At 45.8% G+C, this 117,500-nt stretch overlaps 9 protein-coding genes across 14 annotated transcripts in view; 6 read left to right on the plus strand and 3 right to left on the minus strand.

Annotated features, from left to right (window-relative positions):
• The window catches only part of LOC134040772 (collagen alpha-1(XIV) chain-like), a 63,590-nt gene extending 58,755 nt beyond the window's left edge, over nt 1–4,835 (minus strand). For 3 of the 4 annotated variants that reach the window (XM_062486852.1, XM_062486850.1, XM_062486853.1), the window contains exons 1-3: nt 4,688–4,835; nt 3,618–3,729; nt 153–269 (exon numbers count right to left, since the gene is read on the minus strand). In XM_062486852.1, coding sequence (XP_062342836.1) covers nt 153–269; nt 3,618–3,702 — 202 coding nt within the window. In that variant the 5' untranslated portion in view covers nt 3,703–3,729; nt 4,688–4,835. The remainder of the gene's footprint in view (nt 1–152; nt 270–3,617; nt 3,730–4,687) is intronic. The other variant, XM_062486854.1, reaches the window with a different exon arrangement.
• Nucleotides 4,836–8,710: 3,875 nt separating this feature from the next.
• LOC134006919 (DEP domain-containing mTOR-interacting protein-like) lies at nt 8,711–9,823 on the minus strand. The gene is made up of 4 exons (XM_062446034.1): nt 9,712–9,823; nt 9,310–9,380; nt 9,047–9,151; nt 8,711–8,839 (listed from the first exon to the last, which is right to left on the minus strand). Exons 1-4 carry the CDS (start codon nt 9,821–9,823, stop codon nt 8,711–8,713), a joined length of 417 nt encoding a protein of 138 aa, XP_062302018.1.
• A 7,861-nt stretch (nt 9,824–17,684) lies between these two features.
• Nucleotides 17,685–32,893, plus strand: LOC134040900 (ectonucleotide pyrophosphatase/phosphodiesterase family member 2-like). The gene is made up of 25 exons (XM_062487065.1): nt 17,685–18,094; nt 19,223–19,322; nt 19,916–20,074; nt 20,281–20,406; nt 20,533–20,593; nt 20,871–20,968; nt 21,103–21,182; nt 21,768–21,887; nt 22,315–22,370; nt 23,260–23,325; nt 24,433–24,505; nt 24,589–24,697; nt 24,920–25,045; nt 25,232–25,263; nt 25,347–25,474; nt 25,561–25,645; nt 25,774–25,861; nt 25,987–26,162; nt 26,611–26,671; nt 27,018–27,157; nt 28,030–28,168; nt 28,616–28,693; nt 29,651–29,783; nt 31,023–31,176; nt 32,585–32,893. The coding sequence occupies exons 1-25, from the start codon at nt 18,077–18,079 to the stop codon at nt 32,753–32,755; spliced, it is 2,577 nt and encodes an 858-aa protein (XP_062343049.1). The 5' UTR covers nt 17,685–18,076; the 3' UTR covers nt 32,756–32,893.
• Nucleotides 32,894–35,071: 2,178 nt separating this feature from the next.
• LOC134041077 (venom phosphodiesterase 1) lies at nt 35,072–56,589 on the plus strand. 2 transcript variants are annotated; one of them, XR_009932946.1, is made up of 25 exons: nt 35,072–35,246; nt 35,797–35,884; nt 36,315–36,449; nt 37,025–37,150; nt 37,861–37,921; nt 38,060–38,157; nt 38,827–38,906; nt 39,066–39,185; nt 40,306–40,415; nt 40,949–41,014; nt 41,597–41,669; nt 48,047–48,155; nt 48,591–48,713; nt 48,814–48,845; nt 49,125–49,252; nt 50,219–50,288; nt 50,811–50,898; nt 52,010–52,182; nt 52,996–53,041; nt 53,423–53,577; nt 53,834–53,975; nt 54,950–55,027; nt 55,245–55,289; nt 55,596–55,752; nt 56,063–56,200. XR_009932946.1 is itself a non-coding variant. In XM_062487321.1 (25 exons), the coding sequence occupies exons 1-25, from the start codon at nt 35,205–35,207 to the stop codon at nt 56,234–56,236; spliced, it is 2,607 nt and encodes an 868-aa protein (XP_062343305.1). In that variant the 5' UTR covers nt 35,076–35,204; the 3' UTR covers nt 56,237–56,589. The 2 variants fall into 2 exon arrangements, 1 of the variants encoding a protein (XP_062343305.1); XM_062487321.1 differs by having other exon boundaries at nt 35,076–35,246; nt 55,245–55,377; nt 56,063–56,589.
• A 6,828-nt stretch (nt 56,590–63,417) lies between these two features.
• Nucleotides 63,418–64,958, plus strand: LOC134041078 (tumor necrosis factor receptor superfamily member 11B-like). The gene is made up of 4 exons (XM_062487323.1): nt 63,418–63,533; nt 63,676–64,069; nt 64,200–64,382; nt 64,476–64,958. The coding sequence occupies exons 1-4, from the start codon at nt 63,531–63,533 to the stop codon at nt 64,790–64,792; spliced, it is 897 nt and encodes a 298-aa protein (XP_062343307.1). The 5' UTR covers nt 63,418–63,530; the 3' UTR covers nt 64,793–64,958.
• A 5,784-nt stretch (nt 64,959–70,742) lies between these two features.
• LOC134040884 (GON-4-like protein) lies at nt 70,743–83,860 on the plus strand. The gene is made up of 27 exons (XM_062487038.1): nt 70,743–70,870; nt 71,532–71,788; nt 72,049–72,156; nt 73,555–73,760; nt 73,896–73,970; nt 74,077–74,127; nt 74,280–74,330; nt 74,462–74,557; nt 74,694–74,798; nt 75,445–75,603; nt 75,732–75,984; nt 76,650–76,751; nt 76,838–76,878; nt 77,215–77,330; nt 77,501–77,684; nt 77,830–77,916; nt 78,077–78,239; nt 78,495–78,645; nt 78,842–78,992; nt 79,396–79,512; nt 79,972–80,985; nt 81,116–81,322; nt 81,549–81,743; nt 82,130–82,273; nt 82,468–82,781; nt 83,237–83,339; nt 83,437–83,860. Exons 2-27 carry the CDS (start codon nt 71,548–71,550, stop codon nt 83,563–83,565), a joined length of 4,563 nt encoding a protein of 1,520 aa, XP_062343022.1. The 5' UTR covers nt 70,743–70,870; nt 71,532–71,547; the 3' UTR covers nt 83,566–83,860.
• A 742-nt stretch (nt 83,861–84,602) lies between these two features.
• Nucleotides 84,603–89,273, plus strand: LOC134040670 (protein disulfide-isomerase A3-like). The gene is made up of 13 exons (XM_062486693.1): nt 84,603–84,903; nt 85,240–85,318; nt 85,457–85,574; nt 85,691–85,798; nt 86,025–86,154; nt 86,412–86,525; nt 86,810–86,935; nt 87,108–87,290; nt 87,777–87,885; nt 88,133–88,261; nt 88,429–88,508; nt 88,626–88,683; nt 88,764–89,273. Exons 1-13 carry the CDS (start codon nt 84,743–84,745, stop codon nt 88,851–88,853), a joined length of 1,485 nt encoding a protein of 494 aa, XP_062342677.1. The 5' UTR covers nt 84,603–84,742; the 3' UTR covers nt 88,854–89,273.
• A 1,461-nt stretch (nt 89,274–90,734) lies between these two features.
• On the plus strand, nt 90,735–96,272 carry LOC134040669 (T-complex protein 1 subunit gamma-like). Its single transcript, XM_062486692.1, has 14 exons — nt 90,735–90,871; nt 91,633–91,694; nt 91,827–91,877; nt 91,976–92,038; nt 92,773–92,869; nt 93,111–93,228; nt 93,382–93,568; nt 93,794–93,943; nt 94,072–94,204; nt 94,287–94,368; nt 94,574–94,754; nt 94,917–95,162; nt 95,278–95,409; nt 95,583–96,272. The coding sequence occupies exons 1-14, from the start codon at nt 90,844–90,846 to the stop codon at nt 95,673–95,675; spliced, it is 1,623 nt and encodes a 540-aa protein (XP_062342676.1). The 5' UTR covers nt 90,735–90,843; the 3' UTR covers nt 95,676–96,272.
• Nucleotides 96,273–97,787: 1,515 nt separating this feature from the next.
• anp32e (acidic (leucine-rich) nuclear phosphoprotein 32 family, member E) lies at nt 97,788–105,164 on the minus strand. 2 transcript variants are annotated; one of them, XM_062486888.1, is made up of 8 exons: nt 104,991–105,164; nt 102,695–102,844; nt 102,476–102,497; nt 102,375–102,406; nt 101,883–102,045; nt 101,223–101,353; nt 100,714–100,756; nt 97,788–99,369 (listed from the first exon to the last, which is right to left on the minus strand). In XM_062486888.1, exons 1-8 carry the CDS (start codon nt 105,042–105,044, stop codon nt 99,284–99,286), a joined length of 681 nt encoding a protein of 226 aa, XP_062342872.1. In that variant the 5' UTR covers nt 105,045–105,164; the 3' UTR covers nt 97,788–99,283. The 2 variants fall into 2 exon arrangements, with proteins under 2 accessions (XP_062342872.1, XP_062342871.1); XM_062486887.1 differs by having other exon boundaries at nt 102,375–102,497; nt 104,991–105,161.
• Nucleotides 105,165–117,500: the final 12,336 nt, after the last annotated feature.

Raw genomic sequence — 117,500 nt, forward strand, 5'->3', positions numbered from 1 at the left:
CATTAACATGGCCACCGCAACACTGTTCCACATAGATATAACATCATAAAATCAGTCCAATGCAAAGCATCATAACACAATTGTACTTAAGCCCAGATCTGAGCACATCTCAGTATATTATGCCATTTGATCAGGCTTTTACTGGACCTTACCTGGTTGAGAGCTATAAATAACTTTGTAGCTGTCAAAGTCTCCTCGTGGCTCTTTCCATGACACATGGAGCCTGGACGCACTCAGGATTTTAAAACGAAGTCTTTTTGGAGACGATACTAAACAGAAAGATAGAAATAACAGCTTTAGACCATTAGGGGAAAGTTGATTTCATTGACAATGAAAATCAGAGAAAATTAGATGAGACAATGTTATGTTAATGTTAATCAATATAATCTAAAATAGTTGCACCAAAATAACATTTAAATATAATAAAACTTTGAGTGGAGTTCAATTCAGGGCCCAGATTTAAAGGTTTTCAGAAAAAAGTGGGTACTGCAGGAAGTTTAAGGTAATTAGTTTTTAAAGAAATTTCTTGTTTCTCTTTTAGAAAAAGAAACAAATCAGGAAATGTTAGATTGTTCAATGTTTGTTAGATTGAGTCAGTAAACAGCTACATTGAACCCCAGCAAAAGTCTGTCTGCATAGGCAGATAGGCAGCAGGTAAGTCCATCTGTGTTTAAACAATCTGAGGAGACTGTATCGTCTCCAAAAATCTGGAGATGCACGGATACAAAGTAAGTATAGCTTGCACAGACGTCAAAGCAAAAGCAAAGTCACGTTCTCCTCTCTACCTCTCTGTCTCTCACACGCAGACACACACACACACACATGTTTTCTTTTGTGTTCCACTTATCGCAACATCAAACACACTGTGCCCCATCTCTCTGGGATTGATTTGGCCCAGGCTAAGAGGGGCATGGAGAGACTCACAAAGAGGCCAGCATCGCTCCTCTTTGAGGACCTCAGACATATGTATGGGTTTTTTTTCACTCGGGAGGAGAATGTGACTTTCTTTCAATTGCGGAAACAAAGGGAAAGGCTCTGGAATAGCGTCTGTCTATTCCTGTCTCCGCGGAGACAACTACGAGGGGGAGGGGGAGGAGTGCAGGACTGCCACACCTATTCTTCCAAACCTGGCCTCAAAATCAGCCCTGCGTTCCATTCAGATACTTGATCCATGGATCCATGGTACCATCCCCCAAAGTACTAACCCCTTCCCTGTGCCACTCCAGGTAGAACCATCCAAATCATCATTAGGATTCAAGTATTTGAATGGATTGTGAAAATGGCCAAATCTTTCAACCAGGTTTGGAAAAACGACTTCAATCGATCCTCTAGGGTAAGCTTCTTCAAAGAACACTAGACCATGACTAAAACCCAGTACCCGTAGCAACACTATCCACATACAACGCTGAGATGAACCAAACGATGGAAAAAAATGACAAACTGCGGACAGTCCCACAAACACTGCGAGCGTGTTTGTGTCTTTATTAGGAGGTCAACCTTCCATCGGGTGCGTCTCATGTTCTCTTTAGATACCTACGCTCCGATCTACCAAAGAAGAGGAGAAAAAACATCTTCTTCTGTGGTACAAAAAGCAGTGAAGGCCAGCGAAGGCCGAGGTCACATTGGAAGGACCATGGCGATACTGAGGCAGGTATGTAAAGAGACTGCAGGTGAGCACATGGAGGGGAGCAGCACATTGGTTGGAGCCGGGGGTGGGGGGTGGGGGTGGGCTGGAGGAAGATGAAGGAGGCGCATTCAAAACAGGGGGATGAATACTGTACCGAGTTCACCAACCTGGGAAAGGTGGGGATGGAGGAGAGGGGGATTCAGCGGGCTTATCTCTCTCTTTCGCGCACTCTCTCTCTCTCTGTCCGAAGAGGCAAAATCTCCCAAAATTCTGCTTTCCTCTGGACAGAGTCTCCTCATCCCGAGTGGTCGGGAATTAGCATGAGCGTTGTTTGTGTTGTTTCACCTTGTTTCTAATGCCTGTCTGTGTGCCACCGGGTGTAGTTCAAAGACAGGATTTCTATCGAATAAAAGTGTTGCTGAGTAAACACTGCCTGGAGGACAAAAGACTTGCCGCGGGAGACAGGCTTAAAAGTTCTTATATTTATTTTATGGTCGTCTTGTGCAAAGAGCCAACAGATTGCAGTGGGGGCTTAAGAGGTGCCGCAAGCACCCACGGGAAGCCTCTTCTCCTTCTTCTTTTATTTATTATTTTTTCCAGAACAAGTTAGACACGGGGAGCTTAATGCATTTGAAATCGTCTGTGAGAATTTCAAGAGGCTTTTAGGGTTAGATGCGAGTAGTGGAGAGGTGGAGCAGATATGTGGGTCCACTCTCTCTCATCGTCATGGTATGAGAGCATTCCAGGTTAAGGATCCGCGAGGGTCATTTTATTTTCAATATCCTCAACAGAATGGAATATGTCGTCAGAATATTTGTTTACTTCCTTCCTGTGACTTCCCCCGTTACGGGGGTGGCCCCTTCACTGTTTTTAACTCTAGAAGGCCTTTGGAAGACCACTTTGACATTTTGATCTTTAAAATAGCCCCAATAATAAGTTGTTTCATACAAGACAAATAATCCTGTTCAAACACTGCTAAAATGACTTCTTCCTCCCTTGCTAAAGGAAATCCCTGATCAAACACGACCAGGTTGGTGACAGACCAGCTCCTCCACAGACATAGCTTTCACCAACCAGACCAGGGATTACTAACAGGATGGAAGAAAAAGAGGGAGGGATGGACAGAGGGAGGGAAGGAGGGGAGAAAGATGGGCGAAGGAAGGAAGTTAAGGATGGAAGGAAGGAAGGAGGGAGGGAGGGAGGGAGGGAGGGAGGGAGCAGGAAAAGGAAGGAAGAAGAAGGAAGAAAGGATGGAAGTAAGGCAGGACCATCCAACTCAACCCTGTTCAGAAGGCAGTCCACATAGCAGGGAGAGTCCCAGCCAAGCCCCCGTGGCGTGAGTCCATGGTGCGGACATCCCACTCCCTGTCCCAGACAGTCGGCGGGCTGTAACCCGGGCTAGCAGTCACTACACTCTGACACCAGAAGAATGTTGTGGCTCGCTTCACTTGGGGACCGGCCAAACGGTGTCCCACACAAACAAGCATCCGTCTGGAGCTCCTCCTGCCTACTGTCATTTACCCTACAGTAACAAGGAGATTCTTCATAGTGGTGGCTTGCATTCTTCCTACTGTACAGTTGCAGAAACCACATACAATCTATGCAGACCATCCTTGTGTGGTGCTCTAAGCTATTACAAAGCATTGTTGTCTGAAGGTTACAAACTACCCCAGAAAACTGGGTTCCTTTTGATGTAGGATGTCATGACAAAGATTTGATTAAAGATGTTGATGAAATACTTAGGTTCCTTTTTCATTAGTAAGTGAAAGCGGCTTTTCCCTTTGAAGTAGATGGAAGTTTAATCATAACACAATGTTACAAGGAAATGTAAAAATGATTAAAAATTAAAAAGTAATGGACAAAAGCTGCACATCAAAATGAGCAAAGATAGGAGAGAGAGAGAGAGACAGACAAGACTGATCGATAAAGAGAGAGGTATTAGAGAGAGATAAGTGACAGAGAGAAAGTGAGACTCAGAAGTGGTGTTTACCTTGACCCTGAGTTGGCATGGGGAGGAGAGACACCAGCGCTAGACAGAGCACGGGGGCCCAGCTCTTCACTCCGACCATCTGCATCCTTCACACTCGCTTCAATCACTACACCTGTGAACATGTCACAGCACAGTCAGGAACAAACACGGTCAAGAATGCCCCAAAGAAAGAACAGATATGCCCCCAGGATTTGGAGGTCAAGTCTCCCATAAATAACACGGTCTGGAGAAATTGCTCTACTGTACTGTAGGCTTGTCCTGTAAACCTTTGCAAAACACAACTTTTTATTCATTTATTTCATTTAGGAGATGGTCAAGAAATGTTTTGTTCTGTTTCCTGAGGGACACTTGTGCGATTTGCACAGAATAAGAGGACGTGCACCCTAATCTACCCTAATTCACCCAAGATCATCTAGTTTAAACTCAAAATTATAGGTATTCAAATTATAAATGATATGTTTTGAGTTACATTAATTCTGCCCATTTGCAAATATTGCCCATTCCGGTAGACTACAGTCCGACAAATGACTACAAAAACAGAGACAGAATAGGATGATGAGATGCATCCCTTTCCGTTCCACGCATGAAAGCGGCAGACCTATCATTTGATCAGGTAAACGATGAACATGCCACGCTGATGAAGTCACGCAATTATAAAGCGTTGATGGCAACTCAACCGGGACACCATATTATTATCTGAAGATATCAAAGCAGACAAATCGCTATTAACACAGTATCTCACTGCAGGCTACTCATAAACATTTTACAGGTGAAGCCTATAGCAAGGTAACTGTAAAAGCGGCTGCGTTTATCTTATCTTATAGTCAACAAAAGGACCATACGGAGAACAGACCAAAGTTACCTATTGAAGGCTTCTGTACATCGTGCCACATTTTGGCGAAGCTACAAACAAAGTTGTGCGCGCCAAAGAAAACTGGCATAGGTAAACTGCCCTGCACGCGCATGTACGACCACCGCGGAAAAAAGCACAATTAATTCAATTTCTACCTCAAAATATAAGCAGACAAAACATAATCAATATAATTTCATATAATAGCCTAACATAATACCTTTTCAAAGCATATGTTGAATGGTTCAAAATCCCTTAGTGTATCCAAGCCCACCCGCGCGTGTCCTCGCTTGCCGGCTGTTCTCCAAACTATCCTCAGCTCGCGCTCCTTCAGTTGAGACTTGCGAGGAAGGTGGGTGTATCCCGCGCGCTATTCATTTACCCATCCCTCGAGCTATTCATTCCTTCACCTCGTTTCATCTTGAGCGAGGGAGAGAGGCAAATAAATGTGTTAAGGGGGCTGATGAAGAGACGTTTGAAGAAGGGAATCTGACCCAGTCCCCTGGAGGCACCTGTTCTGTTGCCTGGGGTCGATGACCCCCCACCCTTTCTTTCTCTTCACCCGCAGGTGTTGTTCTTTGGCAGAATTCGTGCTATTTTGGTCTGCAGCGCGAGGCTACCTGGCCCACATGGTAGTCAAGGGGAACTGGCAACATGTAAATATGGGTGGGAAAAAAACAATGAACTTAGAGGGCTGTGGAAAAAATATGTTTCTCCATTGTTCATAATGATAAACAACGTGATCGTTTTGGGGTTCTCCCACCAGTCTTCTTATTTATAAAAAATAAATCAAATAACATAATAATTAGAAGAAGCAGATGTTTCCATATTGTCTTGACAGGCCAACCTTATCACCATATCAGGTGCCATGGCATTCTGATGCCCTGAAGTTCTCAGTCTCCAAACATCTGTTTGTGTTTGTTTTCATTCCTGCTATCTAACCATCACTATCATCACAGATCTGAATGTTGTTCTTGGCCCACAAGCAACAAATGCTGTCATATTGAAAACTAGGCTTGTCCATGTGGCTATGACTATGAAGTTATGCAATGCACCCCCCCCCCCCCCACACACACACACACACACACACGCACACCGCATGCAAAACGTTAATATTTTTTGTGGCTAACAGTAACTCCCTGCATTAAAGGGATTGCATTTCAAACACTATGGTCAATCAAATTAAATAGAGTAAGTATACTCTAGCATTGGTTCTAATCTGAATCCAGCTGAACTAAACGAACAAACTGGAGCCCCGACTACGTCTAGCCCCCAGCCCCCCCACCCTCAACTCCTATGCCGAATGTGTCTCTACACGCAGACAGAGGGAGAGAGCGGAATGCCCCTTCTAGCGTCCTATAACCATCTCCATGACAGCGAGGTCGCAAGCATGACAAGAGGTGGAAGGGTTTCAACTTTGGAAAACCAATTACGCGTGGAATCCCTTTTAGCACCTTTTTTTTTTTTATCATTGGAGGCCCCCATTGAGGTTCACCCTCTATGGTAAGTTATGGACAGTAATGAGAGGTGTGTGGTTACACTCTCTTTCTCACAGTGTGTGGAGTTGTTCATTTATCAACTAAGGGTGCAGTGATGGAGCTGAGCTGGATTGGTTAAGGTCACTCCTCACTATCAATCCCGCCCCCCCCACGCTGTCAAATTACAAGGTTTCAATACAGGTGCAGCACTGGACATGATACTTAACGGATGTTTTTATTAGGGGGGACTTGGGGGGTTGAACCTGGGACCTCCTGCAGGCAAAGACTCAAACATTGAGCTAGACCCCCTCCCTCACCCATAAATACGTGTCTTGCAACTGTTCGTGTGCTTGACCTGTGCTGAATCTGAACTTGACCCTTGACCCAAGTCTGGGTTTAAAGTCTGTAACTTTTTCTTTGTGACAGGAGATAGTGTGTGTCCCTGTTCTGTTGAGGTAGAACATTGTACCTTTGTGTGAGTGAGGGATATTTCTTATACTTCAGTGTTTACAGACGTATGATTTTGACTACTGCTGTTTTCAGAGGAAATGAAAAGTGAAATTATGGAACAAAAATTGCTTTCATAACATTTCATCACAAAAGCCAACCCTGTGTTATTAACTAATGTGGATAGGAAGATGACAGCATCTTGAGTTCTCATCTCCAAGGAGACTGTGAACATTAAGATAGCCAGACTCTTTACAGACAAACTGTATAAAATAGTTACTACACATTCTAAAAACCAAAGGATGTAGACAGAGCTAAAGCCATTGAAGAATGTTTCAAATAAAAGGTACAGATGAAACATTTTTTGAACGTAAGATTAAATGTAGAACTGTAGGATTCTATATAGAACTCTGCTAAGGATCATAAAGTTCCATACAAAACCCTGCTAAGGATCATACAGTTCTATGCAGAAACCTGCTAAGGATCATAAAATTCCATACAAAACCCTGCTAAGGATCATAAAGTTCTATGCAGAAACCTGCTAAGGATCATAAAGTTCCATACAAAACCCTGCTAAAGATCATAAAGTTCTACATAGAACCCTGCTCAGGATCATAAAATAATATATAGGGAGTCAGGTGGCTGAGCGGTTAGGGAATCGGGCTAGTAATCAGAAGGTTGCTGGTTCGATTCCCCGTCCATGAAAAATGATGGTGTGTCCTTGGGCAAGGTACTTCACCCTACTTGCCTTGGGGGAATGTCCCTATACTTACTGTAAGTCACTCTGGATAAGAGCGTCTTGCGACATATACCCCCTTCAGACGTAGGTTTCCATTGGTTGTTGAAACATTGATCAGCCAAACTTAACTAGAGAACACTGCACAGCATGACACATACTGCCACCTTATGGTCACTCACTGGTCAGGGTTCTGTAGTGTGTTGCATAACAACCCCCCTTTTTGTGTTGGTGTGACCGTCACTTAATGATTTGACAAAGTCCATGTGATTTTGTTGACCGTCAAGATTAAATTCCAATCTTTAGGTTATTTTATTGTTCATGCTATGGTCATTTGATTGGCTTTAACTTGCAACAAGAATGACTTCCTCATCTGACCCAAAATGATATCTGTATTTGTATGCTTATTGACTCGTGTCTTATCTTGTTTATTATGTTGGTCAGAGTGTGCAGTACTCTACACAAGGACTCACATCGTATCTGTTAAGGTTTAACATTTAATGAAAGCAACGCTGTAAATGCAGTTCAGGATTCAGAAATAATCAAGACCTCAACAGCCAAGTTCTTACATCCGTTAAATTGTCTTATTTTTTTATACAATGATGGTTTAAATATATAAAATAAGAGCATAAGAGAACGTCGTATAAGAAACGTACATATAACAATATGTACAGTTCAAAACAAAGTTATGGCACTACTCAACAGTAATGTAGGAATTGGACCACAGTATGTGTGATAAAAAACATTTTATTTCATTTTATATTAAATGAAAATTATGGAAAGATTTAAATATCGTCACTAAAGTCATTACAAATGACTCTAAAAACAAAACATATTCCTGATAATGAACATGCTGTGCTTGCAGAAACATGTTAAAGTGTAAGGCTTGTTGTTGCAGTGAGTAACACCTCGGCTCATAACACCTCATAAGCTTCTCCTAGGCAACCTGTAGGACAAAGAGAGAGCCGGCACTAGCGTAAACAAGCTAGTCTGTTTCATTCAAGTAAGCTTTTTCCTCATGTCTCCTCTTTCCCCCTTTCATTCCTCAAATCTGAAAATCTTTGTTTGGTCTAAACGGCAAGGTTTGAATAAAGGAGGACATTGAAGGCTCTATCACACTGGCCGGGTTTGTCTTGGATCTGATGGGGGGGGCAGGGAACAAGGTGACGTGGGAGGAGACCACTTTCTGGATGGGGACACACTCCAAGGGGGGAAATGAGGTGGCAAACAGGGTCAAAAGTCAAAACAGCGGAACACAAGGCAGGTCTGTCTCCCTGTGTGTTTTTGTGGAGGGATGGGATTATCATCATACCAGTGTCATATCTCTGTGGAGGATTCATTGTTGCTGTGTCATCGCTCCTGTCCCACGTTGATGATGTCAGCACACAGAGTTCCATGTCAAAGTCTGCAGGATACTAGATGGATTTGTGAACCCAGTGGTACCCTGACTGAAAAGCCCTCCCTAGTCGATGACACTGCCAGGTTGACTGAAGTAAATCAAATGTCCATCAAACTTCATCCAGCGTCATGAAACTTTATCCAAAGTCACAAATCTTCATCCAACATCCTTTCAACGTGGGCATCAGCAGTCTGCCTCCTCCATGATCTCCATGACTACAGTTCGTGGTCCAGTGAGGATGAGGTTGCTGACGGTCTTGTAGTCTGAGGAGAGCACGTTTACGCCGTTGACCGCAACCACAAACTGGCACACCTAGGAAGAACCAGGAACATCAAAAATCAGTTTCAGGTCTCATTTAGGCACATAGTGTGCATCGCCTGGCTTCATGTACGTGGTGTGCCATCTGTTAAATGTCAGACATGTCAAATGTCTTACAAAATGTATTTTCAATGTTTCATTTGGACACTTCAACTCCAAACAAAAACAACAAATCCCCTGATGCATTGCACGCTTGTTCACCTTCATGCCTGCGGCCGCAGCAGGGCCACTGGGGTCCACAGCCTGGATGTGACACGGCACGTTGCCTCGCACCACAAACCCCCAGCCCACTGCGTCCCCCACGATCTGCACAGGATACGCATCACATTAGGATGCTAGGAAACGCATCACAATGAGGTTTGTGGATGTCTGTGAGCTACTCTGAAGCCTTTGGTGGCGTTGGTTGTAAAAAGGCATGCACACACACAATTTGATTGGATGATACTGTATTTTTGACTTTGTACCGTGAATGTTCTCCTGGTGTAGGGACTTCCTGGTCTCTGTAGCTCCTCTGGACTCACTGGTCTCTTCAACACTGCCAATTCAACACACAGGTTATCAACAGAGCTCCAGTGTTATGAAACATGGTGTTTCCTGTTTTCAAAGTGTGATAGCTGTGACTTTAATTGTGAATTCAATGAATAGGTATAAGGGTGAGGAGGCAGGGATGACATCACATGAGCCTGAAGTTATCAAGCAAGTCTCACTCTTGGTCCAGGATCAGATTCTAGCCTGTTCCCGAAGTTTTATTACGTAAACAGACAGATGTGATCCTAGATCAGATTGAGCGAATTTACGTAACCGATTCACCGCGGTTACATTAGCATCTGGGCTTAAGCTGTTTTCTTTTTTGTTGTATCTGGTACCTGATTTGGGGTTGTAGAGCACTGGAGAGGAAGACCTGAGAACTGGGACCTGTTTGCAGTAGCTGCTGTCACTTCTGCTCCTCTGCCTGCCTCCTTCCCCTCGTGACACCATCTTCCCTGACTTAGACGGAGTGACTAAAGAGGGAGATGGAGAGGGGGACAAGAGAAAGGGTGAGAGACAGATGGAGGGAAAGAAAGTTTAGAGAAAAGGAGAGGGTAGAGAAGAGAAAAGGAGAGACAGAGAGAAGAGGAGAGAAAAGGAGACAAATGCAGGAGGGTAAGAAAAGAAATAGGAAGAGAGTAAAAGAGAAATAGGTTATGAAATACTTTGTAATTGTTATAATCTTTATGGTAGTTTTGAATGAGAACCTTGACACCGCCATCCTCTTTGCCCTCGCCAAAGCCAAATCTACTCCTTCAAAGTGATAAGCTACTGTTGCTAATCAAATATGCCAACTATTTACCCTCTAATGAACTCACCCTGGATCCAGCTATCAGTATTAGTGATACTTCCCAACAACTAAGTCAACTTTGACCTCCTTTACCACAGTACTACACTGGTAACCACAGCCATTGACAGCGCAAAAAAGGGAAGACTTACTTTGTAAATTTACTGAAATATTAAAACAATGTCAATAAGAAATCACTAGCAATATAACAGAACAGTTCGCGTATTGTATCCGTAGTGTCTTTGAAATTATTCATCTTTTGTGTTTGACGTGGGTTGCACTGGATTATATATAACTTTACAATCCACAGGAAAGACTATTCTACCAGCAATGTTTTCAGTGTGATAACACAGCATAAAACCCCCCAAACCTTAAATGAAAACTTCCAAACATCACTGTTTAAATCTTTCACACACATCTTCTGTAAGGACCCAGTCAGAGCTCAACTCACCACCTGTACGAGGTCCCATGATCTGGTAGCTGTGCCTTGGATACTGGTCAACTGGCCAACGGGAGTGCCCTGTGGGTGAATGTGCCAGGAACAGAGTGCAGGTGAGAGGAGGCCTGGATGGAAGTAGGGACAGGAGGCCTGGACGTAGGCAGGCAGAGGAGGCCTGGACGAAGGCAGGCAGAGGAGGCCCGGACGAAGGCAGGCAGAGGAGGCCTGGACAAAGGCAGGCAGAGGAGGCCCGGACGAAGGCAGGGAGAGGAGGCCTGGACGAAGGCAGGGAGAGGAGGCCTGGATGGAAGTATGATGAGACAGGAGACTGTAGGCGTACGGCTCAGGTGTGGTTCCAGCAACTGAGATCTGGTGGCAGGATAGGATGAGGATTCTGGAGGTCTGGGAGAGATGGTGGCCTCTGCCTCGGTTTTAAAGTCTGCAGGCTGGCTGGGCTGAAGGAAGGTAAATGTTAAACCATAGAGCAAACAGAATGACCCACTGACGGAGGGAGGGAGGGTTATATGAAAGAGGGCGGGAGGGAAGGTGGGAGGAAGAGAGGTAATGTTGGTGTGTGTGTGTGAGAGAGACAGAGAGAGAGAGAGAGAGAGAGAGAGAGAGAGAGAGAGAGAGAGAGAGAGAGAGAGAGAGGTTGGGAGAAAGGAGGGAGAGTTGGATAGTTGCCAGGCTGTAGCAGAGGTAGATAAGAGGGGAAAGAGCAGCTGGGATCATTAATGGTCTAATGGGAAGGAAGGAGGAGGGAGGGACGGATGGAGGGATGGATGGATGTAGGGAGAGAAGGACGAAGGAGAAACAGTGGAGTTTTCCATAATCCACTCCTGGTCATGCTCAATTGAAACACTTGAGGCGACCATTTGCTCAAGCCACACAATGTAGGAGTACTGACCTGTAGAAACAATCCCAACGGGATTTGTAGCTCTGTTTGTGTCATGATAGCCCTACAGCTATTCCCCTTATAAAACAAACTCACCTCATTTGGGATGTTCGGGTTCCCATGACATTTGAATGGAGGGAATCTCTTGAGTAACTAAAGTGGTTGAAGGAGGAAGTATGTCTATGTTTGTATTTGGAGGGGACTGGATCAATGGAAATGATCAGATCAATAACAAGAACAACAACAACACTGTTTTTGTAGTCATCACACAGAGATAGTAATACTAGTACATTCCATGCCAGGAACGAAATGAACATTCCGGACTGCTTACAACTCAACTCAGTTTAATCATTGGACAAAGGTTAATTGAATGGAAAGTACAGTAAGCCTTTCACAAAATAAAACCTGTTAGCAGCACTGGTTTTGATGACTATTATTACCAAACTAACCAACTGACCTATATATTAACAACTTTATATACAAACATACATATATACACTACCGTTCAAAAGTTTGGGTCACCCAGACAATTTCGTGTTTTCCATGAAAACTCACACTTTTATTTATCAAATAACTTTCAAAATGAATAGAAAATATAGTCAAGACATTTACAAGGTTAATTATTATTATTACAAATAATTATTTTTATTTGAAATATTAATTTTGTTCTTCAAACTTTGCTTTCGTCAAATAATGCTCCATTTGCAGCAATTACAACATTGCAGACCTTTGGCATTGTAATTCTAATCCTTCTAATCATCCATTAGTCTTCTAAGGCAATTAGCAAACACAATGTACCATTTGAACACATACAGTAACAGTTGCTGGAAATGGGCCTCTATACACCTATGTAGATATTTCATTAAAAACCAAACGTTTCCTCCTAGAATAGTCATTTACCACATTAACAATGTATAGTGTATTTCTGATTAATTTAACGTTATCTTCATTGAAAAAAACAGTGCTTTTCTTTGAAAAATAAGGACATTTTTAAGTGACTCCAAACTTTTGAACGGTAGTGTATGTATACTTATATATAGGTGTATACAATGATACAATGTTTTTTTAAGTGGCAGATCAGATCTTTTTTTTTATATGATTAAGATTAGTTAATTATTAACTGCCGATAACAAATGACCGTGGGCGATGTATTTTGAGGACAGACATTTGAGGTATATAAAAGAAGATGCTCCCATCTAGTGGTGGTAACCTATAATTGAAACAGGTGAGAAAATGCAAACAAAAATAAATCTGCACATTCTCAGTATAGTAGGGGAGAGCGGGGTAATGTTTCCTAGCAATGGAAATGATCAGACTGTCTTCAGGACAAAGGGCAGTGAAAATATGATTGTTTTTAAAAAAGTGGTCTTGTGTCTCACTTTACCCCAGCTTAGGGGTAAAGTGAGACAGACCAGATAAATCATGGGGGTAAACTGATCCACTTACTTTTTCCACTTTAAAACTACCATAACAACACATGTTGTAATAGTTAAAATCCTGACAGCTAGATTGACAACCACACATTCCAAAACTAATATCGGACTAGTAACAGAATCATGGGGATTGGTCAATTAAGCACATTTATTTAAACACTTCGAAAGTAACTCAGAACAAAATCATATACAACATAATATAATTCAAAATGTTTTAATTAACATTCAAATGAGAGATAGAACCAGTTAGATTAGAACACAGTCATGGGACCATAATCAGAACCAGCTAGAACAGTCTGGGACTCACAACAGAGGACTAGACCTGTAGCTCTTCCCAGTGATGTTGCCTCTGGAGTTTGGACAGAGAGATGGCGATGTGCTAGGAAGCTGCCAAACCACTCTACTCCTAAAGAGTAGAGTATTCATTATTATAAGATTTAGCTTTGTGGCAAGATCATTTGGCCTAATTTAACCTACAGAATCATGTGATCTATTGCATACCCTAGCCTACCTGCACATTGTTTCTCTGTCCAATTGGCAGGGACAAGGATATTGTTTTTCTCTGCGTATTCAAATGCCAGTTCACGGCACTTAACTGGAGCAAGGCCATGGAACTGGTCAGCTAGTTGTTTCAAGTGTTTGGCAAGCTCCTCCTCCATCTCATCTGTGAATAATTCTCTTTGCCTCAGCTACTGCACCCCAGGCTACTGATTTTACTTGCCCTTTCTCTTTTTTCTTTATGAATATTTTGAGGGTTGTCTTGTCAATATTTCTATCCCTTCCAACTTAAGGACTTGTTTCCTTGCATGACCTCAGCGGCTGCACTCTCCATCTCTGCGAGGGGTGTTTGGCCCCAGGTTGTCTTCCTGGTGTATAGTTTCTTGCCAAGATGGCTTAACATTAAAAATAAAACATACGTAATGTAATATTACACTAAAATATGATTAAGACAAAATTTAACTTGTGCTTTATGGTGGGACAGTGTCTCACTTTACCCCATAGCATTTGTCTCACTTTACCCCACAGCCACTATTTTAGAAAAAACAACATCTCTTAGCAATTCAGGCTAATCTTCAGCTAGCATCAATCACATGGTTTTATATGTTGGAAGTTCATCGACATGTATGATATAAGTTTTTCTACCTGAATCAATTTGTTTTGACACAACAGTTGATTAAGTTCACAGCAAGAACATTTACTTTTACATGCAAAAAACACATTTTTGTGAAAAAACATACTTACCACAGCACCAGCACCAACTTCACCTTCATGGCAAGGGGGGAATGGGAGGGGCTTGAAAACATAATGGTCACATGACCACAAATGTGTTCCGTTGCCTAGATACATGGGGTGTCTCACATTACCCAATGTCTCACATTACCCCGCTCTCCCCTACCATTACTAACCAGTGAAGTGAGTGGGCCAACATTGCAACATTTTATTGAAATGAAATTTGAAGTACAATCAACTGCCTATTTATCAAATAGCCAGATGGGTAAAACTGGAATGTTGATACTGATCTTGTGATTATTTCCTTTTAACTTTTAATTTCTAAATTCTCTACACTCCTGCCCTCCCCTCCCTGATTAAAAACCTTGCTCCACTAGAGTCTAACCTTTACTGTTAAAGGATAATGTGAACTTACATGGCAGGTAATAAGGCGCTACAATGATGTGACCACCCTCTAGCCTAAAGGCCGAATTATACTACTCCGACTCAGTTACGGACAGACAGGCAAACGGAGTCGGACGGATTCGTTGAATTTATAGTACTCCGAAGGCTGTGGGTGCTGAAAACAATTCACCGCCAGAAAAGTAGGTGGAGCAACGCTGCCACATGACATCTTTGTGTGTGGAACCAATTGCGGACCAATCACAGTCAAGGGGTATCCGTAAAATGACGGACTAGCGGACGGATAGTCAGGAAAATCAGGAGGTGCACGTAGAGCTCTCCGAAGGGCTCGGAGAGGGCTCGGAGAGGGCGTTCCACATCGGAGAGCGCGTTCCCTGTGTCCGTCTCCGTGAAAACGTGGTGGTATATTTTGGCCTTAACCCCCACCCCCAGCCTCCGATCAATACTTTACTAGTGTGTTTCATTTGTGTACAAATCAAGTACTCTGGAGATAAATGGCCGACAGTAATGCCCCCCCCCCACCCCCACCCCCTCTCTCCATGTTCACATACACCTACACCTCTGCCCCACTATAGTTCCTGGTAGTTTGACTATTTTGTTTTCAACCTGTTTGTACTGATATTCCTCTGTTTGCTCCGGGTCAGTGGGTCTGAACAGAGTGTAGCCTGTGTGGGTGTTAGCCGGAAGCCCCAACCTTTGGTTCAGTAGCTCACCGTCTTGGGCCTCTCTTAGGACAAGAGGTCTGGCTGGCGGACTGCATTGTGGGATACAGGTGGAAGGATCGAGGCAGGGATTGGGAATGCAAAAATAATGATTTGGATGTTGGCTGACAAAAATACTATAAATCCTCTTATCATGTTTAGTCTTTTTTCCATGTATGGATCGTACTGTGAGTGTGTATGAGTGTGCATGTGTTTGTGAACGCTCACATTTTGTAGGGGCAAATATTTACATACTTTGGACAAAGTACAGTGGTGTCTCATTCTGATGTCTTATCATATTTGTTTTATTTTCATTTTCAAGCAATACGCTTCTCCATATATTCACTTATATACCACTTTAATAACAAATGTAACAAAGTTAACCACTTTCAAAGATCTCATTCTGTCACTTCCACATTGTTATATTTTAGGCAAACACTTCACTCCAGATTCAAGAGTTTTCTTAAGCCACAATGTGAGAACTAAAAGCTCCCAAGCTTTTGAAAGGAGGCTTTATCTCTCTGGCCTTGTGCTGGCAGGACTGTCCAATCAGAGTGCTCAAAAGTAAAGCCTGTCAGCCAGTGCCTGAGGGCCTTAGGAAATATATGCCCAATCCTGAGCCGGAACTGTCATATTAGTCCCGGTAGGAGTGTGGAGGTGAATGAGTCCTTTCTTAGAACCGAGAGAGATCTCCACAGGTGGGGACACGACCAGGAAACCCAACTCAGCTCATCTTCCTCTGGGGATCAGGAAGGTAAGCGTGGCCCAAGGGTGTTGGGGGTGCACAGGCCAATCAGATGTCTCCATGCACGGACCAGGTAATCCCTGGCCAGGGGCCATGAGAGACAGCAGAAGCTTCTAGACTCCAGCTGTGACATTTAACCTCGCACAGCCCCCTGCCAATACCTTCCCAGCCCTCCCCAACTCTCCCCATCCTCCCTTACCTTCCCCAGTCCTCCCTTACCCTCCCCAGTCCTCCACCTGCCCTCCCCAACCCCCCCCCCCACCTCTCCCCAGCCCTCCCCAAACTTTCCCAATCCTCCCCTGCCCTCCCTGACTCTCCTCAGCCCTCCCTGATCCAGCTCAGCCCTCCCCAGTCCTCCCCCAGCCTCCCCTGACTCTTCCCCAACCCTCCCAGGGCCTCCCAGGGATGACTGTTGCACCTTTGTTTCTGCCTCCCGTCACGATGACATGAGCACCGCCGGGGGACAACAGTGCTCTGATCTGTTCCAAAGCTGCAATGCCTCTTCCGAGAAGACCCCCCACACACACACACACTTCCTCAACTGAGCTCCTGACAAGTTTCACAAGGATGTCTGGGCTGGGCGGGGGTGGGGTTGGGGGAGGTCAGACTTGGCAGGGTGTTGTTGATCGATCGCAGCGGTGTAATCCAGAACGAAGCACTGGCCATATAGTGTCAGTTTACCAAGCTGATTTCTTGGTCTAATTACCTGACGCATGCCGTCCTGGGTTGGATCTCGTCAGTGAGCCGGCTGAGTCAGGGTTGACATGGAGAAGGTTTGTCGTTGGTTGTTTTTGTCCCAACACACTCCGGGTGTTCAGCACTGGCGTTGAGTAACCGTCCAATTGTGACATGCTCTCAGCAAACACGCAGCACAGGCACACCCGTACACTCTAAGCATTGCACCGGGACTAAACATTTACACATATTCATTTGGCAGACGTTTTGATCCAACGACGCATTTCGAAAAACACAGGTGAAAATCACGGATCAGAAGTGTATCGTCGTAAGAGTATATCAATGATCAGAGTCAAGGAACTGTCTGTATGTACCAGGCTCAGTGACCAATAACCATGTGGTGCTATTGCACAATCCTTGGTAAATGCAATGTGTTCCTTGACTCTAAATACTGATACTGTGCACTTCTGATCCTTGATTTTTTGCTGTACTTTCTGAATGTACTATTTTGTATGTCACTTTGGATACAAGTGTCAACTAAATGAATACAATTTCACATTTCAAAACCAGCCATTCACTTCTTCTCATTCCCTGTAAGATCTAAAGGAGTTGACTAGTTCTCAAGATGCTTTTGTAGAATCTTTGCTGTGGTGTGCAGTGGACTGCACACAGACACAGAAAGGTGCAGTGTGTTCTAATGGAGGGCTGCATACTTCCCACGGGGAAAGTCAGGTTTGCTTTTTCTCAACATATTTACAAAGGGTGTCTTTATTCCTGAATTGGACACAAACTCAAATTCAAAGCCAAGTCATTGCAGGGGTCATGTGCAGGGGTCAGAAGGTCAGGGAGTAGAGCCAGAGGTCTGAGTGATCCAGAGCCAGTTCTGCCCTCGTCCTCCCTCCATGTTTTCCTCCGACTTGGCTGTGTAATATTACTGTTGTCACCACTGAGAGAGAGAGTTGCATAAAATCCCAGCACGTTGTTACCCTCTTGGAGGCCCTCTCAAAACCTCTCTCTCCTTCTCCCTCTCTCTTTTCTCTATATCTCACTCCCTCTCCACCTCAGTCGTTCTCTCTACCTCTTTCTCTCCCACTCTCTCTCCCTCCCGCATTGAGCAGAAGGTCTCTGTTGTGCGTAGGAGTCGAGACTGAGCCCGCGGTTAAGTGCTGAGTCGGACTATGCTGTACGGAACATCTGCCAGTAGCCCAGTTGTACCAGAGCCCAGCTGTCACCATTACTTCATCCGCATTGGCCGGCAGCGCGAGGAGAGCTGAGCAAGGCAAACAACGAAGTAGCGAGCCGCTCAACCCCTGCGCCCTTTTGATCGATTCGCAACCGTCCGGGCCGAAGTGGACGTTGGCCAAACGTTTTGGACAAATTACACTCTACATGAAAGATGGTACACATACATTTGGTACGGTGAGATGACGTGTTTTTTGTATTTTGTTTTTAGGTGACAGGATGTTTTGTATGTGGTTTTGATTTGTGTTTTTTGACTTGGGGACATATCTGCCTTGCAGAAAAGATGTATCGACCCGTGTCAGAAAAGACTGCACTTTGAATCCAGTCGACAGATATTCAAATATTTACAAGTGTACTGCAATTATGTAATTTGGACAACTCGTAATCAAAACATTTAAATAGGCAAAATTTAGGCCTAATACTAATTTCTGATATTATGCACACATGGCTTGCATCAGTAAATTGACGTGCTGGTAATTCATAGGATGACAGTTTTCTGCGGTCTTAAAAACATATTTGATTTGTATAGCGCTTTTTAGCAATGTCACAGAAATCTTTACAGATGACAATCAACTGTTTCCTACAACCAATCTAAACTGTTTCACTATTCATCGATGGAGACAGAATAGGCTATTTGCCAACGGAAATAGCCTTTTTGAGTTTGGTTGAGTTGCGAGTCAGATGAGAAAATTAGGCTATTATTCAAATAACTGGCCTTTTCACTAGTTGTATGAATATTCCTCCTGTAGTGTTGTCATGGACCAAGTGCATTTGAAAGAAATGTAAGTGAGTTCAATTTGCATTGCTGTTGGCGTGGTTTGGTCTATTAGTAGTATCTGCTCTTGGACCAGCAGTATTAGATCAAAAAGGCTCTCACAGCACGACAATGTGCTCTTGGCCACCTGAGTGAGAGGAGAAACTTGATCTGAGCTGAGCTGACTGTCCTTGACTTGACTTGACTGACCTTGGCCGGGTTTCCCAGATTCGTTAAGAAGCTCTTAACGCTAAGAGCTTCTTAGGAGCGTTCTAAGAACGCTCTAGAACGCTCTTAGAACACTCCTAAGAAGCTCTTAGCGTTAAGAGCTTCTTAACGAATCTGGGAAACCCGGCCCTTGACTGCTCAACTTATTGAGCAGAGACTTGATCTGAGATGACTCGACTTGAGCAGAGGTGAACTCACTTGAGTTCAAAGTAAATTGTACTTAATCAAATCAAATCAAATGGAACCACATTGAGGACAGCGAGTTGAGCCGGCTGCAGTGCGAGTGTCACGTTCCTGTCATGTTCCTGTCCTTCTCAGGTCGTGGTTGCCATGGTGCTCCTGCAGTGTCCCAGAGGACGATGGGCGTACGTCTTCCAGGCCAGCCGGCCCGGGGAAGGAGGAGAATCACCCCCAAAACGTAACCCCCCACCCCTCCACCCTCCCACCCTTTTCACCCTCCCTTCCCCTGCTACCCACCCCCACCTCTCCCTCATCCCCTCATCACGCTTAACTCAACCCATCCTCACCATCTCCTCACCACTTCCCCCCCATTTCTTTCTCATCCCCCCATCACTGTAATTGCACCCCCTCCACATCCTCACCTCCTCAACTACCCCCCCACCTCTGCCTCATCCCCCTATCACCCATATTGTACCCCTTCCTCACCCTCTCCTCCCTCACTACGCCCCCCCCCCCCCACCTCCCTTAACTTCACTGGTGAACTACTGCAATAGTTCCCATTTGACCCATCTCACCTTAAGTCTCCCTTTGTGATGACTTTGCGACGCTTCTCGAGGCTCGCCTCTGCGACAATTTCACGGCGGGATTTGGACATTGGACCGTGTATTTCAGAATGTAGTGGTTTTAATAAATTGTCAAATGTAATAATGTCATTGTTCATTCATGTTTATGACAAAATAGAAATAAAAAAATTCTGAGCTTGTTCGCTTGTTCGTTGACTAGCTAGTTCGCTAGCTGATGGTGTTTTTGTTGTGGTTGTTCTGGTCCCAGTTCCCATCTCAGACTTCCCGTGGGTGAGTTCGGCGGGCTCCTGTAAGGGGCGGTGCTTCGAGCTGGACGAAGCTGAGCCTCCCGGATGCAGATGTGACAACTTGTGCAAGACGTACTGCAGCTGCTGCACCGACTTCGATGAGCACTGCCTGAAAACAGGTCAAGGGAAACTAAATCTAAATCTGCTGGAGTGTTCAGAGACCAACAGCATGGCACCCATCATGTTCACGGTTTCCTTCTCATGAGGGTTCTCCAACTTGTATGGGGGGTTCACTAACTCTTAGGGGTGTCCTAGGACCCCCCCTCCCATATTTCCCTAAATTTAAACACGGTTTTTACCCTTGTGTGTGCGTGTGTCGGTCTAGCGGGGGGGTTTGAGTGCAGCGAGAGCCGCTGTGGGGAGACCAGGAACGATGACCACGCTTGCCACTGCTCCGAGGACTGCCTGGAGAGAGGAGACTGCTGCTCCAACTACAAGTCTCTCTGCCAAGGTAGCGGATGGTGTACTGGGGTTGTTGATGTTGGTGGTGCTGGGGCGGTTGGTGTTGCTGTTGATGAAAGTGTGGTCATCAACTGTCAGATTCTGTTTGTTTTTTTAAAACCATCTTGCTCTTTAGGAGAAGCTACATGGCTGGCTGGAGACTGTGTGGAAATCACAAGCCCAAAATGCCCTGCAGGGTGAGTCTGGAACACACACACACATATATATATATAGCCTATATACACATATCTTGTCCCTTACTGCAATGCATACTGCTATGCTGGTTGTATTACACTAAGCATATTATTGGGTTTCATTTAGTTAGAATTAGCTGGACAGACACATGGTAAGGTTTGTATTTCTGCACCTGAGTTTTTCCTCGTCTGTCTCTCTCTTGTGGTATGTGTGGTGCGTGGCGTGTGTTGAACGCGCGCGTGTGTTGAACGCGCGCGTGTGGTGGTCATCTGCCTCCAGGTTCATCCGGCCCCCTCTCATCATGCTGTCATTGGACGGTTTCAGGGCGTCCTACATGAAGAAGGGGAAAACAGTCATTCCCAACATGGAGAAGCTCAGTACGATATGCTCACACACACACACACAAACACACTCAAGTACAAACACAAACACATGTATACTTGCACACACACACACACACACACAGACACACACACACGGTTGACATGTCTGACCTGACCTTTTCTCACAGGAACATGTGGTACCCACGCCCCCTACATACGACCTGTGTACCCGTCTAAAACCTTCCCAAACCTTTACACCCTAGCCACAGTAAGTACCCTAAACTAAAGGCTTATTGCATTTGACATGTTCTTCATTAAGCAGATTAACAGATGCTTTTATCCAAAGAGACATACTAATTCATATGGAAAGTACAGTAGAAAGTCAAGGATCTGATTTTGTTGGTTAGTCAAGGAACAGCACAAGATCCAGGTATAGTGCAATTACATTTACATTTAGTCATTTAGCAGACGCTCTTATCCAGAGCGACTTACAGTAAGTACAGGGACATCTCCCCGAGGCAAGTAGGGTGAAGTGCCTTGCCCAAGGACACAACGTCAGTTAGCATGACCGGGAATCGAGCTGGCAACCTTCGGATTACTAGCCCGATTCCCTCACCACTCAGCCACCTGACTCCAATTACTCACTATCCAGTAAAGGGAACACCTACAATGTACATTATTAGATGGAAATGTGTCTATTTATAAAAGGGATTCTTTTTTCAGTTCCATCTCTAAGTTGAATTAAACATTATTACATTAGGTTATATTTAAACTGTAATAACATTGGAATTACCATATAATAGACTATATGTCAGTGTCCACCTGTGAGCTGATCTGTCACACTTTACATCAGGGTCTATATCCAGAGTCCCACGGCATTGTGGGTAACACCATGCATGACCCGGTCTTTGACGCCAACTTCAACCTGAGGGGCAGAGAGAAACTGAACCATCGTTGGTGGGGGGGCCAGCCTGTAAGTATAGCTTTAAATATCTAGAACTATCTGTAACAATACTGTCTATAAAGATACAAGCTACAGTCACAATACTATCAATTTATTAGCAATTTATAGCACCTAGCTCTAAATACTTGTGATAAACTATTTATCACAATACTATCTATGGTAATAATACTATACAACTATTCAACAGTATGATTTTAATGACATTAGTCATTAATCTGTCTTAGTTGACTCCTTAGTGAATGTTCTAATGGTTTTGTTGTACTAGTTGGGATAATTCAAGCACACTCCCTAGTATTTAGCATATTTGCAAATATGAATTGACTCATGTCTGCTGTCATGTACTACTACTACGGTGTATCAGAGAGGAAGAAAATACTACTAGGATTTTTTTGGGGAAGGTATTTTGTTGAATTCTTTTTTTTGACATTTTCTCCAGATTTGGATCACCGCAGAGAAACAAGGAGTGAAAGCTGGCACCTTCTTCTGGCCGTGGTGAGTTACACAATTACTTTTCTCTTTTAATCCTGCATCTAGAAACCAAACATGGTTCTGGTTGGTTGGATGGTTGAAAGACTTTGGAGATCAACTTTTAGGCCAGATATTGGATTAACAAGTAAAAAGTAGATACACAGTATACTGTAAGTACGTCTCAATCAAACAAGGGGTTAGTGAAAATCTGGAAGAATTTGTGACTGCATATCTGGTGAGCTAACAAACACGAGGGACGAAGGGGGGGGGGGGGGGGTCAGGTTCTCAGTCACATCCTGACGAACAACAACAATACCCCCCAGTCACTAACCAGCAGACACAGACGCCATTCACCCCTGCTAGCACGCCAGCCTGGCTGTGCCTACGCTAATTATCATAATTACATAGACGATATTCATGCCTCTTTTCACGCCTTTAGAACCCCACTGCCTGGCTGTGTTAGCAAGCTATGCTAATTTGCATAAGAACATTGATGACATTCTCCCCTTTTTGCATGCTTGTCAAAACCTCAACCTGGCAGTGCTTATGAGCTCAATCAATTAGCTTTCATGAAATAATCCCTTCCTTGCATGTTACCCAAAACTTCAGCATGGCTCAGCTAACAAGCTTTACCAACTCGCATGAAAGGATAAGAGGAAGCTGGCCTATTAGAAGTGCCTTGTTGGTTTGTGGCACTTTTGACCCTAGACATTTCATCTCACATTCATCGCACAATAAGGAAACAAAGGGGGGTACATTAAAATATGCATCGTCCAGCAGTGAAAGATCAAGTCAAATAATCTTTTGATTATCATTTGTAGTTTTCTTAAGGTCAATATCATGGTTTTGAGAAAGTTCCAGTTGTCCAATAGGGTGCTGACATGTCTTTGTTTGTATGTGTGTTACCCCCCAGGGTGATCCCCCTGGAGAGGAGAATACTGACCATATTGAGGTGGCTTAGTCTCCCTGACGACGAGAGGTAGGGCCATGGTACATTTAATGTTGTGTATAATACATTCTACTTATAGAGTGGCTTCAGAAAGTATTTTGATCCCTTCACTTTTAGCACAGTTATTGTGTTGAGCTATTTTGCCCATTAACCTACACTCAATCACCCACCATGACTAACCCTTAACATGTTTGTTTTTTATTCAGAAACGTACATCTCAGATTTTCTATAAGTGTTCAGATTCTTTGCTGTGGTACTCCAAATTGTGCTCAGGTGCATCCTATTAGCTTAACTTACCTTTGAGATGTGTCTAGAACTTGATCAGAGTCCACCTGTGGCAAATTGAATTGATTGGACAATGTTTACAAAAGCACACACCTGTAGGTCCCACAATTTAGACTGCTTGTCAGGACAAGAACAAATCCATGAAGTCCAAGGAACTCTCTAGACCTCCACAATAGAATTGTGGTGAGGCAACGATCAGGGCGACTGTTCCCCTTTCAGCAAGATGATGACCCGAATCATACAGCCAAGACAACGCTGGAGTGGCCGCAAGACAAGTCTCTGTCTGTCCCTGAGTGGCCCTGCCAAAGCCCAGACTCAAACCCAGCAGAACATCTGTGGAGAGACATGAAGATGGCCATTCACAGCTTCCCATGTGATCTGATGGACCTTGGGAATCTGATCTGCCAGGAAGAAGAGGATGATCTGTCCAGATGTGCAAAGCTTGTAGAGACAAGAGCCACAGCTCTTACTGCTGCCAAAAGGGCTTCTACAAAGTACTGATGCAAGGGTCTGAATACTTAAATTTGAGATATCAGTTTGAGGTTTTTAATACATTTGCAGGAAAAAAAAACATGTCACTTTGTCATTATTACACAATTATACTACTTGAGTGTAGTGTTTATTAAATCTTCAATACAATAAAATGTGCTGAAAGTGAAAAGGTCTGAATACTTTCAGAAGCCATTGTATATCCTAATGTGTGTACAGTATACTACCTCATCTGCCTACATCTGCATCAGTGATGCATACCATCGGCATTATTTTTATTCCAAAGTCAGTTGCGTCAGTGGAATAAGTTAATTATAGTTAATTACTTGCGTGTGTGTGTGTGTGTGTGCGTGCTATTTCCAGACCGTATGTCTATGCAGTCCACTCAGAGCAGCCAGACACGTTTGGACACAGGCTGGGTCCTTTAAGCAGCGAGGTGAGCATCTCTCTGATTGGGTGGAAAGAGCTTCACGGTGTTTACATACTGACCACACGTGATTGGCTGTTGTCGTTGTGCAGCTGGACAACCCCTTGAGGGAGATAGACAACATCATTGGGCAGCTGATGAACGGCCTGAAACAGATGGATCTTCATCGCTGCGTCAACATCATCATCGTGGGAGACCACGGTAGGTCAAACACAGGGATCGCACAGGGACCATAACAACTTGATGATGTCATCAACATGAGACATACACACACGCCTGCCGTGCCCCCCCTGTGTAGCTGTCCTTGGGGTTTGTTTAGCCTAGTGTTAGTGTTTAGTTCAAAACACTTCACCGGAAGCACTTGATGACATCATCAAGATGAGACGCACCTTTGATGCCCCTCTGTGTGCCCCCCTGAACCAGGTATGGAGGAGGCCCACTGTGACAAGATGGAGTTCCTGAGCTCCTACCCTCTCAACATAGACGAAATCCAGCTGATCCCAGGGTCTCTGGGCAGAGTCAGGCCCCGCGACCCCAAGTCTACTACCTGTAAGTGTGTGGTTGGGTATGTGTTTGTGAGTGTGTGTGTGTGTGTATGTGTGGTTGGATGTTTGGGTGTATCTGTAGGTTAGTCTAGTCTGCTTTGTATCAACGACAGGAGAATTAAATGAAAAAGAAAGAGAAATTAAAGTGATCTCCAGAGCTAAACTTTTGTTTCACAATTTTAATTTTCAGATGACCCCAAAGTAGTAGTTGCCAATCTCACAGTAAGTACACAAATAAGAAAAGAAAAAAATAATTTCCCACAAAGAAAATATATCTGTACGACCCTTGACCTTGTGTGTTGTAGTGTAAGATGCCGAGTCAGCACTTCAAGCCGTACCTGAAGCAGCACCTTCCTAAGAGGCTTCACTACGCCAACAACCGCAGGATAGAGGACGTCCACCTGCTCATGGAGAGGAAGTGGCACATCGCCAGGTAGACTCAACAATAACAACATTACAAAGGAACGTCAACTTATTTTGACTGCCTGTCACATCACGTAACTTCTTTTTGCCTTGCAGGAAAATGCCAGAAAACCGAAAGCCCCCAGGGAGATGTGGTTTCTTTGGCGATCACGGTTTTGACAACAAGATCACCAGCATGAAGGTAAACCTGCTGAATCCCTGTTGGTCCTCGTCATGGTCTCTCTTCATCAGCTCACTGGTTCTGTTCTGCTCTCGCTCCTGCATGTCCTCATACCAGGATCTGTTTATTTTGTACTCTCAAAACAATAGACTATCTTTTTGGGCCATGGGCCAACCTTTAAGTTCCGGAAGCAAGTGCCTGCGTTTGAAAACATCGAGTTGTACAACGTCATGTGTGGTAAGCAGACCTGGATCAGTCCCTTTCAGGCACCTGCATTCCAAACGTGCTCCATTCCAACACGATTCTCCGGAGATGTTCTGAATCGACTTCGCACGTCTCTGTGTACCCTGCTTTCCCCTCAGATCTCCTGGGGTTAAGCCCTGCCCCTAACAACGGAACCCATGGCAGTCTGAATGACATGTTGAGGTCCCCTCCTTACACCCCCGCCATGCCTGAGGAGGTCTCCACCCCATTACCCCTCCTCGCCGACCCAGCCTCCCCGGCCACCTACACCCTAGGATGCAGCTGTGATGACGAGGTCAGTGGAGGGGTCACGCGGGGGATAGAAAACAGTTTAAGCTGATGTTTAAGCGGGTCTCATCAGACAAAACCTGCTCACGCAACCGAGGGGTTTCATCACAGCCCTATCCCAGAACATTCTAGACTGATAGTACATTTACATTTATTCATTTAGCAGACGCTCTTATCCAGAGCGACTTACAGTAAGTACAGGGACATTCCCCCGAGGCAAGTAGGGTGAAGTGCCTTGCCCAAGGACACAACGTCAGTTGGCAGTTGACCAGGAATCGAACTGGCAACCTTCGGATTACTAGCCCGATTCCCTCACCGCTCAGCCACCTGACTCACTAGTACATGCACTGTAAATATATATGCTGTGTATAAACAGTAGGTGTTTTATACTGTATACTGTTTTATACTAGGTATGGTAGACTTGTTGGTTTAGTTGCACCTTTGTGGTATTTCAGAACCAGGTGGAGGAGAGCAGTCAGCCGTTCAGCCCAGACCCAGATGGTGTCTACTCCTACAGTACGTTCCTCTACTCCTGAACCGCTCAATTCCGGACGTTTGGGCTTGAATCACAGTGCTGAATGAATGGATGAGTTGAAATTCTTTAAGTAATGAGTAAGTAATGAGTAGATGAAGGAATGAACGGCTGGACAAACAAACCAATACAGGTAGAAATGCAGACCGCTCCTTGTCTTTGACCACCAAAATACAGTTAGAACTTCAGGTTCTTGATTATCTACTGTACTGTGTGTTCTGAATCCTCTATCTACTGCACTTAAGGCACTATTAGTATGTCAAGTATGTAGTATTTGGCATCCGCTAAATTAGTCCAATGTAGCAGATGTATAACTGTCCTCTGTTGCAGACACCACCCACCTGCCCTACGGCCGTCCTGCCGTGCTGTTTGAGAGCCGCTATAGTCTGCTGCACCACGTAGACTTCATCAGCGCCTACAGCCTGGAGCTGGCCATGCCGCTCTGGACCTCCTTCACCCTGCCCCGACAGGTACCACATCCCTCTCCTGGATCACCTCCTACCTCCTTCACCCTGCCCAGACCGGTACAGTACCGCATCCCCCTCCTATATCCCCTCCTACCTCCTTCACCCTGCCCAGACCGGTACAGTACCGCATCCCCCTCCTATATCACCTCCTACCTCCTTCACCCTGCCCTGGCTGGTACAGTACCGCATCCCCCTCCTATATCACCTCCTACCTCCTTCACCCTGCCCTGGCTGGTACAGTACCGCATCCCCCTCCTATATCACCTCCAATATCAGGTCACTCATATTATTCATCCTATATTACTTCCAGACAAACAGGTACCACATCCCCCTACTATATCCAGATCTATGCTCAGGACTAGGACCACATACTCACCCTATATCACTACAAGACACACTACTCCTCACCTGAGGAGCAGATACCACTCCTTCACCTTGCCCCTGATACGTACCATATCCGCGTCCTACATCCTTTACTTTGTCCAGGCAGGTACCATATTTACCTTCTACATCCTTACCAAGCAGACAGGTACCCTACCCTGAAATATATCCTTCAGATAGACAGGATACCCATATCCCTACAGGTGAAAGTTTATGTGCGGTGTGTGTGTGTGCCGTCAGCATGTCTGTTAGGAGAGCTCCAGCAGTGTTACTCAGAGACACTGGCGTCTAGTTATCCCTGCAGAACCATGTGACCTCACTGCTGACGTTTTACGGCTCTGTACAGCACACAGCGTCGCATACAGCTGCAACGACAGCTGAAGCGTCCGCATTCGCCCTGTTTTCCAACGGCGCCTCCGGGGGGCCCCCACGTCACAGGTAACACGTATGGCACAGGCCTGTGTATGCGTATGAATAGGAGTTCTCTCTCCCAGGAGGGCGTGACCTCCGTGGCGGAGGCCGGGAGCGGGTGTGTGAGGGCGGACACGCGGGTGCCTCAGGAGCACAGCCTGGCCTGCAGCAGCTCGTCCAGCCTGGACACGGGGCTCACCCAGGGCTTCCTCTACCCCCCAGGTGCGTCACCGTCATGTCCTGTTCTAAAGCGTTTAAGCAGCCTTCATTAACGCTGCTCATGAATCCATAAGGTATTCCTGGCTTCAGTAGGGTTTATGAAGTTGAGCTATTGAAGGCGTAACTTCGATAAAAAGTTATGAAAGACATGGAAGGATTAAGAAATGTGCATAGGACACATTGAAGGAGTAATGACATGTCCTAATAGTTCCCATGTTTTACAAGACAGTGAGAACAGCTTTTTGTCCTCTACAAATTCATGCTCATCTCTCATCAACCTTCCGGGGCAATCACAGGGCTTTTCAGACGTCACAACACACCTCCCATGTCTAGTAGGGGGAAAAGGCAACAGTCAAACTGCGAAAAGCCTTGAATTATCTCACTGTGACAGAACATCAGCTGCTGTTTATCTGGAAGGATGAATGCCTGACTTTTGTTATTTGTCGACAGAGCTGGCCACATCTCCAGAATCCAGATATGACGCCTCGCTCATCACCAACACAGTCCCCATGTACCCTGCCTTTAAGAGTGAGTCCTGTTTTGGCTCACCAACACTGTCTCCAGCTGTGTACAAGGCCCTTTAAAAGCAGGTTATCTCACTCATTTCTAAGCATGTTGCCTTTAAAAGTGAGGCCTCTATTCAACTGTCAGGGGGTCTGCAGGGTATCTTTATTGGTCCTTTACTGTTGGTGGCTTGTCTCTCTGATACTGGGACATACACACACACACAGACTCATATACACACACACACACACACACACAAGGACTCCTACATGCACAGAGACTCTAATGCACAGACACACACACACACACACACACACACACACACACACACTCATAGACCCCCCCCCCCACCCCACACACACTCACACACAAACAGACTCTTATACACAGACACACACACGTGTGTGAGCTCTGAGAGGCTTGTGTGGTGACCTCAGGTCTGAGAGGAGACAGGCTGACACCATTGTCCTTCTGGGACGACACAGACGCCCAGCTTATCAGGGACGACACAGACACACACACACGTGCTTCCGTGCACACAAATACACACACACACAGTATACATGCACGCACGCACACCCACATAGACACTCACAACACACACACACTCACACAAAGCGAGCCTCAGTCTCAACCAGAGGAGCCAGTGTTTGTTCTTGTTTGTCGGATGCGACAGACAGTTCTGGGTAGTAGTCTGTAGTAGTGTGGGAGAAATATCTCCCCCCAACTCACCCCCTTGCCCTTATTCCCCCTTCTCCGTACCCACTCTCTCACCCTCACCCATTCTCACCCCCCATTCCTCACCCTCTCCCACTCTCACCCCCCTCCTCCTTCCCCTCCTCCTCACCCCTTCCTACTCACCCCGTCCCTCATCCTCTGCCACCCTCACCCCCTCCCCCTTCCTTCCCCTCCTCTCACCCCTCCTCCTCACCCCGTCCTCCTCCCTTCCTCCCTCACCCCTTCTCCTCCCCCGGTCTGCAGAGGTGTGGAGCTACTTGCAGGGGGTGCTGCTCAGGCGCTACGCTGACGAGACCAACGGCATCAACGTTGTCACCGGGCCCATCTTCGACCACAACTACGACGGCCTCCGCGACACCACCGCCAAGATCAAAGAGTAAGATTCAAAGGTTACGTCTAGGTGGATTTTTGATAGAACAGATGTATTTGACTTCAGATGTATTTAGTTTCATTACTGATTGCTGTTGCAATGTGGATTTACATTTACATTTATTCATTTAGCAGACGCTTTTATCCAAAGCGACTTCCAAGAGAGAGCTTTACAAAGTGCATAGGTCACTGATAACAACAAGATAGCCCCAAAAACATTGCGGGTAGCCAAAACATGAAGCACACATTGTGAACAACCAAAGTAAGTGCCCAAAGGGAAGAACCATAAGAGCATGTAGTTAAACAAGTTACAATTAAACAACATGCATCGCTATAAGTGCAAGTGTACCTGTGGAAAAGCAAGCAACAGTAAAAAATATTTCAACAATTTAAATCAGTTACCACTAACCAACAAGAGCAGCAAGGCTCTCAGCAAGAGTCATTGTGATCCTTGAGGAAACTAACATGGGGTCCAGCAAACCATTCCTAAGTACCGTTGTACTCCCCGATTTGCCTTCTCCTGTTCTGGTATCTGTTTGCTCAGGGCTGACCAGGTCATCTTCCTCTACCCATATTTGTACCTGTGTGTGTGTGTATCTGCGTGTGTATGTGTGTCTACTTGCCTGAGTGTGTGTGAGTGCAAAGAGAGATAAAGAGCAAAGGGAAAGAGGACGCAAAAGTGAAGTGAGAGAGAGAGGACTCGGAAATCGGTTGAGTGTACTATAGCCTTGACTGTGTAACTGTATGTTTACAACCCACCCACACAAACACACACACCTACACCACCACTCACCACCCCGCATCCCCCTTCTCTACCCGCTCCCTTCCCTCGGCCTCCTCCTCCCTTCTCCCTCTCCCCTCCCTCCCTCCCTTCCTCCTCCTCACTCCCTCCCTTCTCCCTCTCCCCTTGCTCCCTTCCTCCTCCTCACTCCCTCCCTTCTCCGTCTCCCCTCCCTTCCTCCTCCTCACTCCCTCCCTTCTCCCTCTCCCCTCCCTCCCTTCCCCCTCTCCCCTCCCTCCCTTCCCCCTCTCCCCTCCCTCCCTTCTCCCTCTCCCCTCCCTCCCTTCCTCCTCCTCACTCCCTCCCTTCCTCCTCTCCCCTCCCTCCCTTCCCCCTCTCCCCTCCCTCCCTTCCTCCTCCTCACTCCCTCCCTTCCTCCTCTCCCCTCCCTCCCTTCCCCCTCTCCCCTCCCTCCCTTCTCCCTCTCCCCTCCCTCCCTTCCTCCTCCTCACTCCCTCCCTCCAGGTCTGCAGGGGCCTCGGTGCCGGTTCCGACCCACTACTTCATGGTGGTGACGGGCTGCCAGGAGCTCAACCAGACGGCGGACGAGTGCGAGGGCCCTCTCAGCGCCTTCTCCTTCCTGCTGCCCCACCGGCCCGACAACTCTGAGAGCTGCAACGTGAGGGACACGCACACCCACATCACCGACACGTACGCGTCAACACATACGCCTTCTCATATACACACACACACATACGTATGCACACCCACACGAGTCAACGTACAGAAAATGTACGAAAAAAACGCTAACACCAATACAGGCAAACTCAAATATAAGCACACACACACACACGTATGTGTGAACACAGACACATTCTACATGTGGTGAACACGCGGGCGTACACACTCCTCGTGCGCCCCCACCCACCTACACTTCGCAAGACAGAAGGAGATTGAGGCGGTTGTAATTAGCTGCAGTATCAGCGGTTGTCAACATGGGGGAGCTGTCAGGCTGAGTGTGAGGATCTGTTTGTTCCCCTCTGCGAGTCAGACACTTTCCAGCCCCGTTCCCTGGTACCACCCTAATGAACCACATGTGCTTCTAGTGGCTAACCAGTTGAAATACTCCAGGTAGTCTCCCTGCCTGTCTCTCTGTCTGTCTGTCTCTCAGCCTGCCTGCCTGCCTGTCTGCCTGCCTGCCTGCCTCTCTGCCTCTCTGCCTGTCTGTATAGACCATTATGTGTAATAACTATAACTGTTATCTGACCATGACCGTTTACAACAGACCGGTAACAACCCATGTTTACAGTCACGACCCCCTGCCCCCACCACCTCATCAACCAGCTGACTCATGTTACTGTCACCCCCCCGCTGGACCCACTGCCCGCCATCAAACTCCATTTCGCTCATCTGCAAGCATTTACAGTTTCAACACTCCACAGAGCTATACACCCTGTAACATTGAGGTGTTACGAATAGGGACAATGGAAACATTACTTAATAAGGACTGTGTTTCACATGGGCTCAGGACCATTTACACTTCATGCAGGTGTTGATCTGTTCTCACTACAGTTGCTAGCCTTTTTTTTTAAGTCAAAACTTGACTCTCTTGTCAAATAATATATAATGACCTCCATGGTTGCTTAGACGAACTTGTGAAACAAAGAGATTTATGAAGACAATCAAGGCCTTTGTTTAACATACACCATAAAGGAATTTTCTCAAATGTCATGTTATTTACAAAGCAGCATAGAGTTTCTGTGGTATGACACATTTCCGCAGAGCTAAATATCAACATTACAGAACTGGCATGAATGTGTTGATGCATATACTGTTTGTTCACCATGTCCTGTGTTTGTTTGTGTGTGTGCGTGTATTTGTGTCTTCGTCTGCCCGTGTGTGTGTCTTTGTCTGTGTGTGTGTGTGTGTGTGTGTCTCTGTGTGGTGTGTGTGTGTCTCCTTATTTCACTTCATGTGTTTGTGTGTGCCTCTGTGTGTATATCTATCTATCTATGTGTGTGTATATGTGTGTCTCTGTGTCTGTGTGTCTGTGTGTGTGTGTGTCTCCGTGTGGGTGTGTTCCCCAGAGCGCTGAGGAGGAGTCCCAGTGGGTGGAGGAGCTGCTTCACCTCCACACGGCCCGCGTCCGGGACGTGGAGATCCTGACAGGCCTGGACCTCTACAGGGTCACCAACCTCACCCTGCCCCACACCCTCTCCCTCAAGACATACCTGCGCACCTTCGAGGCGGACGACTAACACGTGCGCGCTCCTGTTTCACCCTCCTGTCCCACGGTGCCTTTCTTCCTGTTTGTAGCTGGCTCGATATGGTTCTCCATCTCTGTTCATCCCTCTCCCTCTCTGCCTCTCCCTCTCTGCCTCTCTCTCTCTGCCTCTGTCTCTCTGCCTCTGTCTCTCTGCCTCGAACTCGGTGCCTGTCTCTCTCTGCCTCTCTCTCTCTGCCTCTCTCTCTCTGCCTCTCTCTCTCTGCTTCTCTCTCTCTCTGCCTCTCCCTCTCTGCCTCTCTTTCTGCCTCGAACTCGGTGCCTGTCTCTCTCTGCCTTTCTCTCTCTGCCTCTCTCTCTCTCTGCCTCTCTCTCTCTGCCTCTCCCTCTCTGCCTCTCTCTCTGCCTCGATCTCGGTGCCTGTCTCTCTGCCCTTTTCTCTCCATCCCCCCATCCTTCCCTAGTACATCTCTGATCCTTAGGTGTATATTTTTATACAATTTGTCATATTTATTATGTAGCAGTTAATAGAGCCACATTCATTACTATATTAATCCATTGTAACAGAGGTATTGTGTGGGGGAGTGAGCTTTACGTAGGCCTGTGTGTGTGTGTGCGCGCGTGTGCGCGCGTGTGTGTGTGTGCGTGCGTGTATGTGTGTGTGTGTTGCTGTGTGTAGTTCCTGGGAAGCTGAAAGCGTAATGGAGTTGAAAGGTTTTCTGTTTAGGTTCAATAAGTGTTTTGTTTTAGGTTCCATATACCATATTTCCTTAGAAATCAGATGAGACCATGTCTCTCAGTCCTGCCCAGCTGTATGCAAAGGAGCTTTTAATATACTACACTGCATGGATTCATTTAGCAGATGCTTTCATCAAAGCGATGTATGGACGGTGCATATAGGAAGTGCAGCAGATAATCAAGGACTAGAAGTGCACAGGTCGAACAGTATTCCAGTGGTTCGTGTCCCAGCTGTCTGTCTCTCTCCAGTGAACGTAGACTAATGGTCTCTCACGGTTTCTGAGGGACATTACTTAACTCTCATCCTTCTAACACCTCAGCCTTCGTTCGTCACGGTTCGCAATTGGTTTGCAATTGAAAATGTTCTGTTCCATTCTTCTAAGTTGCTCATTAAAAATGTGGCCAAAGTTCTCATCCGAATAAATTCTTAGAGTGTTGTATTCAGTGTGGTTATTTCACATCCTGACAGTGACATGCATTTGAGGGTATGATGGGGTTAGGATTGGAGCAGAAATTAACCGTATTACTGTCTTGGACATGTGGACAACAGTTTACCAGGATCTTCAACCAAGACCGACTGTTCTCTAGAGGTGATGAAGAAAGTGTTTTGTCCGTCTCTTCATAAACGGAGTGACTAAGTTCAGTTGAGTTCTGGATTTTAATAAGTATTATCAATCTGCAGATTGGGAGAGAAAACCAGACCTCTGACAATAAATGACCACACAACACCAGGCTTAGGTCTCAATCATGTCTCTCCCAGCTCTGAAAGCCGGAGGACCATCTTTTATAGGGCACAGGAATGTAAACATAGATAGTGACAGTCAGGCAGTAATGACGTTACAACAGTCTCAGAGGAAGAGATTCACAGCTCCCAACACATGACCACTCAGACTAGAGAGATCATAGTTGGCGCTCTCCTTGTAGTCATGACCAAGGACGTTTACCAAGTACTTTCTCCTGATCACGAACATCTATTAACCCTGACACATAGACACCATCTACTCTTATTAATAGCAAGCTTACATGAGAACATACTAACTAGTATCCAATGACTAGTTATATTGATTAGTGAATAATGTAAGCACACCGGAAATCGCAATTTCTTCCACAGAGGTATAAAGGTCAGGTCCTTCCATTGATATATAACCACTCTTATCAAATCAGACATTATTACTTTGGTCAGGGTTACATTTCTTTACTTGTGTGATAAGGAGAATGGTGTGGGACCCAGGTGGGCCTTGAACCACCAACCAAGATCAGTGGTGGACAGTGGTAGGGTTGTGCTTTTCAGTCACAGGCAGGGATACCCATCACAAGGTTGCTGATCCAAACCACCTATGTTACAGTGTAACCTCTGTGAGCGAGGATACATACTAGTCCTCAAACACACTGGAACTACAATTTGCTACAAGTGCCCCCCCCCCGGGCACTAGGGTGCCAGATATGCTAGGACCGGTACTGGTTGTGTCACAGGTAAACGGTTTTCCACAACCACGCCTCTTCATATCCGTGATCTTGACAGGCCCATAAAGCAGTCAAAGAAACGTGTGGTCTGTCCCGCGGGTAATCAGTAACCCTGCCACTCTTTCAGGAGTTCCAGAGGTGGTTGTCCTTTGTCCGCCAGTTCACTGCGAGCAGAGCTGAGTCAGGTGTCAGGGGGAGACGTTATGAGAGCGTGTGAGGCTGCGCGCGCGCGTGTCTGAGAGCTTCTGCTTTGTTTGGAGCCGGGGGAGATCGCAGTCATCATGGGGATCAGCAAGGACTTGCTGAAGAGGAAGAAGGTTGTTGTGAGTATCACTCGGCTGTTCTAGCATGACAGGATGACTGGGGTCAGGGTAAGCTGGGATACATCACCTTTGACTGCACCTCAGGCAAGATGGTTCCCAGGAAACAGGGAAGGGTCGGATCTTGTTATGGGATAGGTGTATGAGGGTGTATGGTTTGACAGTAAGTCAATGATGTGTTATAAAACGTTGAGGCATTTTTCATTAAAACTCCTACCCTACTATTGTGTAGTGTACTAGTGTCTAGTGACCGGTATGATTGGATTAGCTGTGTCTGGTCACATGATACAACCGAGCATCCAGAAGGAAATTGACAAATCAAACTAAACAAAGAAATGTGTTATAAGTTACCAAAGAACCACTACAGACCTTGAGCATTTCTGCTGTGTACAGACATGTAGGTCAGCTGGGTTCTTATCAGTACTGTAACTCATACTGTGTCATTTTCAGTGATTCTACAGGCACACACATCCCTTCCTAACGAGTTCAACGGGGCAAACCTAGACCTAAGACTTTGTGAATGCTGTTTGTATATGCATGCGTGTGTTTTCAGATAGGTGCCCTGGCAGTGTCAGTCGTCACTATCATCCTCGGGCTTGGACTGGGCTTGGGGCTTCAACTTGAGAAATGTCGCAATACAGGTAATGATTTCATGCTCTTCTCATTGGTCCCAAAGGCTAGGTGAGAGAAACGCTGAAACCAGTTAGTGGACTAAGGAGCGTGAGACGGAGAGGTAGAGGAAGTGAAAAACGGGAGGGGAGGTAGAGGAAGTGAAAGAGGAGAAAAGAGAAGTAGAGAAACCAATTGATAAGAGCAGATGACAGGTGTGAGTAAGATAAAAAAAAAAGGACCATTCCTCCATCTCCCTGTCTTCCCCCCCTTTCTCCCTCCATCTCTCCTTGTCCTTTCCTCCCGTTTGCTTCCCCTTCATCCCCTTGTCCTCCCTCTATCTCCTCCTCCATCCCTATTTCTTTTCCTCTCTCCCCACTTCTCCTTCCCTCTTTCCTATCCACCTTCTTTCTCCCACTACCTTCCCTCTCTGTCCCCTCCCTCCCCCCCCTCCTCTCCCAGTGATCCCCAGTACGTCATGTAGGAGCAGGTGCTATGAGCCCTTTGACGAAGAGACGCCAGGCTGCCGATGTGACCAGCAGTGCATCACCAACGACAACTGTTGCTTTGACTTCCAGGACATCTGCCTCCAACCGAGTGAGTCATGAAACCTACTGTCCCCTCTACTGTCTAAGCCACAAATTCACTTAGAATTGGATTTGACTTGAAAATAATAAAATAAAATATGGAAATATGAAAAAGGAAATATGGAATTATGTTATGCTATGCTATAGTTTGTGGAAGTAAGGATCTGGAGGGCCGCCCTTTTTCAGCCAATTCTACGTTTTCAATGAGACCTTTAATTGTGTGTTTAATTAATGGAAAGCTGCAGTACCTGGAGTAGATAATCCTAGTAAGACAGGAAAGCATGAACAGCTTCTTGACCACAATCACAATGACAGAAAGAAACAACCACAGACAACCCCAAACCATCGAGAATCATTGGGACAAACTAAAAGAAAGAATTTTGGATCAATATATTGTTTATTGCATTGAGGAGCCACAGAGAATCATTTTCTTGAACATCTATGCATAATAAATGACGTTTTCATTTGAGTTCTAAGTCTTCCTCCCCATCTCTCTTTTCCCTCTCCTCCTCCCCCTCTCCCCTTCTCCTCCTCTACCCCTCTCCCCCTTCTCCCCCTCTCTCCCCTCCCCCTCTCCATCTTCAGTTCAGCAGTGGGAGTGCACCAAGCTGCGCTGTGGAGAGAAGAGACTGACAGAGAGCCGGTGCCACTGCTCCGAGGACTGTCTGGGTGCAGGGGACTGCTGTACCAACTACAAACATGTCTGCCAGGGTGAGGACTTGTGGTTTAGATGGATTGGAGCTGTTTCGTGATCTTGGAATTAAATAAATGTCACCTCCTTTCACTTCTGCATCCTAAAACATTTTCATGGTGACAGGGGTCCCCAAACCTTTTTCTGCGAGGGCCAGATACTTTTTCCTTTCTTTAATACGGGGCCGTTTGTAACAGAAAATTACATGGGCCGGAGTGACTACCAGTATTATTGTGGAGATTTTATTATGATTTCAAATGTATTTATTCTGCTAGATTAGTTTATTATTTGTTATGCACCGTACATCTGTACATATGAAGGGATATACAGGGAAAATGTGTCCAAACTTTTGACTGGTACTGTATAGCCTATTAAAAGAGCATTATTACTATCGTAATGATCGTTTTTCATATTCATTGCTATTGAAATCAAAACATTTACTTACTTATGCATATTAATCAGTGTGAACAGATTTTTGTATTTTTTATTTAAAAAAAAATTATAATAAAGAAAACGTCTCTGGCATTGTTCAGAGGGCCGGTCCAAATGTGTGGGCGGGGCCATATTCGGCCCGCGGGCCATAGTTTCTGACGTCAGATACAGAATGTTTCGAAAGTAATACTTTCCAGACACATCATTTACAAGACAGTCTTACAGTACAAGCTCCAGTGTAAATGTTTCCATGTACTAAAGAACCTCTTGTTGTCTGCATTTTCTCGGATGAATCCAGGAGAGACGGAGTGGGTGGCGGACGAGTGTGTGGATCTGATCGCTCCCAAGTGTCCCGCAGGGTACGGCCATCCCTGTCCAGCAACAGGGAAAGATTGAGCTCTCTTATTGATACAGAACAGCAGTTCTTGGTGCGTTTCCAGTCATTTACAGTATTTCCAGAGCTTCTCTGATTGATTCTTCTTATGCGGTTTGCTCAGCTTCAAACAGCAGCCTCTCCTGCTGGTCTCACTGGATGGCCTGAGAGCAGAGTACCTTCAGACGTGGCACTCCCTCATCCCGGTCCTGAACAAACTGAGTGAGTAGCTCGGTCTCTCCATCCCATCATCATCACCATCCTCATTGTCAACATCATCATCACCACCATCCTAACCACCATCATCATCATCATTCTCATCATCATCACCATCCTCATCACCACCATAACCGTTACAATCCCCATCATCATCATTATCACCATACCGTCACCATTACCATCACTGTAATAAGAATTGACTAGATCATCATCACCACCACATGTTGTGTAAGGGATCGTAGTTGAACAGTGATCCAACATCCTCCTCATTATCACCACCATCATCACTCCCACCGCCACCATCATCACCATCATCACCATCATCACCATCATCATCATCATCATTATCATAATCATCACCTCATCCTCATCATTACCATCATCATCATCACCATCACCACCACCATCATCACCATAACATCATAATCATCATCATCACCATCACCACCACCACCACCATCATCACCATAACATCATAATCATCATCACCACCACCATCATCACCATAACATCATAATCATCATCATCACCATCATCACCATAACATCATAATCATCACCATCACCACCACCATCATCATCACCATCACCACCATCATCATCATCATTACCACCACCACCACATCTTATCACCTATATATGAGTTAATGGTTCTCCACATCCTTCTCTCCAGAAACCTGTGGCACTTCAACCCCCTTCATGCAGGCAGTGTTCCCCAGCAAGACCTTCCCAAACCACTACACCATTGCCACGGTGAGTCACTGCTGAGAAATGTTATGTACAGGAAGTGGTCCTAAACCAGTAAATATGTTGCTCCCTTGGTGGGAAAATATCCTGCAACACTTCTAATCAGTCACTAAACAAACAAGGTCGATCCCCCTTCCTCACCTCCCTCCCCCCTTCCTCACCAAGGGTCTGTATTCAGAGTCTCATGGGCTGGTGGACAACAGCATGTATGACCCAGTGTTTGACTCCTCCTTCAGCCTCTCCAACCAGGAGAAGGACAACCCCAGATGGTACCAGGGACAGCCGGTGAGTTCTGCATTGTTGTACAAGGGTTAGGCATTGCTCTTTGGTAGAGTGTACATCAAAAATTGAATGAATTAAAATGTTGCAAAAGACTATACTATAGAATACTAGGTAACCCTTCTTTTTACAGTCCCTTATGTACTAGGTATTTACGTAGAAAATAAAGGGTATGTTTTGTGTATTATTGGGTATTACTGATTGGTACCAAGGTGGTAAATACAGAGATAATTAGAAGTATTTACCCATTAACTAAATACTAATGTGATGGTTATTACTAGGTAATTTTCACTGGTAATAATTAGGTAAAGACAGAAAACAAAACTTAGTATTTACCTGGAAACATATAAATATGACTGTTTAAATACAGCTGGTAGTAAGTTGGTAACTACAGTAGATATATATGGTAAATTATAATGTGTTATTGGGTAAATACCACTGCTACTAAGTAGGTAAAGACGGCCAAGCTCCAGAAAAATTACTAAGAAAAAACTCTACGATTACCCTGCAGTAACCTGTAAAAGGAAGGGTTACCGAATACTATACTTTACTCTTTTGTATGGTCTGGTCATGTTTTACAGTACAACTCGAGAGACTCTGCCCAGAATTGAATGTGTTTCTGCTATTGCACTTGAAGGAATTTGGTGGCCAGGGGCCTCAATACAGAAAAATATCCTAACTGCTTGTCCTATCTTGACTTCAGTTTCAAAGATAGGAAAAATCCTATCTTCCTTTTACAGAAGCAATTCCTAAACAAGCAACCCAACTGGCTAAGCATCATCAGAGGTCTAGTGAAGTATCCCCATAGAAGTGCTCCAGGGGAAATCAGCAAATCAGTCTGATCTATGTGACAGTGGATAGCAGATCTATGTCATATCAGATCTATGATGCAGATCTATGTTATTGCGGATGTATGTTTTAGCAGAGCTGTGTTTTTGCCCAGTTTGTTTTATTAGAAGTAGCAGAGCCATTCGGGTTTATTTAATTGAAACAGAGAAAGTATTGACCTAATAAAGAATGCGGTACAGTATATTGTGTGCCATGAAACTTTATTTCAACCTTGTGTATGACTGCGAGTACTTCTTCTGTGGTAGTAGGACGTGTGACCCAACATTCCTTCCTGTAGGTGTGGCTCACGGCCAAGTACCAAGGTCGAGGGTCGGGAACTTACTTCTGGCCGGGGTCAGATGTCAAGGTCAATGGCAGCTTCCCAGACATCTACGTTCCCTACAATGGGTATGATGACCTCATAAAGCAGGTCAAAGATGATATCCTGCTCCCTCCACCTCGCTTCTTTCAACCTCTATCTCTCTTTTTATGACTTCTTGATTACTACATCTCTCTCTCGCTCTCTATAGATCTCTCTCTCTCTCTTTCTCTCTCTCTCTGAAACCAGAAATAAACCTGAAATGACATCACAAATAAGATAAGATAAGATGTACCTTTATTCGTCCCACAATGGGGGAATTCGGGCAGCAGCAAAGTGGACAGAAGTATACATAGAAATGTACAAAGTTAGTACGATAAAAAAGTATAATAAAATAGATATAAAAAGATAACACCAGTTGCATATGGAGACCAAATATAAATAACCAAATATAAATATTGTACAGTAGTTATTGCACTTTAAGTGTGTCCATGAGTTATTTAGAGTGGTCAAGTCCTATTTGTGTTTGTGTGTAGATCAGTGCTGGTTGTATAGTCTTGTCCATCATTAAAGGAATGAGCTGATAGGATGCCCACTTTGATAACATAGCTCTTTGTTCCAGTAAAATCCCATTTGAGGAGAGAGTCTTCACCCTGCTTAAGTGGCTGCAACTGCCAGACAACGAGAGGTAATGATCCTAAAGTGTGTGTGTGAGTGCGGGGCGGGGGGGGGGGGGGGGGGGGGGGGGGTCAATATCTATTTTTAAGTGCTCAGTGGAACATATGTTTGTTGTTCCTGGTAACTGGACTCACCCCTGCCGGCCACTATGACATTCGTTCTAACCTTATGACTTACTGATAGACTTCCTACAAACCCAGATATGACTATCATCAATTTAGAACTCAATGCCACAGATCAAACTAGTCAGCATTTTCTTTTTTTTCATTTGATTGATTCAGCAGAACCCTTTCAACCAAAGCCATGTACAAATATAATACTGCATGTTGAAATTGCAACATGTAGAACACTTTGAAGTGTACAGTACAGAAATATTAGAAATAAACTGACATTCTGTACAGTGATGCTGTATGTTGCATGCATGTTCTCTAGTCCACTTGTCTGCACTGCTGGGAAAAGTTGACAGTCAAATCAAGCACTTCACTGAAAATAACTTTTGTGTGAATGATAATAAACTTGAACAACATACATGTGCGTCTGCTAAATGACTAAATGTAAATGTAGCCAAGGTAATGCCTGTTGTTCTCCTCAGACCAGACTTCTTCACCCTGTATCTGGAGGAACCAGACAAGTCAGGACACAGCTTCGGACCTGTCAGTGGAGGGGTAAGGTCAAAGGTTAAAGGTCACAATCTCACAGAGAGAGAGAGGGTAAGAGAGAAAGAAAGAGGGAAAGACAGGATACAAAGACAAAAATAATGAGACAAAGGGAGAGAGATAGAGAGAGGGGGAAGTAAATGGTAGAAAAACAAGGTCCCACCTTACGGTTTGACCTCGTTTGACCTTTATACAACTGTTCAAAAGGTGTCGGACTAGTAGCTAAAGCTGTCATTGCTGATAACAGTTTCAACTAACGGAAAATGTCCTTTGAATAGATGTCCCTGAAACAGTCCATACACACACAAACACACACTTACACATACAGTACACACACCCATAAACACGTACAGACATGCTTACTATGAGAGGCCGTATAGGCCTTAATTCATACTTGATCTCACATACACGCCATGACCTCACATATATACCATTATACTCTCACATATATACCATTATACTCTCACGTATATACCATTATACTCTCACATATATACCATTATACTCTCACATATACACCATTATACTCTCACATACACGCCATGACCTCACATATAAACCATTATACTCTCACATATACACCATTATACTCTCACATATATACCATTATACTCTCACATATATACCATTATACTCTCACATATACACCATTATACTCTCACATATACACTATTATACTCTCACATATACACCATTATACTCTCACATATACACCATTATACTCTCACATATACACTATTATACTCTCACATATACACCATTATACTCTTGCACATAAACTGGCATACTCTCTTACACACACAAAAATACCGTCTTATATGCACCATCATACTAAAGTATGACAATATATGTAAGAGACAAATAGTATGTGTGAAACAGAATGTTACTATATGTAAGAGAATAACAGGATGTGTAAGAGAGAATACTTATATATGTGAGAGAGAATACTTGTCTATGTGAGAGAGAATACTTGTCTATGTGAGAGAGAATACTTGTCTATGTGAGGGAGAATACTTGTCTATGTGAGAGAGTATACTTGTCTATGTGAGAGAGAATACTCCAAGAGTGAGAGAATAAGCCATTGGACTTATTAATAACATTTTGAATACTTCAAATGCTGCGGCGTTAATGTAGGGAGGTTCAGACCCGTTCCTGAAATACGTTTTTACAGTTATTCCTGGAGACATTATGGAATTAAATTACATATTAACTATACTAAAATACTTGTGCACAATAATATTGGCTAAATGTCGACGTTTTTAAAGGTTTTTAATTTTATCTCGAAGCTTTTTGTGAAAATGAGGCTAGTTTCACGACAGCGACTTTGGATGTAGACTAGGCTACTTTAACATGTTAGCTGATTAGCCAGTATGAGTGAGATATGTATACAGTCACATTAACAAACCTCTTCTTTGTAAACTATTTCGTCTTAAATACGATGGGAACACATCACATTAACAATTCCAAAACGCACCACACGCCAAACACATTTTTTGTCAAGGCGTCTCAGCTCAGATTCCGAGTCGGATCCATGAAGCTATTTCGTTGCAGTGAATGGGTGCGGGCACTCATCGGGCATAGGGGCCTACACTCAAATAGGATCTTAAAAGTCCCAACTGGAAAATGTTGTGAACAGATTTACATCAAATTCAGGTTGTGGCATTGAAGTTTAGGTTAGTAGCCAAGGGTGTAAAGACCACTCGGCTAATTAAAGACGTCAACGGTTAAAACCCCAGTGCCACGGGACGGTATTCACACAGGCATTGGCTTTAATTTAAATGATAGTTTGTTTCATCAATTGAAAAACTGATCTAGGACTTTTGACTCAAGTAGTGGGGGTCGGTATAGCTTCCTAAACAACTATGGAATTCTACATTTGAGTTTTTTAGTGGATTTGCTTGAATCGTTGTCAGAAATGTTGGAATCAAAGACGACAGCCATCCACAGTGGCTATTTCTAACGCTAACGATGAAATGCGCCGGCTCTTCAGACCTGGATCAGGTGCATCACGGAGCGGCAGCAGCACTCTGTCAGGAGTTAGTCTTAACCGAAATACTGCGGAGTTTGATATTGGGATTGCGCCATCACTTGGCTGGCATTAAGACTAGCTCCTGACAGAGTGCTGCTGCCGCTCCTTGATGCACCTGATCCAGGTCTGAAGAGCCGGCGCATTTCATTGTCAAAGTTAACGTTAGAAACAGCCCCCGTGTATGGCTGTCGTCTTTGATACAACATTTCTGACAATGACGCCGCAGGATTTGGAGTATGCAAAATGTTATTAATGAATCCATCTTGTCATGTCACTCAGTCTCGTCTTGATAGGGAAGGTGGGCGTTAGCTACATCTACCCCAAATCCTTCTTCATGTGTAAGCCAATCAGGAACTGAGAATTCAGTACTACTTCCTTTTCAATCAAACTGCCTTCCGTTTCAATCAAACTCTCTCACATAGACAAGTATTCTCTCTCACATAGACAAGTATTCTCTCTCACATAGACAAGTATTCTCTCTCACATAGACAAGTATTCTCTCTTACACATCCTGTTATTCTCGTACATATACTAACATTCTGTTTCACACATACTATTTGTCTCTTACATATATTGTCATACTTTAGTATGATGGTGCATATAAGAGGGTATTTGTGTGTGTGTAAGAGAGTATGCCAGTTTAAGTGCAAGAGTATAATGGCGTATATGTGAGAGTATAATGTTATATATGTGAGAGTATAATGGTGTATATGTGAGACCAAGTAGTTTATGTGCAAGAGTATAATGGTATATATGTGAGAGTATAATGGTATATATGTGAGAGTATAATGGTACATATGTGAGAGTATAATGGTATATATGTGAGAGTATAATGGTATATATGTGAGGTTATGGTGTTGTATGTGAGACCAATTAGTTTATGTGCAAGAGTATAATGGTATATATGTGAGAGTATAATGGTATATATGTGAGAGTATAATGGTATATATGTGAGAGTATGATGGTATATATGTGAGGTCATGGCGTGTATGTGAGACCAAGTATGAATTATGGCCTATACGGCCTCTCATAGTTTACACATACACATACACACACAAACATAAACACACACAGATACACACACATGCTCATACACGCTTAAACACTAATCTAATCTCTAAAAGTGTGGAGGTTGAAGGTTGCGAACACACACTGACGCCCAAATTATAGGATCTCTGGATGTCTGAACTAGCTTCCTTCTCGTCTTCCTTTATCTCTTCTCCCCACACCTCCTCTCCCCTCTCCTCTATCCTCACACCTCCTCTCCTCCCCTCTCGCTTCTCCTCACATCTCTTCTCTCCTCTGTCCTCAGATCTGCTCTCTTCTCCTCTCCAGGGAAAAGGTTGTCCCATAACTGATCAACTATTATACACACAACTGGTAAACAAGATGTAGCAGCCCACTTTACATGTACTCAGGGGCGTCATAGAGGGGGGAAAAGTTAGGACAATTCCAAAAAATAGGTAATTACTGAATTATATGATATATTATATAAACCATCATCATTGAGTATATATATATTTCAAATTGAATAATACAATTAATTATGTCTTTGTTTTTACTTGTTTTTGGCAATAAAAGTTTAATATCCCCATTGACCTGAATTGAACTGCATACTGTATGCAAACTTTTTTTGTCATGGGGCCCAAAATTCCTGGCAGCGCCCCTGCACGTACAAGACCAACAGAGAAGAAGAGCGAGAGAGATTTAGAGGTGTGGGGACAAAGAGAGCGAAAGAGAGAGGGACAGATAGATTGAGAGGGACGGAGAGAAAGCAACCAAAAAAACTAATGAACTCGTAAAAAAAAAGAATCTCCCTCACAGTTTAACCCTGTTTAATTTGTAGTAACCACAGGGCTGTCAACACAGGTTCAACTAATAACTAAAGATTCCATCGCTGATAAGATGCAGTTTCAATGATCTGAAAAGGACAGGGCTAAAGTCCTTTGAATAGACCTCCATGAAACAGATCTGGGTGATTGTAAACCATAAAGGATTATCATGAAAGCGCTTTAATGGGGTGTTAACTGTCTCAGGGACATATGCTGTTCGCATGTCACGCTGTTTTATGCAGCAAACCAAAACAGGATGTGAAGCACGGGCAGACGATGGGTGATCTTGTGACGTTGGTTTAATGTTTTCGTTAAGTGTTTCTTTACAGAGCTTTTAACAAACCGTTGCTGAGTGCACAATAAAGTATGCTGATGACTATACTGCTGTTTACGTACCAGTGCACTCGTGTATTTTGAAATTGTTTAGGATCAGGAGAGGTCAGGCTCTCAGGTTCACATGCTACATCCTGAACAACAGAACAATTGACAGCTGAGATATGTGTGCTTCCTCAAGTGTGTCAACTAAACAAATGACCTTTGTCATCACCATCTTGATTGCATGTTCTGATTCTGAGTGTTTTGTGTTTCACCTGGTTGTGCTGAACTACATTCCTCCGCAAGTTTCAAATTATAGAATACTTCTAGGGATAATTTTGAAACGGTTTCACTAAACCTGAAGATAATCACCAGTTGAAAACTAAATAGCGGCAACCATACCTCTCACCGCTATTTAGTTTTCTCCCTCACCTCCTCCTCATCTCCCTCACCTCTTCCTCCTCATCATCTCCCTCACCTCCTCCTCCTCACCTCCTCCTCATCTCCCTCACCTCCTCTTCACTCATCTCGCTCACCTCCTCCTCCTCTCCCTCACCTCCTCTTAACTCCTCCTCCTCATCTCCTCTTAACTCCTCCTCCTCACCTCCTCCTCATCTCCCTCACCTCCTCCTCATCTCCCTCACCTCCTCCTCCTCCTCACCTCCTCCTCGTCTCCCTCACCTCCTCCTCATCTCCCTCACCTCCTCCTCCTCACCTCCTCCTCATCTCCCTCACCTCTTCCTCCTCATCATCTCCCTCACCTCCTCCTCCTCACCTCCTCCTCATCTCCCTCACCTCCTCTTCACTCATCTCGCTCACCTCCTCCTCCTCTCCCTCACCTCCTCTTAACTCCTCCTCCTCACCTCCTCCTCATCTCCTCTTAACTCTTCCTCCTCACCTCCTCCTCATCTCCCTCACCTCCTCATCTCCCTGACCTCCTCCTCCTCACCTCCTCCTCATCTCCCTCACCTCCTCCTCATCTCCCTCACCTCTTCCTCCTCATCATCTCCCTCACCTCCTCCTCCTCACCTCCTCCTCATCTCCCTCACCTCCTCTTCACTCATCTCGCTCACCTCCTCCTCCTCTCCTTCACCTCCTCTTAACTCCTCCTCCTCACCTCCTCCTCATCTCCTCTTAACTCCTCCTCCTCCTCACCTCCTCCTCATCTCCCTAACCTCCTCCTCCTCACCTCCTCCTCCTCACATCCCTCACCTCCTCCTCCTCATCTCCCTAACCTCCTCCTCCTCATCTCCTTAACCTCCTCTTCCTCACCTCCCTCACCTCCTCCTCACCTCCTCCTCCTCATCTCCCTAACCTCCTCCTCATCTCCCTAACTTCCTCCTCCTCCTCCTCATCTCCCTAACCTCCTCCTCATCTCCCTCACCTCCTCATCTCCCTAACCTCCTCCTCCTCCTCCTCATCTCCCTCACCTCCTCCTCCTCATCTCCCTCACCTCCTCCTCCTCACCTCCAGTATGGTCTTCAGTATGATCATGGCTATTTGGAGACTTACTCTGTGCCCCAATGCTATAATATGATCAGGACTCTCAAGTTTTATAAAAAAATTAAATACCTGTCAATGTGTGTGAGTGATGGCTTCTGTGTTTCTGATTGGCAGACAGCTCTCATCTCGGCAGAAAACTTACCTCCGTATGCCTTTGCCTCGTCCATTAATTATAGCGGGGCAAGTTACCCCTTACTTCTCAGCGTGAGAAATACAAGGTGTTGCGTGAGAGTGTGAGAAATTGTTGAAATGGTTGAGTCTCACAGCGAATGCCTGAGACTTGAGAACCCTGGTATGAAATATTGTAGTATGGTAGTATGGTAGTATGCTCTGTATGGTAGTATGGTAGTATGGGCAGTGGGACTCACCATTAGACTAGCAAGAAGGATTCCCGCCTTCACCTTTCTCATCATTTTTTGTTCTGCCAAGGAACAAAACACAGCAGCCTTTTACAACGCATTTTAAGATCTTCTTCTGCCATAAATTAACTTGCCTATGTAACACCCTTTGAAGTATGCAGGTGGGGGAACTCTTCAAGGCAAACAGTTAAGTTAGTGGTATAAATAGATTCATTTTTATTTTCTTTAAGTTGACAATTGATTATATTGTCGTCAGGGAGCTAGGATGGACAAACAGAAGACTAACAAACACTACTTCCAGAAAATCAAACTGTACTTCTGTGAGTGAACCAGTGTTGTGTTGTCCAGCTAATTGAGGCCATCCAGGGCGTAGACCAGATCATCGGGCAGTTGATGAACGGATTGAAGCAGATTAACCTGCACCAGTGTCTCAACATCATCATCGTGGCTGATCATGGTACAGTCAATTTCAAACAACTTTGAGGTGCTTTGATTCACCTCACAGTTCAGCACCTTTAGTACTGACCCACTGGTTTTGTTGGAACAGGTGACACGAATCAATTGCACCTCTGTGACTGTTTCAGACGGGTGATTCTGAAACAAACAATGTTTCTCATGAACTCAAACTCATAATACAAAGCTGTATACTTTCTCAAACGGTGTTTATCCACAGACCTGTACACCCTTGAAACAAGAAAAAAAAACAAGAAAAAAAAACAAGAAAAAACAAACATTCCTTTTTTTATATGCTGGCTTATGAATGGGAAGCTTTTGTGTAGTTGAAGTATGTGTGGATGAACATGAACTGTGGGTCTATATGTCCATATGACCATATGTGACAGTTTTGTGGGGGTGCGTACCAGGATTGATGTGTGTCCCCTCCCACCCCCAGGTATGGAAGCCATGAGCTGTGACAGGAAGGAGGTCTTGCAGGATCTGGTGGGGAACGTCGGGCACCTGTACGTAGCTGAAGGTCCGTTCGGACGTATCCGGGCCAGGGACAAGACACAAACCTGTGAGCACCAGCTGGAGTCCAATCAAATCCAATACTGTTGGTCAAATGTTGACCCTTATTCTCAGAGCTGAAACTGGTATCTCTGGTATCTTTTTGCTAGTGGATTCAGAAGGTCTTGTGGCCAACATGACGGTGAGTGAGAAGGGCAGTTGTGATCCCGTCACAGTGTGTGCCCACAACTCACAAACACACACACACTTTATTCACACACATCGTTCAATTCGGCCACAATGTAGTTCAATGAACTGAACCACAACACCTCTCTATCCTCCACATCTCGTAAGGGTCGGGATGGGTATATCTCAGAGGTAGAGCATTTAACTGGGGTCACCGGTTCAAATCACCCTGTATGTCCCCTTGGATGAAAGCGAAATGAATACAGTCTCATCATCTGTTGCTGTTTGTCCTCAGTGTAAGAAACCAGACCAGAAGATCAAGGCCTACCTCAAGTCACATCTGCCCAAACGTTTCCACTATGCCAACAACAGACGCATCGAGGATGTCACCGTGCTGGTCACACCTCAATGGCTGTTAGAGAGGTACATCTCAGACCCTATCATAGGGGTGTTCAAGCCTGGTCCTCTGGGCCCGCTGTCCTGTATGCTTTAGATATTTCCCTGCTCCAACGCACCTGATTCCAATGAATGGGTTGTTATCAGGCTCTGTGGAAGCCGGAACGACTATTCGTTGGAAGCAGGTGTGTTGAATCAGGGTAAACATTTAAAACATCGAGTACAGTGGACCCAGAAGACCAGGATTGAACACTCCTGCCCTATCCGTTCGATTTACCCAACAGGTCTGCCCCACCTTGTTTCTGAAAAGAGAGATTACACTGTAAGTTTCTATGGAACCCTTAGCTAGCACACACAAATCTAGCATACATGATTATTCTCATACTTAGTTTATCTGCAGAGCTATGATCCTGGATAGATACAGTATATTATCCTGTAGGTTTTCCATCAATCCTAATCTACCTCAACTGTGTCTCATTGTTACCTGGTTGACAAGCTGAACCAGGTCAATGACGACTGGGGTTGAATGGAAAACCTCCAGGATGGTGTCTTTAGGAACAGGGGTTTCCTCTTTTGTTTTGGGTTTGATTCAAAGAATTAACAAGATTATTGTTCATTCTTTGTGGATTATTTGGCCTGCCTTACTTCCAAAACAGCAGAAAGATCTGTTGGCCTGGCAACCTAAATTGCACACAGTTCATTCACATCAGTTCAAAGAGTTAAACCTGCAATTAAGTGTGTCTCAAAGTCTTTCAGAAGTATGTATATACAAGCTATTTTCATAAAGATGCTGTATATATGATCTGTACCTTGGAGGTCTCTCTTGTGTTGTGGTTGATAAACAGACAACCAACGTTTTCAGGAGGGATGTAGTAAGAGTTAGCTTTGTATAATTATTGTTTGTGTGTGAAGTCCGCAAGTTGTTATTGTGTCAGTGTGGAATGTGTATGGAAGATCCCTGGTGTAGTCTGATATTTGTTATTGATGTAAAAGGACCCCAGGTTCTCTGAAGTTCTGCTCTGGAGGGAATCATGGATGGGACAACGATGTAGACAGCATGCATGTGAGTACAGAGAAGAGGTAAACTTGACCCTGACCCCACACATACCCTGACCCCACACATACCCTGACCCCACACATACCCTGACCCCAACACATACCCTGACCCCACACATACCCTGACCCCACACATACCCTGACCTCACACATACCCTGACCCCAACACATACCCTGACCCCAACACATACCCTGACCCCACACATACACTGACCCCAACACATACCCTGACCCCACACATACCCTGACCCCACACATACCCTGACCCCAACACATACCCTGACCCCACACATAACCTGACCCCAACACATACCCTGACCCCAACACATACCCTGACCCCAACACATACCCTGACCCCACACATACCCTGACCCCACACATACCCTGACCCTTCACATACCCTGACCCTAACACATACCCTGACCCCAACTCATACCCTGACCCCATACCCTGACCCGGACTGTCATTCCTTAGAGTACATACAGTATTTTGTTTATGCTTAGAGTATAAGTGTATTTCTCTTTCCCAGGCCATGTTCCTGAGCTACGGGCCAAAGTTCCTGTCCAAGACGGAGGTGCAACCATTCTCCAACATTGAGCTGTACAACCTTATGTGTGGTAAGTACTACAGTACAGTACAACCTTGTGAAGTGAAGTGGCTATGTATGTAAGTCATAACTATAAATTATGTTTATATACAGTACTCTGAAATGTTATTTTCTCTGTTAGCACTGTATCATTTTGCTTCAATTGTTAACTAGTTGTCACGACTGGCTGAAATGAGGACCCAAGCGCGGAGTGCTGAACAGAAAGTTTATTCATGAAAACAGAAAGGTCCCACGAGCAAAAGGCTCGGGATCAAGCAGGCTTGAGAGCCGGAGACTGGATTGGGGTAGTCCAAGCTGGCAAGGGTCATGACCAGAGAGACAGTCCGTAGAACAGACAGAGTCCAAAACCGGGAGAGTAGTGCAACACAGTCAGGGTAACAGCAAAGGGCACAGCGTCTCCACCGCATCGGAAAAAAAAATACAAGCAGAACCACCTGGACAGGATAGGACAAGGCACAACACATTGGTAAAGACAGAGCGAAAGAGAGGGGAAAATATAGGACGCGCAATCCACGCACAACAGGGTGTAGGTGATAGAGATAAGAGCAAAAGCACTGATGGAAATGAGCGTCAGCTCGTTAGTTTTCCATTCAGCTGTGCCGAGACACCTACAAGCGGAAGTAGCCTGTGTCCTTGTCTGTAGATAATCAAGTTTTTTACGTTTTTTTGCTGGATGGACCTTCTTGCTCACCTTGTGTATAGGATAGGATCGAAATACGTATACTGTGATTGAATTTCCCCGACAGTGATGAGCACCACAGTAAAGCACAGTACAATCCCATGTGTACACTGCATCTACAGTGTACAAACTGCTAACACAACGATATGAACAGTTCTGTCCATTCCCAGTCTTTGTAAGCTTGGTTGTAACTCAGGTACCTACAGCATGAGGGTCTTTGTGGCAGCAGGGCATGGCTGTAGGCAGACGTACAGGACATGGCAGGTGGCAGGTGAAAGTAGAAAACGACAAAACAGAGAGGACAGGATTGTGCTTAATAAGGTCCTGTGTGTGTGTGCGTGTCTGAATGTGCATTTGTGTGTGCGTGTTTGTGTATTTATGCATGGATTGGTGTGTGTGTGTCCATCTGAATGCGTGTGTTTACGCACGTGTGTGTATACAGACGTGCTGGAGATCTCGCCGTACCAAAACAACGGGACCCATGGCAGTATGAACCACCTGCTGAGGGTGCCCTGGCACACCCCAACACCCCCCCCAGAGCAGACCCCCCCGGGGCAGTGCCCTGTCCTGGCCCTCAAACCCACAGACCCCCTGGGCTGCTCCTGCCCCGCCTTGGTACTTTTAATGTATTTATTTATAAAAAAATATATAGAGAGATTTGTTCATATACAGTGTTCTGGTTTATATATTTGTTTGTTTAATAATTTATGTTTGTTTATATATTTGCTTACATATTTGTTTGAAAGGAACCACTGACTGAGAGTTGAACCACTGACTTTCTGGATGGGGAAATCAAACATGTAGCAGAATAATCTTTCCAAAGGGCAAAGAATTCCAAATAAACGAGACCAAAGTATTTGATCAATTTCCTGCAGGGAATCGAATGCAATAAAACAGTACTATTGCCCTAATCACAGCTGAAATAAAAAACATTGAAACAAAACATGTGGGGGCCGCCCATGTGGCTCACAGGGTAGAGTGCATATCACAGTGGGGGTTCAGGCATGTCCTCCCCTCTCTCTCCCTGCTTGACTGTCTGTATCAAATTAAATCAATCAATCCATACAAGGTCAAAAATAATACCTTCATACATTGCAAAATATACTGTGCTGAGAACTTGACTCAGTTGGCAAGAGTGATTTCAAAATTGGGAATAAATTACCCAATTCTGGACCTCGCGTGTCTGTGAATGGAGACTTTGTGTATGTTTGTTTATATGAGACACTAAGGTTTCCACAGTGTCCGCGGTTGTAATTCTGACAAAGTGAACAGTCAGCCCTGGGATTCAAACAGAAATCTTTCCCAACTTGAGTTTGTTTAGTTTATCCAACGATGTTAGGGTTTGTTGTTTCACATCGCACTGACATCATCATTACACTTTCCACTTTGACGTTCCTAATTATATATTTTTATTTTTTGTCTCCTCAGTCCGGGAACAGTGTTAATAGCCGCCTGAATCTATCTTCCACAGAAGGTAAACCTTTTCAGCTGAAGATTAGCTAATAAGAATTCAGGGTGAAGGTTAGCTGATATCAAATGTGCTTAATTAATGTTGAATCAAGCATCTATTGAGCATTTACTGTATATACTGACCCAACCAAACAATATCCAAATAAAGCGTTATCCAAAATTTGTATTTAAATTCAGAAATGTTTATTGATCCTGTATGAGACTATTGGTTTGCAGACAGGGTTTACAGAAATGCACAACAGATGGGTCCATTCCATATGTGTATTGGATTTGTATAAAACACCTCTGCTACAGGATATTATTGGCGCATTTACACAAACTACTAATATATAATATAGTGACACTACATAAACACGATATAGTTCCATAATCCCAATCTCTCCAGTGTCCGAGGTGGAAGGGAGGCATATGTCGTTTGGTCGTCCCAGGATGCTGCAGGGAGGGGAGGACTACTGTCTGCTCCCACATCAGGGCTTCGTCAGCGGGTACAGTCAGAGGATGCTCATGCCTCTCTGGAGCTCCTTCACCTTGGACAAACCTGTAAGGTTATGGTGTGAGGAATCATGTGCTTCTCAGAGTTTTGTGTTTCTGTGAACCCTAACCTAGTACAAAACCTAACCCTGAACCTAACCTAATACAAAACCTAACCCTGAACCTAACCTAGTACAAAACCTAACCCTGAAACTACTGCTAACCCTGATGCAACCTGTCCATTGACTTGTGGTTGCAACTGTAAGTACCGTATTGGGATTAACTTCATTTAAATTTCTCCCACAACCTCCCCCCACCCTCATAGGATGACATAGGCTCGTTACCCGTTGTAACCCCAGACTGCCTCAGGGCGGATGTGCGTGTTCCTCCTGCCACAAGTCCCAGATGTGACCAGTACAGCCAGCCAGCAGCAGGGAACATCGTCCACGCGTTCCTCTACCCGCCCAGTGAGTATGGAAACGCGGGCGCCAAGTGGCACAGCACCAGATTGGTCCTAGCAGCGAATTCTACTAATCCAATTTTGTCGTAGTCATCCTTCCCTTTCTCCTCCGTCTCCCTCTCCTCCTCCTCATCAACCTATTCCTTCTCCCCCCCCCCCCCATCCTCCTCTATCTCTGCCAGTGGGTCTGGCAGGGATCAGAATTCGGTTTATTTGCCATGTATGTTATACAAACACGGAATTTACTGTGGCAGGGAGGTGCAAAACACTAAACATATACGAATCTTAAATTAAGTAAAAGTACAAAAGTTTAACTATTTCTAAGAACTAAACAATCTAAGAATACAGGAATTTAAATATAAAATACAATATATATAAAAATAAGAATGAGCAGCGTGAGTGGTCAACGGAGTGGGCAATCGGATACTGAGATAAGGTGGCTTATGCATACTGTAATTGTCATTGGATGGACTTATAGTAGTTAAATAAGTGAATGAATGTCAATGGGAGTCCTTGGCCTTGTTGAAGAGGCCAGTAGCAGATGGAAAGAAACTGTTCTTATGGCGTGAGCTTTTGGTCCTGATGGACCGCAGCCTTCTGCCAGAGGGGAGTAGCTGGAACAGGGAGTGACCAGGGTGGGAGGGGTCGGCGACAATCTTCCTCGCATGCCTCAGATGAACTGTTCCTTTAGGGGAAACTTGGTGTAATGTTTTCTACCATGATGTGCGCACTCCACTCTCCAAAAGAATGCAGCTGGAAGTTTTCCTTCAACAAGATAAGGCTGAGAGGGCCTCAGTTCTACTTCACCTGGTGTGTGCGTGGGCTGCCCAGCGTTAACATGACCTCATTGATTTAACTGATGTGGTTTTGCTGGTGTGGTGTGCTTGTATTGTTTTGTTTAAGGTCAGGGGTTATTCATATTTGAATTGGTGGTCCTTACTAGGATAGTAGAACAAATGTGTGTGTGTTTGTGCTTTCCAGACTTAAACACAACAGCAGAGGAGCAGTACGATGGACTAACAATGAGCAACATAGTTCCCATGTACCCTGAGTTCAAGAGTCAGTATTGCACCACACACACACACCAGTTCAAACACTCCCCTCCATTTCTCCATCCTTCCCTCCCTCACTCACCTAGTCTCATATCACATCACCTGCCCATTTGGTTATGTTCTCTCATCTGCACCATATGCCCCCTCCCTCGCCTCATTCTTCACTCCCTCTCCACTCTCTCTCCCCTTCCTCCTCTCTCCTCTCTCCCCTCCCCTCCCCCCAGAGCTGTGGGACTACTTCCACTCCACGCTGCTGAGGAAGTACGCCAGTCAGTACAATGGCATGAACGTGGTGACAGGGCCAGCGTTTGACTACAACTATGACGGCCACTATGACTCAGCTGACCAGATACAACAGTAGGCAGTCTGGGGACTTAAGTGAAGGCTAACCCTAGGAATTAAATGCTAAAGTTTAGTATATGTTTTAAAATAATACTAATGTATGTAACAGATGCTTTTTTCCAAAGCAGTGTACAGGGGGATTTAAACCTGCGACCCATTGATCTTCGGTCAAATGTTCTACCGTGGAGATATAATAATCCCTGTTTATATGTGCTCTTCTGGTCACTCCTCAGCTATGTGTCTGGGACGAACATTTCCATCCCCACACACTACTTTGCAGTGCTAACCAGCTGTCGGAACTCCTCTCAGCCAATCAGCAGCTGCGCCCAGCAGCTTCAGACCGTCTCCTTCCTGGTTCCCCACCGACCAGATAATTCAGAGAGCTGTAACGTAAGTCTGACCGGCAAATGGAGAGATGGAGAGACAGAGGGGAGGAGAGACTGAGACAAAGAAAGAGGTTGTGATAGAGAGGGAAAAACTGAGATGCATAGAAAGCAGGATGGTGGTTATTAGTATTTGCATTCCTCAAATGGCATTATTGTCAATTCAAATGGTTATCTTCTGAAAGTTTCTAAAATATATATTTTTAAATGTTTAGAAATAGTTTCCCGTTGACTGGTAACAAAGTGGACCATCTTTTAAACTTCTAGAATCTTTGCTACCTACCATTGACCATCATGTTCTCTGGCAACCCCCTCAGAATGCAGACTCTGAATCCTTATGGGTCGAGGATGTCATGTGGTTCCACCAATCACGCGTCAGAGATGTAGAGTGGATCACAGGATTGGACTTTTACCAAAACAGCACCCGGCCAATCCCTGAGATTTTACAAATGAAGACATGGCCAACGGCTGCTATTCACAGGAAACCCTGATATTAAACATAGTTATAAACTATTGGATAAGTAGAGAGACTGTAATTCTACACTTTCACTTATATAATATGTCCAATATGATATCAATGTGTATATATAGAACCTATTTGAACATGGCATACTAATGAATGGCTGGAGAGTGTACAATAATGACATAGACATTATTTAAAAGTGATGCTTTCTTTATATCTTATAATCTCAGGTTTTGTAGACTGTTAGACTGCTAATGTGTGTTCTGTATTAACAGCTTAGATCTGCATGTCTTTTGATTGCCTTCTAGTAATAATGTGTTCATTTAGTAGACACTTTTATCCAAAACCAGTACAGTGATTAAATGTGTTGTATTAACTATACATGCCCCAGATCAGGCCCTTCCGTATACTTAAATGTTTGAAGGTGTTCCAAATAGTGTATGGTTGTCTCTGAGTTCGCTAGTACAGAACTGCTCCATCGGTAGGATTGGTCACTCACACCTTAAAAAAAATATAATATTTGTAAGGAATGTACTGGAATGTACTTGTACTTGTAGTAACAGCTGGTTGATTGCGTCCAGTACATTTTCAACCTCACATTTCTTCAGATTTAACATCAGATTTTCCAGACTTGTGTACTAACAACATATCAATTAAACCACAATCCTAAAGAAAATAATTCTCTCCACTTTACTCATTCATCAGAAGGCTGAGCTGATTGGTATCCCCATATTTGGATGATTTTGTTTCTAAATTCACTTTTGTTATCTTAGGTGGTGAAAGATGTGAAATGTTGTTGGTTTGAATCCCAGAGCTGATGTGAAGTGAAACATTCATGGGTTTACAGAGCTGTTGGAATGAAAACCTAAAGTAAGGTAGTTCTAGTACACAGTAGTTATAGTACACGGATGCCATTTTCTACATACTCTAGATTTGTAGCCATGTTCCCACAACCTTTGGTGTTTTTTTGAACACATTGTTAATGTAATTAGTTGAAGGTATATTTCATTAGCACAACTAAGTGGCACTCAAATCTATACTAAATCTCTGCCAATAAGAGAGATAGACGGTCAGTTGTTGGCTGTGTGGATACACCTGTGTGCAGAATGTGTAGGCAATGATGTCATGTTTATTTTACTGCTTTATAACGAGGCCTGATAATGAGCGGTCTGTTCAAACCATTCTGGGGGGTATTCCAGGTAGCGGGTTTAACAAACTCTGAGCCTAACCCTGAACTCTGAGTTGAGTTACTTTAAAATTGGAAACTCTGAAAACTCGGTTCCAGAAAAGCTGATTTGAATTTGTTAACTCAACTCGGAGTACGTCAACTCTGAGTTAAGCGCGCGCATGAGAACTATTAAAAGCCAACATCAATGGAGCTCCGATACTGGGATCAACCATGGCACCCAGCAACAAAAAACCTTGTCCTACTTCACCACACTTCAGATATAAGTTTTATTTCGTGTTCAATCTGAGCACATATTACGGAAAAAAAGCAACACGGCTGTAGCAGCGTATACAATTGGCGTGGGAGACAAACTGCCAAGTCAATGCATACATTTGATGTAATAGCCAGTCCATACCGTTAATATTACAGAAGAAAAAGTGGGAGACTTAATAAAATAGCATGTTCAATGTTATATTAAATATAAAAACATACTACAAACAGGTAAGACATATTTTGCTTAAGCTATACGCTTGTGATTGTAGCCTCGAAGTCACCTTGGTTTTAATCATATATCGACATGATACAAAGTAAATATCAATTGGTGCCTATTTCAACTTGTAATAGCAGTTTCCCCCAACAGAATGCTTTTCAAATCAAATCAAAATGTATTTGTATAGCCCTTTTTACACGCAAGCATGTCGAGGGGTTCACATACGCCCATAGAACTGCCCCTCAACCAACCTAAACCCTCAAGGAAGACAAGGAAAAACTCCCAGAAAAACCCACTGCAGGAGAAAAAAATGAAGAAACCTTGGGAGGAGCAATTCAATGAGGGATCCCCTCATTGAATTGCTACAAAATACAGGAATTTTTGTATTTTGGCTATATTGACTATATTACGTAGATGGAAAAATGCAGTTCTGGTAATTTGCTTAATATTTTCATCAAAGGATGATGACGATGATGATTAAGATGACGAAGAGACATTGACTGCTGCCGCAGAAAATGGATGCAGAGAATTATGTATGGTAGCTACTGGTAGTTCTCTCCCCATGTACTTTTATTTACAGGCTTGTGTGGAATTGTCAGTTACACTGACATTATGAGAATAATGAATATAAAAAACGATTTGCACATTCTGATCCTGTTGAACAGAGCATGGATGCAGTATACAGTGATATGTTCATTTAATGGCAGGTGAATTCTGCATGTGGAACTGTGAAATGTAATGCAATCCCATGTATTCCCAGTTACAAGTAAATGAGTTGTACAAATTGCACCTCATGAAGAATTGCCAAAAACTGACCAAGAGATGGTGTAGGCCTACTTAGGGTAGAAGAATAAAGGATAATCTTGAAAAAGATTTACTGGAACACCAGTTACAGGAGGATGCATGTAACAGGTGATGTTAATTGTAGAAACAATAATCTATATCAATATTAATTGTTGAATTTGCTGAATTTCTATTTTGACCAAGAGATGGTGTACTTAAGGCAGAAAAATAAAGGCTGATCTTGTAAGGCTATCAACCTGCCCCCACCTCTCATATGGTAAAATCTGGAGTTACTGGATGGAGTCTCAACTTGATGGCTCTCACACATCATTGTGTAACTTACTGTGGCATTGCTAGTCATGTTGATAAGTAAGGGTCAAGATTGTGGTCTTATTAATTGTTTTGGGTATAAAAGGAATTGTGAAGCATCTGTGGATTCTTGATCTCCTGAGACCTATAGCACATCGTCTTAAAATCCTCTCCCGGCGTATAACTAAGCGAATTAAATTTTGTTCGAGATCGGTTGGCTGAACCAGGAAAGGATATCCCTAGTCTGCCAACGCTATCGGGCTCAGAAAGAGGGAGGGGATAGATAAAAACGCAGAGTTTGGCATGGAAAACCTTCTAGCGAGCAGGTTAGTTTCACGGAGTAAGTTACCATGGAAACTTACCAAAAGGTTTCGTTACCTCTCTTTCTGGAACGGAAACCTCTGATTAAGCCTCTTTTCAGGGTTAAACAACTCAAAGTTTTCACTAAACCTGCTACCTGGAATACCCCCCTGGTCTCTGTCTACAACAAGGACATTTACATTTCTGTGATGATGAAACATGAGAATCCAAGCGGTCTGTGGTACTCACAAAACAATGGTTCAACTGTGAGGTTTCAGACCTCACCTTCAGTGAAGGACATTTACTCATAGAATATTTTAAAACAGACAATGAGCTCAGACAGGGGGTCCTATGTTTAGAATATGTTATATTGTGGGGCTTGTTTGAGAGTAAACCTGGTTGGAAGGCTGGTCTAACCGGAGGCAAAGATTTACAAGGTCTAATTTGTTCTCAAAATACAAACTCAAAATACAAACACAAACATAATGGCCCTTATCAGATTCAAGACCCTGGTATTGACCTTCCGAGCAGTGAACGGGACTGCACCCGTCTACATCAAGTCTCTCCTGCAGCCTTACACCCCCACCCTTCACCTACGGTCTTCTTCAGACAACCACCTGGTGGTCCCACCGCTCAAGACCGCCCGGTCCCAACACAAGCTCTTCTCCTGTCTGGCCCCCCAGTGGTGGAATCAACTCCCCACCTCCATCAGAGACACTGACTGTCTCTCCACCTTCAAGAAAAGGCTCAAGACGCACTTGTTCTGGGAGTACAACGGTACTTAGGAATGGTTCGCTTGACCTGATGTTAGTTTCCTCAAGGATCACAATGACTCTTGCTCAGAGACTTGTTGCTCTTGTGGTTAGTGGTAACTGATTTAAAAAATGTGTACTCGCTGTGATATATTGTTTTTATTATTGTTGCTTGTTTTTTCCACAGGTACACTTGCACTTATAGCAGTTCATGTTGTTTAATTGTAACTTGTTTAACTACATGCTCTTATGGTTCGAGGAGAGGTGGTTGGTTCAGAGAGGCAGAAACATACTGACAGGGTCAGCGAAGAAGCCGAGGAGGAGGTGAGTGACCATGACAGGGCCATGGGAGTGAGTGAGGAAAAGATGGAAGAAAGAGTAGTTGACGACGTGGTAAGGAGTAGGCAAATTAACAGGGGACTCTCAGGAAGGGAGGGAGGCTGTGTGTGTGTTATGTGCGCCTTACGTCGTAACTGCAACAATCCAATAACATGAATAATACTGAATGAAGTACTGAAGGGGAAGATTAGGGTAATATACCACGCAAAATAAATGATCTATCTAGCTAAATTGGAGGACACAGTACTACTAGGTTACCCTATTTTAACCACTGCGGCCACCAAGCATAAGTAAAATGGTATCAAAAGGTATCTGTATGGTAATAATCCAGTGCTGTTCAGAGGGCCATGCAGCTTTCCACTGTTACTTGCACTTGAGTATGGACATTGTGTACTATATGGCCTCCAAATCGTCAATAAAAAGTGAGAGTACACTGCTTCTCTTGTATTGATGCTCTTTTCCAGGGCATATCCTACTCTCAGCTTTGTTGTAGCTTTTGGGAAGGGTTGTGGTTATTGTGTTTAGCAGACACTTTTGTCCAAAGCGACAAAATATGAATCTTACAATAGTTAAAATTAACAGTAAACTGTTTTTAAAAGTTTCTAAGCCAATATTAAGCAAAATAGTAATAATAACAATAATGGAAATACAATATCAATAATGATAATAAAATACTATAAAATACCATAAATATACAAATCATAACTCTAAGAATTAATTAATTATTTAAGTGTAAGATCAACAGATAAGTCTTGAGACCCCTCTTGAAGGATACAAAACTATCACATGAACGCAGAACACTAGGCAACTCATATCATAGAATGCACGCATATTTTAAGAGGACTGTCTGCAGGGAATGTGTCTGACCAATCACAGTGGGTTTGGGCCGCCTTAGCCAAAAATGCCAGGGCCGATTATTTGTCCCAGTCCAGCCCTGGTGTGGTCAAGTTAACCTAAATACTATGTTGTGAGTATGTGTGGTCAGAGTGTTTCCCAGTCACAATATTTCCCACAAGTACTGCAGCTTTTAAAATCCATTCTAGAAAGTGAGCTACTTACAGTAAGTACAGGGACATTCCCCCGAGGCAAGTAGGGTGAAGTGCCTTGCCCAAGGATACAACGTCATTTTTTTAGCACGGCCGGGAATCAAACTGGCAACCTTCAGATTACTAGCCCGATTCTCTAACCGCTCAGCCACCTGACTCACTTAATTTCACTTAAGGCCCGACTGTCTAGTCAACTCTCAGGATGTTGTCTCAGCGACAATATCCAGCGATGGTCATCTGTGGTATCAAAAGATTGGAATGAAGGCTAGTCAAATATATTATCATCACTGCAATGACCAAGCTTGGAATCCCCCCAAAAACAGACTTTTCCGCTGAGTCCATGTAAGGGTCCTTAAGCAATTCAACTCTTCTCTAATCCTTCCTCTCTGACTGAGGAGTACAGAGGTCAGCTCTGTCACAGAAACAACTCAGTCATCAGCAGAATTATTTCCTCAACCCCCAGAGTTAACATAATAACCCAGATGTATTTCCATTGCCCGACGGAGACCATTTCGTGTGAAAGAAAAGTAGACTTTCAATCAATGTGGTTGCTTGTCTTGGAAGCAGTAGTCATTAAAGTCATCAGAGTCATTAAAAAAAGCTGTTGAAGTTACTTGCGTGCATCTGACGGTGTGCTGACATCTCATTGGTCTTCATGATGTATACATTCAAGCATAAATTCAAGCATGTCCACAGACCTCTGGAGGAGGGGATCCCTCACTGAATTGCTTCTCCAAGGATTCTTCACTTGTTCTCCCTGAGAGTTTTTCCTTGCTTTCTCTGAGGGTTTAGGTTGGTCATCAGTGCTGATCTGTGGGCACCTATGATGCTCTTTTGGAGAAAAAAGGGTTGCATAATTAAAGTTTGATTTGACAAAATAAATTAGAAAGGTGCAGTGTGTGAAAAACATCAGCTAAAACATGAAGAGCATGACCTCCGAAATATCTTACTTCATAATAACTTTATGAGATTACATTTAGGGTACAACAAATAGTTGTACAGTAGAAGAGCTGGTATATACAACTAATATACAGTGAGAGCTGGTATATACAACTAATATACAATAGAGCTGGTACTAACAGTGGTAGAGATGGATTATATTATATATAATTAGTAATATACAGTAGTACAGCTGGAACTTACAGTGTAGAGATGGATTATAACTAATAAAAGTAGTAGAGCTGGTATGTACTAACAGTGGTATGGACTAATAACTGTAGTAGAACTGTATACAACTAATTCCTGGTTACGTGGTTTAGAGCCTTCCTGTCACAATGTCGTTAGACCCATTCACTGCCCCTTTTGGAAATGACAAATATTTCAGACCATTTATGATTTTTTACCACATAATTTACTTGGTTCATATTTTGTTTCGGTGCTGACTATTCTGCTTACCAAGTGCCTTGGTTCGCTCTGGGTTAGGGTTAGGGCTCTGGATAAGAGCGTCTGCTAAATGACTAAATGTAAATATTTACATTAAAAAACTATTCAACTTACTACGACTCTTATCCATTAATTTATACTGTTAAGAGTGTGCTAACCGAATAATCTTTAAATGTTGCATTAAAGGTACATGCCCATTGATATTTTGAACTACTTACCAAATGACTCGTCATTGAAATCATCAGCATTCTAGTTTTGTTCTTATTCGCTGACGTTCTTTGTGTGATAGACAGACGAAAATGTCCAATGATACTAGACACAGAAATGGCTATATTTGATTGGCTTAGATGGTTTTGGGAGCATTGTTCCCGCCTTCTTCTACGGAGACACAAAACTTTTTTTTACAAGTACACGAATCGTTTTCTTCTACGGAGACACAAAACTTTTTTTGAAAGTACACAAATCATTTTCTACAGAGACAAATCTTTTTTGCAAGTTACAAATCGTTTTTACAGAGCTCGCTCTCCTGGCACTAATTTCACTCCAAATCATACCGGTATATTCTGACCACCCTGACGCAGAATTTCGTTGCCAAATAAACAAGTTGCATGTTTTTCCTAATAGGCGTATACCCACCTTTGCCTAATGCCCATTGGTGCGTCAGCTTTGGCTTTATAAAAGGATTTAGCCTACCAAGAGCTCCCATCAGGACCAGAGAGCGCAACGCTTTTACAGCGGTGGAAGATAGAAACATGGTGGGTCCTCAGGATGATTCTGCCAGAGTCAAAGGCGGCATTTTATCAACATTATTTATCAATATTAGGCTACAGTCTAAGACAAACTTGTATTACTACTTTTAACTGACTCTTCGCCGTTAAACCCTTTCTCTGTTCACAGCTCCTTTTGACAACGATGCTGATTTTAGGCTGTTGCTCCGGTGCCAGTACGGAACCTCACATGCAAACTTTCCAGCATGAAGACCCGTACAGCGGCCGATTGCTAGAGTGTCAACTCTGCCCGCCCGGAACCTACCTCCGCAAAGCCTGCAGTGATGACAGCAGTAAAAGCGATTGCGCGACGTGCCCAACTGGCTCATTCACGGAGCTTTGGAACTTCATACCCAAGTGCCTGCGCTGTGGAATGTGCGTGGGGAACAGGGTAGTCAAAAAGGAGTGCACCCCTTCTCAAGACTGCGTGTGCGAGTGCAAGCAAGGGTATTACTTTAACAAGTGGCTTCAAGACTGCACTAGACACACAGAATGCTCTTCGGGTTATGGTGTGATATCTAAAGGTAGATATAATGCCGAGAGCCACACAAACAAACTGTAGTTATAACCATTTCTTCTAGGAAATTATTACCGTGTATCGAAGGCAAGGTGGCTATAGTCTGTAGCCTAACTAACTGCCTTTTGTGTCCACAGGCACAGCTGAAAAAGATTCCAAATGTGAACAATGTTCAAGTGGATTCTTTTCAGTCGAAATATCCTCTGACGCTCCGTGCACACCTCACTCCTCGTGCACTGCCGCGGATAAACACGTGATGCTAAAAGGTCGCACCTGGCACGATGTCATTTGCGCATCATGCGCTGAGATCATCAGCCGCGGTAAGGACGTTTATAAACATTAACGAATCATTTTCGAACACCATTCAAACGTTTTTTAGTCATTGTGTTTTTGTATGTGTATTGTTTTCTCAGATGGTGCCGAATTCCTACGACAAATCCTTCCAGGTTTCGTATCTCACGACAAGATGAGCGTTAGTAAGATGCGTAGGTTTGTGAAGAATAATCCACCTGCGGGATCCAGCAGACCAACACATGCCAGCATTTCGAGACTTAGCCAGAGCGACCTTATCGGACGAATTAAAAGTTGGGTTCATATGGCCACCGTTGAGCAGATTAGAAAACTACCAGAGACTTTTATGAAAAGTCGGATTATTGTTGGGGCAGATAAACTGCAGTGGAGGCTGGAGAGAATAGATGCATTAGTTAAACTTTGCAAAAGTAAAGAATAGGTATAATAGCTCATAGAAGGTATACTTATTATTAATGTTATTTATTAAAAATTGTCCTCATTCTTTCAAGTATACATGTAAATAATGAATAGATTGTGTACACTGTTGCATGATGACACCATTAACTACCTATTCAATAATGTTTACAATAAAGATCGTGCATCAACCCCATTGTTCTGGTAATGATCAATTTAGTAACTATTGATTATTGATGGTAAACATGTTAACACTTTGTACAGTATGACTATGGTCTACTTGCTCCTCCACACACATCTGTCTAGAAGTAGGCCTACAGGATTACGTATTGAGTCATATTTCTATGGAGAGGGGTGGGCAGACACGTGTGGAGAAAACATACATTTATAATGGTGTAAAGGTGCCTCAGACACCGCAAAAGAGTTAAGGGACCATCCATCATGAAAGAGAACAGACCACCAACAATCCACCTTGAGAAAGATCTCTGACACAAAAGTACAATGTGTATAAAAGTACAATATGTAAATGTGCACTTTTAATACTATTATGTTTAGATTTTCTAGACAGAAGGCATGAGGATTTGAAGAAACAAAGGAAATACCAACCCAACTGAAATATTGATTATTACTAAATATAAATGTTCACGTAGAACCCCTTCACAGTATACAGACCCCTTTTCAGAGCAGGAGTAATCAGTTATATCTGGAATCAAGGTTTTATTAAATGGTTTGTTTCTTTTATCAGTTGACTTATTTTGATAAAAGACCCAGGGCTAGATTTATCAAGCCGTTTGCGCCTGTTTCCAGGCGTTAATTGTTCGCAAAGACTGATTTAACCGATGCAAGTTGCGCTTTAAATATGCGTTCGTGGGAGGTTAAAGGGAAAGTGGGAGTTCCAACCAAAAAGGTGGGAGGATACTGGTAAAGTGCGCCTAATTATATATTCCGTGGTATTTACATAGACTGCCAGTTAGAGCGCGCCTCTGTCCTGCGGGGGAAATTCTCCGCCTTTTTAAAGCAGGTCTAAACCAGGAAGCGCGTTTTCCTGTATGTGCAAATGTATCTTATTCAATGACAGCAGTGATCAAAGCAAGGCAAGGACAAAGGCCAATTTTTTTTCCAGGGTGTGGATGTTCTTCCCTGTAATATGTTCAGGTTTGCTGTTACTTCATGCACTAATAGGTCAATTTTATCGTCACTAAATTTAAGCTTGCGCTTTCTTTTTAAAGTAGGAAGATCCATGATAGATAACGTTACATGCGGGCCCATTGTTTGCTCTTTTAAAGGCGCGCTAATTACGCTGAAGGGCGGAGTATGAGCTGATTGCCTGATGGGTGTCAGGTTTGATAAATACTACACAAAATGAGGAAGCATAGCGGGCGCTATTATCGAACTCGCATAAACAGACGCAGCGTAAACTGCGCAGTGTTAGTAAACCTCACAGTGTTTTTAAGAGTAAGTTATTTTAAGAAAGTTTTACTGGAATTTTCATATCATTTTATTATGTTGCACTAGTTTGTCCTGTGGCACACGTTTTCACATGCACTTCATGTAGAAATGTAAGTCATATTTAGTTCTATGTAGTTCAGAAATACATGTAGTCTCATGTATGCCTATTTCTGTGTTGTTTTATGTAACACCATGGTCCTGGAGGAGCGTTGTTTGTACTGTATGTATCTGATTGAAATGACATTAAAAACCACATGACTTGACCTGACTCAGCAACTTAGCTCATTCCTTAGCACAACTCCCAGATTGTACATTTGATTCATTTAGCTGATGCTTTTGTACAAAGAAAGTGCAGCAAAAAAATCTGTGAACCTGTCCATAGCTTTGACGTGGTTAGAGTCAAGGAATTATTTGCATTTACCACATGGTAAAAAGTAACCACATCTCACCATGATGGCACGGTGCCACAGTACTATCTCAACTACAGTGCAACCACAACATCTCAACTACAGTGTTACGTAGAAGAGAAAAGAATATCATACTGTAAAAGTGAAGTACAATGTCATGGAAGGTAGCCCAGTGGACAAAGTTGTTAAAGTCGGTAGCAAGGTCACTGGTGAAACCATGAACAGTATTTCATTGCTGACTGATAAATACACTGCGAATCTGGCCCAAAATATTGTTTCCGATTCACATCACCCCCTGTGGTCTGAGTATGAACTTCAGGACACAGGTACATGATGCCATGGACGAGGACCAAGAGAGGCATCACATCCTTTGTCCCAAGAAGTATTCAGCTGCTCAATCAAATCAGATAATGTTTTTATCACTCTGCACTCATTGTACATTGTACTGGACCTGCTGACATTCTTAAGTTATTCCTGCGATGCCTTCAGTTGTATCTTTGTATTATTTTATTCTTGCATTTATTGTCTCGCTTTGTTTTTTAATATTTGTGTTACGTCCACTGTACTGTCCTGTCTGCAGTGTTGAATGTATCTCTGTTTTTAAGCTCTTGGTGCAGAACAAATTCCCCTCGGGGCAATAAAGGTTTTCATTCATTCATTCAGTGGACTAGAAAATGCAGGCTGTGTTCCCAAGACCGGATATGGGCAATCTGGCCACGTGCCCAGGGGCCCTTGGGCATGGAGGGGCCCTCCGTGATTGGATAATTGTATTATTATTATTTTTGGCTACATAAAAACAACTCATATTGTATTTGATTTAAGGGTGCACAGAAGAGGATGCTGCACATGCTTCAAATTAATGTCATTTGACATTTGGCTATTGTTAGGCTTATTTGTTTAGTAAATTTAGGCATACACTACTTTATAACCTCTTTGTGAAACACACGCAGAAAGCACCATCAGGCTATGGACAGTGCATCTGTAATGCCTGACCATAGGCAAAATAGGATACACTCTGTCATTTCGGTCACCAAAAATGTAAATATTGTATGTAAAGCTACACAGGCGTTACGTTTTGCTTGTAGTGCGCACACATTTTGCATCTGGTCTGTAATAGGCTGTGCTAAGTATATAGAATTTGTTTAGTAAATACACTATTTTTATCTCTCCCTTGAAAACACACAGAACATTGTGGTTAGCAGGCATGTGATGTTGAATAGGATCTCTGTGCTGCAGTTGAGCAGGAAAGAACACCTTATTTAAAACAGAACCATGGGAAGAGGACTGATTCAGACTGTAAACACATTCAAGATGCCAACTGGACCATAAACTACGCGACAGCAGCCCCCATAGGCACATCCCAGGCATGTAAGGCTGGCAACTTAGCCCCCTGAAGTACTGTCCATTTACCAACAGAAACAAACATAAAATAGTTTTACTGAAGAGAACAATGATGACAAAGAACTAGTTGGCTAACACTGGGTTAAGTATTATAAGACATTTGGTTTATTGTTTATCCTTGTAGCAGTTGAATGATCTTTATTTTAATTAGCTTTAACGAAAGGCTTCTGTCATATGGAAAGTATTTGGTCCCTGTAGAAGCCAGGGGCCCGGACCTACAATCCAACCTCCTCCACAAAATACTTGATGTACTAAAGAGCACCTTCAGCAACAGATTCATTCAACCACGGTGTTTAAAGGAACGTTACAGGAAGTCATTCCTGCCTGCTGCCATCAAACTTTATAACTCATCTGGCCCTGTCAGACCTCACTCTCCCTTTGTTACATGACTATTATCAGTCTCTATAAATTCACCAGTGCCTATTATTAAACCTAAGGTAAGGAAACTGGACTTTAAGCTTTTAGCATGATGGAATTCATTTATCTTATTGCATTTATCAGAAATGTTATTGTGATCTGTATAGCCTCATCGCACACACACCGGATGGACTGAGTTTTTGCAGAACAACTAGGAGATTTAAGAAGTTTAAGACCCTGTTTAAATTACAGGGTTTCTTGCATCCCTTCCTCTTGATTTAATGGCTTTAAGCTTGTGTGGTTTGATCAGAAGGTAATCAGTGTAGATAATTTCTGTTTTAGAATATGATTAAGATATTATAATTATGATAACATATTAAGGCATCTGGAGGCAGGCCCGCCCATAGAAATTGCTGGGGCCCTGAAAAGGTCCAGTCAATGGGCCCACCCCAAATCGGGCTTTACTTATATTAACGCATGCCATGTGTGCTCTCTCTCTCTCCTACATAAAACATTATGTTAACCAAGAGAGACTTACTCAGCGATGAGCAAGCCCAAACAAAATCTGCAGATTTTTTTCAAATTTTCTGCGGTTCAGACTGAAAATCTGCGGAATTCCACGAGCCTTCCTGTTCTATGTCGTAGCGACCGACGATGTTCCACAACAGTTTGACGCTTAATATATTCTATTGAATGTTGACAGACTTTGGAAAAAAGTATTGATCCATCCTCATAAAGATCGCCTGGAAACTCCCTGGCCCCGTCTATTGCCGTCATTTTGGTTGATAAGTGTTTCCGTGTCAATTATCTTCAGAGCTGAATCTTGGGACTTTTGGCTAACGTTTTAATATTGGCTACAGTAACGTGAATGGGCCTGCCTGGAGGACATTAAAAACTGGCATGCATAAAAAGATTCCTGGAGAAACAACAGGTTGTTCATTCATATGTCGCCATCTAGCGAACAAACAGTGGCAGAAAGGTAGAGGAGTTTCATACACTGGCCAGTGTGTTCGATCAAAACAGGTTGAACCCAACCATATTAAATTTGAGCACTTTCAATACAACCGGGTTGTATCATACAGTCTCAATCCAGCCATCATGTCTGTGACCATGTTCGACCCAACCATGACATATCTGTCATATCAGGTTCCCTTCACAACCATCTCGAGAATGGTTGTCCTCACACTTCCAACAATAGATAGTTTGCACCCAACCCTCTCTTGTAATAACTGGGAAAGTTACAGCATGGTGCAATAAAAAGGTTTTTATTTTGACAAATGTTAAAAACGTAGAACACACTACTGGCACATGGGGAGCATCTATTGTTCGGTAGTCTCGCCAAGGTCCTTCCGCCTTCTCCCTGGAGTTAAGGCTCTTAAAGCAATGAGTGGTTTGTCTAGGAATGCCTGAAGCGCGGCCGCTCTACCAGTCTTCTGGGCAGACCGGGGCGCCTCCGGGGTCATGGAGTTGTGAATTGTATCGCCCAAATTGGAGTTGGAAGCAGTCACCACCAAGCGTGTTCGATTGTGCCTGCTTGTTTGTTCCGTTGGACAGGTCTGTTGAATTCCATAGTTGTCTCCGTCTGTGTTTTCTGCAGGTGCACGCTTATGAAACAGCGATTCCCGTCGCCGCGTGGCCGGACGTTCGGCTAGCAAACAGAACCCATACGGTGTGGAGACTTTCTCCACGTGCATGGACATGGCCGCTTGTGTGGATGGGTCCACGAGGTCCTTGTTGGCGCGGTAAAGCCTCATCTTCCTTGCTGGTGAAGAAACCTTAAGTAACCGGGAGGTTGGAACGAATGGCGATGCGGTGCGCGAGAGCTGTTCGGGGCTGTTGCTGTCCGTAGAAAGCAGCCTCGATCGGTCCGATTCATGACTGTCCTGCAGTCGTGCGCGGGGAGACCGAAATAGCGGAGACGGGATAGTAAAGGTGGGGATTCTCTCCTGTGTCAGAACAATGTTTCGCACAGAGGCACTAGCCTTTGACGCGTACATGCTGAATATACGTGCGTAAAATAGTAAAAGATAACCGAAACAAGGCTTTTTTTTCATAAGCAAATGGACTGATCTCTTCAATGGTCGTACCTATGAGTCACTTTGACGCAACCGTGTTTTATAGCATACAGATACATGCAAGGTGTTGCCAATCTCAATCAAATTAGTCAATGGTCTCTCTGTCTGGGTAAACAACCAGTTGTCTTGATAATATGCCACCCTGTCATTCAGTAAAAGACAGCTCAAATCATCTTCTACTATTTTTTGAATATTTTCAAATCACAGTGACCCATATTTTAGAATCACAGTGACCCATATTTTAGAATCACAGTGATCCTAAAATCACGAAACATTGTACTCTGCGCAAGCGGTAATACATCGTGTAGTATTTGTTGTAGGACGTAGAATGGGAAAGGTTTTAGTGCTGCGCCCGGAAGTGAAATCACGAATGTAGTTTTCAGCTCACTGCCGATGGAGCTCGCGCTGTGGCGGGTAAGAGCTATTGTTTTGAAAAACACACGTTGAACATCTACATTTACCCTGTATAAAAGTACTTGGACAATCTGTTGCGTCCTTGAAGTAGAGGACCGGTTTAGTTTACTGGAAGTCATTCGTGGCTAAGTTCGCTTGTTCGCTAGCTAGACTGCTACTCAGGAAAGACAAGGCTAGCTAATGTAACACACATAATAACAAACCAGTGTGATAACGTTTGTTTCACTGTCTTATAGCGTGTACCGATCTGCTTGTTCAATTCATTTCAGCGTGCTAAGAACCAAACCAGACTGTCTGATCTTGGTCACGCATATTTAGACTTTTTGTCTGGTTGAATAGGGCACTGACTAACGTAAACAGCTTGTAACATAACTACATCGGAAGCACGCTAGCTAACGTTACCTACGTATAGTTTTCCTATGGAATTCAATGGCAAAATGTGAGATGTGTTACTGTACGAGTAGCCTAAAAGACAAAAGACTGGAATGGATATTGGAATAGGTACTACTGTCTAAAGAAAACGGTCACACGGTCTCAAGCATGGCTGAGCAGAGGCACTTCGTCAGTGCTCAGTTTCAATGTTTTTCATTTATTAGATGCTTTTATCCAAATTGACATATAAATAGAGCACACGCTCTTCTTCGGCTGTCGCGTCTCCCAGGTGATGCAGCGACGCTATGAGCCTGGTCCGCAAACGGAAGTGCATCTCCGTCAAAGCTGGCGGAGCCTCCAAGGTAGCGCGCGCAGAGAAGCCAACGGCACCCGAACCTCCGTCATCCCACAATGCATCGCCTCCTACAGTTGAAGACTGTCAAGAGGACGGGAGCCCGGAGGAGGGACAGAGCACGTTGCCATGCCGACTCGGGGCAAAGGTCAGGGGTCAAGGCCAGGGCCCCCTCCAGGAAACTGATGCTCGGGGTAAGGAAGGAAAGAGGGAGGGAGGGGAGGAGAAGGGTGGAGGGGAGGAGGAGAGGGCAGAGGGAGGGAAAGAGTAGTTAAGATGGAGGGCAGGCAGACAGGGTGGAGCGAGGGGAAGAGGGAGGATGGGGAGTTAAAGGGGGCGGAAATGAAGACAGGTTATAGCTGGTCAAGCCAGCATGCACCTGGATGGCTGTGAATTAAGCATATACTGTATTGTGTGTGTGCGTGCATGTGATTGTGCGTGTGTTTGCATGCAGGGCAGGGCAGCAGAGAGGGGGGGTCTCGCCTCTGTTCCAACCCCTCCTGGCCACGCCCCTCGACCGAGGAGGAGATGACTGACACAGACCTGCTGGTCATTGTCACTGGTAAGCAGGAAGAACGCTGTCCTACTCCACCTCTCTACCCCCCTCACACAAATGCACACTAGGGGGGGAACGGTACACTGAAGTCACGGTTCGGTACAACGGAGGGAAAAGCAAAACAAACCAGGTTCTTCTGGTGAATATGGCACATTGAAGATGACATGTAAATTCCGATTGCGTCAGTAATTTTTTTGGCCCTATTTGTATTAGTATCTAATGGCTGGTTAAGCACTGTAGGGAGGAGAAGTTGAACAGTTTTGTTTTGTCTCGTTCCAGTGATTGGCACACCTGGGTGATGGCGTCGGATATTTGTAGTCATTTAGCACACGCCAGATGCGTTAGCTTGTTTGATGTATTTCCACTTACATACCCCACAACCAGTGACGTGCGTGATGTCAGTAAGAGGCTAGGCACTTAAATGGGAAAATGTGTCCAAACTTTTGACTGGTACTGTAAGCTACATGTTGAAGAATACAGGATCGAAGTGCGCAAGTGAGTTTTTCGCTTGTCGTCCGCAGTGAACGGACAGTAAAAGCACTGCTTATTCAAAAAATGTATTTGATTACGCGTAACTGCTACATTCGTCCTCGTAACGTCTAAACAATTGGAATAACACACATATTGCATATATAAATCACAACAATAAACAGTAAAAATACAAATACAAGTTTATAAAATAAAATGATTTAATAAAAATGTTTCAGTTGAATTTTGGCAGGGTAGGCAGTGCCTACCTTGCCTACACAGACTGCACGTCACTGCCCACAACTGCTGAACAACGCCGACACACAGTGCTTGTCTTATCCACCACTCTCTTGCCTGTACTTCTGTAAGTGAATGGGAAACCAAAGTTTTCCCAAACTTGCAATCTTAAAGAGGCCGGCGGGTCCTCTATCTCGCGTGGGTCGCCACCACTCGCCATACTCGTCCTTAGTGCTGCTAGCTAGCCTATCTCTGACTCACGGCGGCGCCAATCAGAGCTTCAGAGCTACAGATTAGATGTCCCTAAAGAACACGAGTATCTAACAGTAGTTCCACATTACATTTATTAATTTGCACGAGTTTTTTTTATTTTTATACCGTGTATTCTCCGTGTAATTTCATGCACCGAACCGTGACGCCCGTACCGTACGGTTCGGTACGAATACATGTTCCGTTCCACCCCTAACACACACACTCCCTCTCTTACTCCCCCTCCTCTCACTTACTCCCTGCCCGCTCTCTCTGTAACTCCTCCCCCCTCTCTTACTCTCCCTCTCTTACCCCACACACACTCTCTCACTTACCCCCGCTTACTCTCCCTCAATCTCTCCTGCTCTCTCCCTTACTCCCTCTCTCCCTTACTCCCTCTCTCTCTTACACCCTTCTCTCTCTTTCTCCCTTACTTCCTCTCTTCCTCAGAGGAACAGTGCAGGACGCGCCAGGGAGTCAGAAAGAAAGGAGGCGGGGCAAAGAGGAAGAGGAGACCGGCCGAGGACCAATCAGAGGAAAGTCAGAGTGAAGAGCCGGGCTCAGAGGTGGAGATTGACAGGCAGCTGGACCAACAGCTGGAGAACAAGTCCAAACAGCACAACCTCACCACTACCAACGTGCGCAACATCATTCATGTGAGTGTCTCCACAGAGACTGGGCGCCACGGCAACCAGGGGTGACATCAGCGTGGCGATGAGGTGATGATTAAAATGTTGAGATCCAGTGTTACGAATGTAAAATGGCATTTTATGGCCTTTGACCCCCTACAGGAAGTGATCACCAACGAGCATGTGGTGGCCATGATGAAGGCTGCCATCAACGAGACCGAGGCTGTGCCTGTGTTTGTGAGTGTCACTCAGATACAAGCCAAGAAGAAGAGTTAATCCACTTCCTGTTCCTGGTTCATCTAGGTTTCTCACCTCTCCACCCCTCCCCCATTATTATTCCCAGGAGCCCAAAATGACCCGCTCCAAACTGAAAGAGGTGGTGGAGAAAGGAGTGGTGAGTTCTCTATCTCTCTCCCACCCCTCTTCACTCTTTCTTTCTTTCTTTCTCTCTCTTCCACCCCTCCTTTCTCTCTTTTTTGTGAACGCATAAGTAAGCATGTTAAAGGGCTCCGATGGTGTTTAGAGTATGCTTGATTTGCCTCCCAGGTCATCCCAGCATGGAACATCTCCCCCATTAAGAAGGCCAGTGAAGTCAAGGTACCACCCAGCCCTCCTGCTCTGCTGAAGAGAACAACACAAAACACACACATACACTCTCACTCACACAAGGCTTTACCACTGCACTGAAGATCACCGTACTTGTGTGTGTGTGTGTGTGTGGGTCGAAGGCGCCCCAGTTTGTGGACATCCCCCTGGAAGACGAGGACTCCTCTGATGAAGAGTACCGCCCCGATGAGGAAGAGGAGGATGAGACGTGTGAAGATGTAAGAGCTTCATGTTAGTGTGTTCGTAGATCAGAGGACCCGGGTTCGAATCCCGGTTTGGGAAAGATCTGGAGGAAGTAATACTGACAGGCTGTACCACTGTTATGTGTGTGTGTGTGTGTGTGTGTGTGTGTAGACGTTCCAGGAGAGTGACATGGAGAGCACAGCCTCGTCTCCCAGGGGAGTCAGAGCAGGGATCCTCAGAGCTGCCAGCCAGGAGGAGGAACACAGCTCCCTGCAGGTACACACACACACACACACACACACACACACACACACACACACACACACACACACACACACACACACACACAGCTCCCTGCAGGTACACACACACACACACACAGCTCCCTGCAGGTACACACACACACACACACATAAAAACGCATGTGGTTGATACATTTTTCAGGCTCCCACTCACTATAAAACTTGAGGGCAGCTATTGTTTCTCTACTAAGCGATTGGCTGGTAGTGCTTTTGTAGGTTGAGGAAAACCAATCAACGAAAATCAATCTCATAAACATGTCATTGTCATCGAGGAAGATTCTGTCATGAACATTTTCTAGTTCTCCTATCCATAGGTACACACACATCCTCCTTCATCCTTTCCCATTTTCCCATTCCTCTCCCCCCTCTCTCTCTCTCTCTCTCTCTCTCTCTCTCTCTCTCTCTCTCTCTCTCTCTCTCTCTCTCTCTCTCTCTCTCTCTCTCTCTCTCTCTCTGTCTCTGTCTCTGTCTCTGTCTCTGTCTCTGTCTCTGTCTCTGTCTCTGTCTCTGTCTCTGTCTCTGTCTCTGTCTCTCCCTCTCCCTCTCTCTCTCTCTCTCTCTGTCTCTGTCTCTGTCTCTGTCTCTCCCTCTCTGTCTCCCTCTCTCTGTCTCTCTCCCAGGTGTACAATCACAAAGCGAGACGTCGTATGGGCCCGCCCCTTCCTCCCCCTGGCCCGCCCATCAAACCGCCCCCAGACTCCAGCTTCCTGGAGAAGCTCCACGCCGTGGAGGAGGAGCTAGCCATAGGCCCTGTCCCCGCCTGCATGGAACCCTTTCAGGTACCGCCCCGTCCCAGAGACTGACCTATCAGATTCCCCGAACGGAAGCTGACAGTTTGAGTTGACTTCCTCTCCTCTCCTCCTCGCCCCACTCCTCCTCCCTCTCTCTCCTCCTCCCCCTGCCCCAGCCCCTGACCCTCCCTCAGCCCCAGCCCCTGCCCCCCCCCCAGCCCCAGCCTCTGGCCCCAGCGGAGGACAGCGTGATGGCGTGGAGGACTCGCTCCAAGCGTCCTCTCAGGGACGTCCCCCTGGGGCGCCTGGAGGCGGAGCTAAGGGCCCCTGACACCACGCCCGACATGTACGAGTGTGGCTCCGCCAAGGAGGACCGCGAGTGGACCCATTGGCTGAGAGGGCTCATGTGCTCCGACGCTGAGAACGATGGTCTGTGAGAGAGTGTGTGAGATATAGTGTGTGTATGAGTGAGTGTCTAACCCTTTTAATAAAAGACCTTGCGTGAGCAAAATCCTTGTCAACAGGCAGCCTGCGGAACTGGGTCAATAGAATTCCTCCTGTGTGTGTGTGTGTGTGTGTGTGTGTGTGTGTGCGAGCGCAAGCAGGATGTACGATATGTGTGTGACATATAACTCCAGTTTAGTGCATGCCACACAGACTGCACTGCTCTGCATGATCAGCACACTGGACACTTGACTGCTGTTAGTCACACACACTTCAGGAAGACTGAAGGCTGGGGACACACTAAGCCTGAGTGTGTGTGTGTGTGTGTGTGAGAGAGAGAGGGAGAGTCTGTGACTTTGTGTGTGATGATGTCTCAGTGTGTGTGTGTGTGTGTGTGTGTGTGTGTGTGTGTGTGTGTGTGTGTGTGTGTGTGTGTGATGTTGTGTCTGTGTGTTTGTGTGTGTGATGATGTCTGTGTGTGTGATGTCGTCTCTCTGTTTGTGTGTGTGTGTGTGTGTGATGATGTCTGTGTGTGATGATGTCTGTGTGTGATGATGTCTGTGTGTGATGATGTCTGTGTGTGTGATGTCTGTGTGTGATGATGTCTGTGTGTGTGTGTGATGATGTGTATCTCCCTCCTCCTCTCTCAGAGGAAGCTGATGATGATGATGATCCAGAGTATAACTTCCTGGCCGACACAGACGAGCCTGATGTGGAGGATTACCGTAACGACCGGGCCGTACGCATCACCAGTAAGTCACCACGGCAACCTGGAGACAAAAGTTGTAGATGTGCGTTTGCCGTTAATGGAGCTATAACCTCTCTCTCTCTCTACCAGAGAAGGAAGTGAACCAATTGATGGAGGAGTTGTTTGAAACGGTAAGACATCCACCTGTGTGTGTGTGTGTGTGTGTGTGTGTGTGTGTGTGTGTGTGTGTGTGTGTGTGTGTGTGTGTGTGTGTGTGTGTGTGTGTGTGTGTGTGTGTGTGTGTGTGTGTGTGTGTGTGTGTGTGTGTGTGTGTGTGTGTGTGTGTGTGTGTGTGTGTGTGGAACCTGTGTCTTAATTTGTGTGTGTGGTAACTTGTGTGCGTGGTAACTGTGTGTGTGGTAACTGTGTGTGTGCGTGGTAACTGTGTGTGTGTGTGTGTGGTAACGTGTGTGAGTGTGGTAACTGTGTGTGTGTGTGGTAACTGTGTGTGTGTGTGTGTGGTCCAGTTCCAGGAGGACCTGTGTTCTCAGGAGCAAGACGAGGAAGGACATGAGGAAGAGGAGGAGAGTCAGGAGGAGTCCCGCGACACACACACCTTCACCACGCCCGCTCCACCCTGCCCGTGAGCACACACACACTTACCACACTGCATACACACCACACCACACATACATCCAAACGCAACACGTCACACATACATACACGCACACTGTAGCCCACCCTGTCCAATAATATTATTGTACATACAGAGAGACACACACACAACTACTGACCCCTGACCTGTGCCCCCAGGCGCTGGCAGGAGCCCGTGTACCAGGAAGAAGAAGATGATGGAGGCTTCCAGACTGTGAGGGAGCAGCTGGCAGCCATGAGGAAGAAGAGGCTCCAGACCCCACAACCCCCCGCCCTCACCCCCGCCCTCACCCCCACCGTCAACGCCACCCAGAAACTGCAGCTGCAGCAGCAGATCCAGCAGGTCACACACACACACTCCTCTCCTCCTTTCCTTTACAGCCTCTCTCCTCTCCTCCCACTATCCTCTCTTTCCCCTCCTCCTCCTTCCCTCTCTCCTCCTACCTCTCTCTCTCTCTCCTCTCTAACTGTGTGTCTCTGTCCTGCAGCATGTCCAGCTGCTCACCCAGGTCTACATGCTGGCTAGCCCAGTAGCAGCCCTGCACAGTGAAGCTCACACCACCCTGCAGTTCCTGGTGAGACACACACACACACCACCTAGCAGTTCCTGGAGACCCCCCCACACACACACTACCCTTCAGTTATTGGTCAGACACACACACTCCACCAGTTCTTGGTAAGACCCCCCTTAATATCCTCTTCTTTTTTCTTCCTCTCACCCCCCTCCCCCACCAGACTGAGCTGCAGGTGTTTGCCCAGCAGAGGGAGCTGTCCCAGGGCCCAGGCAGCCTGTTCAGGGCCTCCAACCTCCAGGGGGCGCTGTCCTTACTGGTGGAGCTCCGCCTCCGGCCCATCCCCTACAGCCCCAACATCACCCAGCCCACCTCGCAGGGACGCAGTGAGTGGGTGGGTGGGAGGGGGGCGGAGGGGTGGGCGCTAGCATAGGGTTGGCGTGGGCGAGAGGATCTGCAGTTGTCTTTGTTTGGATATGCTATGGATTCTAGATCTTAGACGTACATACGTTTAGTGGTTATTAAGCAGTGTCATAGATCCATGAGTACTAGAGCCTGATGGATACCAGATTTTTGGGGGGCGATACCGAGATATGACTGAAAAATATTATTGGCCAATGTATCGTTGTTGTGTCCGTCAGTCCGTCGGTACCCGCTGATGCCCGCCCAGCTGGCCTGGCTATTCGCCACCCGTCCTGTCTTCCTGTACCCAGAGCTGCTGCCATTGGTCAGTCTGGACCCCGCCCTCTTAGCCCCGCGAACTTTCAACTCCTTCATCCCAGCTGAGGACTGGTACGTTCCCCCCTGCGCACACATCCAGTCAGACCGGCCAGTCATGTGGACATGCATTCAGTCATATGTGCCATTCACAAATGATTTGACTTCGACCTCCACTTATTCAACCATCCTTACACTCATAGGTCCATTTAGAGATCCATACTTTCTTATATTTATTCTATTTGTGTGCGTGTGTGTGCGCGTGCTCCAGCCTGCTGGTGCTGGGCATGAGGAACATGCAGGGAACCCTGAAGCCCATGGAGAACCTGTGTCAGTACCTGCTCCGAGCCAAGGCCCCCGCCCAGACCAGAGGACACCTGCTGAAGCAGAGCACGCCTCGCAGGCCCGACAGCATCCTCAAGGTAGGGCTGCTACTCTCACCATGCACTCACTGCTGGAGACTCCTGACTACTGCAGACTGCTGGAGACTACTGACTACTGCAGACCGCTGGAGACTACTGACTACTGCAGACTGCTGGAGACTACTGACTACTGCAGACTGCTGGAGACTACTGACTAATGCAGACCGCTGGAGACTACTGACTACTGCAGACTGCTTGAGACTACTGTAGACTGCTTGAGTCTAGTGACTACTGCAGACTGCTGGAGACTACTGCAGACTGGTGTAGACTACTGCAGACTGGTAGAGACTGGTAGACACTAGTATAGACTGGTAGAGAGAGAATGCTACTGCGGCCTGGTAGAGACTACTGCAGACTAACTCCTAGACCAGTCCTAACCAGTAGTGGTCCTGTGTGTGTCCAGGTGTACTACCGGCAGAGGGTGGTACTGCCCATGCCCCTGGCCTGTCGCGGGGTGGAGCCTGGAGACCAGCGCCCCCCGGTGGAGAGAGACGAGGACATCATGCCAGCCTGGCTGAGGGTAACCGCATTAGACATTGTATTCATTTAGCATATAATTTTCTCCAAAGCAACATACAAATACTGCTGCATGCAGAAAGTACAGCAGAAAGTCAAGGAGCAGGAGTGCATAGCTCTAACAGTATTTAGCTGGTCAAAGTTGAGGAACGGTCTGGATTTACCAGGTACTGTACCCCCTCTGCCAGATGTATCACAGTCATCTGCTGCTGGCTGTTCCATGGCCTGCAGGAAGAAAGTGCTTGTGTGATAGCTTTAGCTCAGTGGTAGAGCCTTCGACTGCAGGTCAAGAGGTTGCAGGTTCAAATGCCCCTGTGGACGTCAGTGTTTTTTCATGGTTATAAGTTGTATCAACAGTTTACATATGTCAATTAGCGGAATTAAGTGGTTACAAGCTGTTTACAGTGGCTATTAGCAGTCATAAGCTCCTGTTGTGTCTAAACTCGTCTTTCTTCATCCACAGAGGAGTCTTCCGGTCATCTACCCAGCTGTGAGACAATGTAACATGGCCGGTGATCCCAAATGCTCCAAAAACAAAAGGTACTACAGCTACCCCCCCGGCACCCTCTACCCACCCCACCTCCCCGACGGCTTCATCCTCAAACCCAGCGGCTTCAAAAACATGCTCGTCTCAGACGGCGCCCCCAGCAGGACCGGAGGAGGTACTGCGCACCCGGGGGACCACGCGAACAACGAACGGAAACAGCGGCCGGTCCAGGGCGCGTCGAAACCCAAGTCAAAAACAACAAGGGGAAAGTCTCGCTCGAAGACCTCCCAGAATGCAATGCAGGTCATTCTCAATAGGCCCGCCTCGGGCGCTTCGTCATTGGATGCTCAGTGGTCAGAGTCTGCCCTATCGGCTAAAGAGCTTGTCACTCAGAGGGTCAGCACCTTCGCTGGGCTGCACAGGCTACCCAGGTTCCTCCCCCCTGCATGTCCCTCCCACCCTCATGCTACAGGGTCTCTGGAGGCGGCTAGCAGGGGCACCACAGCCCCAGACCGGCTCCCTGCTACCACTCAGGCTCCTTCACTTCCTCCTCCCTTCATCCAGATCCAGACCTCCGCTCTTCATCCCTCCCTCTTGGAAACCCTGATGGACGGGGAGTGTGTCACCGTCGTCATGGTGAGGAGGGAGGAGGAGGTGGGGGGGGACGAGGAGGTGGAGAAGGGAGAAGAGGAGGAAGAGGAGGAGGATTGTTACGATGACATGCCCCTCCTGGCACTGTCAGAGTCCTCTGCCAGTCCTGCAGGAAGCATTGACCCCGGTGACCTCACAGAGGCGGAGTCGGAGAAAGGTCAAGAGGTCACACTGGTGCAGTCAGACGTGGGGGGTGGAATCAGGGAGGGAGAAAAGGAAATACAAGAGGAAGCGGGGCACCATGGAGGGATTGTGGAGGGAGAGCGGCAAGGCCAACAGGAACAGGAAGTGATGTCACCATTCTCTGACGAGTCCACCCTCTCAGTGCCGGAGCTACAGGTGAGGTCACATGTTGAGGCTGCTTCAATATGATTGGCCAATGTGTAAATCGACCAATTATATTTCAGGCTGTGTGCTTGCATGCAGATAGACATTACAGTTTGTGTGTGTGTGTGTGTGTTTTTCGTAGGAGACAATGGAGAAGCTTTCCTGGCTGGCATCAGAGGGGAGGTTAGAGGTCATAGAGAGTTCATTCTCAAACCCAGATCCCGTGGCCCCTCCTCCTCCTCCCCCCCCTCCCGTGACCCCCCTCCCCCATGATGACACAGAGCTACAGGGGTGTGACCCCCACAGGGAGAAGGAAGAGCTTGCGTATGCACAGGATTACCTCAACAGGGTGAGCTGAACTTTGAACTTTGTTTATGCTAGCTTAGCCTGCTCTATCTCTGCGAAGCGTTAGCTCAGCCTCTTGTGACCACGTTCTGGCTTAACGTGGATCGTCCCAATGAAGCTTTCAGATGGCTGTTCTTTACCTGCAATCTCTCAGACGGATAGTCTTCTTTCTGCTCCCTCCTTCCCTCTCCTTCCTCCTCTTTCCCCCTCTCTCCTCCCCTCACCTCCAGGTGTGTGAGTCTCTCCAGAAGGTTCCGGGGCGTCTGGGGGACTTCCTGGCGGCCCTGTGTGAGTTTGAGCGTGGCGGGGGGCGGACCCCCGTGGAGCTGTTCTCCCTGATCAGGCCGGTTCTGCAGGACTGGCCCGACTTGCTGCGAGACTTCGCTGCCTTCCTCCACCCAGACCAGGCTCAGCACTGCGGCCTGGTGAGACCACGCATGTAACCGACCGCCACCGCTGGTCTCACCACAGCACAGTTTCACACTCCGTCATGTTTACAGGAGATCGTTTTTTTGTGGCACGAGCTGATTGGCTACTGTTCAGGGGCAAAGAATATGTGCTCTGATTGGCCTCACGCAGCTGTACACACCCAAATGCAGAACGTTTCTCAGCTTTTGAGTGAATTGTGTTTGTACATAGGAGTTGTGTTGAAACGCAGTACACAGTCAGTAAAATACGTAGGTTGTTTTACATTATTGAGGATATACCACCGGAGTTTGTACTTTTGAGATTGTTCATGTCTTTTGCATCTACTTTCTTCCTTCCTGGCCTCATTCCTTCTTTCCCTCACTCCCTCCCTCTCTCCTGGCAGTTGGCAGAGCAGCAGGCGTTTGAGCGTAGTCGGCGGTTCCTACGGCAACTTGAACTAAGCTTCGGAGAGGACTCCTCCCACTACCGCCAAATAGTGAGCATCCTCCAAGGAGGCCACGCCCACAGCCCTCTGGGTATCAAGAAGGTACACTCGTCTACTTCCTGGTTACCAACCAACCACTAGATACTGTTATTGAAGTTTGAAACTCACATAAATGTTTGCATACCTGATATCAGCTGACCTGTCTTTTCCTTTTCCTGTCTTTCCTCTTTCTGGTGTTTCTCTTTCTGGTTCTCTTCTGTTTCTCTCTGTCTCTCTCTTTTTCTTTCTTTGCCTAGATGAAAGCACAGATCACGGGCCTTCTCAAAGGCCACTCCCACCTCCAGGAAGAATTTTGGGTATTTTTCGACATGTTATATTCCCTGTCGTCTGAGGCAGAGTGTCAGGACACCTCAAACTACACTTCCCACAATGCACCGCAAAGAGGGAGGAGAAGACAGGCTTCCAATCCCAGGAGAACCAAACGGAGAGAGCAGGAAGAGGGGGAGGATGGGGGAGACATGGATGAGCAGGCCTGCATCTCGGACAATCCTGTCTGTGCCAAAAACATCTCCCTCACCCCCACGGGAGAGAAGATTATACTCTGGACCAGGTCAGAACCAAAGCCCTCCTCTCCTCCATCATCCCCTCCTCTCCTCCTCCATCATCCCCTCCTCTCCTCCTCCTTCATCCCCTCCTCACTTCCTTCCTAAAGTGCATTTAGAAAGTATAGCAGAAAATGAAGGATCAGAAATGCATAGTTATCGGTGGTCAGAGTCAAAGAACGATCTGTATTTATCAGGCCCATTGATAATTATCAACATCTCAGCTACCAGAAAACGGTACAATACAACTATAATGCAACAATAACATCTCAACAACAATATTACATAATACGGTACAACAAAAACAGTGTCATGTCTTAAGTGCAACATCAAACAATTTGTCAAGACGATTTTTTTTGAAGGTGTCTCCTAAATTGAAAAATTAAATGAAGATTGAACTGTTGCACTTTTTTAAATGCAGGTCTGAACATTAGTTTGAACAAACGTTTTTTTCATTCAACAGAGAAGCAGATCGAACAATCTTGACGACCTGCCAGCTGAGAGGAGCCAATCAGAGGACGTTTCAGACCATCTCCGCCCAACTCGGCAACAAGACACCCAATGAGGTTAGAGGTGTAGTTGGTTTCAACTATGAATGACTGCTTTTGGAAAGTAGCTTGCATCTTGAACAACTTCTGTTTACCCATATTTCCTTGCGTCTAGGTGAGCGCACGTTTCAAGGACCTCATGCGGTTGTTCCGCTCAGCCAATCAAAGACCACGTTCAGACCAGGAAGAGGAAGTGAGCGCCACTGAGCAGGAAATCAACTCCACGGAACCCGCGCCAGACTGAATGTGTTTTGGGGAACCCCAGAAGGAAAAGTACCAGTGTTCTACTGGATCAGAGCTGGAACCGGAACCATCACAACAGCTTAGCTACCTGGACTCAAGAGAGTAGAGCGGGTTATGAGGGAGGGATGGAGAGAAAGAGTGAGAGAAGAAGAGGAGGGAGAAGTAAAGAGAGAGTTCAAAAGACACATCAAGGGCTTGGGTGTGTCTTTCTCTCTCGGGGAGAAATGTTTACAGAACCGCACCTTATCCCCCCAGCATGTCAGCTGGGTGCCACAGCTGCAGTGCCGGTGCATGTTGGGCTTCCTGTTTTAGCTGTCTAGCAGCTAGCGGGTGCTTCCTTAGAGACAAGCCTACACAGCCAACATGGGACAGATTCTGCATGGCTTTGGATGTGTGTTTTCCGAGACGGGAAGACACATTTTCTCAGTTTCTTTTGTGTTGTGGGAGGGAGCAACTTATCTTTTACTTTGATTTAGGACAGTTTAAATCTCTTTATAGCTTTTAAGACAGGAGGAGATTGTTTATGATGTATATAGGCCCCGTGTAGGAGTGTGCAGAGCTTACATATAGCTCATGCACAGACAAGTGTCAGCTGATGTTAACAATAAATCCTGGTGACTGGGCTGATGATGTATTTGTCTAACGGGAAGCACTTGAACAATAATTTGGATAGTTGTACAGCCTGTATAATATGATGTACTGTAAAAACCTGTGTATGGATGGCTACAACCACTCTTTTTTTATATTAAAGTTGGAAGGGTTCTATGTGGAGCGTGCTGTTATAATTGCAAAGTCGTACAAATGTTGGAATAAAAGGGTTAGGGAAAAAACATCCTTCAAAGAGTTCATCCTTAGAGAAATTCGTTTTCAGGACACAGCGAATGAAAATCCGAAAATCTGAAATGACCCCTTTATAAACCAACACGACGGGTTGTAATGTGATAGGCATCCGAGTAGCGCAATTGAATTGTTACATCGCATCAACGTTGACCCTTCTGGTCCAATCACACGCTCGCTGTCCGGCAAGTTCTGTTTATGCCCCGCCCCCTCAGTGTGCCTCTTGGATCGTAATCAGGGAAAGGTGTTCTGTCATCCGCTGTGACAGTAATTATACCTTTTCGGGTTTACTTTCCTTACTACATATATTACATTATTTGCAGCTATCCGTCTAAAAAAACATGGCATCTTCTTCATCTCTCATTTTTGCTCTCACGTTAACGCTGTGGATGTTCGCCGGATCGGTTCTCGCCAAGGGCGATGTGCTGGAGCTCGGAGACGGGGATTTCGATTATCTGGCATCGGAACACGAGACAATGCTAGTAAAATTCTACGCTCCGTGGTAAGCGATAATGCTATGAAAGAAACGGGTCAAATACGGCGTTTGTGCTACTTGTTTTGCTATTCTGCGTCTTACTTTCCGCTATTCCGGTGGAGCGGGCGTCCTGAAGCATGTCTGCTGACCAGAATATCCCCATCATAATCACTTGGATGCTAGCTTGAGATCCACGACCGCGGATCTTGTCCTTAATAACAGGCTAATTAATGTACAATCATTCACTTCAGACGCTATCTTCATAAATAAATGCCACAAACATTGACATTCCCAGTCACCATATTTTCCTGCCCTGAAGTTGTCCTATTCTGGTTAGAAGATACATCCGTTTGGTGTTTGCAGGTGTGGACACTGTAAGAAACTCGCCCCGGACTTTGAGACGGCAGCAACCCGACTGAAAGGGACCGTTCCTCTGGCCAAGGTTGGGAGCCCGTCACTAAAACTTCTGCACAGTGTTGTCTGCTCCTTAATTTGCAGTTTTATAAATGTTCCTGCCTCTCTATTTCTCTTCTTTACCTGTCTCCTCCCCCCCTCACCCACTGCTCTCCTTTCCCCCCAGGTGGACTGTACCGCCAACCCAGACACATGTGGTCGTTTTGGGGTAACAGGATATCCCACACTCAAGATCTTCAGGAACGGAGAAGATTCCTCAAGCTACGATGGGCCACGAACAGCAGGTGCATATTTGTGTCTGTGTGCGCGCATCTGTGTGTGTGTGCATGTCTGCTTTGTGTGTGTGTGTGTGTGTTGTCACCAACGTTGTTGTAAACTATGACCCTGGCTGTGCCTCCAGATGGCATAGTGCACCACATGAAGAAGCAGGCTGGTCCCAACTCTCTGAGCCTGCACAGCCAGGCTGACCTTGAGGCCTTCATCAACCACTTTGATGCCAGCGTTGTTGGTGAGCTGGGGAGGAATGGGGTACGAAGGGGTGAGTGAGTGAGTGTGTGTGAGTGTGTGAGTGTGTGTGTGTGTGTGTGTGTGTGTGTGTGAGAAAAGGGGAGGAAAGAGAGTTGAGTCTGGGAGTTTCTCCTTGCTTGTCTTTCGATGGCTCTGTGTGAAGGTCTAACACAGCAGATTACCTCCTCCTCTCCCCCCCCCCCTAACCCTAACCCCCCATCATCCAGGATTCTTCCCAGGGTCGGAGGGCAGCCAGCTGGCTGAGTTCCTGAAGGCGGCCAGCATGATGAGGGAGCACTTCCGCTTCGCCCACACGTCCGACCTGAGCCTGGGAGCTCCGTACGGCGTGGCCGCCAAGTGAGACACGCCTGTGGACGTGTTCATACGACCCACACGTCTACTGACCAACACGCTTCCACAGTCACTGCTGTGTGGACGTGTTAAAACCCCACCAGACGACACACTAGTACTTTCTATACTCATACTTTTCATTAATGGATTATATCTACTGGATTATGGATTATATCTACTGTCTAACAGCCAGACCAACGCACTCACCTTCTCTTCCACCTGTCTGTGTGTGTGTCTGTGTGTGTGTGTGTGTGTGTATCCAGGGGCGTGCTTCTCTTCCGGCCCCCCAGGCTGAGCAGTAAGTTTGAGGACAGCGTGGTCCACTTTACCGACACCATCTCCCCAGCCTCTCTTCGACGCTTCATCAGAGACAACATGTAAGGCTTGGTTTTAGTGTCTAGGTTCTGGTTTTAGTTCTGGTTGTTCCAGCAGCTCTATAAACACTGGAGGGGGCCGTCGTAGAGGCTCTTATAACAGAACCCATGGGGGTAAAAATTGGACAAAGTAATAGTTTCAGGTTGAAAATCTCTCTGTCTCTCTCTGTACTGTATGTATCTCTCCTGCCTTTATCTGTCACTCTGTCTGTCTCAATAGTAAATGTCTCTATACAGGATCTCTCTGTGTGTTGTCTAATAAATGTCCCTGTTCCCTCTTTGAACAGTTTTGGAATTTGCCCGCACCTGACCAATGAGAACAGGGACAGGATGAAGGGGCGGGACTTGTTGACAGTGTACTACGACCTGGACTACCTACGCAACCCCAAGGGCTCCAACTATTGGAGGAACAGGTAGAGCCACTGGCCAATCCTGAAACCAACTTATCTGCGTTGATTTGTCAGTGGAACCTGAATGCTCCTTCTTCTCTTACTCCTCCTTTTTTTTATCTTGTTCTTCTATTTCTTCCTGTTTTCCTCCTCTTTCCCCTTCTTCTCCTGCATCCCTCTCTTCCTCCTCCTCCAGGGCGATGAAGGTGGCCTCCCAGTTCCTCTCCCAGGGTCTGAGTTTCGCCGTGGCCAATCGGCGGGACTTTGTGGACGAGCTGGAGCAAGAGTTTGGACTGGGGGCGTCCGACGGGGGGGACCTGCCCTTCGTGACCATCCGGACCGCCCGCGGTCACAAGTACACCATGCGGGAGGAGTTCACGTGAGTCAGGGGGCTGGGTCAGGGGGCTGGGTCATGGGGCTGGGTCATGGGGCTGGGTCATGGGGCTGGGTCATGGGGCTGGGTCATGGGGCTGGGTCATGGGGCTGGGTCAGGGGGCTGGGTCAGGGGGCTGGGTCATGGGGCTGGGTCATGGGGCTGGGTCATGGGGCTGGGTCAGGGGGCTGGGTCATGGGGCTGGGTCATGGGGCTGGGTCAGGGGGCTGGGTCAGGGGGCTGGGTCAGGGGGCTGGGTCATGGGGCTGGGTCATGGGGCTGGGTCAGGGGGCTGGGTCATGGGGCTGGGTCATGGGGCTGGGTCAGGGGGCTGGGTCATGGGGCTGGGTCAGGGGGCTGGGTCAGGGGGCTGGGTCAGGGGGCTGGGTCAGGGGGCTGGGTCAGGGGGCTGGGTCAGAGGGTGTGAAGAACTCTGCCTGCTGGAGGAGCTGAGGGTTAAGTGGAGGCGTGCTCTGCCCCCCTGTGCTGCAGGAGGGACGGGAAGTCTCTGGAGAGGTTCCTGGATGAGTACTTTGCCGGACGACTGAAACGCTACATCAAGTCTGAACCCATCCCTGAGAAGAACAAGGGACCCGTGAAGGTCGGTCTGGCTGTCTGTCTGTGTCTTCATGTCCGTCTGTCTTCCCGCCTGCCTGCCTGCCTGCCCTCCTTCCTCACGGTCTGTCTGTCTGTATGCCTGTCTGTCTTCATGTCTGACTGCATGTCTGTTTGCCTGCTTGTCTGCCAGTCTGTCTATGTCTACATTGTCTTCAACAACAACAGTTCCTATCTAATCGTGTGTGTGCGTGTGCGTGTGTGTGTGTGTGTGTGCGCGCGTGCGTGTCCAGGTAGTGGTAGCTGAGTCATTTGAGGAGATGGTGAACGCTGCAGAGAAGGACGTGCTGATAGAATTATATGCTCCCTGGTGTGGACACTGCAAAAGCCTGGAGCCCAAATACAAAGAGCTGGCGGAGCAAGTGAGAGACACACACACACATTCAGACTTATACACACAAACACACACTCACTCTCACATACTGCATACTCACTCACAGACACACTCACTTTTTCCCTCACACACACACACACACACAAACAATCTCTCTCTTTTTCTCCAATGGATTGTATGTGTTGTGCCTCGCAGCTCTACGATGACCCCAATATTGTCATCGCCAAGATGGACGCTACGGCCAATGACGTCCCTGAGGGCTTCGACATACAAGGGTGAGACACCGCATCCCCCTTTCTTCGTCTCTCCTTTTTTCTCTCCCTCTTTTACTGTGACCATCTTGGTTGCTAATTCCATCATCTCCCTCTCTTTCTCTCTGTCTCTCTCTCTAGTTTTCCCACCATCTACTTCTCCCCAGCCGGTCAGAAGAACCAGCCGAAACGATACGAGGTAAGACCCACCACATCAGTCTTTCAACGGGCCGTGCACCTGGCCAGTCATGTTCATTCATCCGTTGTCGTTGGTTCCAGGGAGCTCGCGAGGTGAAGGACTTCCTCAACTTCCTGAAGAAGGAAGCCTCGCACGCCCTCGTCGTGAGCGGAGTGAGGGAGGAGCTGTGAACAAGCAGGAACGGGAAGTGAGGACTGGCCGGGGTGCATGGTGGGAGATGTGGTTTGGGACCTCCCCCGGCGCTCACGTCGCAGGCTGTCTTACTGTAGAGTCGCGAAGGAACATCTGACAAGATCTCTTTACAAAACTGTTTTCAAACGATAACGCGTGGCTGACTCGACAGGAAAAGAGCCACCGGTTGTGTGGAGAATATTCCCACGGAATTGAAACAGAAGGACTACCTGGAGTGAAGGAGGAGGTGGAGAGAGAAGACCTCTGTTGATTAAACATACACTTAGAAGTTCCAGGACAGAGACCAGTGGGTAGGCTCTCTGGCATGACCTGAGGACCCTGGAGCCACCAGACTCAGCTGCCTTTAAGGGTTCATGGTGCGTGTAGATTAGCCTTGTGTTATCTTCGGGTCATTCTGACCCATCAGTCGATGTGACCCACCGTCGTATTGCGACAACTTTACCGCATACAAAAACAAAGTGAAGCATTTTCTTTTAACCGTTGGGCTGTCTCAGACCCCCAACATTGCGGAGGTTAAAAGAAAGTTATTTTTATTTGTTTTTGTATTGGGTAAAATTGGCTAAACACAACGATGGTTCGTTATGAACCTTTGGGTCATGTGACCCGAAGGCAGCACAAGGGTTAATGTTGTCTCTCCTCTCATTCTAAACCACATTATTCTGTATAGACTCTGTCCATGCTTCCTATCCCGGTTCCTTTATTGGTTAGCATGAGAACTGATTTCTTGTTTTGGAATCAAGGGGCAACCTCCAGGGCTGAAAAATTAAGTGGCTTAAAGTGCAATACCGCCAATGGTCGCCAGGGGCTGGCTCCAAAAATCTCTGGCTCCCATTCAAAAATCGCCAACTTCTCTCACTAAATAAAAAAAAATTGTCCACAATTCATTATGGTGTCATTAGCTAGATTCCCTTCTTCTTATCAGTGTCCTGGTGGTCCATCTGAAAATGATTTGATGATGTAGATATTAGGCCTCAAAGATCAGTATATTTGGGGGGTGGATGGCTTGATTGACAGGTATACTAGCCAGGGGCATAGAGGACAAAGTCCGTTAGAGAGGTGGGCGTGCATCGTGTCCTCGCCTTCTACACCAGACGTTTGAAACCTCTGGGCCTACACCAGATTCTAAGAACCCCCAGACCCAGAGTTCTAGAATCCCAGGCCCTACATCAGTTCTAGAACCCCATTCCATACACCAGTTTTTGAACCCCAGGTCAAAAGTTCTAGAACCCTGAGCAGACCGTGAGGAACTGGGACATGCATATACTATAGTTGTGTGTTTGTTGTGTGGTACTAATTTATTATGCATATTTATTTATTCAGTATGAACAATACAATGGAATGAAACAAACAAAACTCTTTTGTACATATCTACAAAAGCTCTGTGTTGTCTAATATTGTCTCTGCATTTTGAATAGTCTGTTTTGACAAAGCCTTATAATTTATCAGTGTGATTTTTTTGTTGTTGTCTTGCCAGCGAAGGAGCAACCATTACCAGTGTGTTGTTTGGTGCTGAAGCTGGGGTCTTTGTCATTTCTCTTGGCCCTTTTATCAATGAAACGAAGAGTTTCATTGATAAAAGTTTATTAAAATAAAGATAAATTTTTCTGAAGTCTTCTGATGCCATTCTATGACTGTCTGGCATGGGTCGTGTTGTATGTGCGAGAGAGAATTATGGTCCTGTGAAATGCATGCACTGGATTAATGTACAAACAAATACAGGTCATTCAAAATCAACGATGGAATTTATCGGCTACTGTTTAGGGAGTGCCTTTGTGTCACATCCCCATTAATCCTCTTAAGCGTTCTCCACTCATTCTATTGGTAGAAATTAGAATCAGTCATTACTTTGTCGTAGACTATTGGTCAAGACGTCAGCAGCCACCCGCCTTCCTGTGCCTCCCTTCTTCCTCCCCTTCCTCTCGTGCTCACCAGAAAGTTCCAGGCCGTTGTTCCTCCCGAGCTGACAAAATGATGGGCCAACAGGTTCTAGTGTTAAGTAAGTTGTTCACATTAATAATAATAATACGCCTAATAGATACAGCATGTGTGAAATTTCAATGAAATCCATTTAGGTATTGTTGTCTTTGTGATATCTGGACACGCCTGCCACACATAGCGGATGCTAGCGAACGACAAAGCAGTCAGCATGTGCTGCAGCACTATGATGCGGCATGTCTAAACTGCCGGAAATCTAGCTATGCTAACTAGCTGTAGTCTAGCCACCATACTGCAATATCCCGGCGTTACTAGCTAGCACCGTTATTAAAATAAATAAACTTCAACCAAGGCATTGAAGCTGTGTGAATCCAAGAAAGACATTGTAGCCTTAGCTACATTTAGCTAGCTAACTAGCAGACACTGAGCCCTTCTTAGACCGATTAACTAGGCTAGCTAGGTAGCTAGCTAGTTGACTGTCAGTAAACCAGTAGCTAGCTATTAAAAAGTAGCAGACTAGCTTCTTCATTGGCTCGCCTATATGACTTATACATCCGTAGGCTACATCAGGTACGATGCTAGCAAGTTGTAATCCGTAGTTGACAGATTTGCACCTGGTCCAGCGTCCATTTGTGTTTTGACAGAGTAATTTAAGAGCATCAGTGTCGCTCATTGAATGAGTCATTTATTTAACTAGCGCTTTGTTTCCATCCCTTATGACCACTGTTTTGCGATCAATTGTTGACCCTCTCCTCGTTCTGTCTCTCGGTCATCCCCACCTCTCTCCCTGTCTAACTGTTCTCTCCTTTGTCTCCCTTGCAGACCAGAATATAAAGAGAGAGTCTGGCCGTAAGGTTCAGAAGGGAAACATCACTGCTGCCAAGGTGAGAGATCTGTCTGTGTGTGTGTGTGTGTGTGAGAGAGAGGGAGTGAGGGTGTGTGCGTGTGTATGTCAGTCAGCCTGGATGTCATTTAATTGATGCCATGCTAGAAATATTAACACGTGTGTGTTCCAGACGATAGCTGATGTGATCAGGACATGCCTGGGTCCCAGGGCCATGATGAAGGTGAGGTGCAGGTCTCACTGCTCATGTATCAACTCACCTGTACCATGACGGGCCAAGGAGTAATGTGTGTGTGTGTGTGTGTGTGTGTGTGTATGTAGATGCTGTTGGACCCCATGGGTGGCATTGTCATGACCAACGATGGAAATGCCATTCTGAGAGAGGTGAGTGTTGTGTACTGATGTTGTTCCACAGTAGCTGACCCTGTGTATGTTTGGAGCTTGTGGGCCACCACATGATGCATTAGAAGTGTTCTATATTCTCTGCAGTCTTGTTATTGGTAAAACACCACAGTCAGTCCAATCCAGCATGTTCCCTTTCTGTTCTATTACAGAACCTAGTACTTGTATATAACTCAAGGAACAGGTTTATTACAGAACCTAGTACTTGTATATAATTCTATGGTTAGTATTATTACAGAACCTAAGACTTGTATATAAGTCGAGTGGTTAGTATTATGAGGGAACAGGATGGTGGGGGGGGGTCACAGTCAGGATAGAGCTGTCCCCCATCACCCCCATCCCTGCAGGTCTGAGGGGACGGACAGGTGTGAACATGGTTACTACGGGGACCTCGCCAGCCAATCAGAAGGCAGCGTGGTTGTTTCTGTTGTTTGTTTAGCTCACACCTGTCAGACTCTCCCAGAGGCCTTCCTCCCAGAGGTGAAACCTGTGACCGGTTCTAGTGATGGCAGTGATGGATGTCCCTGTGGCTAGTCTCCCTGAGTGCCTCTGCCCCCTCCCTACCTCCCCTACCTCCCCACCCAGCTCCCCCTCCCTCTCTCTTAGAAGGGGCACTCCTGACCCTTGATTCTCTGCTGTATTTGTATGTGGCTTTGGTCAGGAGTGTGCAGACTGGGCGCAGTGTAACAAGGCCGTCTGGCTGTGTCTCCATACAGATCCAGGTGCAGCACCCTGCAGCCAAGTCCATGATCGAGATCAGCCGCACCCAGGACGAGGAGGTCGGGGACGGGACCACCTCGGTCATCATCCTGGGTACGGGCCCGCGCCCCGATTCCTACATCCTAGGACTTGAATCCCACATCCTAGTGCCTAGCCCTGAAACCTACATCGCAGGACCTAGTCCTGATTCCGCCATCGTAGGACATCACGTATAGCATATAACATTGTCCCTGCTGGTTTAGTTTTAAGACTGTGACGCACCTAGGTACTCAGCTCCAGGTAAACACACACAGGACCAGATGAGGTAAAGCCTGTGTCCTGAACTCCTCCCCAGCTGGAGAGATGCTGTCCGTAGCCGAGCAGTTCCTGGAGCAGCAGATGCACCCAACAGTCGTCATCAGTGCCTACAGACAGGCCCTTGAGGACATGCTGAACACCCTGAAGGACATCAGGTACACACACACACACACACACACACACACACAGTGATCCGCATCCCCTAGACACACACACTCTGAGACTGAACTACATAGACACACAGCGACACCCTCTAAACACACACGCTGTGCTACCCAGACACCCAGTGACCCTCCCCTCCTCCCCAGCACCCCCGTGGACCCGGAGGACCGGTCCATGATGCTGAAGATCATCCACTCAGCCATCAACACCAAGGCCCTGAGCCGCTGGTCTGACATGGCCTGCGGCATCGCCCTGGACGCCGTGAGGACCGTGGAGATGGAGGAGAGCGGCCGCAAGGAGATCGACATCAAAAAGTATGCCAAGGTTGAGAAGGTAAGGACGAGGGTGTGTGTGTGTGTGTGTGCGGAAGGAGAGAGGCGTCCATTCACGTGATCACACTCGGTGAGAGATGGTGAGAATGTCAGTGAGGTGAGAAAGTGTACGTGCGTGTTTGAACTGGTGTGTGTGTGTAGACGTTGGAAGTACGTGAGAAAGTTTCTTTTCTTGCATGTGCAACATGAATAGTTCCTCATGTGAGTAACACGTGTGTGTGTTCAGGTACCCGGTGGCTTCATGGAGGACTCGTGCGTGCTGACGGGGGTGATGGTGAACAAGGACGTGACACACGCTCGTATGAGACGCATGATCAAGAACCCTCGCATCATCCTGCTGGACTGCTCTCTGGAGTACAAGAAGGGAGAGAGCCAGGTACACTTGGACACTACCACTGCATGTGTGTGTGCTTGTGTCAGATGAACATAGAGATCAGTCACAAGCAGGACTTCTCCAGGATGACACCAACACTGCGTGTGTGTGTGTGTGTGTGTGTGTGTTAGACGGACATAGAGATCACTCGTGAGGAAGACTTCTCCAGGATCCTGCAGATGGAGGAAGAGTATATCCAGCAGATCTGTGAAGACATCATCAGCCTCAAACCTGACCTGATCTTCACCGAGAAGGGAGTTTCCGGTAATACGCACACGCACACATTCTACACACACGTTTGTTCTCACTCTTTTTTCAATATTCTCATTAATATCTGTTCCTCCAGACCTGGCGCAGCACTACCTGATGAAGGCTAACATCACAGCCATCCGCCGAGTCAGGAAGACTGACAACAACAGGATCGCCAGGTCAGCCCCCACACACACACACACACACCCACACACCTTCACACACACTCATGCATCCATGCACTCTTAATGTGGAGCTCATACACAGTAATCCTCATCTCCTGTGCTTGTACAGTGTGTAAATATAGCTGTACAGCTAGCTAACTTGCTGCTGCTCCCAGACCACATACAGCTATAGCTTTATAACTGTGTGTGTGTGGTCCAGGGCGTGCGGAGCGCGCATCGCCAGCAGGACCGACGAGCTGCGTGAGGAAGACGTGGGCACGGGGGCGGGGCTGTTCGAGGTGAAGAAGATCGGAGACGAGTACTTCACCTTTGTCACCGAGTGCAAGGACCCCAAGGCCTGCACCATCCTGCTGAGAGGGGCCAGCAAGGAGATCCTGGCTGTACGTACAGCGCGTGTGTAGGGGGAGGAGAGAGACGCCCCAAGGCCTGCACTGTTCTCCAGGCATATCAATCAGCATATTTGTGATAGATTTTTGTTTGTGACTTTCTCACTCTTTTTCTTTCTCTACCGCTCTTCCCCCCCCCCCCCCCCCCCCCAACAGGAAGTGGAGCGTAACCTGCAGGACGCCATGCAGGTGTGTCGTAACGTGCTGCTGGAACCCAGCCTGCTGCCAGGGGGCGGCGCGACGGAGATGGCCGTGTCCAAGCGCCTGATGGAGCGCTCGCGCTCCCTGACCGGGGTGGAGCAGTGGCCGTACCGCGCCGTGGCCCAGGCCCTGGAGGTGGTGCCCAGAACCCTCATCCAGAACTGTGGAGCCTCCACCATCAGGGTGCTCACCTCGCTCCGGGTAAGAGAGACTGTGTGTGTGTGATTAGGGTGTTGGCTAGAGGTGTCAGTGTGTGTGTGTGTGTGTGTGTGTGTGTGATGCTTCATGCTGACCTCCATGCCCCCCTCCCCTCCAGGCCAAACACACCCAGGAGGGCAGCACATCCTGGGGGGTGAACGGGGAGACCGGAGCCCTGGCCGACATGACTGCCATGGGGATCTGGGAGCCCCTGGCCGTCAAGGCTCAGACATACAAGACTGCAGTGGAGGTAAGGAGGAACTGGACTAACACGCTCTCTATCTCACACACACGCACACACACACAATCATTCATTCAATAATTGCCATACCTTGGAGTTCTATATTTTTCTGTTATCCAATATATTGTCATTATCTCTTTTTCTAATCTCTTTCTTTGCTCCCGTCTTTTTCCTTTCCTCAGACGGCCATCTTGTTGTTGCGTATTGACGACATTGTGTCTGGCCACAAGAAGAAGGGAGATGAGCAGACAGGAGGAGGACCGGGCGCGGAGTAATGGGGGGGAGGGGGGGGGGGGTGGAGAGGAGAGGGAAGAGGAACAGAAGAAGCAGCAGTCACCTGATCTGTTTTGGTTGTCACGGCAGCCGCTTTGGTGGTATCAGTGTTGGTTGTCACGTTAGTAGTATTGGTCATCATGGCATCATGTCTGACAGATACGTTTCTGAGTTTACTGAAGTTAATGTGTGAGAGTGTGTTTGTGCGCGCGCGTGTGTGTTTTTACAGTATTTATGTTAGTGGGTGATATGAATGTTTATGACTGCGATCCCAGACCAGGATCCATCTACGCTAGTAGTGTGCCCTCCTCACTGTCTCCCTCACTGGGAGTTTGACTGAACCAACACCCTTTCACAAAACACCAACACGATACTCATTCACTGCTGATAACGTCCAGTGGTTGAAGACTTTGCTAGACTTTGCCAGTGTATAACAGTACTGTAACTGAATGCTCTTTCTGTAAACTTGACTCAAGTATTGAGGTCTTCATAACGGTGGCTGCATGTTTTACTGTGTTGCTCTAGAACTTGTCCTCCGCCATCCTCCCCGACCTGTCGTTTAGGACTGCTAAAACCTCAATAAAGTTGTGTGAAACTAACGTGTGCGTTGTATAAGCCCCAATGCCGGGTAGGCTACTTAATATCCACAGAATGACTATTTGATGTTAATCGTAGCTCTAGCTAGCATGAATCGTGTTGAGCTACAGTAGCTACAACCAAGCGGAGGTAACTTTTGAGTTAAGCATTGCGATACAAAAATGAGAAGTAAAATATTAAGTATTGAATACGAAATGATTCCACATATAGACAAGTACTGTTCTGCTCTCCAGACATAAATACGTAAAGTGCACCCTGCTGGTGCTATTGTACCGCTAGTTATGCTGTAGCTGTATCAATGTTAAAACCGCCTTGCACCACTCTGAAGACGGGGGAGACCGCACCGGCTTCTGCTCCGTTTTAACGATTTGGATTCTTTGCGGAAACTGGAGGAAGAGGTGAACGATAACGTCTCATAGCTCTACCAGTTTGCTGAGATTCGTAAAGTCGTGTTGTCTTTTGGCGTCACTGCCTTGTGACCCCTCCGTCTGCCGCTGGGTGATCAAGGCGAGATCTTCTTCATACATTTTTAAAGAGATTTTCTTAAGTGGTCCCGCCCCCTCTGTTGTTCATAACTTGTCTGATACAGCCTCATGATTTATTCAAGAGTACAGTTTCGTAAGTACACCCCCCTTATGGTATAACCCAATAGCTTCTCCCCTCCAATTCATCTTAGTGTGTATATTTGTGTGTATTGTGTATATACAAATGTGAGAGTCTGAGTGATGATAGCCACACAAGTGTGTGGTTGTGTATGTTTGCACTATGGAGTGTTAGCATAATGATAGTGTCTGTGTGAGAAGTGTATTCTCGATAGTGTGTGTGCTCATCTCATGCATAATGAATGCCAGTTTTTTCCCAGCAGATGGCAGGCAAGTGTGTGTGACATGGTGCCCAGTGGGGAGGCCAGACTGACAGCGTGAGGTAACACACCGCGCAGAACGGCCTTCTGGGTCCCGTTACACACCCTGAGCCCACGCCGTCTCCCAGGACAGCCTATCTACTGATACATTCTACCTGGCCGTCAGTGTGCTGGTGTGGGCTCTACCATCCCCCCTGGACACACATACCACTAACCCCATCTACATACACACACACCCCTTACTAGCAGCTCATAGCTTCTTCAGGTATACAGAGAAGCAGAGTGTGTATTAAACAATGACAATCAGGGGGTCAACTTCTTCTCCAGGGCGTGTATCGACCCCCCCCCAACCTGTTGTTTTTACCTCTTTTGGGGGGGTCCAAGTCTTAATTAGGGGGGTCAACCCCCCCCCCCCCCCCCCGTCATTCGCACCCTGCAGAGAAGCTATGAGAATGTTCTTGGTCTGACCGACAGGTTTGAGTTACTGTGTGTACTTGTTTTTCCAATATTTTTGTGAGTGATATAAGTGTTCCTGTGTTTCTGACTACTCCTTTATTTATTTTCACCTACTGGGCCCCACCCAGCTTGCGACATAAAGACAGCTAAAACAATGTTTTTTCTCTTACCCCCTAGTAATCCAAACCACACACCGAAAGCCAAACAATCAATTAATTTATTTCAAAGCATTGGTCTTTTCCTTTCATAATTATTTTAAATTTTTGTATTGAAAACCCCTCCGTGTAGACAGCACACAGAACGCCAAACACACAGACTCGTCACAACAGCCAAGGATGGAAAAAAAAACATCAAGTGTGAGTTAGGGGTCAAAGTAGAAGTTTAACCTCTGACCTCTGCTTCGTAGTAAAACAATCGACTGCAATATTTTTCATAAAAAAACAACACATAAAACACCAAACTGTTTTCTGTTTTTAACTGAATCTATATACATATTGCCTTACAAATAATAGATTGAAAGTTTCTTGCTCTGTGTAAGTAACAACAGCAGACCTAAAGTTTTATTAAACTAACCTGCATTAACAGCAAGACAGAAAGGTAGAAAGGTTCTTCAGATGAGATTTTCTCTTCTTCACTCCTGACAGTTTGTCTCTAACCAGACATCAAAACAACCCAGCAGTACCCTGGGGTCACCTCGCTACCGTGACAACAGTATCCTTGGTTACAGTCTTGGAATGCCAAGCCGGTAACAGATATGGTGTGTTAAACCTTTCAGAAAAATAGTACAAAAGTCTATTTGTTTCTGTCTGTTCTGGAAGGACAGGTGAGGTGGTAGGACAAGCTGCTAAGGTGTGGGAGCATGCTAGCTTCCTGGACAGCGACTCACATGGAACCTCTCTGGGAAAACGTTCCGGAGATTCTAGAGTCTAAATGTTCCAAACTCCCCAGGATAGACAGATACTGTTATTGAAACAACTAGAGACTAATTTTACCTGAACGAACCCCCCCTCTTTACCTCCCACCCCCTTCCCTCCCTCTATCTATCCATCCCAGTTTAATTCCTACTGCTAATCACATACAGGGTGGACCTTGGACTCAGCTAGGCTACTGTATTGCCTTGTGGGCATGATTATCTGGTTAACAACTGATTGGGGGTGGGGGGGGAGGGCTGAGGGTGGTGGAGGTGTGTATAGGTTGCCTTCCACCATGCAGAAAATGCTCTGACTTTCACTGAATCTTTTTTTTTCATACACGTGGAACCAGGTGAACACTTTTTCGAGCAGAGGATCGGAGCTGAGAGTGGGCAGAGGAACGCCAGGCCCCGCCCCCTCTGCCCACTCTCCTCTTCCAACTGGACCCCGGTGCAACGGGGAGATATTCGGGGGGTATTCATTTTCCTTTGAAATATTACAAATGAATCATTGAAATCAGGAGTTGTTTATCATATATATCTCATCATATATATATATATATATATATATATATATATATATATATATATATATATATATATATATATAAAAGGACCCATGTAGCCTCTACAGTGAAATATCTAAGGTGTACAAAGAGAAACAATCTGAAGATTTCCATGTCCTCCCAGGTTCTTCTAAGAGGGGCGGCGGGGGGGGGGGAGTTGCTGGGGTCCGGACCAGGGGGGGCTCTGAGGGGGTGGTGGGGAGGGCGGAGGGGGGCGGCCTAGTCATCGTCGTCGTCATCATCATCCTCTCCCTCGTCCTCAGCCTCCCTCTTCCTCTTCTCCCCCTGAGCGCGCGCACGCTCGTCTGGAAGAGAAACCAGCCAATCACAGCGTCAGATCACATGCTCCTCTGTGACAGCAAATCAGCCAATCATAGCATCAGATCACATGCTCCTCTGTGACAGCAAAACAGCCAATCACAGCGTCAGATTGCATGCTCCTCTGTGACAGCAAACCAGCCAATCACAGCGTCAGATTACCGGTTACTGTGTTGGAGATGACTGCCGTGGCAACAACGTGTTCTGGCGTAATGAGGTGAGAACACACTGTCATGGCACCCTCAGAGAGAGGACACTTGTCTGACAGGTGACAGTCAGCCTCCCTCAACCAATCACACTGTATTATACATCTCTGGTCTCACCCCCCAACCAATCCAGTAGCTCCTTGAAGAAACTAGTCCAACATTAACAGAGGCAGATGCAGTTCTGCGACAGCCATTTTGGTTTAATCATGCTGATGTGACCCTCTGGCTTTAAATCTCAAGCACTGCATCTTGTTAAGACCTCAGATATGCAGTGTGTGGGTGTGAGTGCGTGCGTGCACTTGTGTGTGTGTGTTCCTGTGTGTGTGTGCAGAGACATATAGAGGAGTTCATCTACACTCTCTGCACACATGGGGAGAGCTGCTGACTACTGATAACCCTGAGCTCACACTCCTACACACACATGCACACACACAGTCATTCACGCGCGCACACACACACACACACACTCCTTCACGCGCACACACACCTACACCTACGCACACTCCTACACACACACACACAAAGGTACACACAATTACCTATGCGCACACACACACATCTCCAAGACCATGTGCAGTGAGTGTAGATGAACTTCCCTATATGGTACGTGTGTGCGCGTGTGTTTTCAGGTCCCACTCCGTGCCGACACACGGACACACACACTGTGTGCCTCCAAATAGAACGGCTGCATGAAGCTGAAAACAACCCTGCAGTAGCTGGATGAAGACATGAAACAAACCAGGCCAATTTAACCTGAAGATGCATTATCTGATGCTATCTGGCTGACCATAACTACAAATGTGTGTGAGGTTGTGTGTACGAATGCATGTGCCTATATATATATGTGTGTGTGTGTGTGTGTGTCCAGAGAGTGTAGGTCAAAGCCAGAGTCTGGTCTCACATGGGGAGAAGAGACACATGGATCAGTGTCAGATCAATAGCAGTCACTCAGACCTACACCTTACCATGGATCAATACACACACACACATACACACACAGCTGGTCCGCATGCCTCGGGTGGGATATGGCAGGAACACCGCCAAAGTTGCTAGCTTGATCCACGCCATGACTCTGCGCAACTGTTACAACTAACAAACAAACTATTCCTAAATATTCCTCCTCACCTTCCTCCTCCTCTTCCACATAGTCATCATCATCCTCTTCATCCTGCAGGAAACAAAATGCAAACCATCACACCTTCACTCTGGCTGAGAAAACAGACCATCACACCTTCACTCTGGCTGAGAAAACAGACCATCACACCTTCACTCTGGTTGAGAAAACAGACCATCACACATTCACTCTGGCTGACAATGAAAGACGCACATCTTAAAGACACAGATGTCATTGGACTGGAATGAACCACTAAACAGTTTCAATATCTATTCAGAATCATAATCAGAATGGGTTTTATTCGCCATGAAAGTTTGCACAGACAAGGAATTAGCTTTGGCAGGAAGGTGCAAACATTAAACATATAGGAATCTAAAATTTAAATATGAGGACTAACTATACTAAGGGTACATTCATGTTTTACGGTCCAAAACGTATGGTACGCTTGATTTGAGTTGATTTGAGTCGGCTCTTAAAGACAGTGAAATGTTCCTTTATGCGCCGGTTGTGTTGGTCTCACCTGGATGCCCTCCTTCATCAGGTAAGAGAGGCCCACCTCGCCACCTTCCGAGCCCTCCTCTTCCTCCTCCTCGTCTTCGTCATCGTAGTCCCCAGTGGGGCCGGCGCCATCCTCACCATCCTCATCATCATCTGAGGAAGAACGGGAACTTAGACAAGAGTATAGACATTGAGAAAACCAAGAAGTCTAGCAGGTTGTCAGGGAACCCTCCTGTTATGAGAACCTGTGTCTTTCCCCTCTGAGAACTTGACTTTTTCAGTATGATAGATATATAGGATCGACAATGTTCTCTGTTATAGAGAAACCCAATACAATAAAAAAGCTCTACCATTGTGACAGATACTTCAGGAAACTTGAAGTGGAGAGACATCTTCGGTTTGGTTTTCTTTCTGAGCAGTGTTGCAATGCTGCCTTTCCTGTCTTCTGGTACCTGAGATGTGGTTACTGTACACTGTGTCTGGTAAATACAGACTGCTCCTTCATTTTGAACACCAAAATACCGTTCACTTCTGATCCTTGATCTTCTGCGCTACTCTATGTACATTATTTCGCATATCGCTTTGGATAAAAGTGTGTGCTAGACCAACACAATGCCAAATGTAGCCCCTGCCAGGCTAGCGAAGCTCTGGTCCGTTAGTGACGCGGCGTTTCCTGTCTCACCGTCGTCGTCTGCGTCCGAGTCGGGGGCCTCGTTGTCCTCCTGGTCGAAGCCGTCCAGGTAGGTGACCTGGGGCAGCAGCTCGAAGATGCTCTCGCGGTACTCCTCCAGTGTGGTGATCTCACAGTTGAACAGGTCCAGGGAACGCAGGTTCTTCAGGTTTTGCTGAGGTGGAGAGGTCAAGGGTCAGCTCAAGTCACTATTCATCCTTCTTGTCACCCCACAACCAATATGTTCAGGTACGGCCGGTCAGAACTGCTAGTATGGAGTATTTATTACTCTCTCACGCTCTCTCTTTCCATCTATATTGGGACCTTACTTGCCTTTGAGTACACATTGTTATTTACACATGATGTGAATGCGGTGATGGTGGAGAATGAATCTGGGACCTTGCGATCTGTCGTCAAATACTCTACCACTGAGCTGAGTTACACCCATCCCTACAGTGCCCCAGAGGATGGTTCCTGTGTGTGTGTGTGTGTGTGTAGGCTCACCAAGGCCTCCACGTTGCTGAGCTCTTTGATCTTGTTGCCGCTGAGGTTCAGGTACGTCAGGTTAGGGCATTTCTCCGCCAGCGTCTCCAGGGCGCCAGAGATGTTGTTGTCGCTCAGTTCCAGCTAGGAGCCGGGACCAAGAAAACTGGATTTCAACTCTTCAGTCAATCAATGAATCAATCAACCAATCAATTGATACATTAGTCAGTATCTAGTTAGCAAAGTCTGTATTTGTGCTGCAGTAAAATTTGAATTGACTTTGTGTAGTTGAGGGCAGGGATGCCTCCTACTAACTGAGGGCAGTGAAGCCAGGTACTAACCTTGCGTAGTTTGGGCAGTGAGGGCAGCTTGGCCAGGGAGGTGAGGCCCACGTTGACCATGCTGAGGAACTCCAGCTCCTTGAAGTCGTCTGACAGGCCCTCCACCTCTCCATCACTGGAGCGGCAGTTATCCACCACCAGCTCTGCTACCTGGGACACACACACACACATATGATACATACACAGAGAAGCACAGGCACACACATACATTAGATCAGTGGTGGACTCAGGGGGGGGGGGGGGGGGGGGAGCAAAAGAGCCCCCTTGGATGCCCCTATAGTAGATTAAACATGATAAACGGTCCAGTACGATGGCCCGGTGTGCAAGAAAACGTGATAAAGTCCCTTCTAGGGTCCAACGTCTTATATTACCTTTTCTTTATTGCACGCCTCCCCAAATACGTTTAACATGCCTGTTAGTGGTGCGCTCAGCCAACTTATCTACGGGGCTTTATAAAGACCGGAAGTATCATCGGACAAACTAGTTTGTATGCTGGGTGAATTACGCTGCTCCGGTGCTAGTAGTTCTGCCACACCTGCCACAACTGAAGAAGCCCCGGGCGCGAGAAACTTCCGTCTCTCTCCATGCACCTTTCACAGAGCTGTTCTTTTCAATGTTTTTTAGGCTAGGCTACTACATCCCATTATAGTTAGGCCTACTGTAACACGATCCCGATATGGGGCGTCGTGTGCTGAACAATACTGTACTAGGCTAAAGGCATATCCGCCTAACATTCACCGAAGCTGGCGAAAGTTTAAACAACGACGGATTTATGTAACTACGAAAATCGTATTTTAATAGTTGGAGAGCGCCTTGCCGCGGGCAAACTGGGAATGAATGAGTCGCCGTGCTTGTCAGGGCTGTGCCGAGTGAATGCCTAGCCTGATGGAGTAGATGTGGGGTTTACTGTAATCTAGTCTAGGCGCGCGCGCGGGGGGTGGGGGGGTCTGAGCCCCCCGCCAGCCATCTGCTTCATACCCTCTACTCCAGAACCCGGGGAAGACTCTAAACTCCAAACTGTTATGTATATTGAGTGTATAGGGAAGTGATTTTGTGTGTGTGTGGCATTTGATGGACACGAAACACTGTCGATTACATAACCACTAGGTTACATTACAAAGGCTATGGTGGAGTCGAACAACAACTTGTCTCCAACGGGCGGATGGGCTATTTAAACTGGCTGCTGAGGTGCCCGCTATTCGCAGATGAAGCACACCGTTTTAACAGTTCATTAATACGACGTGTAGCCTAACTCTCATTTACATATTTGGCCATTTGCTGTGTCTAAATCCGTCACCACTTCGCTCATATAGATGTAACAAAATGACTTCCACTCCCCGCCCGTCAGGAACGGAGGTCGACAACAGACTAGGCTACTGAAGCAAGTACAGAATCAGCAGCACTGACGCCACCGACGCCAGTGCCTGCGCGTCTCGCCCCGAGAGCGGTCGGTTTGTGTTTTTGGCAAAGATCAACTTCATGCGCATATAGCCTTCCTACATTTCGACAGAATCTGCTCACCAAAGCTAAAGACGGTATCGTTTATAAAACATTGATTTTGCGGAGAGCTTTGGCTTGTGTAGAGAAAAAGAGGTCGGAGTTAAACCCGATGTAAAATGTCCGCTCGGGAAAACGAACGTTGTGCCATTTGGTCATCCCGGTAAGCTCGTTCGAATCGCCCCATTACGCACGACACGCCTGTGTTATGATTTCGGTAAAAATTGGCCGTTGCATCAAAATGATAATTAGAGCAAACAACTTTCAAAACAACGGATCCACGCCTCCGTGGGTAATAGCCTAAAAGTTACACATTCAGGGTCTACACCGTCAATACTGAACAGCAAAACGTGCTTCAAGTTAACAACGCGGTTCTCTGAGTTTCGTTCGACGTTATTGACTTTGGGTGATTAAACAAGGCTCCGAAATCAATAAAGGACTTAAATCAAATTGTGTCCCTGTTGCCGCTTTCGTTGTCCATGGAGATCCTCGGCGCACGACAAGGAGGGTGATATCGATAAGATGCTTGTGCTCCCACAAAATGACCCAAACGCTTACGTCTTTTTTAGGCGTGTTTGTAATTGTTTAAATACTATACGATAACATTCCATAATTGTTGCGACCAGGCGCATTCGGAATCAATCAAAAAACTAACTTGGACACGTAATAGGACTCGCATCCTTTCTGGTGTCCACGCGCGGCTCTTCCTGGACCACAGCGCGAGCCTATCTACAGCTCCCCGGCTTCCATCACTGCTCGGTTATTAAAATATAAATGATATTGTCGTTTAAAGTCTCACCTGTGCTGGTGTCCTGTTCCTCAGCTCTAAACTGATCCTCTTTTTCATCTCCATAATTTAATAGATTAAAAAAAACACTAGGCGAACGTTAAAAAAAATATCAATCAAATGTTAAGAAACTCCGGAGTCTGGACCCGCAGCTCGGCTTTCTTGGATAACCACAGTTTCCAACTGATCCTCCATGATACTTCGCACCCAGCCCCCTCTGTCCCAGCCCGCCTCCCGCGGCTCCCGATTGGCCAGTGCCCCCATCTCTGATCTCGATGGGACTACGCGGTTGTCAATCAAACTGATCATTCTTATCAACATAATCCGTCTCTCACGACGGTCGCCATTGGCCTTTATTGTGCGCGCAGTAGAATTAGATGGGTCGGTGCAAACGTCAGTATCCGTCTTTAAACGACACCTCCTCCTCCGCTTTGTTCCGATTGGCGCCTTTATTCCAGTAGCTACGGTCGCGTTCGCCCCCCTCTACCCTCTAATTCCTAAACATTTTAAATGGACGGTCAGGAACTTGAGGTTTAAGGTCAAGAACGCCACAAAAGGCCATTGAACATGAACATGTAGCATTTTTTTTTTACATTGAATCTTCACTAGTTGAGCAAATGCCCACTGCATGACCTTCCCCTCGTTGTCCAACCTTGCTCCTGTTGTCTGCCATCTGATTTATGGGGCAAAAGGAGAAGCTACAATCGGGGGTTGAGACAGCTTCACAAAATGGCTGACCATCAGCCACCAGGCACTGGGAGCTAACTGAGGCTTAGAGTGGAGAGGAGAGCAGAAGAGGCGGCAATGGAAGAGAAGAGAGGGAGAAAGGGAGTAAGAGGCAGAAAGGGGAGAGAGAGAGAGAGAGGGAGAGAGAGAGAGAAAAGCAGCGAGGTGGGGTAGAGAGAGGGGAGGAGAGAGACAGAGAAGGGAGAGAGGGGGGAGGTTGTGGGAGAGGGAGGCAGAGAGACCATCTGTGCAGAGTAATGTGTCGTCAAGCTCTCCGCTCAGCTGCTCCACTCTCACAGAGCAAAGTCCTCTAGCCTCAGTGCACTGTAATTCAGTTAGTCCCTCACTCTGTCAGCCAGTCCTCTATCCCTTACTCACTCACTCACACAAAATCTTACATCATATCCTACATGTGCGTTAGAGCAGTACTCCGAGACAGAAGGGAACGTGTTATATTTGGCCACACAGTTACAATGCCTATAATTACCATAAGACAACCCCCCCCCCCCCAGGAGCATACAGTTACTTTAGGAACTTCTAATCCTCTGCTTTTCACGCCATCCATGTCAGAAGACTCATTGATCTACAGATTATGGATTCAATCTATGTCTGTGTTGTTCACGTCGCCCAGCATAGCCTCTGTGACCGAGCGCTGTGTCAAACTAGCAGTGAGCTCATATGTAAAACCTGGATCACAGGGTGTAAACAGAGCAGGCTCAGTACCCCAAGGTGACCAGCAGGGGGACTACCTCAGCGCACAGGAGATCTTCTCTCCAGCCTCTCTAAGCGGATTTGGTCATTAAGCAGCCAGAATGGAGACTGCTATACCTCCATAACAATGAGCTGATCTCCTTCTCTATCTCTCTCTCTCTCTCTCTCTCTGCTACAATAGAGACCATCGCAGACATTGGTCTCTCTTTTCAGAAAACAGATCTTTCCCTGGAGAATATTATGTCAGATTCCTGTGAGGTCCATTGGTGGACTTTTGTATTTTACACATAATTTTTGTAAAGAATTTGACTACAGAATACCAAATTAAAGTCTTAGAAGTCCAAAAATAAGAAATTGAGTGAAATGTGTATGCATACTTTTTTGTAGGTCAAAGTTGACAGAAAGAAAGTACTGTTAAAGAGACTGTATGAACAACATGCTGTGCCATTTAATTGTTTGTGTGCTATTGTGTGTGTGATTTGGGGGGGGGGGGGGGGCACTAACGACTCAGAAAGGAAACAGGAAATACTTGAGCGGCGAGAGGAAGTGGACGAGACTTGAGTAGAGAAAGACTCTGGACACTGGCCTAGGGTAAACATTTGAAAGTAATAAACAAATCAAGGTTTGGTATTTCAAGTTTAGACAGAACCAAGTTAATGGTGAGGTTTAACTGCACATACATTAAGTGTCCTCTTCTGTCTCTCTTTCTTTCTTTCTTTCTTTCTCCCTCTCTTGTTCCCCACTCCACCCCCTCTCTCCATTTCTCCTCCTCCTCCCCCTCTTTCGTCCTCCTCCCTTTCGCTCCCTCTCTCCTCCCCCTCTCCACATTTCCCCAGTTTGGAGTGTCTCTCAAACCCTTCTTCATTCACGGTTGACTTGAGTTCCAACTCTCTCTGTTACATGTTTGTGTTCCATGCACTGGATGACAATTCAGGTATGTGGAGCACATCTAGAAACAACACAAGTTGTTTCTTTGAATGAGCCACCAGCATTTTATTACCGACTCATATCTATTCTGACTCGTTGTGTTTTGAACGTTCGCAATGGAGTCCATCCAGAATCACACCCCGTCAGATAAACAGACTGCAGTTCTGCCAATAGCCACCAAGTGGCGGCCAAGTACAACGACGAGGGCAGAACCTGCTCAAACTGGATCTGTGTAATCGTAGTGTGCAAGGCTCTCCTGGCTGGCGCACAGCAATGCCTTGTATCATGGTGACTGCGAGGGGGTGCAGTGAGGTCCATCGGCCACAGCAGAGTGCTGTGGGTCTTTAACCAGCTGTCTGATGGGTTTGGTCTGCAGTTTACTATGAGTTGGTGGTTTCAAGGCGGCCTTCCTCAGGCACGAATCACTAGATAGATATAAAGATAGACAGATCAATCAATCCTATCTGTCTCCATCCATCCACCCCAAAGCGTGTTAAATGACATCTAGAATTCTACTTAGCTTCAGACATGATTCTAGATAAAAGGATCAAACCAGGATACATCTTAGTGTCAGGAGGAGCTCTGGTGGTTCTATTAACGACCCCCCACCCCCATCCTTGACCCCTCCCAGTATGCCCCCCACCCCCCATGGTGAGTCTCAGCCTCCATCCTAGTGGGGGAGGGGGCAGTTGTAGCAGCCTGCTGTGCCTTTGTCCTTGGGCAGCATGGTGACCTATTGCTGCAGGTCACAGACATGTCTGTCTGTGTGTGTGTGTGAGTGTGTGTGTGTGTGTGTGTGAGAGAGAGAGAGAATGTGTGTATGCACGTAAGTAACAAGCATGTTACTTAATTCTATGTCTGTGCACACATGCGCGTGTTTGTGTTGCTCGGGTCATGAGGTCAGGGTAGGTGACGGTTAGGTCATTGTTACCTCAATAACAACTATAATGCAGGAGTTCAACTGGGTGGTGTTTTCACATGAACACAAGGAGTGTCTTTATGTATCTGCTGGTAAGTAGAGATGATGCTCTAACAAGACACTGTCCGTTTTCATGGTGTGCTGAAACGTGATTGTTCTGTCGCAACTTCAATACTAAAATAATTGATTAATCACGGTACACAAATAATTTACCGTCGGTACAGAAAACTGTTTCCATTTATTATAATTGTTATTATCGTAAAAATAACAATGCATGTTGTTCACATATGATGTTTGCATGTAGCAAAAAGAGGACGAGTGAGAAATGCAGGAAGAAATTGAGAACCACAAGATGGTTTTATTTAATAGATTTAAAAGGTTCCCACACCAACAAAAAGAAGTGCCTAGTTTGGGAAGAAATTTCTCCAAGAATTACAGCAGCCAAGGGTGTGAAAAGAAACAATCAAGGCATCCAGATAAAATGGCAAAATTCTTGCCAAAAAGAAGAGGACAAACTGGGGGTGGCACTGGCTCTGTCAGTTCTCTTACCCCAGAGGAGGAATGGGCCCTGAGTATAATTGAGCGACTTTCACAGATCACATTACTAGAGGTGTGGATGACCATGGGGGTGTTCTGCCAATAACTTCTGAGGAGGGAAGATCAGGTTTGAAGTTTGAATGATTTTTCACATGAATCCATGTTTTCATCACAGAACAAAAATAACACCTTTTCACTTTGACCACAAAAGTCTATCCAAGAATGAATCAGAAATGCAGCAATCTGCTTCAGTATCGTGTTTTCCATATCTTTACGTACTGTATAGTATAGTAATTGACGTATTTGAGAAAAAAACAGCATTCAAAAGGAAAACTACAATTCCTTCAGCCCTATTGGGAGGGACTCCCACGATGGTGTTGGTCTGTTAGCTTCCCTGTCCCCTGTGCCGGTATCTCAGCCACTGCCCAGCACCGTCCATGCTGCCTCCTCCTCCAGGGGAGTCCTGGCCGTCTGCCGCCAGTCCCGCAGCCTCCTCGCCGCTGCCTCGGCTGGGTCGGTAGTTACATCCTGCCCACCAGACAGGCACTGAAGACCATGGTGGCCTCCAAGTATGAGGTTACTAAAGCAAAGGCTATGACTGAGGTGTCTGAGGTCCAGTCGGTGAGTCTGACATCAGACACGTGGACCTCCATGAACATGGAGGCCTTCCTTGCCATCGCGAAGAACGTTCTACTTGGAGAATGGGGCCCGAAAAGGACAAAGTTCATTGCCTCATTACTGACAAGGCTTCCAACGTGATATTATGTGCAAAGCTACTGGGATTGCTCCATGTGCCGTGTTTGGCCCACACCCTCAACCTGGTGGTGAAGAAGGCACCGGAGCTCACCCCTGAAATAAATAAACGACATCCGCACACGAGCCAGGAGGGTTGTGGCATTCTTTAAGTCCAGCACCAACACTGAAGAGAGGCTCTCAGTCATCCAGGACCAGCTGGGCATTCCCAAACTGAAGTTAATCCAGGAGGAGGAGACTAGATGGAACAGCACTTTCCAAATGCATGAGCAGAGCCTGGCAGTGGGAGTAGCCCTGGGCAGTCTAACAACGGATATCCCTGCCTTGAGCACCACTGAGCTACAGACTGTATCCGAGTGCCTGGGAGTGCTTGGACCTTTCAAACACGCAACCGTCGAGCTCTCTGGAGAGAGGAGCTTCATCTTCCAAAGGAATACCCCGCCTTCGAATGCTGCAGTGCAGCACAAGGTTGCTTCTAAGTGTGCCACAATGCACAACTCAACTGCCTTACTTGGGGCAAAACCTTAAAGTGCAGTGTGGAAAATGTTCGGGTGCTGGACCCACGATTCAAAACCTTAGCCTTTGGAGATCATTTCAATGCACAGGAAGCTGTAAAAAGGACTTGACATCACTCGATTCCTTCAATCTCTCAATAAAGTTGCCATACCATGTACTGACCAGCAGATGTCCCTATGGAGAAGATGTAATAAAGGCTTCGAAAAAGCGATACTTTTTTGACACAATTGTTTTAAATAGCTTGTTGCTTCGGAAAGCTTTGTTTCCCCCATCACTACCGTGCCCCTTTCATGTTAAGCGTAGTCCTTGATTTTCCCTGCCCTAGTATTTTCCAGTTCTGTCAATTGTCATCACCTGGTCTCGTCTGTCAATGTTTTTGTTAGTGTTAATGCTTTCACCTGTGCCTTGTTTTGTTTCGTATTTAAGTCCTTGTTTTCTCGGTTTCTATGTCTTGCTGTATGTGAGTATCCCTGCCGTGTTCTTCTTTTGTCTTTTGTCTAAAGTCCTGTTCCTGTTCTCCTGTCTCCCTCGCACCTGGTGCCTCCCTGCACTACCCCTTACACCCACTGACTGTGCAGAGCATTTCTTTGCCAGTGGCTCATATCTTTAAACAGTTGGTGATGCAGAGAATACTGGTACAGCATCAGTTTGCTGCTGTACCAGTGGTTTACCCATCTTTAAAAAGACTGTTCAATGTGTTCGTCACCTTCCCTGGCCACAGAGGAATTCTTACTATTAAATAGGTCATTTCTAGAATGGAAGGTAAGTTCAAGCATTTCTGTAATTGCGTGACATATTTGAGTGTTAATATTATAGGTGGTAACTGTTGGCTAACCCATTTTACTGAACCTTTCCGAAATGTTATCAGGGCTCTGGACTGCACTCACATACATACATATAAAGTGTTCCTTCTGCACAAGGCTGACTTTGTCAATACGAAACCATTGCACAGGATCAATGTGCAATATACTGTAGAATAGACTGTAATACATATATATATATAGCTTTTACTATTTAGTAAGCCAGGCACCAGGGTTGTGTTACAACTGCATAGACACTAAAGGAATGATCTAAACATTGAATAGGCCTAATTCGCATTTCACCACAATTTGAAATGTAGCCTACTTCCTCACATCCCTTTTATACATGTTTTATGCCTATATTATTCCAGTCAAATTATACAACATTTCCCTTCTTTCTGTGATGCTTAATGTTACCACAAACATGGAGGCAAAATGGCCTGGCTCAGGTTACGACTTTCAAAAACATCTTCCGAGCCTCTTCTTTCCCAGCAACTGGCAGAAAGTAGGCTATTCATTATACATATTTCAATGTATAGCTTTACCTGCTCCATCGATTTAGCATTACAAAGAAATTGTCAGTTAGATTGTTTATTTGCACCCTACCCAGGTGAACTCTCAGGGGCTTTGCTGGGGGGGGGTCTCTTGACTCCCCACCAGGAGCCCTGGACAGACGCACGACGCAACTACAACTTGGCTCCTGCACACGAGGGCTCGTATAGGGATGGCGTTTGGGCTCATCAAAAAGAGGTTCTACTGCCCGAACCTCCTCGAGTGATTCCACAAAGGGCATGCGATATTACTTTTGCTTGTGTTGTGCTCCATAACATCCGCTGCTTGGGTTGCCTTCCTGAAAACCTGAGCTAAGTTGAAACCAATTTTGCCACCGCTTAGATTGACTGCGGTTGTTAGGCTTAGTGATGCCAGCTAACTAAAATGGGTATGTTGAACTTTCTCCGTAGTAGACCTCTGTTCTTTGTCGGTTCGTTGTTGTCCTCTGGTTGATCCTTATGTGTCAGTAGTATAGTTATTAGCAGAAGAGCAAAGAATGGAAGACAAAAGACAGTATGGATGCTACTGAAGGAAGGAAGCGATCAAGAGTATTGGAACATTTTGATGTGTCATCCCCCAGTAAGGTAAATATTATAGTGGAATGTATTACATTCATTCATAAGGATTGGCATATTGTCAGAGTTTATACAACTGCCATTATTTTACGGTTCAGTGTGGTTGCTGTGCTCTGAAGAGTTGGCACGAAACACAATTACACCTATTCAATGTTGAGGCACTTTTGTGCCAAACACGAGCATCGGGCTACACCGTTAGCCAATGTGACTAATCCAGGCAGCGCTCGAGTTCCTTCGAACAGTGCTAGACTTGTTTAATCTGTACTGTAATTATCACTCCATTTGCATATGAAAATTCGTAGTGATAATCATGAACATCATAATCCTGGAATCCAAGATCTGTTCTGGAATCTGGAACATGATCCTCTTCATTAGTGTCCAGAAAACGAATGCTGGATGACTCATTAATCAACGTGATTGTTAGGATGCCCAGCCTTTTACAGTTGTGAAAGGCTTTTGTTCACCTAGATCCGACCTACATCATCCCTGGGAGGAAGGCCTTGAAGAAAGTGGAGTCCAAATACAAGACCCACAAAGAGGAAGCCATGTGGTGGACATAAGGTGAGGAAGGTCTCTGCTGTGTACTTCCATGAACATGGACTCGTACCTGGCTGTGACATGTCACAATATCATGGAGAAGGCAAAGCTGTACACTATTCTTGGAGGGGTAGGAACATTCCTCCTAACCAGCACAGCAGCTCACCTAGCAGAGGCAAAAAAACACCCTGATTAGCTCCTATCAGTCTCACCACAATACTAGCTGAACCGTGCAGATACAGGGAAAACAAAGCTGACAAAAGTATTAGCTAACTGCTTGGTAGCTAGTACTGTAGCTGGCTACCAGCTGGTACATCCTGTGCTTTTGAAGCACTGGATTATCTGCTACAGAAGAGCACATCCTAGCAGCTATTTTTCTCACATGGAGAAGCCGTCTGTGCTCCATTTTGCTCCTAGATTTAGACCTGACCCCCGGACCGGTAAGTAAATTGTACAGCTGAGCTAAGTAGACTAGTCTGTGTGGGATTGCAGGAGCTAACCAGTATGAAAGTCATACAAAAAAAGTGTGTTGATATCACAGCCTGGAAACATTGCTAGCTACATGTTATCACCCTGGACTTTGCCTGTGGTGTTTCTGAGGCTGTAGCTAGCTTAACTTCTGGGAAATATATTTCCCAGAAGTTAACGAGCTACTAAACTGATGTTCTACTATAGGTAATTACATGCGGGTTTGTGACTGTGGCTAGATAGTTAGCTACCGTTAACTTAACTTTTTTGCCATAATTTACATTTTTATGGCAAAACCGTCAAACTGAATGTTCACAGAGATACAAGCAACACAATCGCGACCAAGACGAAAATGTTGACACCGACATTGTCTATGGGTGGGAAAATAATAATAAATATAAATGAGAGAGAATGCCAAATGCAAGCACACCCAATTATAAATGTCTTTCTCTGATAAGAAAGACATGGCCTATAATTAGAACATTGCAAAGACACCTATAGGTATTAGCAATTGCTGTGTCAACGAATGTTTGCATACCAATAGTATTGTCACTAGGAACTGTTTGTTGTTTTGTCCAAGGAATGGAAACACATGGACACAAGTTGAATACAAATTGGTTGTCTCTTGCAATTAATGTGCATTAAATAGGATAGGGTTCTGTGTTCACTTTCCTCACCAATTTTGTGCTGCCACAGATCCCACAATGATATGTGGAAGGTTTCCAGCGGATCCCATGGAAAATGGAGGCAGAATTTCTCTGGCTCTGAAAAGTCTCCCATGGAGACTGGATGTTAAGTGTTCGGGTTATGTACTAGAGTGAGGTACTATATGAGGTTAGGAGTTAGAGTGAGGTATTCTAACGAACACAAAAGGTGTAGGGTTAGCGTGAGGTATTCTAACTAAGGAGACCCAGTAAGCTCTTCCATATGTTCTCCATCATAAATCCATCCCAGGTGAGACATTAGCATAGTGGAAGTTCATATCACCTTGTTTGTACACATCAGAGACAGACAGTCCTGAGAGTGTTGCCATAGTGCCTGTAATAAACATTTCCTCATATAGAAAGCACTGTAATTTACTGCACACCTGGGGGTGGTGAGTAACACTAAAAACAACATGTTATCGCCAAGGCAATGAGGGGTACAAAAACTCTGGAAAGAGAGTGGGAGAGAGAGAGGTCGTCATGTTTTTGAAAGAACCATGCCAGTGTGTGTGTGGTGAACACTAGCTGTAGTAGTATAGACCAGAGAGGAAGAGGGGGTGATGTCATCACCAACATGTTGTCTGCAGAGGGGGCTGTCTGTCAAACTGTGTGTGTGTGTTTCAAAGATTAGGTTTCTATTTTCACAGAAAAGGAGAAAAGGCTTAGAATTTGTATTGGGTTTAGAATTACATTAAGGGTTGGAGTTATGGATAGTTTTAAGGTAAGGTTTCGGCTTCAGGGTAGGGTTTTGTGTTAAAGTTAGCGTTCCCAAAGGTTAGGGTAAACAGGTTTTTTTTTTATGGCACTGAATTGTTAGTCCCCACAAGAATGGCTATGCAGACTTGTGTGTGTGCTTGCATTCCTGTGCTCTTCCCATCTGCGGGGCGATTCTGCAGGGAGCTGGCCCAACACTGCTGTTCACATCCCATAGTCCCAGTTGTGGTTACCAAGGGAATAAAGGAACGATGACTGGGGACACTAGGAGTGCATACCTGACATTGATGGCCTCCCCAGGGGATAGGTTACACAGGATAGTACCCTTGTTTCTTTTGGGACCATTTTATGTGATTCATCACACATCTCATGTGGTTACTTTGCACTAGGCCTGGTAAATACAGACCATTGTTTGAATCTCCACTAAATACAGTCAGAATTATGCACCTGATCCTTACTTTATATGCAGCGTCTGCTAATGTCAAATGTATCCAGTTGGAACATCCTAGTATCCTGCTGGGTACATACTAGTGTCCTACTGGGTATATCCTGGGATTCTATTGAGGGTATGTTGTGGTGGATCAAGAATGTTGTGTATGTGGGGTCAGATCCAGAGAGGATATAAGCTTTTTTTGTGGTCCATGTAGAGTCACATACATGGTCTCCTTTCATGTGGTTTTATGTGGGAATCTTCAGTGCCTCTCTCTGGGATCCTGATGAATGGATATCTGCACTCCCATCCTCCCCTCTGAGTCTCCTCATCTCCTTTCCTCTTCTCTTTACGATCGTGTTCTACTCTAGCATAATTTACTGCTATACTTTTCTCTATCATACTCCACGATATTGTCACCTACTCTGTCATACTCAACTCGGCTCTATGTTGCTCTATCATACTTTACTTGACATTTTGCTTTCATTCACTACTTTACTTTTCTCTATCATACTGTACTGCAGGAATGCACATAAAAATTCAAAGAGATCCATTGACCAACATTTTCTCCCCCCAAAGGTCCAAACCATTAAAATGTATTTTCGGGGTGTCACTCTTGTCTGTGTAGGCCCTACAGTTAATCAACAAAGTACTGACACTTGCTGCGGGAGGGATAAAGGCATATTTTGCCTGTCCACCCCTTTTTGAAAGCTACATTTTCTGTATCGACTTTTGCGCACGCCATTCTACAACCTCTCTCGATTCTGCTTTCGCTTGTCTCGCCGTCTCTCTCCTAACATGCGTTGTAAAGTTTTGCTTTGATTGTCTGAGTTCCGTGAAGTGATTTTAAATAGTGCACGTGATTGGACAACACATCGTAGTATGGGGCGCTGTCTGGGACCTTCCCAGTTGTGCTGAGTCAGCGCAGTATGTGTTCATTGAAAATAACGTTTGCTTCATCAGTATTTAATGTAACAGTTGTTTATGAGAAACATATCTAGGTCCAGATAAGACCTTCACTGGGTCCGCCAATTGTGCACCCCTGCTCTACTGTCTCCTACTTTGCGCTACTGTACTCTCCCAGGAGCATGGTGAAGGCTTTGTGTTCCTGTCAGGGTTACTGATGTGGGAACTGTCGTATTGGCTTGTGACCTATGTCCCAACTGCGCTGAAGTGTGTGTGTGTGTGTGTGTGTTTGTCAGTGTGCAGGTCTATCTATAGACTGCTGTTCAGAGCTGAGAAGGGCTGAGAGCTCCCATGACAAACATTAAACCGTCGTTGACTAGCCCACCAGGAAACACTTCACAATGAACTACAAGTCCCAGCATGCCATTCTCCTGGGCCACATTAAGGTTGTGTTCAAACGTTCATCTGGGTTATCTGCAATAAGTCCAGCTGCTATGAGTGACCATGTATGTGAAAATGAACCAATAACCCCCACTATCCCACCCGGGAAATGTTAGTGGGGTGTGCAGGAGTGCCTGGGAGGTCTTTTCAAACACCTACAAGGGAACAAGGACTCGTGCTTCAACCCTCTCTGAAAAGGACATCTGTTCAATCATTATCTTGGTTTTCCTGGATGAGGTATGATCCCATGTAGAACAATAGAAGGCACGGTTTATAATAATAATAGAACAATATTGATACTGCAGAGACAAGGAGAGTATAGGGGAGATCAGGAGAGGGAGAGCATGAGAGAGGGGAGACCAGGAGAGGGAGGGCAGGAGAGGGAGGGCAGGCTGCTCAGAGGAGACTGGGATGGAGAACAGATCCTGGAATCCTGCCCAGATCCCATGCTAATGTCCTCCGACTGCAAACATTAAACATTCACTCTTGCGCGCACATACTCACTCACATTTAGCACATTTAGCATTCACTTGCATCGTCACCCCCCGCTGGTGAACATTTAAACATGTGCCCCTCTCCCACACACACACACACACACACACACACACACACACACACACAGACTCCCCCTGGGGCCCCCCTGGGGCCCCCTGAGACCTGCTCATCTTCTGAAGGCTCCCACGAACTGAACGAGATTCCCAGCTCAACTGTTTGTGTGTGTGTGACCCACGTAGTATGTGTCACTCACACAGACAGTTCTGTGGGAGAGAGAAGAATAATGAGTTGGTAGTTAGAGGGTTAATAGCACTAAGACGTTAAGGGACCAGGGATTCATCAAAGTCAATCATAACCTTTTCCTTCTAGATGCATTCAGCCCTCAGAAGGATAGAGAGAGATAGAAGACAAAGGAAGACAGAAGAGAGAGGGACGAGGAGACCAGAGAAAGGGAAGTAGAGAAGAGAGACAGTGAGAAGAGATGGAAGCGAAAAAGAGAGAATGGAGTCTAAGAAGATAGCCTGGCAATCTCTTCTCCCCTCTTGAATGCTCCGCCTCGCCTCCTACATAGCCAGGGGGTAGAGGAGAGAGCAAAGCCAGCTCCAGAATGAATCTCCCCCTCGTCTCGCCCCTCCTTTCCTCATCCCCCCCCCCAGACAGTTCATCCACCCCATTCTCATTCAAACAGCTCATACGCTCTCTAATCAACAATGATTCTCTCACACATTCGACGGCCAGCCAGACAGGCCAAGGGATGCCAGGCTTGGACTCCCTTGCCAACCTCCCCTGTCTTCTTTCCTCTCCCGCCTCG

This window comes from Osmerus eperlanus, chromosome 20 (assembly GCF_963692335.1).
Source record: "Osmerus eperlanus chromosome 20, fOsmEpe2.1, whole genome shotgun sequence".
Lineage (NCBI taxonomy): Eukaryota > Metazoa > Chordata > Actinopteri > Osmeriformes > Osmeridae > Osmerus > Osmerus eperlanus.

Coding starts and splice junctions, on each gene's coding strand:
- LOC134006919 (XM_062446034.1), bottom strand. CDS start 9,823: ATGGTGTCACGAGGGGAAGGAGGCAGGCAGAGGAGCAGAAGTGACAGC. Junction 9,152..9,309: donor ACACCAGGAGAACATTCACG/GTACAAAGTCAA, acceptor TATCCTGTGCAG/ATCGTGGGGGACGCAGTGGG. Junction 8,840..9,046: donor CTGCGGCCGCAGGCATGAAG/GTGAACAAGCGT, acceptor GGTTCTTCCTAG/GTGTGCCAGTTTGTGGTTGC.
- LOC134040900 (XM_062487065.1), top strand. Junction 20,407..20,532: donor CTACAAGTCTCTCTGCCAAG/GTAGCGGATGGT, acceptor CTTGCTCTTTAG/GAGAAGCTACATGGCTGGCT. Junction 21,183..21,767: donor ACCTTTACACCCTAGCCACA/GTAAGTACCCTA, acceptor ACTTTACATCAG/GGTCTATATCCAGAGTCCCA.
- LOC134041077 (XM_062487321.1), top strand. CDS start 35,205: ATGGGGATCAGCAAGGACTTGCTGAAGAGGAAGAAGGTTGTT. Junction 35,885..36,314: donor TGAGAAATGTCGCAATACAG/GTAATGATTTCA, acceptor CTCCTCTCCCAG/TGATCCCCAGTACGTCATGT. Junction 55,028..55,244: donor CATGTACCCTGAGTTCAAGA/GTCAGTATTGCA, acceptor CCCTCCCCCCAG/AGCTGTGGGACTACTTCCAC.
- LOC134041078 (XM_062487323.1), top strand. Junction 64,070..64,199: donor TTATGGTGTGATATCTAAAG/GTAGATATAATG, acceptor TTGTGTCCACAG/GCACAGCTGAAAAAGATTCC. Junction 64,383..64,475: donor CGCTGAGATCATCAGCCGCG/GTAAGGACGTTT, acceptor TTGTTTTCTCAG/ATGGTGCCGAATTCCTACGA.
- LOC134040884 (XM_062487038.1), top strand. CDS start 71,548: ATGAGCCTGGTCCGCAAACGGAAGTGCATCTCCGTCAAAGCTGGCGGA. Junction 74,331..74,461: donor AGAAGGCCAGTGAAGTCAAG/GTACCACCCAGC, acceptor TGTGGGTCGAAG/GCGCCCCAGTTTGTGGACAT. Junction 77,685..77,829: donor TGCAGCAGCAGATCCAGCAG/GTCACACACACA, acceptor TCTGTCCTGCAG/CATGTCCAGCTGCTCACCCA.
- LOC134040670 (XM_062486693.1), top strand. CDS start 84,743: ATGGCATCTTCTTCATCTCTCATTTTTGCTCTCACGTTAACGCTGTGG. Junction 85,799..86,024: donor CTTTGATGCCAGCGTTGTTG/GTGAGCTGGGGA, acceptor CCCATCATCCAG/GATTCTTCCCAGGGTCGGAG. Junction 86,155..86,411: donor CCGTACGGCGTGGCCGCCAA/GTGAGACACGCC, acceptor GTGTGTATCCAG/GGGCGTGCTTCTCTTCCGGC.
- LOC134040669 (XM_062486692.1), top strand. CDS start 90,844: ATGATGGGCCAACAGGTTCTAGTGTTAA. Junction 92,039..92,772: donor GAAATGCCATTCTGAGAGAG/GTGAGTGTTGTG, acceptor GTCTCCATACAG/ATCCAGGTGCAGCACCCTGC. Junction 93,229..93,381: donor AACACCCTGAAGGACATCAG/GTACACACACAC, acceptor CCTCCTCCCCAG/CACCCCCGTGGACCCGGAGG.
- anp32e (XM_062486887.1), bottom strand. CDS start 105,044: ATGGAGATGAAAAAGAGGATCAGTTTAGAGCTGAGGAACAGGACACCA. Junction 101,354..101,882: donor CTCGGACGCAGACGACGACG/GTGAGACAGGAA, acceptor GTTCTTCCTCAG/ATGATGATGAGGATGGTGAG. Junction 99,370..100,713: donor TGTGGAAGAGGAGGAGGAAG/GTGAGGAGGAAT, acceptor TTTCTCTTCCAG/ACGAGCGTGCGCGCGCTCAG.